At 36.1% G+C, this 144,179-nt stretch overlaps 1 protein-coding gene and 1 long non-coding RNA gene across 3 annotated transcripts in view; one reads left to right on the forward strand and one right to left on the reverse strand.

The window, feature by feature from the left end:
- Nucleotides 1-655: 655 nt before the first annotated feature.
- On the forward strand, nt 656-117,230 carry LOC101103874 (sodium channel protein type 3 subunit alpha). 2 transcript variants are annotated; one of them, XM_042243788.2, is made up of 28 exons: nt 656-894; nt 20,658-20,852; nt 31,691-32,004; nt 37,319-37,437; nt 38,900-38,989; nt 43,736-43,864; nt 44,535-44,626; nt 45,442-45,714; nt 45,915-45,978; nt 51,335-51,476; nt 52,529-52,735; nt 60,308-60,598; nt 65,562-65,906; nt 66,938-67,070; nt 68,393-68,631; nt 75,185-75,358; nt 76,372-76,728; nt 78,581-79,051; nt 90,243-90,363; nt 91,496-91,650; nt 92,613-92,786; nt 105,911-106,033; nt 108,308-108,580; nt 109,427-109,480; nt 110,503-110,640; nt 111,850-111,954; nt 113,192-113,462; nt 113,979-117,230. In XM_042243788.2, the coding sequence occupies exons 3-28, from the start codon at nt 31,741-31,743 to the stop codon at nt 115,172-115,174; spliced, it is 6,000 nt and encodes a 1,999-aa protein (XP_042099722.1). In that variant the 5' UTR covers nt 656-894; nt 20,658-20,852; nt 31,691-31,740; the 3' UTR covers nt 115,175-117,230. The 2 variants fall into 2 exon arrangements, with proteins under 2 accessions (XP_042099722.1, XP_060267106.1); XM_060411123.1 differs by lacking the exons at nt 656-894; nt 20,658-20,852; nt 31,691-32,004; nt 44,535-44,626; nt 65,562-65,906 and adding an exon at nt 44,357-44,448 and having other exon boundaries at nt 37,319-38,989.
- Nucleotides 117,231-141,670: 24,440 nt separating this feature from the next.
- The window catches only part of LOC132659312 (uncharacterized), a 21,901-nt gene continuing 19,392 nt past the window's right edge, over nt 141,671-144,179 (reverse strand). Inside the window, exon 3 of the long non-coding RNA XR_009599600.1 lies at nt 141,671-144,179. This exon is cut by the window's right edge and continues 1,547 nt beyond it. This is a non-coding gene — a long non-coding RNA (uncharacterized LOC132659312).

Consider the following 144,179-nt stretch of genomic DNA (forward strand, 5'->3'; position numbering starts at 1 on the left):
GACCTAGATATAATAATATATAACCTTTGATTATATTATCATATGTAAGATGAATTTCACCTGTTCCTCCCGTCATATACGTAGAGCACATAACCCATAGATCTAAATTGCATAAGCCTTACTGGAGTTAAAAATACTTCCCAGATATTACTACTTATAAATGTTTTACCAAAAAGCAACATAAAATGACTGCCGGCGAATGACTATTACCTTGTTCTTTAAGGAGGCATATTAGTCACTCAGAAAGAATTCATCCAGTGGGAAGATAAAGTTTTCAGAAGACTAGAGCAGGCTACAAGAGAGATTTTGCAAAACTCTACATGTAGTCCATAAACCTGATTTTCAAACAGAAATTTGGAGGGTTTTTAATTGTATTCATTTATGGTTGAATCAACATTGTAAACTTATACAATTTAGAAAAATATATAATATCAGAAAACTGTGCATACTCCAACAATTTAGTATGCAAAAGAATATTTTTTACATATTCATGTGTAGGGCATAGGTATGATAAAGAATAATGGGTATGTTCATCCTTTTGTTCAATTTTGTGTGTCTGCCAGTAGATGGCGGTACTATGTCGAGTGCTGTCAGCTTTTTTTTTTTTTTTTCTTTTTTTTTCCCCCTCAAAGCTGTTTTCTGATATATGTTGGGTACCATAGAGTGAATCTCAGAACAGGAAGCGGAGGCATAAGCAGAGAGGATTCTGGAAAGGTTTCTTTGTTTTCTTGTTCAGAGAGAAAGCAAAGGGGGGTGGGGAGGAAAACATTGTAGTTAATATGTAAACCTCTGTGGCCAAAAATCTGAACAACTGCAGGGGAAGGCTCTTTATACTCTAACCATCTTGGATGCGGGCTTTGTTATGCTGTGATCCATAAGGCTCTGTTTCATCAGGTAAGCTGGCAAAACATTCAATTATCTGAAACATAGAATATAACAACCAGATCATTTCTCTTATTTTAAATCATCTTCATGCTGCTATTTTTAACCTAATGTTGTTTTAATGTCAATTACAAGGACCAAACGCATCCTTTGATGTGTAAACTGCTTACTATTCCTTTATCTCAAAGGAAGAGCCTCTGTCTAGAAATGGTGACTTATGGTACAGACTAGGCATTACTGAGCTTGTATTTTTGAAACATGTTGATGCTTATGATTCACTGTAGTCAAGAGAAAATATTTTTTATTACACAAAGCTAACCTAGTTGATTTAGTTGCTATACTTTCTCTATTTAAATTTCCAGTGTGCCTAGTATTTTTTGAACATAAATGTATAGTGACATTGGGACTGTCATTCTCGTGCTTTAGTCTTTTTGTAACAGCTTTGGGAGGCCATGCGTATAGGGAATGATAACAATATAGAGGTGGATAGCTGTTGAAAAACATTATCATTTGTCTGTAAAATAATCTATTCTCACCAATACTAACCCATTAAAATGAGATTTAACCTTCTAGTAATAAAACTATCCCTAAATACTCCATTATGTGTTATTTCTTTATTTTAACATATTCATTTTACATTATTTACCACTTTATTTATTGATTTGAAAGGGTATTGTACCCTCTTGAGTTATAAGCTTCATATATTTCTGTATTTTTTTTCTGTGTATATTTTAATGACTGGTTATTATTATCATTATTACTACTAATTATCAAGGAGGGCTACTTGGACAAAAAGCAATTATTTATTTTATAATATATATTTTCTGCAGTTTCTTTAAAATATTTTATAGAATAATCATAAAGATTGCATTCAATTACCAATCACATAGAACAGAAAATTATTGGCAGAAAATCTATAAGTATTAATTTAATGAAGAGTTTTAAAAATCATAGAGGTTTTTAAAAAATACAACAGGTGGTATAATGTAACATAGGGAGACGAATAAAAGTGTATATGCTTAGAAGATTATGCATGAAAACATTTCATCACAATCAGTCCAAGCAGTGAGTGCCCTGTGTGGAATAAAGACCTCTGATTTCAACATGGGTTTCTAGTCAGTACTGGTCAAACCAGCCTAAAAATAGAACTTGTGGCCTCTGCTTTAAAAACAACTATAATCTCTAATGATATGGAAAAATACTGATTTCTCATCCAAGATTTTACTTTGGCTAGCAATAATACTTCCTCTAAAAAATTACAAAATAGTGGTTGCCTCAGAGAAAATTCCTGGGTCTTGTATATTTTTGAGCTCCTACCATTGGCTATAAAGAAAACTGTTTCTTTGAAAAGGGTTCCCAGAAAAGGATGCTAATTGGCTTGAGCATATTGTATACTCCAAGCTTCACTACAGGTGACTGAATGTAACTTTGTTCTCTGTAAACACCAGAGCTGGTCTTTCTGAACTGTTTTACATTTATGAATGGATGCTTATATTTTGTTCCTATTAGTAATATTTTTATCAGTATAGTTGCAAGAATCTCTTAATTCTTTTTATATATGTAGTAACCATGTGAAGAGCAAATGCATACAGAGTTATTCACCAAATGTGCTCTTTGAAAATTGTTAGAAATCAAACATGTTTCAATTAAATGATATATCAAATACATTTGGTATCTTATTCTTAAAAAGAACTGGTAGTGACTTCATTTGTGGGTCAAAAATAATACTGTAATGTACTGGTGTGGTAGAGAAAAATAGGTTGGGCACTGAGCTGGAAGTCTTGATTTCTGATTCAAATTCTGCTACTAATGAGTTTTGTTGCCTCAGAAGGGACACTTGTAAAAGATGGAAATGGGAATCAAGGATATATAAGGACACTTTTCACTCAATGTTCCTAATTTATCTGGATTTTCACCAATTGATTTCTCAGCTTGATTGTAATCTGATATATCTCTGATTTTCACTGAGTTTTATATTACCATTAATCTTGTGCTAAACATGAGGATAGAGAAATAGAGATGTTTAAAGGTCCTTAGCCAGTTCCTTCTGTGTGGGAACAACCAGAAAGCAACATGGAGAAGCGGTTAAGAGCGATGGCTAGTGGGATGAATCTTATATGTGTGTGTGCACGCGCTTGATTCATATACGTGATTGTGTGTGCTTAGTTGCTTCAGTTGTGTCCAACTCTCTGCAATCCCATGGACTGCAGCCCACCAGGCTCCTCTGTCCATGGAATTTTTCAGGCAAGAATACTGGAATGGGTTGCCATTTCCTACTTCAGGGATCTTCCTGACCCAGGGATCAAATTTGTGTCTCTTGTATTGGCAGGTGGATTCTCTACCACTGAGACACCTGGGAATTCCCAAATGAATCCTAGGTCCACTATTAACTAATGAAGATTTAAACCTTCTGAGCCTCTATTATATCACCTGTATAAACAGGAATGATGATGCCGACATTGCAGGATTGTGTAAATAAATACTGACTGTCCAGTGTTTATTGTATATCCTGGGGCACAATTAGGTGCCAACCCATCCCTCCTCCCCTGTTCACCAATGCTTGCCAAAAGGAACAGGTATTATTTTTTAATGCTGGGGATGGTAGTGCATCTTCTACCACAACAGGAAGAATACAGTGAAACTGCCAAGAGATTCCGTAGTTGAAAAGGGAATAGTTCTTATCCTGGAAGCATGCCCTTGCTGAAACAACAACAAAATGTGTTCTCTATAATAACATCAATCAGTGTTAACATCCTGGCCATTTCCTGAATTGCTCATAGAACTCTCATGCCTTCTAGAAGACCACTCTTTTGCCAATGATACATTATCATGGACTCCACTTCTAAGGCTTTTTTCTTTTTAACAAAATAGGGGCAAAAGGCTTTATTTCGCTTGTGCTTTAATCTATACAACTATTAGACAGTAGGCCTCTGTGAAGAGTCACAAAAAAAAACCTACGTTTCCCCAAGAATTAATTTCCACTATGACCATCAAGTTAAAGAACCTAAATCTCAGAAGTGACTGTATGTGTGGGCTATGTGATCAACTCAAACTGTCTACTGCTTAAATAGAATTGATGGTGCAATAAAAGGTAGAAAGTCAAACTGTGCCGGATGAAACTGTTGAAATACAGCAAAATCTCTGCTTCCCTACAAAGGATTTTTTCTACAAACAGCTTCATGGTCTTGACAGCTGTGTGCTACTGGGATCTTAGGGAGCTAGAGCTGGGAGGTCTTTTCAGCACCCCAGGCCTCCCAATCCTTCCCTTCAACCACCCTAGGCCTCTTTAAAGTGACTCAAATAACTGCGATGTCAGTTTCATCTTCATGGCAGCCAAGACGCCTTAATGGGCTCATGATTAGACAGATCTGAAATGGCCTTGAGTTTGAGAGTCTTCAAGACACGAGGGGAAAATTTCTCAGTTAGACAGTGCCCTGCTTTAGTCCATCTTCCTGACGCCAGCTCATTCCCAGCTCTTCTGATTCCTTATTTTTAGGGGTTAAATGAAAGCACCCATAAGTGTAAGCATACAAAAACTTACACTTTTTTTTCACTGAGGAATGAAATGTGACTAGATGGTGAAATGTTCTTGCCTGAGTGGCTGTGCAGATTGCTTTCTTTCTCATTATCATTCATGTATAGGAACACTGTGAACTCACTGAAGGTTGGCAATAATGTTTACCTTGTCATCTAAAATATATTATTCATTCTACCTTAATATTGATGATTGTTTTAGCAGTTCTCTAAAACTTTAGGATTAATTTATCCACCTACTCCTGCAATAAGGACTTCCCTATAGTTCAAATGGTAAAGAATCTGCCTGCAATGCAGGAGACCAGGGTTCAATCCCTGGGTGGGGAAGATCCTCTGGAGAAGGGAATGGCAATACACTCCAGTATTCTTGCCTGGAGAATCCCATGGACAGAGAAGCCTGGTGAGTTACAATCCGCAGGGTCACAGAGTCAGACATGACTGAGTGACTAACACGCACACATAACTCCTGAAATATAATTTAAGATATTAACAGTACACTTCTGTACTAGGGGTCTATTTTAAATTTTTATTAACTTTAATCCTAAATTATCTTTACTTTCACTTGAATTTTACACCATAAACACCTTTAATGGCAATCCAATGTAGAACCTGGTATCCAAACTACAAGTTCTTGAGGTAGGTTGTTCTTTGAGGTAGTTATGAAATCTGGGACGGATAAAAGCCAATTGTATTGCCTCTTGGGTTGCAAGTTCATATATTTATCTTTGATTAGAAAGCTACCACTTTAGTTCAGCTTTACTTGATAATATTTTTCACACTGGGGTGAAGTTAACACATTCTTTGCATACATTTTAGTGGGTTTATGTATAGAGTTAAGAGCAGAATAGTGATAATTTTCTGTTAATTTTACCTGAAACTAAGTAAATAAAGAAAATCTTGCTCTCTTGCTAAGCAAAGATGTGCTTGCTGACCTGTCTGATGGACACCAGCTCTGTAGATATCTGAAATCTGAATCTATGTTCAGACATCTAATCAGCCACAGTAGAATTCTTTAAATTTTATATGAATACCCACTCAACTGCATAACAGAAGTTTTAATATTCCTCCTATTTATTGAGTGATTCTTATAATACTCTACCTCATTTTTCCAGGTTTTGAAGTAAAAAAGGACTTTATAGAGAGAACTTTAAAGAAATTTCTGCTCAAGATAAATGAAGAGAGAGTAACTGCAAAGTAATTTATAAGCATGCTTACAAATTAAATTTACCTATTAAACACAAATACAGTGCATATAAGCATATGCTAGGTGGTAGCTGTATTAGGGAATTCTCAGGGGTTGTTTTAGTTCAGAGAAAACTTTTAAAAGTTTGGAGTTATTTCTGTAATAGTTGAATTAGCTTTTCATGCTTTTCTAGACTGCATATAGGGAGCCCTGCATGTGATTAAGTTCTGAGCTGGAGGAAAGAGAAAGAAATGATGGTCTTTAAATTTTTAAACAGTAGTTTAATATTTTTTTATTCAATGGGTGATTTCAAAGATGGGAAGTCACTCCTTAAATAACCTTGGCCATTTTCTGCCAAGAAGCTCACTTTTGGGAATTTTAATCTCCTAATATTCAGAAGATACTCTATTCTTACTTCGGTCGTACAGAACATTTTGTCCTTTTCTTTTTCCAAGAGCTTGAACTGGAATAATTCACTAAATCCCAGCTCCTGTTATTAAGTGACATTGCACTTCTGAACCAAACCCCAAAAATTCATGCAGAGCTTATTAATAGGACACATTTTATGGGCTCAAGCTTCTATTTGAGAACCAATCACCTGTTTGTTAGATTCCCTGTGTCTTTGCTGTCTTGTAACATTTATTTTTCTTTATGTAAATTGCTTTTGCAGAGTATTATGATAAGATTGAGTACATTCAGCATGGTAGGGCCATAGACAAAGTATTCCGAGCAATTTCTTTTCATGGGACTTACACCATGGATGGACATACACTTAAGAATGAATTCTCCAAAAAAAAAAAAAAAAAAAGAATGAATTCTCCAAGAAATAAGCCCAAATTCCTACATGCATGATGCAGGTGAGAGAAATGAGTAAAGCAAGTCAGGTTGGGACTAAAAAACTCCACAGCACATGTGCTTTCTAAAGAGGGGATGCTCCTAAGGGCCGGGAGACTATTGAATCTAATGGTTTTTCCAAAGAAGCTTAAAATCTAGATTTCTTTTTTGAGAAACTTCCCTCTTGTTAAATGTTGTCATCTATTTCAAATTATTTACAATATTGGATGGATTTCACAAAGCATACCTACAGGCAGGATATGGCCAAGGGACTTTTCAGTTCAGTTCAGTTCTGTTGCTCAGTCATGTCCGACTCTTTGCAACCCCATGAATTGCAGCACGCCGGGCCTCCTTGTCCATCACCAACTCCCGGAGTTTACTCAAACTCACGTCCATCGAGTCAGTGATGGGCCGTCTCATCCTCTGTCATCCTCTTTTCCTCCTGCCCCCAATCCCTCCCAGCATCAGAGTCTTTTCCAATGAGTCAGCTCTTCACATGAGGTGGCCAAAGTATTGGAGTTTCAGCTTTAGCATCAATCCTTCCAATGAACACCCAGGGCCGAACTCCTTTAGAATGGACTGGTTGGATCTCCTTGCAGTCCAAGGGACTCTCAAGAGTCTTCTCCAACACCACAGTTCAAAAGTATCAATTCTTTGGTGCTCAGCTTTCTTCACAGTCCAACTCTCGCATCCATACATGACCACAAGAAAAACCATAGCCTTGAATAGACGGACCTTTGTTGGCAAAGTAATGTCTCTGCTTTTCAATATGCTATCTAGGTTGGTCAAAACTTTCCTTCCAAGGAGTAAGCGTCTTTGAATTTTATGGCTGCAGTCAGAATCTGCAGTGATTTTGGAGCCCCCAAAAATAAAGTCTAACACTGTTTCCACTGTTTCTCCATCTATTTCCCATGAAGTGATGGGACTAGATGCCATGATCTTTGTTTTCTGAATGTTGAGCTTTAAGCCAACTTTTTCACTCTCCTCTTTCACTTTCATCAAGAGGCTTTTTAGTTCCTCTTCACTTTCTGCCATAAGGGTGGTATCATCTGCATATCTGAGATTATTGATTTTTCTTCCGGCAATCTTGATTCCAGCTTGTGCTTCTTGCAGTCCAGCGTTTCTCATGATGTACTCTGCATATAAGTCAAATAAGCAGGGTGACAGTATACAGCCTTGACGTACTCCTTTTCCTATTTGGAACCCGTCTGTTGTTCCATGTCCAGTTCTAACTGTTGCTTCCTGACCTGTATACAGGTTTCTCAAGAGGCAGATCAGGTGGTCTGGTATTCCCATCTCTTTCAGAATTTTCCACAGTTTATTGTGATCCACACAGTCAAAGGCTTTGGCATAGTCAATAAAGCAGAAATAGATGTTTTCTTTGGCCAGGTATTTTTCCCTTTTGCCAATCCAACCAGTATTTTTACCAATAATGGTAAATAAACTTCATGGAGAAGAAATGGCTTGACTATATTTGGAGGAAGTGCCACACGGGCACTCATATTTCCTATCTGCTCCTCCAGGCTTAACTAACTGCCCATCATTTTTCTCTTTCATTTCAAATCCTTGGATCTTCTACATATTCCCTCTCATAATTCTATTTTTACTGCTGCTAATTACATCACTGAATTTTATCTACTTAGATCTTTTTACTCCCCTTTTTTTGTTGCTATTAATACTTCTTTTGCTATGGATATCTTGTTACAGCTATGCTAGTTGATGAAGTATGTAATATTCTCACTTCTACACTGTTCTGAAATTATTGAAATTTGTAGGAAAAACATGTCCTTTAGCTGAGAAAAGATAAAAGATATCATTAATAGAATATTTACATGTCATTGAGTTAACATGGTCTCAAAGTTCTAAACTATCTTAATTAAAGTCTCTTTAATCATAGCCATTAATGATTACAACTCAAGTAAATCCATTCTTCATATTAGTTTTCAACACTTTTATGGGGTTCTACTATCAATCTTAATATATCAATTCCAAAAATTAAAGTATATTATTATATTAACATTGAAAGAACAGACAAAAGTATATAATACACAAATATATTGCATATATAATGAAATATATTCTTTTTCATTGATGTAAAACTTGGTGGTATTAGATAAGAATAAAAATCAAATATATATGTCTGGAATGAGAACTTCTTCACCAGTACATGGAAAATTAGAAAGAAAAAGCAAAATGAAAACTGCAAAAAAAAAAGTCAGATTTTTAAACCTCACTAATAATAATAAAAGGAGGGAAAAGAACAGTTTAAAGGAAATAGATATGAAAATATCTGAGAGAAAATGGAAATAGATAAAACATGATGGGCTTATTCAGAAAGAGTGGGGCACAGCTCTGGCTACACACTGGAATCATCTGGGAAGCTTCAAAAAGAGCAAAGCTTAAAAAAAAAAAAAAAAACAGTAAAGCTTGCTCCACCTTAGGCCAATTCAATTAAATGCGCTGGCTGAGCCTGGGCATCAGTGTTTAAAAGCTCTGCAAGCATAGTTCAAATATGCAGTCAGGTTTGAAAAGCAATTGACTAAAGGAAGATGGAGAAAAACAAGAAAAGCTAATGAAAGTTTGGCTAGAGAAGCGAAAGACAACTGAGAAATGGCTTTTAGAATAATTTCAAAATTCTAACAAGTGGGCATGTGTTAAGTAAAAAGACTATGCAAATACTTAAAGTAACAAAAAGTACATTTGTGTCCATTTCCCCTTCAGTTGAAAAGTCTGGTATTTATTCTGTATGTTTAAGCAGTTTTATATTTCAAACTGGTAATTTCCTACCCTTACCTCTATTAGAAAGTTGACCCAGCTGCTGGTTGTGATATATTTTTCAAACTAACAATACAAACAATTGTGCACTCTTAGACATAAGCATCCATGAAGTTCAATTTGTACAACCAGAGATTTGCCCTCTTTTTATTCTGTACCTTGTAAATTGTTCCTTTGAAAATTAAGTCTTAAAATCAAATAAGAGTGGTCATTGAAAGATAATTCTTTGAATAGCCAGTTCATTCAGTTGGAAACAAAACATTGATTTCGAATTATTGAAACTTCAATTGTGGCAGATTTAGAGATAAAGCAGATCCATAAACCAACAAATTATTTAAAGCCAAAAGTCACTTAAAAATGTATTGTCAGAAAGTGGCATTTCTGAGGAAGAAGTGAATTAACCTAAAAAAAGTTAAGTGGAATTAATAATGAATTGATTTTCCTAAAACGAATTCCATTATGAAGGTAAGTCAGCCTTTTCAACATTTTCTGGGTTAACATCATGGTTGCTTTTCCATGTTGATTTTCCACAATTCTTTCCACAACTAGGGAGAGTCTGTGGTAGCCTCTATAAAAGCAATCCTCTCCATCCTTCAGAGCAGATTATATCCTAAAGTCTTTCCTCTGGAGAAACATCCTTTACTATTTCTACTTAACTATGCTTTCTTCATGACTTCTACCATTTTTTCAACCAAGTCACAAAAATTATCATCCTATAGGAAAGATCTGTTAAATCTCAGGATGAGAATACGTGTATTTGAAACAGGAGGCTAGTGGTTCCATGGTGAACAGAAGCAACACTATATTATATCTGGGCTCAGTTTATGGTAGACGTTGATGAAATGGTGCTTGGGTTCTCAAACTGGGATTAGATCAGTGATTTTTAAAAAAAATGACATCCTACCTTTATATTCAAAGTACTTAGGCAGTCTACAATAAAAATATAAATAACAAACCAGTAAAATATTAATAAGAAAGCCTGAACCAAAAAGAAATGTTTTTTTAATGAAAGGTAAGGACACCTTAGTCAGTGTAGAGAGCAAAATATTTACAGTTGATATGACCATTTCCTCCACCAACATAGTGACAACTGTGAGAAATAACTTGATTCTTTGGGGGAAAGAATTCCAATTTGTTATTCAAAAGCATTAAGTATGTTTTGAAAAGGGGAAGGGTAATGCTTAGGAGTAAATGAAAAGTGGCAGGGCACATCCAAATCCTGATGCAGATCTCTATGCAAATTAGCACGAGTTAAAATACGCCCTGGAAACTGCAGTAGTAAGCTCTCTCATACATGTGTTAAACTTGTTGTTTACTCTGTGTCTCAAAATTATCCTGAGTCATCGTTAAGACACATTTCTTTTGAATAACCATTAAATGTACTATATAACTGTATTACGCTTCAAACAACATTCTGTGAGACAGATGTAACCATAAAATAATACTCACTTTCTCCAATAATCCAGATCCCTCTGGAAAGCTAAATTTGGGAAATTTTATGCATAACAAAATACTTTCTATTTATTCTCAATTTCTTCCTGAATAAAAAATTTGAGAACTGAATATTTAAGACATAAAAAGGCACACTTGATTTGGAAACTCTTTGAACTTTTTTTTTCAACATTTGATAGATATTTTATGTTTTATTGGATTTTTTAAAAATTAAAGTGTAGTTGACATACAATGTTGTGTTAGTTTCTGGTGTATAGTAAAGTAATTCATATATATGTATATGCATTTTTTTCTTTTTCACTGTAGATTATTATAAGATACTGAATATAGTTCCCTATGCTATACAGTAGACCTTTGTTGTTTATTTTATATATAGTAGTTTGTATCTGCAAACTCCTAAATTTATCCCTCCCTTCCCCTTTCCCTTTCGGTAAACATAAGTGTGTTTTCTGTGTCTGTGAACTTTCTATTCAAGTTCTTGGTAACCTAGAACTGCCCTAGAAAAATAAAGTCTTATTATTTTTTTAAAAGGAGAAAGACGTTTGAAGAATAAATGAATTCAATGCCCAACTTTGCACAGGCAGTTTTATCAGAATCCTAAATTATCCATGTCCTTGAGTAGTTAGTTCAAGTTCCATACATGGAACACTGTAGAAACGCCACAAATTCCAGCTCTGTCCTTCCTAGCATCTCCTCTGTTCAACGCTTTTGTTTCTCCTTATGATTGCTGCCCTCACTAGCCAGTCTTGCTAGATCCTGCATCCTGAGAAGGGCCAGGCACGCTATGCCTGTCTTGACTCTAATTAGCATATTGGTTGTTGCAATCTCTAAAGAAAATTTTGCGTCAAATGTAATTTTCTCTTGCCTGTGGCATTCTGGCTTCCTTTAGCTCCCAAAGAGTTGAGCTCTGAACAGTATTCCTCCTGTGTTTACATGCAGAGACCCTCCACTGTGTGATCCTGCTGCAATTAAGTGGTAAAGTGGGTGTATGTTCAGTCACTTCGGTCATGTCCGACTCTTTGCAACTCTATGGACTGAAGCCTGCCAGGCTTCTTAGTCCCTGGGATTCTCCAGGCAAGAGTACTGGAGTAGGTTGCCATGCCCTCCTCCAGGGGATCTTGCCAATGCAGGTATTGAATGTCTCCTGCTTTACAGGGGGATTTACTGCTGACCAACAGGGAAACCCAAATAAGTGGTAACATCTACACCTAACTCAGGCAGCGCACAGTCTTTGCTCTACTTTGGTACCAATGATGTGCTAAGTGGCTGAAGGAAAAACATAGAGACTCTGTGTTTTCACATTTTCTTCCATGACTGATCGTATTTCACTGAAACCTAGACTTGAAGTTTTGTTAGTTTTTTTTAAATTGTTATTTGTATAGAAGATTTTTGATATCACCAATTTAGGAAGAAATTATGTGTACAGAATTGAGTATCTAAATAGAAAGGATGTGAGGGACAATTCTCTTTAGCAACCAACCCTCCAGCTATACTCTTCTCAAGGTATTTATCATATTGATTCATAAAAAAAAAAGCTCAAATTTGAATAAGCACATAGCCCATAAAATATTCTGAATATGAAGACAGACTCTAAAAGGTATAACACAGCCAACCCCAGTTACATCATTAGTCCAATATTCAATGACCCTTTGAGTTCAGAGTATAAGGTAACTACTGTACCCTCAGATCACTGTGTTTCAGAAGGGATGAATGTTGGAATACACCAAGCACAGAGTTCCAGTGCTTTAGAGATAAAAGAGGCATTACATATCAACTAGTCACTTCCCTGCTTCCTTCTCCATAACAGATGTAGACACTCAATACCAAAAACACTGAGCATTCAACATGTCACAGCAAGTGACATCAAGGACAAACCTAGACCTTACAGATTACTTGAATCACAGGTTACATTCCCCTCATTCTGTTTTCTTCTGACTCTCTTAGGGGTAGGGCATGTTTTCTATTGTATTACACTCTCCTCTGCATCTCCTCTCCATCTTCAAGGTGATCAGACTCCACAACATTATAACCATCTAGCTGGGATGGGGTGGGGTTGGGGTGGGGATGCTTAAAAGAGAAGCTGCTCAGGTGGCTGGTTTCTGGTTGGCGAAGAACCACAGCAGAACTGCAGCCACACCTAAATAAGTGTGCTCCGATGGAGTTTACCACTAGCGCTAATCTGAAGGCAGATTTTACAGCCTTCCTGCTGCATGCTAGATAACTCTCAATTCCTCTGTAGTTTAAGCCTCAAAGGATGCAGGTTACATATGAAGTAAGCACCACCATCTTGAAGTGATGCAAGTTGTACCTCAAGCTCCCTTAGGTTGCCAAGTGAAAAAGGCAATCGACTCTTAACGCTGGGTTGTGAAAACAGCGTGCTGTCATTTTGATTACAGTCAGTAAACAGTCTGTGGTTGCCTGGAAAGAAACTGCCTAAAGCACAAGGCACCAGCAAGCAGTAGGAGAGACGTGGCTGGGGGCAGCTTGTAGGGCTGTCTACTATGGCTGAAGCAAAACTGACATCACGATAGGACTGGACCAAGGGCCGTTTACTGGGCTGAGCACTTTGTTTGCTTTCTCTTTTCCTTGATGCCAATTTACTTCAAAATGGAAAGCTTCCTATAATTCTGGTTATATTCTGATTTAGACGTTTAAATGTTACTTTTCATGTTTCTCTCTCTCTTACACACGCACACGCACATGCACAAACACACAATGTTCGCTTTTGTTTCTTGGTACAAAATCCTAGGAATTACAGACAAAAACAACAATCTAACCAAGTGAAACAGAAAAATGATACAGAGAGAGTGTGCCTCTCCCTTTTAGAGCATCTCAGAACAGGGGATTGCCTGCTTTCTTAATTCATTTGTGAGTAGGTTTGATCACTTGGTGGATGGAAAAGGAATAGGAGAAAGGTATATACTGACCAGCACTCACCACTACAGATATGCGATGAACATATGTACTTTGAAAATTTCTAGATGCTAACATTAAAAAAAGACAAAATAAACAAGTGAAATTAATGTTACTAATGCTGATATTTTTTCTGTAATTTAAGCCAATATCCCAAAATATTATCATTTCAGATTTGGCACTAGCTATAATTTAAGTATTCAATTCCTACATGTGACCAGAGCTAACACACTGGATAGGGCATTGGCAGAATTTGTTTTAGGTACTTATATTTAGAAGATATCTAATAATATCCTGCTGACTGTGGCAGATAAGCAGTAAAATCTTTATCTTCAAGAAATTTAAAGTGTAGAAGCAATAAGGCACATCCTTAATAAAAGCAGAAGCCAGAGTATTATAATTATTATATGCATTTTAAAGACAATATGTGCAAGCTGTTGGAGTTCAGAGGAAGGCAAAACAACTTCTGACTCAGAATTTAGGTATGATGAGCCTTGGAGGATAGGTAGGATTTTAACAGGCAGCAATTGGTTGTAAGTGAGAGTTCAGGCAGAGGGAAGGTTTCTGAAAGTCAGAGGCCAGAGAAGGGACTTTCCGGGAATGGCAAACAGATACATTTGACTAGGGAGGAGCACGCATGTAGGAGAGCATGTAAGATGAAGCTGGAGAAACAAATCAGTAAATTATTTTTTAGGGAGAGTCTCTGATTTTTACTTTTTCTAAGAAAGAAAAGACACTGGATTTGGTGGCATGATTACTAGCCATGTGACTTTGGACTTCTCATCCTAATTACTTATCCTCTCTGAATCCTATTGTTTCCTTATCTGCAAAATGATGACAATAATCACCTTTATCTCACAGAGTTACTGTCAAGATACAGATGAGCTAATCAGTGCCTGGGACAGAGCGAGTCAGTGTCCTCTATTATCATTACTGCTCCTTCTCTAAGAAGTTGTGAAGTGTGGAATTCTTTGAGTAAAATATTCCTCACTTTGCTTTGTATTAAAGAGGGTCTGATAAACTCAACATGTTGTTGTTTAGTCGCTGAGTCGTGTCCAACTCTTTGAGACCCCATAGACTGTAGCCCAGGCTCCTCTGTCCATGGGATTTCCCAGGCAAGAATACTGGAGTGTTGCCATTTCCTTCTCCAGGGAATCTTCCTGACCCAGGGATGGATTGAACCCAGGTCTCCTGCATTGACAGCAGATTCTTTACCCCTGAGCCACCAGGGAAGCCCAAACTCAGCATACTTAGTCAATAATCTTTGAGGTAAACAGGTTTTGAACGTATGTATGTGATCTAGAAGAAATACAGCTACATTATTAGCAAAGATTGTGCCTATAGAGAATTTGGCTTTTGTTGCTTTCCTATGTTTTACTATCTTCATGGCTATATGACACAAAACTAAGTTACTTTATTTACCTAACCAATCCCTTATGAGTGGATATTTCAGTTTTTTCCTAGACTTTGCTATTATAAAATATGCTGCATTAAATAGAATGTAAGACTTTCTAAAGAGTAGTTGTAGGCTGAATTTGAAATAGCAAATCTAAGTAAAAAGTTTAAATCTTTATAGGAAACTAACATTAAATAATTCATTTATTCAAAAAATGTCTGTTGAGCACCCACTATGTACCCTGCACTGTTCTAAGCACTTGGGATTCACTGGTGAACAAAAGGGACCAAGAAAGGAATATTCCAGCCCCTATAAGTCTTATGTTCTACCCAGGAAAAATAGAAAGTGAATAATAGACATTATAAATCAGTTAATTATATAGTACATGATAAGGTGATAAGTGCTTTGGAAACAATAAAGTGGGGTAAGGAGATGGAGGGGAAGCACAGAAGGGCTCTTTGAAAAGGTAAAGTTTTGGCCAAGACTTGCAGATGAGAAAGTTAGGTTATCTAGAGGAAAGAACACTCCTAGGAGAGTGAGCAGTATATCTGCGTTTGGCAGGTGCAGAGGACAGCCAGTAGCCAGTGTGACTAGAGAGGAGTGAGAGAAAAGGAGAGCAATGAGTTCAGGATGAGTTCAGCAAGGTAACTGGAAAGCCATTCATAAGGCCTTAGAGGCAATTATAAAGAGTTTGGCCTTTTCTCTGGGTAGCTCCTGTAAGCTCCTGCACAGAGAAATAACACGATTTGTTTTCTCTTTTCCCCAAATCACTCTGACTGCTGGGTGAAAATAGGCTCCATGGGAGTCAGGCCGGAATCAGGGAGATGCTTACAAAGCTATTGCAGGCTTCTGTGAAATACTGCCATAAATCATTTTAAGCTTCCAGGTTCAGAAGAATTACACCACAGGACATTAAACAAATAAACAATGAGAGTGAAGAAGCTATGACTATTATCTTCGAGAAATCATAAAAATGAGAGCAGTTTGACTGGTACATATGCTTCTAAGTTCAACAACAACAAAAATCAGAACAAACAAACAAACAAACAACATTTCTGGAGCCTATACTCCAGTCATTGTCAAAATGTGATTCCTGGGCTAACGTCATCAGCATCGTCCGTGTGCTTATTAGAAACACAAAATTTGGGGCTTCACCTGTATCTACAAGCAACTCTAGGGTGGAACCTGGCAAGCTGTGTTTTCCTAAAAGTCCTACAGGTGATTCTGATGCTAAATTTTGAGGACCACTGACAAAAACTCTAATGGTGAAACTAGTCGGCAGAAGGAGCCTTTTCAGTTTTAGAATACTGAGCTTCCGAGTTCCAATGCATCTTTTAAATCATGTATTTAGAGAAATTTAACTTTTATTTATGGAGGAGGAAATGGCAACCCATTCCAGTATTCTTGCCTGGGAATCCCATGGACAGAGGAGCCTGGTGGGCTACAGTCCATATGGTCACAAGAGTCAGACGCAACTTGGCAACTGAATAACAACAACTTTTTGTTTTTATTATATTTTATCTCTTTATAAAAAAATAAAGTAAAATGGTACATTATTTTTTCAAAATCCATGAGCAACAGGCAGTTGAAGATGATGAAAATGGAGAAAGTTTAGATGATTAAACCTGTTCAGGATTGCGCGTTAATGAAGTCGCTGTTTTAGAATGTACACTTAGCTCCTGAGTCTCAGCCTCAACATTTTTAAAGTAAGGCAGAAATGAATTTAATACAACTCAAAGAAAGGAAATCCCAGATTTTAAATTAACTGAGACCTTCATTTAGTCTTCTAATGGTCAAATTTGCTCCAGGAGAATCTGACGTACCAGGAGAAGTAGATGTGTAGTTTTCCTTCCTAGACAAAATTCCCAGTATATTACTTCATAATATCTTGGTGATTTGACCATTTGAAGTTATCTACCTGATAACAGTTTCAAGTCCTAAAACCAAAGGAACAGCTGGTAGGATAGGGCTATTACAGACGCTGAAAGCCAACCAGCAATCCCATCCAGATGGAAGGAGGTCCCCTCCCCATGGGGAAATGCTCCCAGGGACCTGATGACAGTAGCTGTGAACTCCGCAGTGAGTGGCTTTGGATTTGCTTCAGCCCCTGCACAAAGAGCTAACTGAGTCCCCAGAGTTTTACAGTCGAATGCCTGCCAGAAATGGATTTGATCTGGAAAATTCTGAAGCAGGTACATTGTCAACATAAAGGAGGATAAAATGGATTGAAAGGAAAGGAAGCTGCATAAATGGCTAAAAATAGCTAAGTGAAGTGAAAGTGGAAGTCAGTCATGTCCGACTCTTTGCCACCCCATGGACTGTAGCCACCAGGCTCCTCTGTCCAAGGAATTCTCCAGGCAAGAATACTGGAGTGGTTATTTCCTCCTCCAGGGGATCTTCTTGAGTGAAGGACTGACCTCAGGTCTCCTGCTTGCCAGGCAGATTCTTTACTGTTGCGTGAGTCAGCAGGGAAGCCGCCAAAATAGTTAAAGGATAAACTAAAGAGGCAAAATAAAGGTTAAAAACAATGGAGCTGGAATAAGACACAAATTAAACACTGGACTAGAAGAAATTAAAGGATAGATCAATTGTTAGGATAAACTAACACAGAAGGAAATATAAAACTCACCTCTAGAAAATTCAACTGTTGGTATTAATTTACAATTAATAGTATTAACAGTAAAAATAAAAATGAGCTAAGAAAAATAAAATTAAAGCAAATTTGTCCAAAGTTCCCCAGCTGGTGACACCTGCCCTTTTTAGAGTAAAGTTTCTGTCATACTCTTTGAAAAACAACGTCCTCATTCATGGTATAAAGAATTCCCCTTAATTTCCGAACTGCTAAAATTCTTTTAAGAAAATTTCAAAGGCAGGCTATCCATTTTGGGGGGATCTGTAAGTCCAATACTTATATTAAATAATCTGAAAGTATAGTTTCTAAATCATCTTATCTCATCACCATCTTAATGGAATTCACTGAGTTCAACTACTTTAACCATTAGTATAAGTCTTATTAGATTAAACCTTGTATGGGTCTTCTGTGAAATTAAATTTAAGATATCTGCTAAGCATGTTATGTAGTGTCCCTTGATAGCAAAACTTCTTCCCTCAGTTTGGTTCTTGGAGAAAGATTGTTTTTTCATACATAGTGTTTAAGAATCTTTTTTGGTTTTGTTTCCTAAAATAAAATCAGATACATATGATTCTGTGTGCTTCCACTTTTTCTTACCTATTGGGAACATTAGAGCTAAATTCCAGCCTTGATTGTATAAAGTGACCATCTCATATTCACAGTAATCTACTCTTTTCTTTCAGGATAACCTTCTTAAAGGTTATCCATTAAAGGTTATCCTTCCTAAAGGATAACCATTTCCATCAAATTAATCTAAGGAACTGGTTTAAAATGCAGATCCCTGGGTCTTGCCCAAGACCAACTTTTTCAGAATCTCCAGAGATTGAACCCAGAAGTCTACAGATTTAATCAGTAGTCCAAGTGATTCTTATGCTCACTGAAGTTCAGAACTGATTTAAAGAATCCTCATTCTCTTCTTAACTCAAGTAGTCCTATTTTATCTTACAATTAATCTATAAACCATGGTCTACTTCGAATGATGAGTGAGATAGAGATCTTATTAAAACATAATACAACTCAAAGTATTGGACCTAAATTGGAGTGTGAAACCACATGCAGAAATCACTATTTCCCATGTGTACTCGAGACTGAAAAAAATCTCTCCCATTTGGAGCCCAGGCCATGAGATATATTTTGTCTGATCTGTGAATCAGTGATTTTCACAAGGGGAGCGTGAAGAAGAACTCAAGCAGATCAGGACTCTCTGGCATGCTTTTTCAGACCCTACTCTTCTGTTCCTCCTTAAGTTCTTAGTTCCTCTTTGATACTTAGTCCTTCTAACTTCACCCCCACACCAGAGAAAAGGCTGAAAATGTCCCCAGAGAAAAGACTGCAAATAATTTAGAATATCTAAATTTGATATTTTAGTTATTTAATACCATGCTCATTATAAGTCAGGATGGAGATCAAGGTACCAAAAACTCATTTATGTGCTGTGAAGAAGTAGTGTTTATTAGCCTGTGACTATAAAGTAGAAGCAACTAACATTTATTTGAAGACTATAAATTTAACAATTTAATGCTTGAATGCAATTTAATGCTTCAAGATCTGATGATGGGTATTATTAAAGTAATAATAACTATAATACTGTTATTCCTATTATTGCTACTTCTATTACTACTAAAACCTCCAGCTTTTATGGAAAACCTACTTTATACCAGCTATTGTACAAGTGACTCTACATGCATGTGTTTGTGTGTGAAGATCATTTAATTCTAACAACAACCCTCTCTCCATGGGTATTAGAGTTTCCATTAACAGAGAGGAAACTAAAAATTGGACTGGTCAGGTAACGTGTTCAATGTTAAACAGCTAACAAATGGCAGAGCCAGGTCTGTGTTGCTACCAAGTGAAAGAGAGCAGAGACAAGGGCCAGATCATAAAGGCACTGGCATACTTTCCTAAGTGACTATAACTCACTGAGAAGCACTGACAAAGTTTAATAAGGATAAGATACATATTTTTAAAAGATCACTCTGATGAAAGATTAAAAAAGAGATTGGTTGCTTAGGAGTGAGTTCTCCTCTGGAGATGAAGATTAAAAAAAAAACAACTATGTATTAAATTAAAAGGTGACATTTAATGGGACTTTTTTTTTCACAGTAAATTGTAAAAAGAGATTTATTCATGAGGATCCAGACTGGTTTGCCATGTAAAATTTGCATACGTGAAATGAAATATTTTAAAAAATACTAATTGCTGATTTAAATCAGCGATACTAATTGGGTATCCCTGGTGGCTCAGATGGTAAATAATCTGCTTGCAATGTGGGAGACCTGGGTTCGATCCCAGTGTTGGGAAGATCCCTTGGAAGAGGAAATGGCAACCCACTCCAGTATTCTTGCCTGGAAAATCCCATGGACACAAGAGCCTGGTTGGCTACAGTCCATGGGGTCACAAAGAGTCGGACACAACTAACACTTTCACTTTCATATATCATCCTTTTAAATAATCATGAACTATGACATCAGATTGATGTCATTACGCCTTGGTTTAACATGCTGGTTTTTTCACCTCTGCTTATCTAAAATTTATTCTTAGAAGCCATTGAATAAAGTTTATTGGTCTTATCCTAGCAAATAAAATGGGATTTTAGGTGGAAAGGAAAAGGAACTAGGATAATAACCCATAACCTCCATGTGTACCATACACTCCAAGGGTCTATCTCTTTGATCTTTCTGGTATTTGAAGAAAAGAAGCAAAGGAGTAGTAAAGAGAGGAGAGGAGGGAAAGAAGTAGGAGGTGAATAGGCAGATGCCCTGGAGCTCCAGTCTGTCTTCAGAAGGACTGGAATCAAGGTTGCCACTGAAGGAGGTGAGTCCCATGCCCACTGCAGGATCCTGACGATGGTTCCCAGTCCCCTCATTCCTTGAGCACACAAGGGTACGCTGCTCATAAGGCTCAAACAACATGTTCTGTGTCAATCCTGATTTCCTGATCTAGGACTATAAGTAAACAAAGTGCATGCAAAATCCAGATCCAGAAACAGAGTACCCATGTCAATCCAAATGCCGAAGGTGCTGGATTCACGACACCTGTGTTCTCTTTCTTCACAGATCATGGAGCAAGGAAGGTAATGTCAAGCCACATCAGAGTTCATCAGGGAAGAGATACCTGTCAAGGATTTGTGGCAGAGTGGCATACTGGAATGAAAACACAGAATCTCTTATAAGGGTCATATAAGAACGAATGAGATAATTCCCAGAATTGGCCTGGAGTTTTTCCGCAAAAAGGTGCTGTGACTATCTAAGGTACCTAAACTTCTAGTGGGTCTAAACAGTGTTTGTGCAAAGTAAACTAAAATCTAGTAAACTGACAATGGCAACAGTTTCAGGACAAAAAGGAGGCAGAAGAGGGATTTCCTGCCTCCTTGCTAGTTTGTTCCTCCCACAGAGAAAAACACTCAAGCGACATGGCAGTGATGACCTCAGGGAGTGGACAGATGACAAAGGCTATTGATGTAAGTAAAGAGAAACTAAACCAGCGTTTTATTTCTTCTTCTCTCAAGAGACACATTCATCTTGTGTATTCAGCAAATTACCCAGGATTGTATTTAGTTGAACTGTATTTGGTAATTGGTTCTGTAGGTCATCTATGTGTATAGGATAAAGGACATCCAAATATGTAGTCAGAATTGGACTGTAAGCTGGCTCCTGGACTGGCCATGTTTTTCAACCTACCAAGGAGTGTTTATTTGTTTGGTGTATGAGCTGCAACTAATGAAAAAATCTGTCTAAAATTATCTAAGTCAAAAAGGATGTTTATTGAACTAACAAGCAGTGCAGAGGCTGTTTGGGTCCAGGAGGTGAGTGATCCATCCAGAGCCCAAGGGTAGATCTGTCTCTGTGACCTGCGACCCTCAGCGTGTCAGCTTTGCCCACACAATGGCATGCCTTCTGGTTTCAAGGGATGGCAATAGGACCATCATACCCTGATGTGACAATGTCCACGGGACAGAGAATTCTGTGCCCCCCTCAGTCTTTTTTGAGTGAAGTAATCTCTTACAGATGCCAGGTTGGCAGACTTGCCCTCACCTTGTATTGGCCAGAACTGGACCAAATGCCTAATCCCTAACCAATGACAGGCAAGGGGTTTGAAGGAGGTATTGAAGTGGAATGGCTGTTGGGAAGACACACAGTAGACAAACTGAGGAGCTGATAAAACCAATGATGCTGATTTGTTTATTACAGTGTTGGCTTAATTGTCATTATTAGTTAGCAGTTGTCTCTCTGAGTGTATATCTATCTGATAATGATAAAGTCACAGGCCACATCATCTCCTAAAAGATAATAATTATTTCCAAGACAAAAACTGTGCTGAAGCCAGAGAAGAACTTCTGCTTTCACATTCAGCTATCTTTTTCAGATGCCTGACATTAAGTCCAGGTAGAAAAAGTCCAAAATAGTTCTTTTATTAAACAGTTAATAAATCAATAATAATATTTATGTATGGACAATCATGTGTTTATTTGACAGGAAAGGAACAATAGTAGAGAAAGTCTAGATTTAACTTGCATTTGGCCATAGTATGGTGATAGCCACACTACAGAGTCACTTTCTCAATAGGTTTTTCCAGACCGTTAATCAATACTGAATTGCTTGACATTACACTAAGAACAAGAGATATGTTACCAAGATGAAGTAGCAAGCTCAGACTTTAAATTTACCTTTAAATAGAACCAAAATGTTTAACATACATGTGAACAGGTATCTATTAGATGTGCATTTTATGTTTATTCATTCATTCCTGTTTGTTTTGTATTTTAAGGCAAAGGTGAGGACTCTATTGCTGTGCTTCTTAGATGGTAGCACCCCATTCCTAACATAATACATACATAACAAACTCTATACATAATAACCTCCTAATAACGTAGCTGACTCATCGTAATTCCATTTCTGAAGACAGGAACTAAAATTCTTCTCATTTTGCAGGCTTGGGACTCAGGCTTTACCCTAAACTATCTGTATTCAAATCCTGACTCCTTATTACCTTTGTAACTTGGACAAATTCTCCAACCTACCTATACCTAGCTTTTCCAAACTGTAAGATGGGGAAAACAGTAATACCCTCATAGGGTTAAAATGACAATTAAATAAGTTAGTATACGTAAATTACATGACAGTATCTGAGACATAGTGATCATTCAGTTGAGGTTTATCTATTATTATTATTTAATCCCCAGTCACTTGGTTAGGTAGGCACACCAACAAAACAATAATTTCAAAACTTTTAAAACACAGACAATAATATTTTATTCAGCCTTGGCGAGTGCCCAATGGTTTTTATTATAATGTGTTGAATGCTATGTGTATGCCTTTGATAAAATATGCTTTTGGTCACACATGCCACTTATAAGCCCTAAATGAAAATTCCTTTGGAAAAAATAATAACTTTCTTTAGTAGGAAAATAGTTAATTGGTCCATTCTATCTTTCAAATTATACCCTTCTTATTTCTTTTGTTGATACCAAGAAAACACAGACAGCATCCTATTCTCAGTAATGAAACCAGTCTTTCCCTGACAGCTCTCTCTCTTGTCTTCAAGTACATGAAAATATATTCGGATGTTGTTTTTTCCTTCCCTAATCTCTCAAGTTGTATGACACAAAGCAACTCTCCTTCCTTGAAGATGGCAAATTTATAGCCTCTGACATAATTCAGTTTCCATGGGAATAGACCAGAACTAATTGATTTTGTCTGTAACATAATTATAAAAATCCCTACAGAGAGAGACAGAGAGAGACTATTGATACTAACAGGCTATAGACCAATACAATTCACCAAACTGTCTTCTGTTCTGGAAAATTAGGCAAGATGAGACTTCACGGGCTCAATGACTAATGGAAAAAATACTTCTGTTTCTGCTGCGGTAGTGCTACGGCATATCCCAAATATTTACTGTGCCATTTTTCTCATTCATTAATCAGAATCATGATTCTGATTCATTAACAATTATTAATTTTGTATTCATTGTATTTGTTGGTTTTACATGTTTTCAGCAGCTTATGTTAGTATCACAGCACACAGATATGTGAACCTGGAAAACTGAACTGGGTTACAACAATCTATTTTTCTGTACGTATACACAGCTTAGATCTTTAATATCAAATCACACAATAGTAAGATTCAAGATAAAAAATGTCAACAATAATAGGAAAAATCAGTCAAGAACAGAATGTATGGAAAATGTGTCGCCTTAGGGCAACAGTCTGTGTTTGTCAATAGACAGACACTTCAATGAAGATTACTTCTCTGTTCCTGTTCCTCATTTATTTTAAAGTCAGGGAGCTGGACTTTTTGTCAAATCCACTGCACGCCTTTTAATTAGCTTCTTAGAAATTCCTCTTTGGGCATCTGTATAACTGTTCTAATTTCACTGTCTAATATCCTCTGTGTTCCCTCTCCTTAAAAAATGGTAATCACAAGAGTCCTGCCTCTTCATATTTCCAATTTTTTCCTGAATAATGTACTGTGTATTCTTCAGCTTTAACTGGTAACTCCTTAACCAACACTTACCCAGCCCAGGCAGCTTTCTTGAGTCTCAGATACGTATACACCCAGTTGTCTCACAGGCATCTCAAACTAAATAAAACTCAAGCAGAATTTATTCCTACAAACCTCTACTTCTTGGTTGGGTTAAACTTGAGGCTTAAACCAGAAATCTGGAGATGAACTTAACCTCGTAACTCTTCTTCACCCTTCATATCAAATCATCACAAAATCTCATTGGTTTTTTCTTTCTAATTGTGCCTTCAATACAAACCTCCAGCCATGGTTTGTTTTCTGTCTAACTTATTGAAGACCTTCTATCTTCCAGGCACCTGTTCAGCTTTCAGTGCATTTTCTCATTTAATGGTTAACATTAACTCTATGAACTATGCACTGTCATTGCTATCATTATCTTCATAGGGAACCTGGAGAGTATGAAGAATAAAAAAAAATTTTTTTATCACATTGCTGGAACATAGTGGAGCCAGGGCTTGAATGCAGTCCTGACCGCCAAGTCCACACCCTTAAGTAGTAAGTTCAGTTCAGTTCAGTTCAGTAGTTCAGTCACGTCTGACTCCTTGCGACCCTATGAATCACAGTACACCAGGCCTCCCTGTCCATCACCGACTCCCGGAGTTCAGCCAAACTCATGTGCATCAAGTCGGTGATGCCATCCAGCCATCTCATCCTCTGTCGTCCTCTTCTCCTCCTGTTTCCAAACCCTCCCAGCATCAGGGTCTTTTCCAATGAGTCAACTCTTTGCATGAGGTGGCCAAAGTACTGGAGTTTCAGCCTCAGCATCAGTCCTTCTCATGAACACCCAGGACTGGTCTCCTTTAGGATGGACAGGTTGGATCTCCTTGCAGCCCAAAGGACTCTCAAGAGTCTTCTCCAACACCACAGTTCAAAAGCATCAATTCTTGGGCGCTCAGCTTTCTTCACAGTCCAACTCTCACATCCATACATGACCACTGGAAAAACCATAGCCTTGATTAGACAGACCTTTGTTGGCAAAGTAATGTCTCTGCTTTTGAATATGCTATCTAGGTTGGTCATAACTTTCCTTCTAAGGAGTAAGTGTCTTTTAATTTCATGGGTGCAGTCACAATCTGCAGTGATTTTGGAGCCCCCAAAAATGAAGTCTGACACTGTTTCCACTGTTTCCCCATCTATTTCCCATGAAGCGATGGGACCAGATGCCATGATCTTCGTTTTCTGAATGTTGAGCTTTAAGCCAACTTTTTCACTCTCCATTTTCACTTTCATCAAGAGGTTTTTTAGTTCCTCTTCACTTTCTGCCATAAGGGTGGTGTCATCTGCATATCTGAGGTTATTGATATTTCTCCTGGCAATCTTGATTCCAGCTTGTGCTTCTTCCAGCCCAGCATTTTTCATGATGTGCTCTGCATATAAGTTAAATAAGCAGGGTGACAGTATACAGCCTTGACGTACTCGTTTTCCTATTTGGAACCAGTCTGTTGTTCCATGTCCAGTTCTAACTGTTGCTTCCTGACCTGCATACAGGTTTCTCAAGAGGCAGGTCAGGTGGTCTGGTATTCCCATCTCTTTCAGTAGTAGTAAAGTGACAATAAACTTCTCTTGCCCTTTGCTTTAAACCACTGGTGTCCATCTGCTTCCTTTTAGGGAGGCTGTTCTCAAAGGGTGGTTTTCAGTCACGTGGGTGTTCCTGAGTCTGCTTCAGAGTGTCTGTGAGGTCTAAACTATTTTCTTAAAAAATACCAAATTGTCATTTGCCTTTGTTCACTGCTCTGACATTTGCATCTATGGTGCTAGAGTTGTGGAAGCAAAACTGCTAACGCTTGAGCAGGAATCAAGGCAGTGGCACCAGACTGTAGGAGGAGTTCTTGTTTTCTTCACCACCATTTTTGGTAAGAAATAAAAAATGCCAGTTCACATAAGAACATCTTTGATGAAGCAGTAAAAATTATTAGTTTTATTAAATCTTGACCCTAAGGAACACATATTTTTAATATTCTGTATGATGATAGGGAAAGAATACAGAAAACATTTCTGCTGTGGGCTAAGCACTACAGCTGTCTCAAGGAAAAGAGCTGTGTGACTGTGTCAGTCAGGAGCCAAATGCACATTACTTTTTCATGGAACACCATTTCCACTTGAAAAAAGAGCTGACAAACTATGGTTATTCAGACTTGGGTATTTGGCAGATATATTCTCAAAAATGAATAAAGGGAAAACCTGTCATTTCAGGGAAAGCAAATGATAGCATTTGTTGTCGATGTTAAAATTGGAGCTTTCAAGGAGAAATTGGAATTCTGGAAAACTTTTACCTGAAGCTGGGAGAACTGACTTATTTGAAAAGACCCTGATGCTGGGAATGAGAAGGGGATGACAGAGGATGAGATGGGTGGATGGCATGACCGACTCAATGGACATGAGTTTGAGTAAACTCTGGGAGTTGGTGATGGGCAGGGAGGCCTGGCGTGCTGCAGTTCATGGGGTTGCAAAGAGTCAAACACGACTGAGAGACTGAACTGAACTGAACTGGGAGCTTGACAGTCTCCCAATACATATGATCTTCTCTAGAGATCAATGGTGATATTAACAAATGCTATTTTTGAATGTTACATAATAAAATTTGTCAAAATTAGGAAAATCTGCCTAGCAATGTACTGATATTTTCCAAATGATCTATGCATGATGGTACAAAATCCATCCAAAGGGCAAGATCAATCAAAAGTTCACTGATAGTTTCAGATTCCACACTGAAACTAATTTAAGAAACTACCATTTGTAGAGTTTTAATGTTTATCAAAGAAAAATATTCACAATTGCTTCATAAAGAAATTGAAATACTCCCTATTTTCCAACTACATATTTGTGAGGGGGTTTTCTTCTGTTACTTTAATCAAAACAACATCTCTCAACAGATTGAATTATTAAGCAGATATGAGAATCTAGCTATATTTCATTAAGTCAGACAGTAAAGAGATTTGCCCAAATGTAAAACAAGTTCATCCTTCTCACTTAATTCTTTTCATTTTGAAACATGATTGGTATATTAAGTTGTTTTCATTAAAAATCTGTTTTATATGTAAACGAGTTAATCAAGACATGTTTTTAAATTTTCTATTCTAATTTTTAGTGAATATGGATAGATAAGTCTCCTCTTAAACAAAAGCTCTTTGAAGTCATCTATAATTTTAAGAGCATTAAGGGATCCTGAAACCAAAATGTTTAAAAACCATGGCTCTAGGATCGTTCCCTACCTGTCCATCCTTCATACTGCCACCATCTTTCCAATCTTAAAGTGATCATGCATGTCCCACCTACAGCTTTCCTTAGCATGCTGACTGAGGCCTTTGGTGATCTACATCCTGCCTAAATTCCATTCCTTCATTTCTCCACTCCCTTTTAGGCAGGTTGACTTCCACCCATAATGAACTTCTTATAGTTCTTCCCAAACAATCCATGCTCTGTTATTTCTGGGTCCATATACATGCTTCCCCCCTGCCTACCTAATAGGTGTCTACTGATATGGCTTCTTCCCAACCTTCCCCCATCTACCAGCACCACTACAACTAATTGGTCAAATTCCAACCAGTCTACAAAACTTACCCTAATATCACTTCCTTAGGAAATCTTATCTTAACCATGCCCTTCCCTGGGTAGAGTAAATTCCTCCCTTTAATGCAGCTCAGACAATAACCAGTTATATAAGATTATATTATAATTATTAGTATAAAAATCTGTCTCTCCTAATAGACAGTCAGTTCCTTAAGGGCAGAGACTATAGGTACCTAGTTCAAGCACAGTGTTGATACAGAGTGGTCCCTCAATAAATATTTCCTAAATAAATGACCCTAAGTTTCCTTCCAGGTTTAAAATTCTGTCACCCATCCCTGTAATAAATATTTTGAACCACGGTCTTTCTTGATTAACAGAAGGATGCATTTGTTTTATTGATACACATTAACAAACATAGACACTTGAATTTTCAAACAAAGAGATCATCTCCTCAGATCTTTTCTCCTTTTTTTGTCCTTGCAAGGACAGTTCTGGAGAAATTTGGTATGTTAAATTTGATGTGTTTTAATAAATTATAATGCACATATATTCATTAATAATAGATATTCCACACCAAGGCATCAGCAGGAATTAATTTTTTAAAGTCTTTCCTAACAGGAATATAAAATTATGTAAGAGCTCAGTATAATAAGCTCGCAAAGAACAAGAAAGAATAGAAAAAAATTAAAATAGAACTACTAAAGAACTATGAGAGGTTTCTTAACAGCAACACTATAGATGAAGCCCCAAGAAACTCTGTTCACTATAATCTTTAATGTCTCAGCCTACCCAAATACTGAGCAAACCTTAGGTCTCCTTGAAGACAAAAAGCTGAGTCTAGAACTGGACTGTCTTCTCAGGATTTAGAGACACCAGCATGGTAATTTCAAAGAGATATCTTTACTTCCTTTTGATCAAGACTCGAGATCTTTATTCTGGCCCCTGATAAGTGAACAAAGCTAAAGAATTATTTATTTTTAAATAAATGTTCATGATTTTGTGTCATCTGAGAAATCAAAGTCATTTATGAAGATTACTGGAAGATTTTCTACATTAGATATGTTTAAAATAATTTCATTTTAAAACTTAGGAGCCAGGAGACTCTAATTAAATGAGTAAAAGCAGTTATTTCTTAATGGAAAAGTGTTGCCACATATATGATAAGCTATTTCTATGTCAATGAGGTTGCTTGCTTGTGTGTGCTCAGTTGTGACCAGCTCTTTACAACCCCATGGACTGGGGGCCCCACCAGGCTCCTCTGTCCATGAAATTCTCCAGGCAAGAATACTGGAGTGGGTTACCATTTTCCTACTCCAGGGGATCTTCCTGACACAGGGATCAAACCCATGTCCCTTATGTCTCCTGCATTGGCAGGCAGGTGCTTTAAAGAGGTTGAGGAAGATTAAGTGACAAACTCAATGCCACAAACTCAGTACTCACAGACTTTGAAACCAACTGCTGCAAGGTTTTCATTCCACTGTCAATAAAGAAACCAAAATCAGTTCAAGTAAATGCTTAACTACAAAAGCAACCTTTCTTGTCCCTTAAGAGAGCAGCCAAGTTCCACAGAAAATTTTAAAGATATTTTTCTCATGCTTTGTCATTTTCATTTAGCACTTGGGAAGAACCCTTATCCATTCAATTCATGACAGGTGATAAGAGACAGGTGGATTACACATCCCTGGTTATTGAAGGCATTCAGTTAAAGGCAAACTCCTTCCCCACTGAAAAGTACCAACGCTGTGATTATTCCACAGCTGCCTAGAGTTGAAATGACTATGTCGCCATTGAATTTAACATAAGATGGGTGAAACCATTAATTCTACTTTGTGCATCTACCATGAATTTAGAAGGCACAAAATAGAGAGCTGATTGACTTTTAAGTAAAACAGAATAACTGTTCCAAACCTTCTGATCCATATACCACTTGATGGAGCATAAGAAAGAGCCTTGTCCCATCACAAATCAGAAGTTCTTTTTTCAGAACTAGTACGGGATATGGCACAATTTTTTGACAAGTCTGATAATTTATACCTTATCTGGAATATACCTTCATAATAGCAGGAAATATAATGATGGTATCATATTATGAATATGAATTCAATGGAAAGACATAGGTATTAAAATATTTTTTGTCACTGAGACAGACCTGGGAACCAGTAATTCAGATATACACTCAAAAAACATACAGTATGCTGCATCATTTTTCTTATGTCACTATAAGATGTAGAATTTCTCCTTCTCTGGAAACTCACTATCTCCATGCAATGAACTGCCAAGAATTAGAATGCCATTTAGGGATAAACTACTATGGTGACTAGAGTAAGTGTGGGGGCAGAGGACGGTAGGTGTCTGGGGATAGAGAAATGTCACAGATGACTTCCATGATTATTCTGATGCCATGGTTGTAGATCATTGTACAAGATGACTGATGTACTCATTGCCTTTCATTGTTATTGTTTCTATTTTCTATATGGATTTAAAAAATGAGATTCTTGGCACAATGCAAAATAAAATAACTGCTAACTCATGTTTCAAAATTTATGTAGCTGATTTCCTGTATTTCTGACAGTTCTGTCACATTTCCAGCAGATAGAATTTCTTCCCTCCCCTGGGAAATTGAGCAGGTCCACCTCACATCTGTCTTGTCTCCTGCATTCCTCTTCCAGCCATGGGGTAGGCGTGTGTGAATGTGCCCCTGTACTCTGCACTCCCCAGTCCATTCCTGAAGCTCCACAGTCAGCTGTAGTTCCAGCAAGTTAGGACCTTATTGACGGAACAGTGGCTTGAATTGCAAAGATGCTTGAAACCGCAACAGAGGAAATGGTTGAAGGAAGGAACTAAAGATAATTAGATTATGATCACTGACACTAACACAGTTCTTCCTATTCTGGAAACTAGTCCAAATATTTAATGCAAATTAATTTATTAATTCCTTACTAACCTGGGGGGTTCAGTTCTCATATTATCCCCATTTTATAAATGAAGACTGAAGCCCTGAGGGGTTACATTTTTAAAGTCATGCCGCTCAACAGTGGCAGCTAGGGTTTAGAACAGAAGGAATTTGGCTCCATAGTCCATTCCTTTACTACCCTACACCTAATGAAAGATTCAGGAAGATGAAAACTGTCATGGAACACTTAAAGAGCAGCAGACAGGAAAGGAACTACATTCTGCATTGCTTCAGAAGATACCTCAGGAGGAACCTAAGTAAAAAGCTAAAAGGAAACAGCTCTGACTTCTCTGTCGATGCTGACAGTCATGCCTTGCCTTAGAACCAGTGTTCAATGACACTGGTAATTAGAACAGTGGTTGGGTTACACAAAATTCTTTTCCTACCCTGAGATTTTATGAGTTGGCGGTATACCACTGTATTGTCCCCAGGATATTTTTCTTTGGAGTGTTAGTAAGATATGATAAAAGGAGGAGGGAGAGAAATAATGGGTCCCTGCAAGGAGATCCAACCAGCCCATTCTGGAGGAGATCAACCCTGGGATTTCTTTGGAAGGAATGATGCTAAAGCTGAAACTCCAGTACTTTGGCCACTTCATGCGAAGGGTTGACTCATTGGAAAAGACTCTGATGCTGGGAGGGATTGTGGGCAAGAGGAGAAGGGGACGACCGAGGATGAGATGTCTGGATGGCATCACGGACTCGATGGACGTGAGTCTGAGTGAGCTCTGGGAGATGGTGATGGACGGGGAGGCCTGGCGTGCTGCGATTCATGGGGTCGCAAAGAGTCGGACACGACTGAGCGACTGAACTGAAGTAATTTTATCGACAAGCATTCTTGGCGCTAATCTTTACCAAATGTTTACTATGCTTTGGTGTAAAGGTATCAGAACAGACATTTGATAGACATATAAAGTTGTCTTATTGAAAATTAGATTGGATATTTCTAAGTTAAAATTTGTAGTGCAGCATGAAAAGCACTACTTAGACTTTATATTAAAATAATTAATATAAGAAATATTAAATAATATCTTGGTTGATTTTCTTAATCTCTCTCATTCTCTTGCTTTCCTAACCCTCGTGTATTTTTTTTTTAATTGCAGGCTATTCTTATGCAAGAAGCTAAACGTAATTAAATGTGCAGGATGAAAAGATGGCACAGGCACTGTTGGTACCCCCAGGACCTGAAAGCTTCCGCCTTTTTACTAGAGAATCTCTTGCTGCTATCGAAAAACGTGCTGCAGAAGAGAAAGCCAAGAAACCCAAGAGAGAACAAGACAATGATGATGAGAACGAACCAAAGCCAAACAGTGACTTGGAGGCTGGAAAGAATCTTCCATTCATTTACGGAGACATCCCTCCAGGGATGGTGTCAGAGCCGCTGGAGGACTTGGACCCCTACTATATCAATAAGAAAGTGAGTGTTGATTTTATCCTTCCCATAAGTCTTTAACTTGGAACTTTAATATACTTTTCTGGGGCTCATGGATACACTGCACCATAAGTTTTCTATTGTTTAAGATTTTATAATACTTATTTTCACTTATTTTTGAGTGCAATATAATCTATAATCAGCAGAAACATAAGAAAGGAAGTCAAGATCTGGCCAAAGTGAAGTGATATAGAGATGAACCATTTCTACAGTTTCACAGTCACTGATATTGAAAAAATTAAAATTGACACCAACAAAACAAAACATCTGTTATTGGTGACATATTTAAACACATAGTAACAAACAGAATAGTAGCTATATGAAAGAAGAGTCACAGGGTACATATCCTTATTTTTTAGTTCTTTGACTTGAGGTTTCTTCATGATAGATTTGTATTCTAGAGGGTAATAAATAATCTTTTATTTAGCATCCTCCTATAGGAAGATAGAAAAAAATGTTCACCCAAAGATACACTTTTTTGGGTCCAATAACCTGACTGGGAGTTTCTCTTAAACGTAATCTGTGACAGGCTAGATTCCAGAACACCTACATGTTGTTAAAACATCACTCTGAGAAAAAAACCGTGTCAAAACAGAAGACAAAAAACAGAAACAGAAACTCAAGTTTTCCCATCTATATATGATTTAAATCAATGATTATGACTGTGTCTTTCTAATACTATAATAAGCGCATAATTCTGTCAGAATTAGCTAGTTTTTGATGTTAAACCAACTGTACAGTATTTTATAGGAAGTGCAAAAAATTCATGATAGATTGTGTGCTCTCTAATTAGGTATTTTGGCAGCTTACAACCATGATTTATATTTCACATTCACAGACATAAAAACTGGCCCATGTAGAAACTAAAGAAACATTAATATCACCAAGAGTTATTGGCTTACAGATTAAAGGAAAAATTGAGCACTTTTATTAGTCAAAGCCAGCCCTTTTAAAAGGAATGGCTAAAGAAACTGTATTATTTAAGCAGCATACAACATATAAGATCAATGATGGTTAAAGAAACTGACAAACATTCAGACCTGGAACTAGCCGTATTGCTCTGAAGGAGTGCTTCTGAAACTATGTACATACAGAGGATAATGTTAAAATACAAATTCTTTCTGTTTCCTTTTAAACTAGCTGCATGAAAGGTGGCATATAATATATATTCATACAGTTCTAAAAGTAATTTATTCCAGTACTTTACTATAGAATTGGTAAAGAAAAATTTGAAATTTAGTTACTATATTATTACACATGTTGATGAAAGTGAGATATTCCCCAAGAAACTGGAAGAAAATTCTCCTCTGGAAATTATTGATTCAAACTATATATTTGCAAAGAGACCTTCAAGAGATGGCAGTATGACTTATACTTTGACATGATTAAAAGTATTTGCTACTTAAAGAAAGGAAGTGTCCTTAAGATAGGGAATTGGTAAAATTAAGGAGGAGTAAAAGAGAATAATGAAGAAAAATATTAACATTTTCTCAGGGAGACAGATTTTCAGTTAGTAGTAGTCTTGAAAGTACTTTCCTCTCAGAAAGTCGTTTCACTGGGGAGAGCCTACACTGTGCCACCGAGTCGAGACATCATCAAACACCCATATTAACTAATTAAGTCAGCTTATTTGGACTTCACGCTCAACAAAGATTATCTTATTATAATTCGTCTTCCCATAGATCTGCTAAAGGAAAGAATGTGCTTTCTATGCTAAAACAATTATTCCAGCCCGTGTGACAGTGATCTATCTGGTTGTATATAAATAGATTGACATTTAATTTTATATCAGGCTTTCAAGCTTGGTTAATGTGAGTCTGCCGCTAGGAAACAGAATTGCTCTCTATGTGCTAACAAAGTCAGTTTTTATTGCCTCCCTGTCTCACAACAAGAGTAGAACCCATATTTATTCATAATAGGCCATGTGTCATCTTGAGAGACATCTAGAGTGTATACTGTTGTTTGCCCTGCTTTCCTTTATGATAAGTCTATAAGGATGAAGACTGAGGGGCTGTTGAAGAAAATAGCTCTTGGGACAGAAGGAGCTATGTAGGAAGCTAATGGAGAAGTTCTGGAATTTAAAATATGGTATAGAGCTTGTTAATTATATGGAATAATTGCAGGTGAAAGGCGTTTTAAAATTATAAAGCATTATGAAACTTTGATTCCATTAATTAATGTTACAATTTTACATACCTAATTGAATCATATAAGCAAAATCACAGTGCATTTTAGTGGCATTCAAATTGATCAGATGAAGCTTGAAACTAGTGACAGTGATTATAATAATAGCGAAAATTTGCTATGTTCATACTTTGTCAGGTATTGTTTGAGTGCTCTAACTCGTATAACTTATGTCATATTCAACGAAAAACAAGGCATGTACTATATTTACCTCATTGTATAGATGGGAAAGCGAAGCACAGAGAGGTTATGTAGCCTGTCCAAAGTTACACTCCTTAAGTGATGAATTAGGATGTGAACCTAGGCAGTCAGGCTCCAGAGCTCTTAATCACTAAGCAAAACTATATACTATGTTTATCATATAATGAAAGAAAATGTTTTTAAAAATTATATAATTTTCAATTCTCTGATGGATATGGTTCTACTCAGAGAATGTATTCTTGCGTTAAGTAGTAAAAACTTTTGTGAACCTGTAAAATGTGCATTTACCTGGAAAAAAGAAGCAAGCACCATTCCAGAGTAGATAATAACCAGTTTAACATACTTCCAGATAGAACATTCATCATCTTAGTAGCAATATATAGTACTATTTTCTTAAGTCACATCATTACTTATCACTTCTTGGAGAACAGATTTTGGAATTGACACTATTGATCTCTCCTCTATTTATCAGTCATTCTCTCAAATAATTTTCAGTTTCGATGTATCTCTCAACAAAAGAGCCCTAAATTTCAAATGACTTTCTTGTCATTTGTTCACCATACAGGACTTCTCAGAACTCAAGGTTTTCTTTCTGTGAGGGGTTGTTCTCTAGAAATGAACTGGGATTGTGTTCTTAAGGTCTGCTTTATTCCAGAGTCAGTAAATTCACTGAAGATGCCCTTGGCATGTCATTTTTAATCCCCTTGGTACTGCAAAAGCTAATCTTGTGGGAAGAGGTGAGGCTTCCATTTTTAAAGAAACAGTTCATTTCTGTTCACTCTGACCTTGGAGATTTTTCAAAATAAAATCCTCTCAATGTTACAGTTGGCTTTTTTCAGGAATATTGTTTAAAAAAAAAATGAGTAAATGCACCTTAAACTGTGGTAAACTTTTCATGTTACTGCTGTCATTGAATGTCTAAACAGACCCAGATTGCTTGAATATAATATTAAATGATTTAATCCTATGAATTCAAAAAATATTTTAATGCATCTGTATTTGAAGAGCAGGCATCCCAGTGCCCATTCTCCCTTGTGAATAATCTCAGTGCTAGTAAAGAATAGCTTATTTTCCCTTATCAAAGCATTTTTCAAATCTATAGATTACAGTTCATAGAAAATAGTTGGTTAGGTCTATGGTCATGAATACAAAAAGGCAACGTGCAGAGAAGTCGCTTTCTCTGAGCTTTACACTTATATATAAATATTTTCTATTCATTAAATGTAAATATTATACTCACAATATTCTATTCAAACAGAGCATGTTGTCAGTGAAAATGAATGTCTAGGATACAGCCCTTGGTTAATCATATAAGCAACATCACAATGCATTTTAATGGCATTCAAATTGATCGTGTAAAACTTGAGAATAGTGAAAACATATTCATAACTAAATGGTTATATAGAATAGATATCTTTAAAGTAAATAGCATCTTAAAGGTAAACTCACAGTGAATTGAAACAAGAGTTTATTTGCAATCCAGGCTATTAAATGCTGTGTAAAAACAAAATGGAAAAAAAAAAGTAGCTAATGGGATCTTTATGCTCAATGATTTATAAAACTTCTAAGCTAGTCCTCAGTGGAATGAACTGTACAAATAATTGCTGCTTGACTATAATTACAAGCAGCGTGCCAATGCGTGTATATTAATATACTAAGACTTACTGGAAAAGGGAAACAATTGGGGAGTGATCAAAAGGCAGTGTGATTTATCTGGAAAGACATAATGGTGGAGATGATTTTGACAGCTGAGGACATTCCTGGAGAGAAGGGATTTTCAACCCGTGGCTGCATATAGAATCACTAGGGGAAAATGTTTAACATACCATTGTCTATGCCCATCCTCCAGAAATTAATTCTGTTGTTCTCGGGTGGATCCTGTAAAACAGCAATTTTAAGATCACCCCAGGAGATTCTAACGTGTGGACAGAACTAAGAACATTTGATATAAGAGTGGGTCGCTGTAGATGGAACCTTGCATTACGTGACCTCTCAGGTGCCTCCTTCCTCTAGGATTCTATGACGCTCATCCTGAGAATCAGAGTGAGAAGCTGATAGTAAGTGGGATTGACAAGTGAACGGAATTGGCTGGAACAAAGGTGCTTTGGTGGGAAAAGAAATAAAAGATGATTCCAGAGAGACCTAGTAGGTAATCACCATCTGAGCCACCAGGGAAGTCCCAAGAATACTGAAGTGGGTAGCCATTCCCTTCTCCAGGGGGTCTTCCCAATCCAGGGATTGGACCCGCATTACAGGCAGATTCTTTACCATCTGAGCCACCAGGAAAGCCCCGCTTAAATGCTAAATTGATGATTATAGATTTCAGGTCATAGGAATTTAGTGACAGAATGCCCTTTGAGATGATGTATTTCAGCCTTATTCTTAATGCGGCTGGTCCTTCTCAGTATTACAGCAGATCTGTAGAACCAGCAAAACCAGTTTCTTCAACCTGTTTGAACATTTTAAAGTAGGACAACTACCACAGGGAAAATAGCTTCATAAACTTTGGAGTTAAAAGATTTGATATAATTAAAATATTTATAAAAGATTATTTTAATACCAGTATGTACAGAATAATCTGAAAAGTTACCAAAACTGGGGACAGATGGTAAGCCTTAAATAGAATTAGAGTCCACAAAGTTAATTTACAACTTGATACAAATTTTGTGTAGGATCATCAGTTTGTATTGGGAAGTTGATACCTGAGAGACAGATTAGATAATAGTACATGGTATCTTTATTTGTAGTTATATGTTAATTTAGGGGAGAAAAAGTGTTATCTAATATGTTTATACTTACACAAACTGGCTTAAACAAGTTCAAACAAATCAGGTAAAAAGTTTTTATGTGTGTAAGTTCTTCATGTAAGCCACATGTCTAATCTAGTAATTTTTTCTCATGTGTTCTTTTTCAGACTTTTATAGTATTGAATAAAGGGAAGGCAATTTTCCGATTCAGTGCCACCTCTGCCTTGTATATTTTAACTCCACTAAACCCTATTAGGAAAATTGCTATTAAGATTTTGGTACATTCATATCCTTTTTATGTGAATTGTCTAAATGTTGTTTCTAGTAGCTGATTTTATAAAGAATGTCATTCTTTTTATAATATATATATAATTCTTTCAGACTAATTGGTAACCTTGTTATTTAATCTATTGTACTCACTGATTTTCTGCTCTTTATAACAAGATTATTGTAGAATGACAATTATGATTCTAGTAGTAAAAAGAAAACTATGATAGTAAATGAAACACACCGTGTAGCCGGAACAACAGCAAATCTCCTTCAAACTTTTATTAACCTCAATTAGACCATATATAACCACCATTAAAGAAGCATAGCCTACTGTGCTTAGTATTATTATCTATATTCCAAATGTTCAAATTTTTGTGCCTTAATTGGTTCTGTATCTTCATCACCTGGACTTTCCTTCCTTCCTTCTTTTCTTCCTTCAGTAAATATTAAACTACTATGCATCTGAATGATAATATCTATTTAAAAATTATTGAACTTAAAACTACTTACAATGATAGTCAAAAACTATATGTAAAATGACATAATAGGTATGGATTTCAAGAAAACTCTCAAGAAGTGATAATTAACTAGAAAGGTGATCTTCAGAGGCAGTGATCCAAAATAAGCATCTTATACAAACAGATTCAAAACAAGTTAATATACAAACTAAAAGAGAGACCAAAGGGACAGGGTTAACCTAGAGACAGGGAAAGAGGACTGATAGTCTTTTGAAGTGCTTTTGAATTCTCCCAGTCTATGGTTTGATATTGGAAAGTATTTACATTTTAAAACATAAAGATTTACTTCAAAAAATGTAATCAAAAGTTTTCTTAGAGTGAAGGCTGGGTTGAAATTCTAAGAGAAATCATTGCAGCTAATTCTTAGAAAGGTTTAAAAACAGTGTGTGTTTAGGTATGGTATGGACAAGATACAGAAAGATAATTAAATATCCTGATAAGGTCCTGTACTCACAATTGAAAATTAAAAGTTAGAAAATAAAACTAGCTCATTAGCAAAATTCGTCTCTCCCTTTATTCTTACGTGGTAAATGCTAAAGGAACAAGTTCCATCACTGTCGGGCTACTAGAGTTCCTAATTGCAGTAGAATCAATCAATGTAATCCCTGAATACACAGAGCTATACATTCTCAGGCTTATTATATTCCATTCATTAACCTTTTGTCCATCAGTGGAAATTTTAAAGGGTATCTGAAGTATAACTTTTAGACTTACACTAGAAAATTCCCATTGGCTTCAAACAGAGATCTCTTTCTATTGAGTTCAGTTTTGTGAGGGAATGATGCAAAATAAAAAAAACAACGAACCAAGAATACAAAGAATATACGACAGACCTCAGAGTTTCATTGTTTTAAAACAAATAAGTAAAATTAATTTTACAGGTAACTTGGTTTTTTTGTATTGGATTATTTGTAAATTGCACAATATTGTACTAGCATTTATTCCTTAACTATAATCTACTTTATTCAGCATGCTTATCATGTGCACTATCTTGACCAACTGTGTATTTATGACCTTGAGTAATCCTCCAGACTGGACAAAGAATGTAGAGTAAGTAAAAATGATTTCTTGGAATGAGAAATGCACACTCAAATTCTCTAGCAATCTCCTTTTAATTATGGTCTGACTTATGGTTTCCACTTTTTGAAGTCAAACTAAACACTTCTAAGAAACTATTATTTGCATAATATGGAAAAAAACAAGGGAATTTTTTTTTTTTTGGACGGGGGCATATTTCTCCTTTGAGATAGACATTTCTTCCAACAAATGATAGCATTTGATTAAGAAAGGTTATTAATTATATATACTAGCTGGTAAGCTAAATAATCATTTATCATAAAAGTTAAGATTGAATCACAATTATGCATTTTAGATAAAATACAATGACCATTTAAGCATAAATAAAATTATTTTATTTCAGTATATTACTACTATTGTTATATTCTGATAAAATTGATTTAGGTATTGATTTAGGTATTTAGCTCTATATCACTAAGCAATTCAGTTATACACTATATCAGTTCAGTTCAGTTCAGTCAGTCAGTCATGTCCGACTCTTTGTGACCCCATGGATTGCAGCACGCCAGGCTTCCCTGTCCATCACCAACTCCTGGAGTTCACTCAAACTCATGTCCATCGAGTCGGTGATGCCATCCAGCCATCCTATCCTCTGTTGTCCCCTTCTCCTCCTGCCCACAATCCCTCCCAGCATCAGAGTCTTTTCCAATGAGTCAATTCTTCACATGAGGTGGCCAAAGGACTGGAGTTTCAGCTTTAGCATCATTCCTTCCAAAGAAATCCCAGGACTGATCTCCTTTAGAATGGACTGGTTGGATCTCCTTGCAGTCCAAGGGACTCTCAAGAGTCTTCTCCAACACCACAGTTCAAAAGCATCAATTCTTCAGCACTCAGCTTTCTTCACAGTCCAACTCTCACATCCATACATGATCACTGGAAAAACCATAGCCTTGACTAGATGGACCTTTGTTGGCAAAGTAATGTCAACTTTGAATATGCTTTTGAATATGCTATCTAGGTTGGTCAAAACTTTCCTTCCAAGGAGTAAGCGTCTTTTAATTTCATGGCTGCAATCACCATCTGCAGTGATTAGGTACATTTTAAAAAAACACACTTAAGTGTTTAAGTTATTTTGATATTTAGTTATATTTAGATACATAGATTATTTAGACACACATGTGTGCTAGAAACATCACAAATCTGTAAAGGAAGCAAAATGTCTTTGCAAAACCATATTCAAATAATAACAAGGCTTAAGGGGAAAATGTGATTATGGACAGATCTCTCAAAACTTTTAAAACTTTGTAATTCTAATACTAATAAAAAAACATAACAATCCCAATAAAAAGACACTGACCCAGTTAAATCTCTGTGGACATTTGTACCTAAAGTCTTAGCCAGCAACCTCTCTGCAGTCTTAAACCTGGGCCTTGTCCTTCTTCCCTTGAAATGGAGACCCTGGCAATGATATCATCAAAGGAAAACATTTGATTCAATATTTTAATAGAGAGGGAAAGGTCTAAGCACAGTATTTTGGGCATGTTAAACTACACCCTAAAGAAGGATCGTCTGTTGATTTTTCTGCAGTAGTATTAAGGTCTTTTATTGCTTAGGATATTGTATATAAGTGTGAAGGAAAAGGTGCCCCTGATTATTTCAAAACATTAATGCACTGAGGAAAACTGTGCTTTAACTAAAAATCTTTGCATTATAACAGCATTATTCCCCAATTTGTCAATCACATATAAGATTATTCATGAAAGAAACATGCTTTTTTTTTTTTTTAGTGAAACAGAAGGTGTTTAGCTTAGGCAGTCTATTTATGTAATGGGCTAATACAATGATCCGGTGTTTGTTTTAGTGAAAAAGAAATTGTATGTTTTTACCATTATATTTTTAAAGTAATGTCCAATAGGAGATAAGCTATTATAACAAATACTGACACTTTCATTGCTGTTTTTTATAGATTTCTATGAGAATTTACAGAATCATTCTAAGCCATCATTCATCAGTGATTTAACAACTTAAAGACTTTTTTGACAGTAGATTGAAAAAGCTCCCTAGAAATTATTTTAGTAGAGAATCCAGTTCTTATGTTGAGGCAAGCCATGTAACAGAATTCTCAGTTAACATTTACAATTTGGGGCTTAACAAGTGGATATACCTGTATAAAACTATTCTGTATGTATTTTTCCCTGCAGAAATTATTGACATACTTAAACATGTATGAATTTATTTATATAATGTTATTAAAAGGCAGTAAAGGGGACACAAATATCATTATTTGAATATGCAGTTTTCTTTTAAGTTATTTTTAGAGATGCCTATATCCATTATGAAAAGTCAGCTTTGCAAAAGCTTTTGACTTTACACTGTTGGGAAACTTTGCACAGGTTTCCTAATCAATTATCTCCAGTCACCTGACAGCAAGGCAGCAGGAAAACAAGCAAAATGTGATTCCAGTAAAAGAAACAAACAACAAAAAACTTAAAAAAACAGAGTCCAATGAAAAGAGAAGTCAGTTTTGACAGGAAAATACAAGTCACTCATAGCAGAAATCTTCCCTATACAGAGAGCTGGCATACCAAGGACCATATTATATAGTGAGAGTCATATTATGTAAGGCAAATCATTTCTATAGATATCAAAATTACACGGGGAAAACACCTTGTAACATGGACAGAATCAACAACATGATTAAGAACCTAGTGGGGTCAGAGCCAGGAAAAATCAAGGTCCCCCTTGATTCTCACTGACCCATTCAATCTAGCTTTCTAACAGGTATATCTGAACACCTGTCCTGTGCAAAGCTGTCTTAATGTTAAGCTCTAAGACCCTCTTCCTTGGATAGCTATCAACACTCACCATGTATTCCTTCCCCAAATTTTCTTCCTTTCCCAAAAACAGAAATAGGAGTAGGGACTTGAATCTTGCTTCTAACAACTCTGTAAATAACTTAGTATTGCCTAAGCATAAACCATGGGGCACTATCTACCAATATGATAAACAAACATACATGGGAGCTGTCTCTTATGGTCTTCTGTTATGCTTGGAATCTCTCCAGACAGAAATATCATGGCGATTATATGTAAATATACAAAGATTCAAACCAAAACTCAAGTAACCATAAGCTTGGCATTGGAAATTATATCTCTTCCTAATAAAATCAGCTACTTCATAATAAGTAAAGAGAGCAATTATTCTTACTCTTCATGAAATCAATTGCATTGTTTTAAAAGGAGAAAGAACATTCCTAGGAAAACTAGACATAAAAATTCTGACATACATTTTCCTGTGATTTCTTTGCTCCTTCATAAGAGAGAAATTTCTACAGAAAAAGAAAACTACAAAAAATAATTTCCCTTTTTTTTTCATGTATAAAATACTAGTAGACTGGAAAATATAGTGAATTTTAATAAAAGTAAATTCAGTCTTTGTGGGTTGAGTGAAGTGATCTGAAGAACAAACTTAGATCGTACTTTTTAAAAAGAATACAATGTTGAAAAACAAATACTGTCTCCCAACTATTTTTGGAAGAAACAGAAATAACTTATATTGTCAACATTCAAAGGAGAGGGCTGGTAATGCTCGACCAAACAGCAAATAGAAAAGTATTTCACCAGTTGAGGGACTGAAATTTGAATTTGAGCATGTTTCAATGAGAGTTCCTTGGACTGCAAGGAGATCCAACCAGTCCATCCTAAAGGAAATCAGTTCTGAATATTCACTGGAAGGACTGATGCTGAAGCTGAAGCTCCAATACTTTGGCCACCTGATGCGAAGAACTGACTCATTGGAAAAGACCTTGGTGTTGGCAAAGATTGAAAGCAGGAGGAGAAGGGGCTGACAGAGGATGAGATGACTGGATGGCATCACCGACTCAATGGACATGACTTTGGGAGTTGGTGATGGACAGGGAGGCCTGGCCTGCTGCAGTCTGTGGGGTCGCAAAGAGTTAGACAAGACTGAGCAACTGAACTGAACTGAAATGATTTGGCCCAAGTGCATGGAGATAGTAACTGATGTGAGGTTAAATTCAGGAATTTTGTTATCCTTGAATTTTAGTAATTGTGTAGACACATACACATAGAACACTAATGAACTGAAAATTTTTGGTGAGCATATGAGAGAAGCAGATTTACAGCGTTATGCCTGAATCTTAAGGATATAAAGGGGAAGTTCATTTTTGATATTAGATACATAAAATATCTCCTAAATTATCCTAATCATTAAGAAGTCTGAATGAAATGTTTTATTATAATAAACAAATCCAAGAAATGTTATCTCTAGAGCTATACTGTCTAGTGAGGGAGAAGGGAGACACAGGCAGCTTGAAATTTGAAACTTGAAATGTGGCTACTTTTAATTGTTGAAGAGATAACATTTTAGACACATTGGTTTAAATAAAATAATAACATGCAAATTAAGTTTACTCATTTATTCTTTTTATTTGATTACTAGAATTTTGAAAACTAGATATGTAGTTTGTGTTAAATATCAGTTGGACAGTGTTACTCTAGAGGATCAAGCCTGATGATTATCCATAAAACACAAAACTATTACTATCAAACCTAAATATTTAAACAAGATCAAATTCTTAGTAGAAGGTATTCTCTCTTCAGTTTAACCCTTTACTCATAAGACTAAACTAGTAGATTTTTTGGAGGTGGGAATAAAGAATTCCATCTTAGTGAACTGAAAAGCCACAAAAGAATCAGATTTGCTATATTTTAACAGTTCAAATGAAATTGCTAATTTTTGTTTGGGTGCTTTTCCTAGGTACACATTCACTGGAATCTATACCTTTGAGTCACTTATAAAAATCTTGGCAAGAGGATTTTGCTTAGAAGATTTTACATTCCTTCGTGACCCATGGAACTGGCTGGATTTCAGTGTCATAGTCATGGCGTGAGTATTTTTAAAAACATGTTAAGCTCAATGGCATGAAACAGTTGTAGCATGAAACAGGTTGTCGAGACATATTTTAAATGTAGAGTTTGCTTGTTAGCCAAATTAACTATATGCCTCATATATTTTGAGAATACATATTAGAATATATATTGCAAGGTAAATGTATCTGATAAATGAGCAATAAATGGAATTACTTTCATGTCATAGTCTTCTACTTCATCAAAATGAAGTTATTCATTGACTATAAATTTAATACCACCAACTGTACTTTAATTAGTTTTGCAAACAAACGTTCATATTAGTGAAAACTGTATTGAAATAAAGCAACAAAATTTTATTCCTTAAAGGCAGCTTTTAGCACATGGCACCCTAAAGTCTAGCATTTCCATAAAATTCAAGGGGCTCTATAGGCCAAACCAACCCACTTTTCATTCTTTATTTAGTATAAAGTTTGCTAAAACTATCAGTAACTCTGATTTAATTCTACAGGTATGTAACAGAATTTGTAAACCTAGGCAATGTTTCAGCTCTTCGAACTTTCAGAGTCTTGAGAGCTCTGAAAACTATTTCTGTAATTCCAGGTAAGAAGAAACTGGTGTAACATGGTAGACCCCTTATATCTCCAACTTTTCTGTTATTGTGTTTGTGTGTGAACTCCCTATTACAGATATGTGACAGAGTTTGTGGACCTGGGCAATGTCTCAGCGTTGAGAACCTTCAGAGTTCTCCGAGCATTGAAAACAATTTCAGTCATTCCAGGTGAGAGCTAGGTTAAACACCGAGACTGACTTTAAATACACCGTAATAATACTGAGGTTGAAATTACACGTGACATTAGCCTTGTTGCTTATTATGTTTGTTTTTTTATCTTCAAGAATGCCAAATGAAATTAAATGTTTATTTATAAAGTCAGCCTTTGAGTTTAACAGAGAATTGCATGAGGCGTCTATACAAAATACTAGTTTTGCTCTCTTTCTCACCCACTTTTTTGTGCATTTATGATGTAATGTTTTCTTTTTTACATCCTATAAAAGCTTTGCTATCATGGCTTTACTAACTGATTTAGATTTTATCATTTACTGCAGATATATTTTGAAAGTGGATCTCCTCTTATAAAGGAGAAAAGATTATTACTGAATGGCATGTAATACATGGCATGGGATTTTTATTATCTTAAAATTCTTTTCTCCTCTAAACCACTGCAACTTGGAAAGCTAGTATTAAAAAATGGTTGGAGAGAAACAGCCTCCTGAAACACAAAATGTGAAGTGAAAAATAACTGCAAGTTCTTCTTTACATGGTCACGGCAGCACATAAAACTACACATTAAAAAAAAAAAAACAAAACACTTCCTGCCTAAATATTTAGCCTTTCATTTTAAACCTCCCAAAAGCACACTGCTCATAAATAAAATCTGCTCTTCATCCATTTCCCAAACCATCTGGCTGTCCATAAAGCTTTGGGGTCTAAATAGACAGGCAACTGTTTGTGGGGAGAGAGAATGTATATGACTATTAAGAAGACTCGGTGGCTTGGGACATTCTTCCTCAGCTGACCTCATTCTCTCTCCACAGGTTTAAAGACCATCGTGGGGGCCCTGATCCAGTCTGTGAAGAAGCTTTCTGACGTCATGATCTTGACTGTGTTCTGTCTGAGCGTGTTTGCTCTAATTGGTCTGCAGCTGTTCATGGGCAACCTGCGGAATAAATGCTTACAATGGCCCCCAAGCGATTCTGCTTTTGAAACCAACACCACCTCTTTCTTTAATGGCACAATGAATTCAAATGGGACATTTGTTAATGTAACAATGAGCACATTTAACTGGAAGGATTACATTGAAGATGACAGTAAGAAATATTGCTCCATTGTTAATCTTAGTGTTGCTGAATGAGTTTTCAACTATAAATAGTTGAGGCTGTGGGCTTGAAGCTATCTTTGTAAATTACTTTTTTGGTGTCCACTTTGGAAATAGCTGAGATAAACAAATTCTGTTTATCCCTAATGTCAACAGGATTGATATGAAATAGTTTATTCTTTATATTAACAGGTCACTTTTATGTTCTGGATGGACAAAATGACCCTTTACTGTGTGGAAATGGATCAGATGCAGGGTAAGGCAAATTTTTTTTAAGATGTAGAACACTTTGGGAAAAAGCAAAAGTAAATAGGAAGAAAATATACAAGGGTAGTCTTGCATGTGTTTAATAAAGAGTGGTGCTACCTACCTAGGAAGTACTTTCTCCATCTTTTGGGATCGGTATTTATTCTAAACTCATAGTCATTAAAATCATCCCTTTGGGTGAAGACATTTTATCCAGAATTTCACAGATAAGATGTACATGAATTTTTCTTTCAAGAATGAAGGTCCAGTGTCTGTCTTATCTGAAAATCCATCAGAGTCATTTAAGAATTCCAGGGAAGGAAAAACAAGATGGGCACATTTTGGCTGATGTTAGGATGTGTTCCCTCATAGCTCAGTTGGTAAAGAATCTGCCTGCAATGTAGGAGACCTGGGTTCGATTCCTGGGTTGAGAAGATCCCCTGGAGAAGGAAATGGCAACCCACTCAGTATTCTTCCCTGGAGAATCCCATGGACAGAGGAGCCTGGCAGGCTATAGTCCATGGGGTCACAAAGAGTCGGACATGACAACTATTAAACCGTAAACCACTACCAGGATGTGTTGATGGGACAAGTTTTGCCCTGATTGGAAAAGATCCAGGCTGTAACATGGTCATCAGGGTGCAAACCCAGTTGGAAAACTGCTTTGAGAAGCTCAGATACTCTTGAAATTGGATGAAACCCCGTATACAAGGAATCCAAGTGGCAGATGTATGTCAAAGGCGTGTTCTGGTCTGCATCTGCATATTTTACAGTTCTTTTCTGTCACATTACACAATAAGAGATGCTGTAATGTCTTAGTCATCCTGCTAGTCTCCCATACTTAACATATTTTGCCAAAAGTACTGCAAATTAATTATAAGTCAGGGTGCTGTGCTGTGCTTAGTCGCTTGGTCAGGTCCGACTCTTTGTGACCCCATGGACTCTAGCCCACCAGGCTCCTCTGTCCATGGGGAATTCTCCAGGCATGAATACTGCAGTGAGTGGCCATGCCCTCCTCCAGGGCATCTTCCCAATCCAAGGATCAACCCGGGGTTTCCTGCGTTGCAGGTGGATTCTTTACTGAAGCCCATAACTCAGGATCAAGAGTGAAATTTTTTAAAGCCAAGGGATAGCAATAGTGACTCTTAGATAACAGAACTTACAGAGAACATATTTTGAGTCATCCCAGAAGATTGGAGAAGGAACTGGCAACCCACTCCAGTGTTCTTGCCTGGAGAATCCCAGGGACGGAGCAGCCTGGTGGGCTGCCATCTATGGGGTCGCACAGAGTCGGACACAACTGAAGTGACTTAGCAGTAGCAGCAGCAGAAGATGGGAAACTGGTGTGGTCATAAAGATCTAAGAGGATTATTAAAACCATATACCAGTAACAGAGATAGAATTTTGGGGAATTTTTTTTTCCTGATAGTTTTTCCAAACTTTGATAGGAGAGGGTGGAAAACAGGAGCATAAGTTCTACAGTTCATATACGTGTGTGCTAAGTCACTTCAGTCGTGTCCAACTCTTTGTGACCAATGGACTGTAACTTGCCAGGCTCCTCTGTTCATGGGATTTTCCAGGCAAGAATACTGGAGTGGCTAGGCATTCCCTGCTCCAACTGTTCGTATATACCTGGGTTAAAATACTAACTCCACCATTTACAAACTCTTGACCTTGGAGAAGAGTGAAGCTCTCTGCATTTAAGTCTATTTGTTTCTAAACTGAAGAGTAGTATCATCTCTCCCTTCAGGCTGTTATGGTGATCAGTTACTGAAGCACTTGGACTGGCACCTGGTCTGTCATAGACATTTATTGCACGTCGGCTATTGTTTTTATTATTATAGTTAATGTAAAAGCCTAGATAAAATTTTGGAAAGGGTTAGTTAATGTATACTTTATCTCTATTAAACCACAGTAATCACTTCCCTTTATTGGGTATCTGTTATGGGTCAGGTAATTTACATGGTAAAATTGATAGTCACTCTATTGTTAAACATCAAATAAAAATTCGAAAGAAATCTACTCCATTTTAAGACTCCCTATAAGGCTATAGTAATCAAGACAATATGGTATTGGGAAATACTAGATATAGATCAATGAAAGGGAACAGAGATTCAAAAAAACAGATTACAAAAACATAGTCAACTAATTTTTGACAAAGCAAATTCAATTCAATAGAGATAGGAAAGTGCTTTCAAGAAAGAATGCTGAAAGAATTAGAGATTCATGTGCAATGAAATGAACTTAGATACAGCTTTATACTATACACAGAAAGTAACTTAAAACCAATCATAAACCTAAATGCAAAACACACAAAACTATAAAAATTCTTTAAGAAAACAGAATAAAAGCTATATGACTTCAGATTTTTTGATGAGCTTTAAAATATAACCCCCATAGCATAAAGAAATAATTTATAAGTTGGATTTAAAAGCTTCTGCTCTGCAAAGACACTGTAAAGGGAGTGAAAAGATAAGCCATAGAGTGGGAAAAATATTTGCAAAATACATATCTGATAAATGATTTGTACCCCCAATACACAAAGCACCCTCAAAATTAAAAAAGTAAAATAACCCAATTTTAAAATGGGCAAACTGAACAGATACCTACAAAAGAATATACACAAATGGCTAATATGGATATATATAGATGCTCAACATCATTTGTCATTAGGGTGTTGAAAGGTAAAACAATAATGAGTTACTATTATATATCTATTAGAATGACTAAAATTAACAACAACAAAAAAACCCTGACAATACCAACTGCTGGTGAAGATGCAAAACAACAGGAATTCTTATGCATTCATTGCTGGCCAGAATGCAAAATAGTACAGTTACTTAAAAGACAAGTTGGCAGTTTTTTACAAAATAAACACAGTCTTACCATATAACTCAGTAATTACTCCACTAACTATTTAGCTAACTAATTTGAAAATTTATATCCACACAGAAGCCTGATGTAAATATCTATTTATACCATCTATATTCACAATCACAAGAAACCAGAAGCAATCAAGTTGTCCCTAAAGAGCTGAAAAGATAAATAAACCATGGTATATTCATACAATGAAATATTATTGAGTAATAAAAATAAATAAGCTATCAAGCCATAAAAATATTGATGAACCTTAAATGCATCTTAATAAGTTAAAAAAAAAGGCAATCTGAAAAAGCTATATTCTATATAATTCCAATTGCATGATATTCTGGAAAAGATACATAATAGAGATGATAAAAAGATCAATGTTTTCCAGGGGTTCAGGGTAGGGGCTTGACTGGGGGTTGTATAGGGGATTTTTTAGGGTGGAGAAATTATTCTGTATGACTCCAAAATGGTAAATATTATTTGTCAAATTTACAAAACTTTACAGCACAAAGACTTAATACTATATGCAAATTTTTTCTAATCGTGTGAGGACGAGAGAGCTCAGGTTGAAACACAGAATGTGACAGGTATCTAAATACATTTAAATAATAAACCGAAGGAAGGGAATAGGTATTAATCTAAGTAACTTTGGAAATGAATGGAGCCTATAAGACTAAAGGCAAAAGGAACTATACTCTTCTTGATAAAGTTGTTTCCCATCACAGTATGGATTAACAATCCAGAAACAATTATGCATGTACACTGGCACTGAAGAATTAAGTATATAGATAGTAGATGACAGAACTCAGGTTCCTCACTTTTGGAGTGAGGGGTTACAGATAAGAAAAGGGAGGAGTCTGGAATGATCCAGCAATAATGAAATAAAGTTGGAGAAATGACTATGACCTCGTGTTTAGTTTAACCTAGGCGCAGGTAGCTATATGTATAGTGTTAGAAACCAAGATCTGGGTGCCATGTTTATCGTCAAGGCAGTGTCATTGCTTCTGGGCCCTCAGTTGGCAGGGCGAGGAGACAAATGTGTCTACACAAACACAGACACGCATTTATCATGATTTCTAATGCCACTGTTCAATAAAAGAGCAAAGGCTCCTTGGAGAAATGGTTGATTCTAGGACTGGGGCAGGAAATATGAAAGATGAGCCTGGACCATATCATAGCGCCAGAATCTAAGAAAGTGTGGAAAACAAAAACAAAATACATACCACCATGCATTATGGCAAAGAGATATAGGAGTCACCTGAAAATCTCCCAATGGCCAAAAGTGGAACAACATAAGCAAAACTACAGTGATATTATACATATAGTGGCATTATAATTCAAAGTGTAAGATGAATATCCATGAGTATATACTCATAAAACAGATTGAATAATAGATAAATAAATAAGATAATAGATAAATCTCATGTAGAATTCCAAATAAATTTCTGCACATACTCGACTCTTAAGAAGGTAGATCATAATTCCCTGCTCCTTGTGTGTAGGCGACACATAATGACTATTCTAAAGAGAGCGGGATGGAAAAACAAGGAAAAAGTAAATTTACAATGGAGAAACCAGACAAACACTATCTCAAGTCAGGTGATGAAAGTTTTTATCAACAGTGATAAGTCATATTGATAGCATGTACCCTTGATATGATGTAAGATAATGATACTTTACATCTGTGGTCTTGCTCCCAAAAAATCCATCACCTCAATATCTAATCATGAGAAAAACATCAGACAAATCCCAATTGAAGGAAATTCTTCAAAATACTTAACCAGTATTCCTCAAAAATGTCAAGCTAATCAAAAACAAGGGCAAATCTGATAACTGTCACAGCAAAGATGAGCCTTAGAGAGACATGCTGACTAAACGTAATGTGGCCTCCTGGGTGGGATCTTGGAATGTAAAAAGGATATTAAGGAAAAACTGAGAAAACAAGAATGAATGATGGACTTTGGTTAATAAAATGTATCAATATCGATTAAAACCTACCAGCGTAAGATGTTAGTAATACAAAAAACCAGGCATAGGACATATGGGAAGTTTCTATACTCTGTAATTTTTCTGCACATCTAAAATTATTCTATAATAAAAATTTTATTTTAGAAATTTTTACAGAAGTCGCTAACTAAGTAACTCATTAAGCAGTTCCCTATCTTTTGGCTGTTTTCTGGGTTTTCATTTTTAATCATTGATTGCTGCCACTTTGAAAAGAGAGGTGTCTGTGCAAAAAGTGTGATTTCTGCCACTCTGCCATGCTAAACGTCTATAAATAGGACTCCTGTGCACCTAAGTTTTCTATTGGTTTTCCTGATAAATTTCATCTGATAACAGTTTCACTGTTGAGCAGTTACCTAAAGTGTTCCGGATATGAAAGCAAGGAAATTCATCACAGACAGCAAGTCCGGGTTTTAACAATTCCTATAAATCACTATGGATTCAAATAGCTATAACTGCTCTGCTGAGCCCAGCTCCATTCCTCTCTCTTGCAGCCAATGTCCAGAAGGATACATCTGTGTGAAGGCTGGTCGAAACCCCAACTATGGCTACACAAGCTTCGACACTTTTAGCTGGGCTTTCTTGTCTCTATTTCGACTCATGACTCAAGACTACTGGGAGAACCTTTATCAGCTGGTAAATGTCTTTGTCCCTTTGGGTTGCAGTAACAAAATGCCATAACGGAAATACATTTCTCACAGTTATAGAGACTGGAGAGTCCAAGATCAATACACCAGCATTCTGGCAAGAGCCTTCTTCCTGGCTCATAAGCTGATAGCTTTTTGCTGTGTCATCACCTGGAGGAAGGGACTAGGGATCTCTCTGGAGGCTGTTTCTCTTAGGCACTAATCCCATTCATAAGCGTCCCACTCTCCTGACCTAAGCACCTCTCAGAGGCCATACCTTCTAATACCATCACATTGTGCATTAGGATTTTAACACATGATTTGGTAGGACACTCGCATTCAGAGCACAGCAGTAAGGTTCAAAATAACATGCATAGAATTTAAATTTATGAGCATATATGAAATCACAAGTATAGGCATTTGTCTATAATACTCTAAAATACTGAGAAGGGTCCATCATAAAGCGAGTATGCCTAGGATCCCAACTGTTCATTCAGTCAGTACACGTATTTTGACATTCTTTGTTGAGAAGCATTCTGCTAGGGGCTATGGAGGATGCAGAGAATGTTCATGACTTGAGCTTATAATATAGTTGTGGATGTAACAAGAACATGTGAAAAGATTTTAAAATTCAATTATATAAAATTTTCAAATTCAACTTAAGGTTAATCAGCACTAGGAGGGAAGAAAGATGTTATCTCTAGATGATGCGGAAAGACAGTGTGGACTGAGTAGTAACTCCACTGAAAGGAATTAAAATAGTGTTCTTACTTGTAATATTTCCCTGCATTATAGACTCTAAGAAAAAGCATTTTAGTAGTCCTCAAGTGTATATGCAATATGTACAAATTTAAAATGTGTACGCTTACATCGAATGACACTACAGTCATGTCTCAAATAATTTTACTTGTGTGTGTGTGCATTTTAAAATAAATAATCTTGGTGAAATGCATTGTATGCTAATAAGCATTTGTCTTCCAACTATCTAATGTTAGTAAGCAGATCTTTCTTTGGGGACATTTTATAAAATACTGTTGAGATTGATCTTTTTCTTCCCCCTAGACATTACGTGCTGCTGGGAAAACATACATGATATTTTTTGTGCTGGTGATTTTCTTGGGCTCGTTTTATCTGGTGAATTTGATCCTGGCTGTGGTGGCCATGGCCTATGAGGAACAGAATCAGGCAACTCTGGAAGAGGCGGAGCAGAAAGAGGCTGAATTTCAGCAGATGCTCGAACAGATTAAAAAGCAACAGGAAGAAGCTCAGGTACTAAGTGACAATAAGCAAAGCTGCTTTATTATTATCATCATCATTGTTATTGTTATTTAAAGTAGGCATATTGTACCACAGAGGTAAAATTAGTACTGGCTTTTCATATGGCACACTGGCATTGTCATTAGAAAAGAGAAAGCTATTGAAACTTGAAATTGTTTCCTAAGCTAGAGTCAAAGTAACTTTTTAGATATTATATATGAGGGAACTGAGGGCTTCCCTTATAGCTCAGTTGGTAAAGAATCTGCCTGCAATGCAGGAGACTCAAGTTCTATCCCTGGATCGGGAAGATCTGCTAGAGAAGGGATAGATACCCACTCCAGTATTCTTGGGCTGCCCTTGTGTTCAGCTGGTAAAGAATCCACCTGCAATGTGGGAGACCTGGGTTCGATTCCTGTGTCAGGAAGATCCCTTGAAGAAGGGAAAGGCTACTCACTCCAGTATTCTGGCCTGGAGAATTCCATGGACTGTAGATGGGGTCGCAACGAGTTGGTCAGGACTGAGACTTTCACTTTCATGAGGAAATTAGCTCAGGGTAGAAAACATATTCAGGATGAGGTTAACTATGCAATTATCTTATGAAATCTCAGGGAAGAACTTTATTTTCAGTTTAATACAAAAAAAGATACATAACTGGTATTTCCAAATATTCCTATTTCACCCCTAATTACACTTGAAGTTTTATTCTGTATTGATTGATCTCAAATGTGATCTCAAATTTTGAACTCAAAACTTCATGCCTACCTACGCTTAATCATTCTTCAGGATTTCTATAGCACAATAGGGTATCAGGATATTTGGAAGGCATCTGCTATGAGAGCCAACTTTAAATTTTCATTAGTATTAAAGGCTGTTTGGGCTAGGGGCATAGAGAATGGGGCATTCACGTCTTGAGGGAAAAAGAGAGAAGAACAATATTTGATTACAAGAAAAAACATAAATTGAAAGATGAAAGTCATGGAAAGACAAATCAAAATCCAATTCATGTCAGTGAGAATTATATCCTTTACCTCTTCACCGGCTTTGGTATGGTCAGTCTTATTGACCATTCTCTGTGTGTGTTAGTTGCTCAGTCATGTCAGACTCTTTGCGGCCCACAGACTGCTAGGCCCCTCTGTCCATGGAATTCTCCAGACAAGAATACTGGAGGGGGCTGCCATTCCCTTCTTCAAGGGATCTTTCTGACCCAGGGATCAAATCAGGTCTCCTGCACTGCAGACAGATTCTTTACTATCTGAGCTACTTGGGAAGCCTGTTGACCAATCTACTAAGCAGTATTTCATTTCTGTCTCATTTTGCATTTTCTTAACAATTAGTGAAGCTGAGCATCTTTTCTTGTTCTTATTTTCTATCTGTATGGATTCTATTGTAAAGTGGATGTTCAACTATCTTCCCCATATTTTTAGCTAGGTTGTTTTCTTATTATTGAGACTGAGTAATTTTTATGTATTAAAAAAATAAGCCCTTCATGATAACTACTCCTTGCATATATTTTCTGTCAATCTGTAATTTGTCTTTCATCCTCCTAACTGTACATTTTTAGGCAAAAGTTTTAAATTTTGATGAAGTACAGTTTATGAAGATTTTTTTCTGTTTCTTTGATCTTGCTTTTGGTGTCGCATCTAAAATATTTTTGCCAAGTCTCCATCACAAATATTTTCACCTAATTTTTCTTCTGCAAGTTTTATGTTTTATATTTAGGTCAAAGACCCCATTTTAAGCTAATTTTTCTGTAAGGTGGTGTGATTTAAGAGTTGAGCCTTTTTAAAAATTGATTGTGTTATTCGCTCACTCATATCCGACTCTTTGTGACCCCCATGAACTGTAGCCCACCATGCTCCTCTGTCAATGTAATTCTTCAGGCAACAGTATTGGAGTGGGTAGTTAGTCCAAACTCAAGGGGTTCTTCCCAAACCAGGGATTGAACCCAGGTCTCCTGCACTGCAGGCAGATTCTTTACCACTTGAGCCACCAGGAAGCCCTTTTTTTTTTTTGCATATGGATACCTAACTATTCCAGCATCATTTGTTGAACAAAATATTTTTTCTCCACTAAACAGCCTTTGAAACTTTGTCAAAATCAATTGTCCATATGTGAGTAAGTCTATTTCTCGATTCTATTTTATTCAATTGATTTATTTCTCTTTACACCAAATCCACACTCTCTTAATCACTGTAGCTATTGAGTGAGTTTTGAAATCAGATACTGGTAACTCCCCAACTTTATTTTTATCTCTCAAGACTGTATTGACTATTCTTGGTCAAATATATTTTTAAATGTGTAGCTGCATATGAGTTTTAGAATTAGCTTGTTAATTTCAGTTCGCATAGCTTCTACCGTTACATCTTCAAGTTTATCATCTTTTCTTTTGCATCATCAGATTTGTCTTTGTCCCACCCAGGGTATTTTCACTTCAGACATTATAGCTTTCATCTTGAAAAGCTTGACCGGAATTTCTCTTACTTCTCCCACATAGGTAACATACTGAACATACACAATACAGTTATAATAAATGTTTATGAGTCCTGAAGTCCTTGTCTGCTAATTCTAACATCTGTGCCAGATCTTGATCAATTTTAATCATTTCTGTTCATTATTGATTATATATTCCTGATTTTTTTTTACATTTATGGCAAACTTTGATTAAATTCCGGACATTTGAAACTTGATCTTTTGGGGTGCTGGATATTTTTGTATTCCTTTAAAAATTCTTGATCTTAGTTTGAGAACATAGTTAAATTACTTGTAAACAGTTTGATCCTTTTCCATCTTCAAATCTTTGAAGATTTGTTAGATATAACTTAGAACTTAGTCTAAGGTTAATTATTCCCTACTGCTACATGAAAACCCTTCTGAAAACTCAATGCCCCCATTCATAATTTCTTCAAAACCATTGTTACATGTATCTAGGCTGCTCAGCGGTTGTTTTAGGAGGAAGAGTGAATCAGATCTGTTACTATATCTCAACCAGGAGCAGAAATCCAAATAATTTTTGTGCGTAGTGATTTTTTTAAATGGATGTTCCCAAACATTAGAGGCATTATTTGAATGTCAGTATATCCTTGGAACTATGTGTTGAAAATTTAAATTTTTAATAATTCTGAGTTACTCTGAAGATGCACAACATACAGCAATAGGTACTTTTTACTGAGGCTTTTTTTTTTTTTTTTTTTTTTGGTGAGACAGATTTGACAATGAATTGCTCATCTGGTTACTCAGACCAACCATATACTTAATAGTTGCTGAACATGATGACTCTATTTTCCTGTTAACACTGGGTACAGAGTAGTATCATCATTACAGTTTATTGATCTATAAAAAAAGTCATAAACTAATTTGGTGATAACTTGAGTGTAACTTATAAAGTATACCTCATGCTTGCCATGAATTTCTCCTATATTTCAAGTATTCAAGAGTTTATTCCAGATTGTTACAAATAAAACACATTTGTAAGATGATGAAATGGTAGCTATTTATAGGGCAAAGAATTTTTTCATTTCAAAGCTAAAAATAAAAGTTATAGGAAGTAATATATATGTGTATACACGTATACACAGATAGTGCATACTAGTTGTATTTTAAAGCATTGGGTTATTCTATCATCATTTACAAAAACAGACAAAGCAATGTGCATGACAATACTAAACCGACCTACAGGACAGGAGTAAGAATGTATTCTGAAATGCAGTCATTTTAGGGTAAACTATTACATCAGTTAAAAGAGTATAATCTTTAAAATTTAGCAATAAATACACTATGTCTAGTAGAAGTTTAAAGAATCTAATTATCTGTATCCTAATTAGGTCAGCCAAAATGTCAGTTCTTTTCACTTGAAAGTTAGTTATTGGAGTCCAGAGATCAAATCATGATTTGATTCAGCTTTAAGTTCATATACACAAAAGTTTAAACTGACTTCAGGGTAACTTATCCCAGTGTTTTAATTTTGATGGGGATGGCACGGATGCTAAGCTAATTTTACTTCCTTCTTGACAATGCAGGTAACAGTGACCAGTAAATAGCCCATGCTGATGGAGAGGTAGGGACAGAAAGAGAGGGAGACTTGGTACACCCGTGAGATCACTGGGGCTGCAGTGTAATGTGAGTCTGGTTAATCACCTGTGACTCTTCAAAAGCTGCTATCTAGCTAATGATTTCATGAAGTCTAGCATCATTTCCATTTTTATATAATATATATTCAAAGACCTCTAAGTTCTAGTCACTGTTTAGACATGAAAAAAAAAGTCATATTCAGCTCACAAACCAAGTACAGCTTTAAAAGACAAAGACAAACTGATAAAGAAATGTTTTGTCCTATGTCATCATAGTTGTGTTTGGCATTTAATTTGTGATCTTTAAATGTCTAAGTGCTCAGCGTAGCGTATTCTGCAGCAGTATATACTGGTATGATAGGAAAAATTTAGCAGTAAACTTTGGGACAAAATTAGAAATAGTGACATTTAAGAGGCCCAATATAATTTGGGGTAGAATTATAATAAGTATAGTTAATGTCTTGAGGTTTTAAAATGAGATTTTAAAACTGGATCTTATGTTTACACTGAAGTGTAGTCATAGATATATTTTTATTTTATTTTTTAAACACACACAGATACAGTAAGTTATAGAGCCTCTTTTGTTTCACACAGAGATAAGAAAAACAAAATTGTTATTCCCTGTGGAAATATTAAGCACATATTTGTTATCTGTTACAATAAGAATTCAGCAAACCCACTGTGAAAGTAACACTATTAGCCTAAGTAAGCAGGACGCTGGCCATGTCACAGAGCTGCGTATAAACAGGTACACAGACATGGGAGGTGACAGGAAACATCTGCCTCTGAGGGAATTGGCAAATCCCTGGAAGTGGAATAAGTGACAGATTCGAGTTGACGAGTGACACAGAAAATGTGTTGTGTCGGGAGGTTACCGTTGTTGCCTTACAAAAAATCTGTTTTGGTTTTGAGTTATTCCAACTGTTTACCCAGTCTAGGAAGGGAAATCATGTCTTATGCAAAACAAATTCTGGAAGTGATTTAAATGGACCTGAGTTTCAGAATTATGTCAAGAGACTATTACCACCACTTCCACTTCCTTTTTTCCTGACAACAAACAAGTGAATGAATGATTTGGCACTATGCATTGTACGTGTTTCTCTATACAAAGTGGAAAGGAAAATTAAGGACTTTATTTGGATAAAAAGAAATATGTATACTTTCATTCTCTCAAGGAGTGCTGTAAATTATGTATCATGCACTATGCAACTATATTTAACTTGCTCAAATTAGTCCTTCATTTATCCACTTTATTTTATACTTTTATATTAAATTTATTCATATTTATAAAGGGCCCTTAATATTTATCATCTTTCATTACTGACATTAAAAGTGATATCCATGATCAAGAATTTAATTGGGACTTCCATGGAGGTTGAATGTTTAAGACACAAAGATTCCACTGCAGAGGGCACGAGTTTGACTGATCCCTGGTCAGGGAACTAAAAACTAAGATGCTGCATACCACATGGCTCAGCCAAAAAAAGAGAAAAATTCAATTAAAAAAAATCTGGATATCTGATTATATGCATTTTACAAATATATAAATTCTGAATTAATGTTTCGTTTAAATGTTAGGATTGTCTTTTATCAAGTTTTAGATCTGGGTTTCTATAATGAATATAGCAATCAATATAAACATTTTACATGTTTCTTGGCCCAACGCATATATTTAGTACTATGGTTCCCATCTGTGGGGTGATGTTGATCCCATGGAATGTGTATCATAGTACCTTTAGTTTTATATCTTTTTAAAAATTTTTAGTTGAGATGAGGTTCAGAAATAGAACTCCTTAGAAGGGTGTGCTTCTCAAGAAGGAGAAAACAAAGGAGAAAATGTTGTCAAAGCATTCAATATGAGTTTTATGTTCTTTTCTAAAATATATTTCTGTTATGCAGACTATTCTAAAACCTAGCTTTTATGAGATCTTGAAAAGTCAAGTCTGTCTTATTCTTCCCATACCCCTATTCAGTATCTGAGACAACTGACAGTATAATTCCTTTTTTTTACCCTTATTCACCAAACATTTACTGAATCTTTTTTATGTCAAGTGACATAATATGCAATGTGCACACAGACAGACAGACAGACACAAACACACATACACACATACACAAATGACAGAATTCCTATCTATAGGAATAGACAAGAATATGTCTAGAGGCGAAGAGGAGAAGATAGAACAAAGAGCAGCTGTATTAGAGTTGTTTGTATTCAGTAATGACATATGTAAAGAGTTGAACCAGTAATCTAATATTTTAATTATTTCCATTTTGATGATTATGTTTATAAACAGGAACATACTTAATGAGAACTCAGCTTTGAATTTCATATCCTCTCCAGTTAGTGTTTAGATCATTTCCCATTCAAAAATACCATTCATGTAAATAAAAACACAAAAGATTTGGCATGCCATGTTTCACCTCAAAGCTGCTGTGTTTCTTTAGTAGGTACAGAAATTTAAAATGCTTAAGAAGTGCTTGCTTCAGCAGTACATATACTAAAATGCTTAAGTATACTCAATGTCAAAATACGGAAAGAAAATATTTGAAGTAGTCATAATCCTTTGAATGATTATTACAGATATTTATTGACTGATATGTTAATCTTTCATTATTATTTGTAATAATAATAAATAAACATTTAAAATTTTAAGCTAAAAGTGCTATGCAATAAATTAATCGTGTTAGACTCTGGGATTAATATGACCTCAGGAATGGGAGGGCTTGCCAGGTAACTCAGTGGAAAAGAATCTGCCTGCCAATGAAGCAGACGCGGGTTCAACCTTTTGGTCAGGAAGATCCCCTGGAGGAGGAAATGGCAACCCACTCCAGTATTCTTGCCTGAAAAATCCCATGCACAGAGAAGCCTGGCAAGCTACAGTCCATGGGGTCGCAAAGAGCTGGACACGACTGAGCAGATGAGTACGCAGGAACCCAGAAATGCGAATAATAGTACTGAATGTGATTCAAATGAAAGAAGAGGATAAATTAGCCAATACATTCCTACTACTTCCCCCTAGAGGTAAAAAGTAGATACTTTAAATGCTTTGAGTTCACCAAAAAAGAAAAAAGTCTTTTGTCCTAGATTTAGAAGAAAAAAATACCACTCAGTTGTTCACAATCACAAGTGGGAGGAACAAACCTATGGATGGAATTGGAATAGTAATCAGACCAGACACCACCACTAAGAGAACATTTGCTTTTAAAGTGTAGAAGATATTTTTAAGAGAACAGTTGTTCCCTGAAATGAAGCTAATCTCAACAGAGTTTTTTCAAAAAGACTTCAGAAGATGTGCCAAACCAGACTTTTCTAATTCATATGCTAACATATCACTTTATACTATGCAAAAATGTATCATTATTAAGTAAACTCTCTTGTAGTAAAACATAAAAATGACCAGAAAAACATATATTTTCAAACATAGTTCATTGTATTAAATGGCAACATATGTACCACAGTCAACTGTTTTCCAAAGTTGCATGTTCTAAATAGTGCCTGGTTTTATTTACACAGGCAGTTGCAGCAGCATCAGCTGCTTCAAGAGATTTCAGTGGAATAGGTGGGTTAGGAGAGCTCTTGGAAAGTTCGTCAGAAGCATCAAAATTAAGCTCCAAAAGTGCCAAGGAGTGGAGGAACCGAAGAAAAAAAAGAAGACAGAGGGAGAATCTTGAAGGAAACAACAAAGGAGAGGGAAACAGGTTTCCCAAGTCTGAATCTGAGGACAGTGTCAAAAGAAGAAGTTTCCTTTTCTCCATGGATGGAAATCGACTAACTAGCGACAAGAAATTCTACTCCCCTCATCAGGTACAGCTTTCTACTAAGGATTCCAGTTTGTTTTGTCATTTCTGTATCTTCGTATATTTTTGTAGTATCTGGTGTAAATGAGGGACAGGGAACTAACATTTAATATGATTATTTAAATGTATATCATAAATTGTCTTTAAAAGAGACTTTTATTAAATCATTAATAACTTTTACTTTACAGTAATCAGTTTTAAGCACTATAGTATTTTGAGGCCATTTTCTCAATCTGCTTTGTTGGGAGGTAGGAGGAGCGAAACCTACCTATCAAACTTTTTCCTTCAGTGAGGCAGTTTTGTAATCTCTTGTCTACATTTTCCATTTTGAGACCTCAAATGAACCGACCTCTTTTGCACATGATTTTCTGCCTCAAATATCTGAGTATTAGATATTACTAATATCTAATGTATTAGATACATTACTGCAAGATATGTATGAATTTTGCAAAGAATTGTCTCTGGGTTTTGTTTCTGTCTTTTGATGTGGGAACTGTACTGTTGTGATCTTCTATTATGCTGATACGGTGTCATTCCATGATACATTAGGATGAAATTATGACCGAAATTCTCTCGAAGAGAATTAAATAAAAGACAGTCTATTTTTGCTCTGATTTAATGCCAAGTACCCAATTCTTCAGCATATTTTCAAGTCAAATAGGGTAAATAGAATCAACTCTGTCTATAAGTATTACCAATTGCATAATGAAGAGTAAATAGTTATGAAATCTGTGATAAGTACAGTTATGGCTTTGAACCCTATTTGGTTCCATTAGAATTTCATGTGTTATGAATTATTAACTCTTCTAATTATTTTAACCTGGGTCAGCCAACCAACAAATATTTATTGCTCACCTACTATGGTTCATAAGAGGAAAGAAATAGCTCTAGAAAAAAAAATCAACTCAATGAACAAAACAATGTAATTCACTGACCTCATGGATTTTTATACAGAAGGAGGAGACAGACAGTAAACAAGATAAGTAAGTCATAGACTATGTCAGAAAGTGATAAGTACAATTGGAGGGGAAAGGCAAGAAAAGAAAATTAAGAGCACTAGCTGGTGGTTAAAAAAAATTAAATAGGATGGTTTGGGAAGCCTTGACTGTAAAGGAGACCTTGCAGCAAAGATTTTGAGGAGGCAAGAGAACAGGCTGTCTATCGAAGTGCATTTTCGGCTCACTGAAGAGCAAGTGGAAGGCCCTGATGTGGTAATATGCCCAGAAGGTTCAAGAAGCAGCTGAGAAGCCCCTGTTGAGTGAAACAAGAGGAGCAACAGCGATAGGAAGTTAGCTGAAAGGCAAGAGTTAAAATACTAGAAACAGAACTGGTATATACATACGTTATATGTAGTTCATTTCGTATTTGGAGATAGTGAGACAGATAGGGAGATGGGAAGAGAGAGAGATGGGAGGATGATAGGCAGGTAGACTGATAGATAAATAGATAAAATAGACAACAGATATTGCAAAGTAAAAGAAATAGCCTATTAGCATTGATAGTTACATACCCCAGCAAAAACATGCAGAAAACATTAACGCAATCACAAACAAAAATATACCAGAAGCATTTTACAGTTTCTGGTTGTGTAAACAAGCTCTCTAAAAGGAAAGAGAGTTTGTTTACACAAACAAACTCAGGTGGACAGGGCATAATGTGCAAAACAAATATATCTTTAAAATCATTAAGGCCAACTAGCCATAAATTATGAGTACCCTGTCCTCTACTAACATAAATTTTAGGTGTTAGTTTACATTTATTATATTATTTTATTCTTAAATACAGAGTACATGTTCATAGTACAACATGAAAAAGTACTTAAAGGTAAACAATGGAAAGTGAATCCTCCCGCCAAGATTTTATCTATGTTGTCTGAACACAGGAAAGCAATTTATTTTAAAACAGAAGCTTCATAGCTAGAACCAAGTGTAGTTGTTGACTTACTGAAAACATGGATAAGCCACACACATTTAACTTGAAATGCCATGCTTCTATTAGAACATCTTCAAATTCTCTGTGTCTTCCATTCTGACTTCCCAATTCACTTCAAGTTCAGTCCTTGCATGCAAGATTGTGTCCTTACACCTAAATGCTTCAATTTTACCTTTTGCTACTGAAAATTAAGAAAAAGAATTCAGATTTACCTTCTAAGAACAAGACAAAAAAAAAAAAAAAAGATAGCCAGAATTTATATTTTGGCATGCCTGAGGCAAAGAAAGTTGGGCTTTTGGTCCTTAATGCATGAAAGCTTGTTTTCCCTAGAGAAAGGGCTGCCACAGCTGTGGGTATTCCCTGCACTCTGCTGTATCTTCCAGTGTGTTATTTTTGGCTTATTTTCTCTGAATACTATTTTTGCTATCTCCTTTTTTCAGTCTCTGTTGTCTTGAAAGCTGTGCTCACACCCATTATTATACTTTCCAAAGAGTGAACAGAAATTTCAAATAAACCCAAGGATTTGAAACGCCTCTGAAAACATGTCAACATAAAAATGTGCAAATTAAAGGCATTGTATCACATACATTTTAGATGTACACACATACCACACACTCCCGACCAGTATGTGTAGACAGACTTTAAGTTTCCAAAGACAACATCCTAATACAGGTATATGAACATGATTGAATTGAACCATCTTAGGAATTAGTGTAAGACAAAGCTGGTATTAGGGTTTCCATGGGGGCTCAATGGTAAAGAATCTGCCTGCAATGCGGAAGACCCAGGTTCAATACCTGGACTGGGAAGATCCCCTGGAGAAGGAAATGGCAACCCACTCCAGTATTCTTGCCTGGAGAATCCCATGGCCAGAGAAGCCTGGTGGGCTATAGTCCACGGGGTCACAAAGAGTCGGAAACAACTGAGTGACTAGCACTTTCACTTTCTTTTCAAAGCTGGCATTCCTCTGAGTCAGGGTGAGGTCCACCTAGAATCACCTAGAATGTATGTTTGAATTCTCAGATCCCAGTGTCCTGGGGCTTCCCTCATAGCTCAGTTGGTAAAGAATCTGTCTGCAATATAAGACATCCAGGTTCGAATCCTGGGTTGGGAAGATCCCCTGGAGAAGGAAATGGCAACCCATTCCAGCATTCTTGCCTGGAGAATCCCATGGACAGAGGAGGCTGGCGGGCTACGGTCCATGGGATCACAAGAATCAGACATCACCGCCACCACCACAGTGTCCTACCCCTGCTTACTGAATCCCAGTTCCAAAAAGCTGGGACCTAAAAATACACACCAAGCTTTCAAAACATGAGTGTGGACATAAAAATATTATATTGATAATTTAAATTGAGTATGAGGCGATTAAAAACATCATCATTCCTTATTACTGAGGGCTGAATGAATGTCTTCACAATGTCTAATTTCTTGATCACTTTGATGACTGGAAAATCAGTCTAGCTACTGCCTGACATTGGGTAGACAAACCTGCTACATGAATGAATGTCAGGTAGACACAGTCTCAGCTTGGATAAGCTGAGCAGTCATTAATTCCCGTGACTATTTCTAACCAAATCCAAAGGAAGAGCACATTTCTCAATGAATAGTATCTTTCCAGAATATCACTGAGACAGAGGGCAAAAACAAGATTATTCTAGTGCTTTGCAGTCAGGGAAAAGCCATAAAATAAAGCTAAAAATGGGACATAATAAAATCAGCATGACCTAATTAGGCAGAGGGACCAAAACAAAATATGAGGGAGTTTGCCTTCCTTATGGTTTTTTCTGCTAAAATTACTATTTTTGGTTTTATATTGAAACTTCATGGGAGAAAGGAAAGGTCTAGGTATATTTCCAGCTGCATGTGGATATGTATGCATATGTATGTGTATGTATCTACATATGTTACTCAGCTATACAGAGACTTAGAACAGATCATGAGAGGTCGCTGGGGCAGGGGCGCGGATAGAATATGAGAAATGCCATTGTCAATGAGGAAGGGAGTAAGCAAAGATTCTGCAGGAGACTAGAGATGTTTTTGAAAACTATCATCAAGGCTAAAACAAACAAAGAATTATTTGGTGCTACTGATTTAAAAGCCATTCAAAAAATGAAAGAAGGGACTTCATGCTAAATTCCCATTATCTAATATCAGAAACTGTCTACTTGATTTATTCATAAATATATGTAAGTTTTTAAAGTTTTTAATCATCCAGTTCCTTTTAATAAAATTAAATTGATATTAGAAGGATAAGCTGTCCTCTACATCAGCCTTATCGGTGAAGATATGTATAAGTATTTTTAAAACCAGTGTTAAATTTTTAAGCAAGAATAGTAATTTATACAGCAATCTAGGAATTCTCTGTTGTGTTTGCTATGGCATATATTCTCTCAAACAAGGTGAATCATTAGTAGCCATTTGGAAAACTTAGCAAATTTAGAAGACAGCATCATAGATAAGTTTTGTGGCTTTTATGCCCATGTGCAAAATACAAGAAGGTCCAGAAAATAACAGTAACTTCCTTTTAAAACTCAAAAAAAGAGAATGGAGAGATAATGCCTTTGTTTTAAAATCATCCAGAAGAAACATACTTGGTCCAAATATTTTAAATTCAAGCCAACAGTCTCACTTGAACTGTAACTTATTTTCCAAGTTGTGTGCCCTTTCAGATTATAGCATTTAGGAGTGAAAGCCACCTACCAAAAAGAATCATTTGTCCTCTCCAGCATCAGGTTCCCCACCTAGAACATTACGATAACAAAATCCACCTCATAGGACTACAGTGAAGATTAAATGAAGTGGTCATGCACTTAGTAACCTGCATATTAGAACTCCTAGTCAGAAAAATTACTTAAATTTGTATTGTGGTCTTTAATAACAATATCAAAACATATGTGTTCTCTATAAATTTGATAAACCGTGTTTAAGAGCAAGACTATTCTTACCCAAAAGCAAATCGATTCTGCAATATTAAGACTTTCATTAAATAGTTGTGTCCCCTGTCCCCATTCTTTCCTTCCTTGCTCTCTCCTCAGTCTCTGTTAAGTATCCGTGGTTCCCTGTTTTCCCCACGACGCAATAGCAAAACAAGTATTTTCAGCTTCAGAGGTCGGGCAAAGGATATCGGTTCTGAAAATGACTTTGCTGATGATGAACACAGTACATTTGAAGACAGCGAGAGCAGGAGAGACTCACTGTTTGTGCCGCACAGACACGGAGAGCGACGCAACAGTAACGTTAGTCAGGCCAGTATGTCATCCAGGATGGTGCCAGGGCTTCCAGCCAATGGGAAGATGCACAGCACTGTGGATTGCAATGGTGTGGTTTCCTTGGTGGGTGGACCATCAGCTCTAACCTCACCTACTGGACATCGGCCAGAGGTGATAATAGATAATAAATTAGCTACTACTGACATTATACACCAATTTGAAACAATCAAGGCCTGGGCGGTTTAGCCTGTTATACTATCCTACTTCCCCAAAATGAAAGTCCTTAAAAATAACATATGATTTTACTGAATGAAAAAAAAAACAATAGAATCTTGAGAACCAATTGAAGTGTATGGAACCATTAACTTTCAAATGCTTTAGGTTAAAAGAGCCTGGTTTTTACAGTTTGGGGTGAAAACTCCTATCTGCAAATTCAACACAAAATAATGGGCACTATGACAACCTATTACAGATGTCTGTTCACCCAGAATTGCATAATAATCCATTCATATTCTGGAAATTTCATATACTTAAAATTAAATAATTTAATGACCAACATACTGATAACAGGCAGTTTCGGTACAACTGCCAATATTTTACAGTGACTCTAAAATGTTCTGATGTCTATTAAATGACTCTAAAATGTTTTGATTTCTTATAGGATGGCACATGGAAATAATTTTAAAAATCTCAGGAAAGCACACACATTTCATTGTACACCTGTGTTTGTGCATAGAAAAAAATCGGCCCATATATGTCAATATTTTCAATATAGCCTCAAAGAAAATAATTCAGCCTTAATATTAATATTACATAATACTATTATTTGTTTTGGGGGAAGATTAATCTGATTTTCAATTATTGAAAAAGCTAAAATACTTTTCATTTGAATTAAACAAAATAATATATGGTTTATGAAAAATTTCTCTGGAAATTCCAACAGGTAAATTAAAATATTTCTGCAACATAATTGCCTTATACAATTGCATCCAACTGGTAAATTCTTGTTTTAACCCTGTAGGGTATCACTTGTGATTTTTTTAAGTATTTATAACTTAATAATAAATTAGTATTTTATTATTACTTGAAAATTGTTACTTGGGAAAACTGCACGCGTAGCATGACTTTCCAAAGAAATGCTAATGTTATGTTGTATTACTCACTGAAAAGGGTGGTTTGAGCCATCAGTATTTGGTTTGCAGGGTACCACCACTGAAACGGAAGTCAGAAAGAGAAGGCTAAGTTCTTACCAGATTTCAATGGAGATGCTAGAAGATTCCTCCGGAAGGCAAAGAGCCATGAGCATAGCCAGCATCTTGACTAACACGATGGAGGGTAAGAAGGCAGCCATGGGATAGTCAGCTTTCTATGATTATATACAGAACTATTAATATTGGAGAACTATTACTTATTCCCATGGAATTATGAAAGTCAGTTACCCAGGATCAGAACTGTATAAGAGACCTAAGTAGATATTATTTGGAATACACTATTATCACATTGATTACATTGATTACACATTGCCTCTATTTCTTTTTGATTCCGATTCTCACCTGCCAAGTGATTATTTCACCACTTGATAGCTCATCAGCAAGGATTTATCCTTATGTTATATTATCCTTTAGCAATTAGAGAAAAAACTTCTCTTTAAGTTTTGGTATGCAGAAGCACAAAGAAATATCTCTAAAACTTCAATCTGTTCTCCAGGCATAGAAGTGGTGATGGGTTGAGGAGGGATATGGGTTGAGTTGGAGAAATCAAAACCTGTGTTCCATTTCCATAGGAACCCTAAGAAAAGATCTTTCCTCCATCTTCCACATACACAGAAACCATTACATTCCTTTAATGAAGAGCTGACACAAATATTTGTTGATTTTGACACACAGGAATGGACAACTATTACTTCTTTGTTCATTCATTAAATAAGTCCCCATTTCTTCAAGTTTGGAGGAATATTACATCACTGTCATTTTATAAATCCCAATCAGAATTCATATCTAACATAAATTCTTTAGAAAACTTCAATTATATTTTGTATCTTAGTCTATTCGTATATTGGATATGCAAATGGACATGTATTTCATATCTATTTCACCCATTAAATTACTGGTACCTTTTTAATAGGCTAGAATTCTGAAACAAAAATGAGTAAATATGAATAACAGAAGTAGATTTGGGGCTGAATCTATATTAAAAAGAAAACATACTGTATCTCAATGTGTACAAGATCGATGCTAATGTGGAGACAGAGAGAAGAAAGGGTCACACATATTAATAAGAATCACAGTTTTAGAAAGTATTCTGAAAAAGCTCTCAAAAGAAACAGTAATTGATACATTTAATAGTTCTCTAAAACTTACTTTACAATTCTGTCTTGTTAAAGAAAATATAGCAATTTAATAACCCATTATCTAATTAATAAGTAATTAAGTTATTTAACTTGAGGCAAAATATTAAATTTGAAGTATTTTTTCAGCTTAAAGACATTTTTGATAAATATTTTGTGAAAATATTTAATGGAATTGTCTTCTCAATAAACTAAAATGAACTTCCGTCCCTAAGTAAAAGTATCAATTTTATCAAATAATGTATAATCTACTACAACAGTAATTTGTTTATATCATTGTTTATTATCTCATTCTTTATTGTTCCCCCAGAACTTGAAGAATCTAGGCAGAAATGTCCACCATGCTGGTATAGATTTGCCAATATGTTCTTGATCTGGGACTGCTGTGATGCATGGTTAAAAGTGAAGCATCTTGTGAATTTAATAGTTATGGATCCATTTGTTGATCTTGCCATCACTATTTGCATTGTCTTAAACACCCTCTTCATGGCCATGGAGCACTACCCCATGACTGGTCAATTCAGTAGTGTGTTGACTGTAGGAAACCTGGTGAGTTCATTTGAAATTTACTTATTTACTTTGTCAGAAATAGGGCAGATAGATCATAGAAGAAATCCATTTGTGCTATGCAGAACCCCCGAACTATACCCTCTTTTCTCATAGGAAGAAATATCTAAAGGAATATTGAAGGAGTTCTCAGGGATAAGGTCTAGAATTCAACTGGTATGAATACTGACTGTTGAGACCAACATCTGTGCTGATTGATCACGGTGTTTTACCCTTTGTAAACTTATTAAAATATTTACTGTCAGTCTTGCTGAGAAAAAAGCAGAAATTGTGAGGTCTAATTCTGGCTCCATAAGCATGTAGTTTTAACACACACAGCTTATGAAGAAATAGTTCTTTGAAGGGAATACATAAAGACTGATTTCCGTGCAAACGAGGGCATAGTTGTTTCAAATTGAACTGCTTAATAAAATGCTTCAGTAGAATTCACATAAGAGAAGAAACAGTTGATAAAAATGCATTTGTAATTCAGCCACACTCTGGTTCATGTTACTTGGGTAGACATATGTATATGTGTATGCCGACGTATACATTTCCTCCTTCCACATGAAGAAACTGAAATGGATGAACAAGTAAAAAAAGAATTAACATAGTTTATTAATCAAGACCTTTCTTTTTGGCACAAGATAGAAACAGAATTCAATAGCTTAAGAGGAAAATAAAAAGACTGTCTCATGAATTGGAAAGAAAAAGATGAATTACCAAACCATTTGAGGATAATTTTGCAACTGGGCTTCAGGAAATGCTTTAACCAAGGGGTTGGATGTAGCCCAACCATTCATTGAATCTTTTGTCTGTAGGTCAGGAAATATGATCACCCATACCTTGTTGGTTCTAAATCTTGTAGCCTCTGCAATGGAAAAACACTGAATCTCTTTTTCAGTTCCAGTTTAAAGACTCTTGTGATAGGACTCTGATTAGCATAGCTTGGATCAGATGCTCATCTCTGGTTTAACCAACATTGGCAAAGGTAGATTCATGTGAAAATCGCAGTTCTGAGGAATTGCACAGGTGGAGGATTAATTCCCAACAGAAAGAAGAAAGGGAACAGTAGGCAAACAACTGTCTAAGTATCTACTTCAATAAGTGACCTCAACTTCACTGCATTATTTGACTCAGTTTAACACCCACCAGATTCTTGAGACTTTCTTCATCTTTGACACCTGAGATATTGATTTTTTTTTTTTTTTGGTCTGATTGGCTCCTTCATCTTTCCAATCACTCTATATCACTGCTTCCTTTTCTGGACTTCTCTTCTTTTGCCTACTGGGGCTATGTTTTTCACTCAATATTTGTATGTATTCAACAGCTCTAGGTATTATCTACTCTTATAAGTTGTGTTCTATTTCTGTATTTCCAGCAGTTACAGATTATTGCCCCAGGATAACTTTAAACATCTGAAAGATGATCTTTCTCACAGTTTATTGAAAGCCCTAAAAATTTCAAGTTAGTTTTGTATTACCTCTAGTAGTAGTCTTTCAGTTTCAAAGAGGCTGCCAGCTTCAAAATAGAAACCTTTATTTCTTATATACAATTTTATATCAAGACCCATTGTTTCCTTTTTTCTAGGTATCAATTTTTTTTACCTCTATAGCTACCATTAAAATTGTATTTCTAGTACTCTACACTCAGTCTGCTTTAATCTTGCCAAAGTATCTATTGTCTATATTTGTGGTTCAACAATCTTGCCTGGTTTTCAACACTCCCCCTCTAATCCCATCCTTCCTATGCCATCTTATTTTCCATTGTTTCCTAACCAGTCATCATCAGTCTTCTCAGAACGGCCTTAACAGTATAACCCAAATGTTTATATGTTTATATATGGGAAAGTAGTTCACTGTTCTCTATATTCATATTTAAAGTGTCCTGACTCAAATCACTTCATCTCAGTTCTTCATATTCTTTAAGGTCCAACCACAGCTTCATCTCTCCTCTAATATGACTCTCAGTCTATATTGAGCACACTTTTCTTAACTCCTAATGCATTTCTGTGAATAAAACATGGTTGAACATTAAACATTTTCTTGTTGCATCATAATTCTTGTTTTTCAATTCCACTACATATTACTCCATGGCAGAGATCACATCCTACTTTTCTTCTGTATCTCTCAGAGTGTTTACATGGTTGTAGCTTGATAAATAACCAACTGTTTGTTTCCTACCCATAAAAGAACATGGGCTTTGGAATCGGGTAGAACTGAGTTTGACCTTACTAATAATGTAGCATCTGGACAAGTATGATAAAAAGTTTTGAGTCTGTTTTCTATTATTGAAGCGGATATAATAATACTCATCTCCCAGAGCTGTTGTGAAGGTATCATGAGATAATGTGAAAACACAACACTTTGCCTGGCGTCTAGCACGTGCTCAATAAACAGCTTCCTTCCTCTTATGTACGCTATTAATCTTTCTTTGAAATACCGATGGAAAACAGTTCTGGTCTAGCTCTGTATTTTTCCCAGGACAGTTAAGGAAGTTGAAATGTTAGGAACAATTTGGGAAATTTGTCAGAGTGACGCAGGAAATTGAGGTCTTAAAGAATTTTGATGTTGAAGCAATGGTATAACAGAAGCACAGGATAAGAGATATTGGATTATAGGATGATCAAACGGAACAGAACCAGACTAAAACACCAAATTCGGGTCCAAGTCCAGTTGTCTGTACTAAAAATCTGATCTTGAAAAAGTCAGAAATATTGTTTTCTCATGAGTACAATGGTTTGGGACTAGACGATTTATCATGTCTCTCCTCATGCTAAAATCTACAACTTTGAGTATCAGTGGAGATAATGAGGTAGAGAAGTGAGGTGAAACACTCATCAGTGGTTGACTGTAGCAGAACCATGGGTAAGCTGAGTTTAGTGTTAGGGGAACAAGACTCAAAGATAGAGAATACAGGTGACAGGAAACACTTAACTGTTTGTAACCATGAGTACAGGGAATGGTAAACTGACTGTTACTACTGGCTAAAAGCTCATTAATATTCTCTCTCTCTGTGTGAGAGAGAAATATTGCTTATATTATGGGTACTTAGCTGACTTTGGATCTACGTTATATACCATAGATGGGTGTTGCATTGTGCATTTTGTGAAGACTTTATAGTTTTCTTATTAAAATCAATTTAAAATTTCTCTGGACTAGTTTATTACTATTCAAATGATTCCATACTGCCTTATAAATAAAGAAATTGAGTTTCTGGTTGAATTGTGCCATAAAAGAGTTGTGGCACTTTCAGCCTTTATTTAGATAAATGTGCCTTTTTGTATCCTCTTTCTGCTGAAACATATAAAAATTATATCATTTCCCTGTTGATTGCACTAATCAAACTTAAGTATCAAGAGACCTCAAATCTTGATTGAGTTTCTCTAAGATTCTGTTTAGTTTTTGTGTGTTTTTTTTTGTTTCTTTTAACTACTATTAAACACATGCACTCATTTTACTGATTCTATAAGCAAAAAAATCTTCCATCAGACATAGTAGGTTACATAATCCCTTCATCATATAAACATTTCCAACTAACCTGTAGCTTTTTCTTCAGGGAATATCGATAGAGATCTGTAGCTCCTACACTATTTGTTTTTCTTACTGCAACTCTCCCAACTAGAGATTAAAGATTCAGGATAGCCCTCTATTCTGCTAGACCCAGATGGGAACTTAGAAAATTATACCTGTTCTAAGGATTTTATAGGCTATTTTCAAATAAAAGCCTAAAGAAACATGATCAGCAAATTATTTTAATTAAATGGTGTGGTTTAGGATGTGAATACAAAATCTTAGAAAAGGGACATAACTGAAGGGAAAAAATGGCTTTTTTTATTGAAAGACAAAATCATTAGAAACCAAATCAAGAACTCACCTATGAAGCCTCTTGCATCAATGAAGAAGTGCTATTTGGCTACCTAATTCCTTTCCTAGTATAAGAGAAAATTGATTATTGTCCCTTACTAAGCACTACTAGTAAAATTGTTATGTAACAATAATTATTGGTACACCTCAATTTCTAATAAAATTTGCTAAGCAATATAATACTGATAGAAATCCAAGAATATTAAACACAGTCATGATGAATCATCTCAATATCCCCATTTGACAGATGGGAGAAAAGAAAATCATAAATGTTGACTGATTTCCCATCATTTTTCTTTAAATATGTTTTGATTTCATCATCCAAAAAAGAATGAACAACAAATATTTAAAGGTACAAACCCAAAAGGCCTGGGTGTGATAAAACTAAAAGTATTAAAACAAGAAGCTAATAGTAATGGAATGAAAGGAGGCTACAGGTATGTCAAATTCACTACAAAAGAATGGAATGTTAGTCTGGACAAGTAGAGATCCTATGGAGCAAACTGACCAATATTCAAACTTCAGCCTTTAGAATGAACATTGCTATCATTTTAATGTATGTATCAACAGAACTTTCCTCTCTAAGTAAATACTCGGTAAGGAAATTTTCCTATCCCTGAATTGAGACCTTAACCCCTAACATTTGATCATTCAAGCTCAGTGTCCTTCAAAACAACCCAAAATGCTTGCAATTTGTTTATTCTTGGTCCAGACTCTCAGGCTGATTCTCATCCCTATCTTTAGTGCTTATACTTTTACTAATTGTCATATGTCATCATGTACAATATTAAAGATTTTTCACTAAACATCTCCTGCTTCGGAAGCCTATAAATGTATTGTCCATAGGAAATTTATCAGCCTAGATGAATTGGGTTTGCAGTTTCAACTTGTATGTCCTAATTAGCACTGTATTTATTTTCAAAGCCTAAAACAATGTCTAGTAAGTAAGCAGCAATTTTTTTTGAATGAATGAATGTCTACAGAAGCATGGAATCCACACTTTCGAAAAACAAAAAGCTTCCACAGAAGACAAGATATAATTAGCCTAAGTCCAAACAATAAACATTTGATGATTTTGCTAACTGTCTTAGTCTTCTCTTAACTGCTGACAATGCTGAACTAGATTGAAATGTAACAAAAACAATTATCAATGATTTTTAGGGCCTAAATTGAAACCATTTAAAGAGAGAAAAGGCTATGACATTAAACTGCAAATTATAATTAAAATGTTTTTAAAGAGAAGTTTCATGCTATAAACTTCATGATTATAAACTTATAGGAATATAAATTTAAGACATTCCTTTTATAAATGTAAAAGGAATTTAAATTTAAGGGTTTTTAAAATGTAGAACTTCCTCATGTCATTTCAGAAGAACTAAAAAGTTCACCTGTATGATTTTCCACAGGAAGAGATATTTACCCAGATTGTTTCTAACTGAATTTAACTAATATGTTTTTATAATTAGGCTGTTTATTTAAATAGTAGCTGCTCCTAAAACTTTAGAACTTATTTTACATTAACCAGGGAAAAAGTACTCCAGAGTGAGTTCTTATATAAAAGAAAAAAACAGTCTTTAATGTGCTTTATACCATATATCTGGACTTTCATGCACTAAGCTTACTTGAATTATGTTTTACTTCTATTAGAATGAATGAATGCTAACTGAAGTGAAGCTATTTTTTCCTGGGATGGGTGTTTCTCTTAGGTTTTTCTGTGATTGGGGAAGTGAGATGTTAGCTGCATTTACACATTTTTAAGAGTGGATCAAGATTTCCTTAAATTAATATTTTAGGAAACCAAATAATCATGATACTGTTATTTTGATAAAGTTCATTCAAGGTAAAGGCTGATTTACCTTGCTAAGTGGTATGCTCTAGTTATAATATGCAGTTTTTATCTATAGTTAATTAAGATAATTGCTTTAAAAGAATTTTTGCAAGAGTAATTTCATAGCTCTTCATGTCCTTGGGTGTCTTAGCCTGTGGTTTTAAGTTAAAAAACAAAACCATTTTCAAATAGACATTCATCCAGCCTCTCAAATAATTTATTAGTCCTAATTGTTGGTGTATGCATACTGAGAATGTTCTCCTACTGCTTTCAATTAAATCTGCAGTTCCTTGCTCTATTTATCCATTAATCTTAATTCTGAGGCACGAATCCAGTGATAATAATTATAGAAACATTTGTGGAAAACTCATTCTTATTTCAGGAATGTGTATAAAATTATAGAAATAAGAATGGTGTCCATTGAATAAAACAACATAAAAATCAAGAACAAACTATGTTTTTTCCCCATTTGAAGTAATTTTTGAGTGACTTCCAATAACACATAGATTTGTTCTTAATGCCATATTTTTAAAAAATTGGTTGTGATTATGGTAGAAGTATAGGGTACACAATAGCTATAAGTAGCTATTAATAATAAACTACCAGTACTGAATTTCAAATATGGACAACGAAATGTTATAAACTCAGCATCATCTTGGAAATCTAGCAGATTCATTAGATAACACAAACCTGTTTAAAATATTCCCCAGGAAAAAAATGCTAAACTTGTATATCCATTTGTCGCATTTTTTCACTTTAAATTTTAGATATTTTTACTCATAACAGTTTAATATTCTTTACAAATTCTCAGCGTTAAAAGTTTGTCAATGCTTGTGAAGTACTGCTCTCTGTGTTACTTTAGGTCTTCACTGGGATCTTCACAGCAGAAATGGTCCTCAAGATCATTGCCATGGATCCATATTATTATTTCCAAGAGGGCTGGAACATCTTTGATGGAATTATTGTCAGCCTTAGTTTGATGGAGCTTGGCCTGGCAAATGTGGAGGGACTGTCTGTACTGAGATCATTCAGACTGGTATCTGCTTAGACTATGCTTATATTCTATCTTTCATTGGCAAACATTTATTTAAAAAATGAATCAGTGTGATTGTTTTTCAAGAATGATGGAAAATGTTTGAAACACTTCATAATTATTAGCTGTGTAAGACACATTTTAAAATACACATATGCTTCTAAAATTGTTTTAAATGCATGAAAAATTTTTTGCTTTAAAGAGAAATGCAAATAAAAAGCTTACACCCAATTAATTTTTTTATCAACTTATATTAGTAAAGGAACAGGGAAGAAAATGTGTTCCCATTAGCACTTTAGAAAATGGTATAACAAATTTTTGAATTTGGCAAAAATAATATTTAAATATATGCAAACTTTTATAGGAAATTAAGTAAAATGTGTATTTTTAAAACTGAAACAAGCTTTTTTATGTTTGGTTAGTTTTCTGATTGTGCCTTTCATTCTGTCTGCTCTCTGATGGAGAAGGATAGGAGGCTTATGGAAGCTTCCTGATGGGAGAGACTGACTGAGGGGGAAACTGGGTCTTGTTCTGCAGCCCATGGGGTCACAAAGAGTCAGACATGACTGAGCAACTGAACTGAACTAAACTTTCTATGTTTACCAAAATTAGTTCATTTACTTTTATATTTTAAATGTCCATGAAAAATATATAACTCATACTCTTAATACTTCTTTTTACTCTCTAAAGTATAGTCAGAGGTGACATTAGTTTGCTAAATTCACAAATGTCTATAATTAAAATATTAATTTGTTTTTATGGACATATCTGCTGAAAAATCAGAAATGTTTTATCATTTTTGAAATATTTTCTCTTATTTTTTCATTTAAATGATATTATGCTTTGATTTATAATTCCAGTATTATTAACACTTTTTTATGAATTTGAATTAGTATGCTTTGAAATTTTATATTCCTCAAAGGTGGGTCTACAGTGAAACATACTGATAAAATGATGTCTAACTTTTAAAATTATATTGTGATTACTACTAAGAGTACATTTTCACTTGACTACAGCTTCGAGTTTTCAAGTTGGCAAAATCCTGGCCCACCCTGAATATGCTAATTAAGATCATCGGTAATTCAGTGGGAGCTCTGGGTAACCTCACGCTGGTGTTGGCCATCATTGTCTTCATTTTTGCGGTGGTCGGCATGCAGCTCTTTGGGAAGAGCTACAAAGAATGTGTGTGCAAGATTTCTAGTGATTGTCAACTCCCTCGCTGGCACATGAACGACTTCTTCCACTCCTTCTTGATTGTGTTCCGGGTGCTGTGTGGAGAGTGGATAGAGACCATGTGGGACTGCATGGAGGTCGCCGGTCAAACCATGTGCCTTATTGTCTTCATGCTGGTCATGGTCATTGGAAACCTGGTGGTACGTATGTATTACAAGCACTCATTCTTAAGGGCAAGATCAGATAGTAGGTGGGAAGGAAGCCTGATGGAACAGACATATCTGGTTTTACCATCAACAACACAGACTCAAATCCCAGTACTAGGACTCTGAGCAGGGGCAAGTTACTTAACTTCCCTCAGGCTCAAATTCCAAACTATGAAACTGGAATAACAAAACTGAAATCTTGTGGTTTATGTGAGGATTACATGGGGTATATATATCTGTGAAAGTCTTGGGACAAAAATATGAGTTTTCCTTCTTCAAAGAAATGTTTTCAGCATCAAAACTGATTTGTCCTAATTTTATTTTTATGGCTTGAATTATTTTTTATTCTATTATTATTTTGACAAGATAATGATCTCCAGTAATTCTACACTGAAAAGAAGACTATTCTGTGTTGAAATTGTTCTTTACACATACATAGTTCATATTGTTTGTTTACTCAGAGGCATATGTTGCATATCATCAAATTTTAAAGACTAATTTCAATGAAATCTTAGCTCTGTATTGTAATTATCCAAAAAAATTGGAAGGAGACTAAATATATTTTTCCTAGAATTTGTTTTATTAAAGGAAAATAAATTATTGTAGTTTCAGTTATACACATGTATAAACATTGACCCAATATAAAAGGTTTACTTTTCGTTCTGACTTAAAAGCACTAATATAGAACCACAATTTGTATGTTTGTGTGTTTTAATGCTTACATTTTTAAATTATGCACTGTCAGAGTATTTCTTTATTTCATCATTCTGAAACTTTCCTTTGAGAAGTACATATCAAATGAGATTTCTTAAAAAATGGTTTGTGGGATATCTGTGGACATGCAACTTTTTTCAGAATTGTAAATAAGGAAGTTCTAGATTCTGAACAAATCTGATACAAAAATAAGGAAATAAACTGGGGTTCTGGCTAAGTGTGTGTCTTCCAACCATGTAACATTTTTTGAAATTCAATAACTACATTTCAAGCTAAAAATATTCCTATAAATTTTATTTTTCATCAGTTATAATGAACGATTCCTGTATTAATCATATTTTGCCGATTAATTGAATAATATTTTCCCTCATGTATCCCAATGATATGCTGAGATTTCACCATATTTTCTCAAAAAAAAAAAAAAAGAGGAAAAAGAAAAGTAATTTACATTATATGGGTCTAGCTGAAACCCTGGAATAATTTTAGACTTTTCTCCATCTGTTGAACTATTTGGACAGATATACTTCAAAGTATATTGATGGGAAATGTGTTAAACCTTATGTAATCTGCCTTTGCTGCTGCTGCTGCTAAGTCGCTTCAGTCGTGTCCAACTCTGTGCGACCCCATAGAAGGCAGCCCACCAGGCTGCTCTAAAAGTTTTTGGCCATTGGAATTTACATTTCAAGTATATTGTTTTAATACAATTCATCAGACTATTAAATAAATTCATTATTTACACAAACAAAGCTAAACATTCCCTAGACAAACTGATGAAATGACTAAAATGAAAATAGTTCATTTTTCCTCTTTGGCCAAAACCACAGAAATGGGATTTTGTCTTTTCACTAGCAACCCTGAGTAGACACAATTTAAACCTCAGAAGCTCCAATTTCCTGGTTGTCCTCCGTTTGAAAGGAAAATCATTTGTTTTACCATTTTGCCCTTAGAGCAGGTAGAAGATACCAGATTCTTTAAATAGCATGTGACCAAGACAAGGTGTCTGAAATATAGCAAACAGTCAAGAAGAGCTTGTTGAATTAGTTTAACAAAGAGCTGTGAGTCCTCTGTTTAAGCTATTATGTTTACACATATTTCAATATTAATACAGCAAAATTTTCTTTTTTTCTTTTAGGTTCTGAACCTCTTTCTGGCCTTATTGTTGAGTTCATTTAGCTCAGACAATCTTGCTGCTACTGATGATGATAATGAAATGAACAATCTCCAGATTGCAGTAGGAAGGATGCAAAAGGGAATTGATTATGTGAAAAATAAGATACGGGAGTGTTTCCAAAACACTTTTTTCAGAAAGCCAAAAGTTATAGAAATCCATGAAGGCAACAAAATAGACAGCTGTGTGTCTAATAATACTGGAATTGAAATAAGCAAAGAGCTTAATTATCTTAAAGATGGGAATGGAACCACCAGTGGTGTAGGTACTGGAAGCAGTGCTGAAAAATATGTAATTGATGAAAACGATTATATGTCATTCATAAACAATCCCAGCCTCACTGTAACAGTGCCAATTGCTGTCGGAGAGTCTGACTTTGAAAATTTAAATACTGAGGAGTTCAGCAGTGAGTCAGAACTAGAAGAAAGCAAAGAGGTAAGAATGATTTTAAAGTTTTTCTTGCATTTCCTATACAAACCATGTACCACAGCCACTTATAATTTTTATTGTGTTTATAGGCATTATTAAAAAGTATATTAAAAGCCATATATACAGTAATATTGGAAAATTATCAGATACTCTTCTTTGGGAGTTCCTTCCATTGAAATTCCAACTTTTCACAGGACATCATCATTCTGAATAGTTAGTATATTCATCTTGATATTTAAAAGTCTGATTAAAAAATATGGCCTTCCAAAAAGGAGATTTTATTTAACACATTCTTTTATACACTACATTATGCTTTTTAGAAAAATAAACCATATTTTACTGATCATTGTGAAAGTGTCATATCTTTACTTTCTATAATATGTTAAGTTTTGCTATGATATTTTAATGTGAATGTTTGTATAGTTTTGCTCACCTCTGAACCTTTTATTGACTACTGATAACAGTGTTATTCATTAATGAAAATTTTATTCATATTAGGGAAATAAGAGTAGTAATGATTACATTTTGGCCCAGTCAAGGAAGAACATATTTATAAGGTCTTCCAGATTAACCTGGAAATACTAAGAACTACTTGGAAAAACTCTACTTAAGGATTATAGCTGAACTATAGACTGAAAAGCTATTCTTACTGTCATATTACTACTTATTTAAAAGAAAAGGAAAAAGGAAAGGCAATGTTCTTCTTGCAGGATTAGAATTCACAGGGAGTCTATGAAAGTAGTTCAAGGCTATTAATTCTCCAATTCTGTGTTGTGAAGAGCAGGATTAAAATTTTTACTATTTCTTATTTATAGAGTTCTTATATGCTAGTAGGAAGTTAAGTCTAACACAGAGTTATAAAGGCAGGTTTTAACTTAAAAGTATAAATAGTGACACCATAGGAATCAGACAAATAATGTCTGATTCTGTGAGCATATTTGCATAGTTTGGAACCTTGAAATCTGTGGCAACAGAATTTGTATAAGTAGCTGACAGTGTCACAATTCACATGCCTTTTTTTTCAGGCATTTCAGAGCTTCTGAGATATAACAGTACATTTGGAAATATTTTGAAAAAGGTAAAAATATATACAAAATGAGGTATAATATCCTTTCTCTGAAATTTCACTCAAAGTCTGCTTAATGAGTTCAATTCTAATTTATGTGTTGCTCTTTCTGGTAAGATAAGAATTCAGTTCTAATTTTATTTCCCATCACTTGACAAAGACTTACTTAAGAAAATCATCAATTAGTTAACAAGCATTTATTGAGCACTTCTATGAACTCAGCACTCTGCTGGGCAGTAAAGGTAAAGAAGAGATAAAGGAGAGATTCATAATATAACCCTTTTCAGGGAATTCTCAAAATCTTCAAGGAAGCTAATACTAACTCAGAAAATCATTAAAGGCCTATTAAAAAGTTTAATCCTAAAGGACTGACTATAAGACTTATAAAGACTATAGGTATTGAGAACAGCAAGAACATAGCAAATTGCTAAATGAGGAGATAAAATCGAAGTAGGCCTTGAAATGTGGGTCAAATACATGAACAGAAAGCCAAAAGCAGAAAATACTAAACAAAAACCAGAGTTAGAGTGAGCTTGGTAGTTAGGTGCAGCAGTGAAATAATCAGTATGAATAATGTATTGGTTGAGAAAGTGGAAAAATATGTTTGAGTGAGTAAGGTAGTTTCAGATAATACAGTCTTGAAAATCAGCCAAAGAGTTTGGAATTGGCTATATGATCAATAAGGAGCTATCTGTTCTGAAGCAGGTGAAAAGCAATAGGAAAGTGATGCTTTAGGAAAATTTATTCCATAGTAATGAGTAAAGCAGTTTAGAGTGAGGAATAAGGGTTATCTTGAGGAATAATGAGGTAACAATCATTTGATAATAACAAGGTGATAGAAATATGGGCTATGGTAATAAGTATGGCAGATGAGACTAACAGGCAATTTGACAAACCTAGTAAAGAGTTTGAGAAGTTGGAAAAATGGTAATGCAACTGTCTGAAATGATCTTTTAGGTTACCAGGTTTATGGGAAAAGAAGGAATTCAACTGGGATATACTGAATTAGAAGTGGGATACAATGGTAACCACAGCCTGGATGAGCAGTCAGGGTTTAAAAATAGATATGATAACACAGATTTCATCATTATCTGATTCCTTAAAAACAAAGGAGTTCACCACAGAAGTAATTGCAAAGAGAAAACAAGGGAAGACTAGGGACAAGACTAGCCTGGGGTCAAGAAGAGATAGGAAAGCCAAAGAGATTGAGAAACTTTTGCTACATTAATATTATAGGTTTCATCTCACTGCACTCATGGAAATGATATATGTTCATTTCTTTTTACCAAAAAGTTGATTTCCAGAATACTTCAAAAACTCTGTGATGTCCACAGATATTTCAAATGATTGCTTTAGAATACTACTACCTTATTAGCCTATCTTTTTAATAGCTAAAAAATCATAAATTTGGAACAAGGAAATATATCTTTATTTTCAAGCCACTGAAAACATTTTATTATCAGAATGAGATTTCTTTTTTGGGTGAATTTTTAAAATAATCATCTGTCCTCTTCCTAGCTAGTTTTGGGTAGATAGAATTCAGTTACTGAATTAAATTGTTTAAAATATACAGATATAATAGAGGGAAAATACTTGCAAGTTAATATAAAATCAAATACTTCTAAAAAGTTAGGATAAAACTTCAAATTATTTTGCACAGTAAAATTAAATTCAAGCATAAGTTTTCTGTGGATGAATTTTTAAATAGTACCAGAAAAACCTTTTAAAATAATAGGGCAATTCTCACGTATGCTCACACAAAGTTTAAAAGTACAGTTGACCACTGAACAACATGAGAATTAGGTGTGTCAACCCTACAACCAATTTAAAATCCCGGTACAATTTACAGTTGACCCTCCATATACAAGGGCTTCCCTGATAGTTCACTTGGTAAAGAATCCAGCTACAGTGCAGGAGACCCTGGTTTGATTCCTGTGTTGAGAAGATCCACTGGAGAAGGGATAGGCTACCCATGCCAGTATTCTTGGGCTTCCCTTGTGGCTCAGCTGGTAACGAATTCGCCTGCAACACAAGAGACCTGGATTCGATCCCTCGGTTGGGAAGATTCCCTGGAGAAGGGAAAGGCTACCTGCTCCAGTACTCTGGCCTGGACAATTCCATGGGCTGTAGGGGTCTCAAAGAGTAGGACACAACTGAGCGACTTTAACTCCATATACATGGTTTTGTAACTGCAGTTCCACATCAGCAAATTCAGCCAACTGAAGACCCTACAGTACTGTAGCAGTTACTACTGAACAAAGTCTGTGTGTAAGTACACCTGAGTAGGTCAAATCTGTATTGTTCCAGGGTCAACTGTACACTGTTTTTAAAAAACAAAAGCAAAAATAAGCATTATAGAACAGATTTAGATAAATTTCAGCAAATTTCAGTTTTAATCTGAAATCTCTGAAAACTGTCATTGAACACAGGTCACAAGTCAGATTTATATTTATGTTGGCTGGGTTGTTCTTTTTTAATAGCTATAGCACATACACATTCATACATACACACACAAATTCAAAATAATGTATCCATAAAATAGCATTTTGGTTTATGCTTATTAGTTTTTTGAACACAAGTAGAAAAAGCACATTGGGCTGGGCTTTGGGGGACACAAAATATCTTTTTGCTGACAAAGTGAAAAATCATACAAGTTAAACCTAACAGAATGATATATTTCAAAAGAAAGGAAAAATAAGAGAAAAAAATTTTTGCAACATTATTTGTGCTTTAAAAAGAGGCAATGAATTAATCATTAATTTAGATAGTACTTTAAAACTCCACTCTATTACTTCCACTCATTTTTATAATAAAGTATATGTAGCTATATCACAGTGGAGGAGAAATTATCTCTAGAAATTTTAAAAAATAAAAATATGAATTGCTATTATATTATGTAATATAAATTTTATATATGTGTATCTTTCTTTGGTCCACTAGCATAAAAAGACTTGGTATAGAAACAAACATAAAGCGTTGCATGAAAAAATTTAAGGAAATTGAAGTCATGGATTTCAAAATAGTGATCTTTTTATTTTTGCAAACTTGATATTATACCTGTCTTGTGACAAGATTTAATATAGAATTTTGCTTTTATATTTTTACAGTTCACATAAACATAATTTCTTGACATTTTTATGTAACTATGGATTTTTACAATTTAGTTCTTAAAAGGTTTCATTGTCTTCCTAGGTGAAAGATATAGAATAAATGCTCTTAAGAATCATATTTGAAGTTGAATTCCATAGCACAATCTAGGAATATCATCCTGTGACCTTCACTGCTTACCATTCTTACTTCTCACAGGGGTAAAATCAAGCTGGAGCCATCAAGAATGAAACTCTGGTGTTTTTAAACCAGCCAGAGGCTCGTGTCACCACTTTTACCCAGGTTACCCAAGCAAGTTGTACATGTACAATCACTTTCTAAATAAATTTTGACTGGCCTGCATGCTACTCAGCTGTGTTCCTTCCCCTGCCATGGCAAGGAAGTGCTAGACGTGCCCAGCTGCTGTCTGCTGAATCGTGTGACACTCACAGCATGGTCAGGCAAGACGGGCAGTCCCAACACCACATTTGACTCTGCTAATGACTTTCCAGTTCAGTCTTTTTAGGCTTTTAAAAGCAATAATTGCATGCTCTATAGGATTTATATCTATTTTTAAATGATAGAAATGTTTAAAGTTCACTTTGAGAGCATGCACTTTTTTTCTGCTTTTGTTTCATTAAAATAAGATCACAACTTTTTGTTGTTGTTGATTCAGCCCTTATAAGTAAATTGTATTACCAAAATGAGCCTCGCAGGGTTTTTTTTTTTTTTTCAATAGTATTGCCATTTTCAGATCATTATATTCAGATCTGTGAATATAATTTTCAACCCATCCAATTCATGTGCTCCAGATGGAAATGTTTGCTTTCATGTTTTGTGGGAAGCCTCTGTTAAAAAAAAAAAAAAAAGAATAAGGTGATCATGAATGTTTGGATATGAAGGGCCATAGTCTGTATACATTTGGGCACCACATATCTTGGATTTTCATGTAGTTTGGAAAAGTTGTTAAGTCATGTGTCTGCAGAACTCTAAGCGATCATTATAAAGTAATTAAAAGATGAAAAGCAACATGATACAGGGTAGGAGAAATTCACTGCATCGTGATCATTAAGTAATGGGTTCAGTGTACCCGTTAGGTCTTTTTCCCCTGATCTACATTAATTTCTCCCTAGATGTTCAACCCCAAACTGAGCAGGCAAAAAGGAGACTACTTTTGATTATTATTAATTATTAACTATAGTTTTATGATGAGTAAAGGATATTTCCAAAAATTAATGTAGGTTTGTGAATGAAATAAATCTTTCGGTAATTTCTCTTGACACAACTTTTCCTGTTACTGGAATAGCAGCCATAGTGAGTGTTCTTTAAAAAAAAAATTGAAAAGCAAAAGTAAAAAGTTCATGAGGATTAGTTCATGAAAAGTTTTCAAGGCTTTTGGTGGGGGAAAAAAAAATCTGACTAGATCTTGTGGTTTGTCTCCAGGTTTAATTAATACATACTCTCTTCCTCTTTAAGAATAACTGAGAATTAATTGTAAAATGCAACAAATTCAGTCATTAAATTTTAATAAAAACTAGAAAAAAATATGGTCCCTGGCGATTTATGTAATTTTACTTAGCAACGACTTTTTAGTTTTAGGGGTAAAACAATATGTTATTAGTCATTGAAGAAAATCTGATTATTTTTTCTTCACAAGCAGGGCAGAATTAAATAGTATTGGAAAATTACCTTTTACACAATGTTTGTAACGATTCCCTCTTTTTCAAAGCCATTATGGAAACCTTGAAAATGATGCTTGACTGAAGGTCCCAAGCACGTATGTACCCCTCTGGAAAAGGCCCTGTGCTCTGTTTTCAGAATCTGGAGAGCGATGGGAGAAAACCTCTAGCTTCCCATTTCTATTAGGTTCTCACCGCCTTCCAAATGTTCTTTGTGAAATTGAATGTGAGACATTTCAAACTTATCTTGATCTCCAGGGAACGATTTTGGTGCTTCAGTTTATTTCTGCTAAAATAAAAAGTAGGGCAAGTTTAGATAGAAATTTTTGTATATCTTCCTAAGATAAACCATCTTTTCCTTGGCCTGCTGGATGCCCCTCTGCCTTACCCTTCAACCACCATATAATTAATTTCAATTTCCTATATTGTGTTCTTAGTAAGGCTCTTTCAAAATAAAAGGAGCATCAGGGTTGTTGCACAAAATATGCTGAGGTCAAACCAAATAGAGGTGGCTTATATTTTTCACCATTCAGTGAGTAGTCCAGAAAAAAGAGTTGTTGGCTTTAGTCATGCTCTTCGTGCCTTGGAATAGGAGCCTCATGGCCTCACTGTGTGGCTACCTGTTCTTCAAGTGAGATATCCCAAGTCAAGATATGGATAGGCATATCCAAAAGATCAGACTAAGGCCCTGAGAGATTGTATAACCAAAAGATTGTCTGCTTCTACTTGCAAGACGAAACCCAGAAGTTTTGAAAGAAATGGCTAGATTTTAAAGGCAATCTGTAATGGCTGAATCTTTTAATTTTGCCTTTTGAATCGTACAGCAATTTGTGAGAGTCAAACATTCGATAGCTGATTGAAAATAAATGAAATGTGAGCGCATTTCAGTGGAAGTAGACCAGTTGCTAACATTCTCTTCTATTTCTGAAAGTTAAATTTCACTATTTAATTGGATAAAAATTAAGAGCCATATTTGCCATAAAGGGGAATTTCTAAATAAGATATTATTATCAGAGGGGAAATGGTCATTTGGGGGGCTGATTCTGTCATTTCTTATGAGTTGTATTTGCAGCTAACCCTGAAAACTTGACATTCAGGTACCATGTCTTTGACAACATGGTTCTTGGATCAGCGTGCAGCTTCCACAGCATTGCGCCAGGCTTCTGCTGCAGCCAGGCATGTTTTCTGTGGCTGAATTAGGCCTGGAGAATGTTGCATCTTCAAACCTGCTTTCCAGTGTGCATTTGTAGAGCATAAGCCATCATCCCTCTGTAGACTCGGTAGTTTCTACAAGGGATGGAAGAGTCTACCTTAAGTGTCATAAAATATTGGACGGGTAGGGAGAAAATAGTACAAGGAAACAAGTGATGAGCTTGTACTATGTGGCTTTATATGGAAGCTTTCTACTGTTATGTCTATATACCTCATTACATTTTTCTGACTAATTTAGAACAAATACGAATTTCAGTTATTTAGTATAGTCACCAAGTTCCTTAATGTGGAAAACTTCATTTCAGGTTTCTTTGGTTTTTTGTTTTTTATCATTGTAGTATCACAGCTATGGCAATTTAAAGAAAGTAAGTTATACTTTGTATTTATCGTTAGTCACCTGCTTTTAAATTAGTTACATGCTTTTAAATAAATTTGGAAGCCATTTTGGTATGGTTATGATAAAATGTATCACAAATTACTCTCTATCAGAGTATGAATGCCAAAGTGATGAATTTAATTAGAAGTGTTTAGATTGTGAAGATAGTTATCATATCCATGTACAGAATTTTAAATGCTTAAGTAGTTTTCTAGGATATAAATTTTAAAATTTAAAAATACAGGAGTAAAATTCTGTATGTTTCCAGTGACTAAAACTCAGGCTGTATATCTTAATTGGTAAGTTGCTGCAACTTAATAAGAACACAGTCTAAGTTTTAATTTATAAATGTAGACAAATTCACAACTTTAAATTGTTTACATAGTTGATACAGCATTTTTATAAATTCACAGGATAAAGTGTATGTACTTTCGTATGATAAAAAATGGGGCCTAGGGAGACTACACCATGAATAAGACTGACTCTCCAACTATCAAGATTAGCTTTATGTCTATTTCCAGAGGTAAAGGAGCCTTCCACAAAGCACTTTTTAGTGACAAGAACACTAGCCTGCCAACTATTTTTTAAGCTTTGGTACATCAAGTCTCTGAACATTCCTTAAGGAGTTTTCCAGAGCATAAGATTGACGAGTTAATACTTATACTCAGAACAACTCCTGGATAACAGTGAAGCAATTCTTCATGTAAAATGGGTTTTGCTCATTTGAGAACGGAATTTGTTGTTATTGTTTAGTCCTTTTCTGTTTCCAAAAGACATGCTACGCTTCATAATGCCAGGCAGATGGAGGTAAACTAGCTCACACACTGACCCTCTCTGCTTTACAATGTACATAACCTCCATAGACATTTAGAAAATTGAAATTATTTATATTCAAACATATATTAACCACATTCACAAAAGTTCACAATCTAAAGACAACACCAACAACAAAGATACAGCCAGAGGTCAATATTTGGTAAACAGAAGAACTGTCGTTCAGATTAATGGCTACCATTACTTGTGCTGTGAAGGATTTGCTTTAAATAAGTATTTGTATTTAAATATAAGACTCTTGAATAATATATGACAGAGAATTATAATGCAAAAAATTGAACACTTCACAACTGTATTAACAGTGGTAAAATAAGAAGTGAAGGGTGAGTATATTTTCTAAAGTTTTCAAATGGAAAAGTATATGTGTATTTTTGCGTATATACATATATGCTTACTACTTTCTTCCTTCAGATTTCTTTATTGAATGTCTGCCAATATTTTAGAAAAACATTTTGGAAACATGCTTTTATCACTAAAATATCATTAATTAATTTTTATTCATTAAGAAAATGCATTTTCTAATAAAATTAAACCTTCTGTAAAGGCCACAACTGAGTTGTGTATCCAAATGAAGAGATCAAATTATCTAAACACTATAATTCTCTCTATAAGAGTAATAACAAAATGCATTCACTCATTCATTTATTCATTTTTCATAAATTCAGCCTATTTAGTGTCTATTCTATGCTTGGATCTTTTGGTGTATAAATATGTGTATGTGTGTACATTCTAATATATATGTGTATATATGTACATAATTATACAATTTTATGTATATATATAATATACATATATATTTCTGAGAATATTTGGTCAAAGCAAATAAGTATTATCAACAAAATGTTATATAAAATTTAACATGGAGAAATCATAATAAAGAAAAGCTTCATGGAAAGGGGATCATGACCGGGCTCAGAATAAATTCTTCAGCTTGGATTGGCCAAGAGGAAGAAGAAACATTAAGCTTTTTATAACTAACCTCAAAATAATTTGGTTTCTTATTGGTTTTATATATACAGTGGATATTATTGCTGCCACTCATGAAATGTCATAGTGTCCAACCTATAAACCAGTGAAACTGAAAGGGAAGAGTTATTTAGTATGTTTTTGGATTTACCAGAAGCTACTGCAGTTCTATTCAGCAGTAGCTTTCCTCGGAGAAGGCAATGGCACCCCACTCCAGTACTCTTGCCTGGAAAATCCCATGGGTGGAGGAGCCTGGTGGGCTGCAGTCCATGGGGTTGCTAAGAGTCAGGCATGACTGAGCGACTTCACTTTCACTTTTCACTTTCATGCATTGGAGAAGGAAATGGCAACCCACTCTAGTGTTCTTGCCTGGAGAATCCCAGGGATGGGGGAGCCTGGTGAGCTGCTGTCTATGGGGTTGCACAGAGTTGGACACGACTGAAGCGACTTAGCAGCAGCAGCAGCAGCAGTAGCTTTCCTGGGATTTTCTTACAAAAGTAAAGACATTCTGGCTATAAGAAGTGGAAAAATTTTGAGAGAAGAAAATATGTCTTGAACTTTCACCTCTACAAAAAGTAGAGGATTTTAATGGTAAAACTTTTTTACTATAATGATCCTATGAACCATCAGCCATAATTGATGGCTTATTCTCTCCTTAGCATATTTGGGACATGGAGATATTTTGTTATAGAATTATATCTTGACTTAGGGTAACTTTCATAATATATTTAACTGGACATAGTTAACCTCATTCTCCGAGTAATACCACCGAAAGTATCACCTGGATATTACTCTTCAGTGTTCACATTATAAAATATTAAACTAACATTTGCATGGTGATTTCAAAAAGCTACAAATTTTGAGTCAGATATCTTCCAATATGACCTATGTTTAGGTAGTCATTCAGGTATTTTTCAGTAACATGTTAACTCTTTCAGAGGGCTAGGGCAGAGTGACCCTACCTCTCAGTTACTAAAGTTAATGGGGCCTTTGAAACCATTAATATGTCAATGTTCTTTCATTCTAAAAGCTTTACATTGCCTGGTTGTGCTATATGTGACATCTTTGCATCACTTTTCATAAAAAATTCCACATCCATATTGTCTTCCCAAGTGGTATTAGAGTTCTTATAAGATATTTATTCTTGCAACACTAAAGTGGCTCTTCCTAGCCATGTGGCATGTCACAGTGATTTATTTAAAGGAAAAATTCACAGCCTGATCACATGTTGAATTCAGAATACGCTCCTAGTGAAAGTCTATATAGATTCTGAGCAGTGTCATTCATGAAGAAATTTCCATTTCATTTAGCATTCTTTGGCAAGTACTGAATTCATTTCAGCAGTTCAAAAAAGAGAGAGAGAGAGATCCATCATTTTTCAGCTTGTAAAGTAAGAAGAAAATTATGTAAGCCAGAGAAAAATATAGCACAAAGTTGAAATATAATGACTGTGACTAATGTTAATCTGCTGCTCTTCCTTTCTAAAATTACAGAAACATGAACTGTAGTTATAGACAACTGGTAATGTTCTTTGCCCTCTGAAAATTTCCATTGGAAGACTGGAAATAACAATTTGATTTGAAGCATTTTAATTAATATAATCAGTTGTGAATGTCAGTATACCAAACTTATCAAACTATTCTCAATTTGGCCTGAGTGTTAATGTATGAAATTATTTTCACATGGCATCCATAGACAAACAGAGATCATGAAGTTAATCAGTATAATCACTCCTTTCCAAATCACCCACACTGAATGCTCTCTAACCATTTTCTGTCTGAATCAAGTTAGTAGTTATGTTGTTTTGAATAATAGGACTTTATGTTAAATTATGAGTACAAAATTATCAGGACAGTTAAGAGAGCCAATACTATCACTACCACCACCATTTTTTTTCACACCATATCTGAGCATTTTCAAACTGATGGATTAAAAGGGAAGAAAAATCACATCTTTGCAATGGGGTTTTATTTCCAGAAATTAAATGCAACCAGCTCATCTGAAGGAAGTACAGTTGATGTTGCTCCACCTCGAGAAGGTGAACAAGCTGAAATTGAACCTGAGGAGGACCTTAAACCAGAAGCTTGTTTTACTGAAGGTAAACAAGCTCTAATATGGTTAAATCCAAACTCCCTTCTTTCCTTATAGAGACTAAATATACCTCACTTGAACGAAATATTTCAAAGAAACAGTGAAGGTATATTTATCTTTGTTTTGCTCTTTTCTTCCAAAAAGTTCATTTATCTGTATTTCCTGATTATATTAGCAGTTTCTGTGCCTGGACAATAAGATAATTTGACATGTCCTTTTTTTCATCCCAGAATGTGGAGAAGTGAACCGTAGGAGATAAATGGTATTCTGGAACATCTTCTCATTACTGATAAAGCAATCCCTTCAGACTTCACTGGCAATGTTGTGATTTGGTTTATAGATGCTGCAATAACTATACCCCATCTCTTAAACAGTTTCAAATGTGGTTAATTTGTGCTGTGACCAGAGCTGTTGGGGGATATAGATGCATTGCAGAGCCTTGGCAGGGAGACCAAGTTATTTTCACAGCCACCAGTACAGTGTCCAGCACACAAATCAATAAAGATTTGCTGATTCAATGTGATTGGACTGAATCCCATAAGTAGTAACTCAGACAGTGAGAGCCCAAGAGTGGATGGAAGTTAGAAATAATATGAAAGCGAAGAGGGGGAGGACAAAGGAAGAGAGATACTGACTGACAAGATGAGTCATAGGTGTGACTAAGAAAAGCTCTGAGGTTGAAAATAAACAGCTTGGGAAAACTGACAGAGGATGATACCCAGGAAGACAGAGGGATTTTCCATGTGAAAAGAAGTGAGTAAAAATCCAGGATCACATCAAAAAAATGAATAAACAATTTGAACATGTAGTTTTTCCCCAAACCTCAGAGGTGTCCTTATCTATGATTGGCCTTGAGGCAAAGGGAGATCCTATGCAGTGTTCAAGAATGGAACTGTTTATACTCAGGTAACTCTAAGTAAAGTAATTCCTTGAATTCTAGGTAACTGGCTGATATGTAAGTCTGAGAATGATTTACTATACAGGATGGATGCTGAAAATAGCTACAGAATGAAGTAGCCAGTTACTTTATAGAATGATGATCTGAGACTAGGATGGGGAGGGAGCAGCAAAGTTAATTTCTTCCTACATAAGATGAAAATATATTTTTCTAATTTATTACAATGTATGCTGTCTTTTAGGATGTATTAAAAAATTTCCATTCTGTCAAGTAAGTATAGAAGAAGGCAAAGGAAAAATCTGGTGGAATCTTCGGAAAACCTGCTACAGCATTGTTGAACACAACTGGTTTGAGACTTTCATTGTCTTCATGATTCTTCTCAGCAGTGGTGCTTTGGTGAGCATGACACATATTGGCAAGAATCAGGTTCTAGTGGTGGGCTGCAGTCCATGGGGTGGCTAGGAGTCGGGCACGACTGAGCAACTTCACTTTCATGCATTGGGGAAGGAAATGGCAACCCACTCCAGTGTTCTTGCCTGGAGAATCCCAGGGATGGGGGAGCCTGGTGGGCTGCCATCTCTGGGGTCTCACAGAGTCGGACACAACTGAAGCGACTTAGCAGCAGCAGCAGCAGCAGTGAAATAGTTTTACTCAAAAAATACCAGAAGCATCCCCTTAGTTTAAGGAGCAAAACAAGAGAGCTTGCAGAGCTTGGTACCCAGGGTTTAACTATACAAAATTCAGTAAGGAATAAATCAGAAGCATGAACAGCCAGATGGAATTTCTCATCTGGTGTTTTTCTAATAGATGTTTTCCTCACTGAGACAACCATTTATAGGGGTATTCTGTAACTACATTACCTACTATGTCAAATCCCATCCAGTTCTCCCTAACAGTCATAGTAATATTTATGGACTGCTGGTGGATGTTTTTTATGTCTAATTAATTTATTCTTTCAAAATGAGCCAGATTATTCAGAGCATCAATGAAAGTAAGGTTAGAATAGGCCAAGTCTATCCCTCATTAATAGAACTTCTGGTTATTTTCTGAGTGTACATTGCTTCTCTAAAAGCATGTCTTTGTAGCAGTAATTGAGATAGAGATTACGGGGTGAGAGGCAGGGAAGAAAGCATACACTAAATCAGTAAACTATTGACATTTCCTTGCCAATATTTTCCATTAGCTTCAGTCTTTAGATTTTGTCTGGTTCCATGTCAATCTAATATTAGCCAATATTTCTCAAATTAGTGCTTTGTGCCAAGTATACTACTTGCAATTTTATCAAGTATTTGGTGCAGGCAAGCCATTCATGTAAAATAAAAGCATTCATGTAAAATAAAAGCATTCTTGTTTTACAGGCTTTTGAAGACATATACATTGAACAGCGAAAGACTATTAAAACCATGCTAGAATATGCCGACAAGGTCTTCACTTACATATTCATCCTGGAAATGCTTCTCAAATGGGTAGCTTATGGATTTCAGACATATTTCACTAATGCCTGGTGCTGGCTAGATTTCTTGATCGTCGATGTAAGTATCCCAAGTGATTTTTATAAAATTATTTTTTAAAAGGCAAGTGTGATATTTCATTTATTTCTATAATTAAAACCTTGACTTTAATTAGAACCTAGTTGCACTAATTCTGCCACAATTATGCAACTACCTTTTAAAAACTACAACAAACACAAAAATGAGGAAAATCTCATGGAAGGCAGTAGAAGAGGTCCTAACAATGTGGACAGTAGTCAGAGAAAACAGAGTTTCTTCTTTTTGTGAAAGTTAAGGGTCTGAAGGTAAGGAATATCTAACAATCTGTTCATTGACAGGTGTAGCTCATTAAAAGCACACTCGAAAAAAAATGTTTCTCTAGGAGGTAAAATCAAGACAGCTTTGGGGCCAGGAAACTGTCAGGATTGCACTTTAATCCCTTACTAGAATGCATGTTGCTGAATAATGTTAAAATAACCTATTTACTGTATTCATTCAGCCACAAGTCCACAGAGACAATAAAATGTATTTCCATTCTTACATGGGTAGTTAGATATCCCAGTAGCTAATGGGATATTTACCAGGCAAAGAGTTAGGTGTAGAAGTCCTATTCTGAATCGGATTACCATGAAGTGAGTAGTCATGGGAACTGTATCAATAATGAGACCTGTCTGACTTGCAGCCTACTTTTTTACTGTAGCAACGGAGAGGCATTGGGGCAAAATTACAGTAAGCTGGTCTTTTGTAGTCTGTGATATTCCACTGCACAAGGCTTCTAAGTCCCCCTCCTGACCCTCAAAAAGGTGCTTTAAGCACTATCTCTAGCTGTTTCCCAATGATCATAAAGCACCTTGTTTTTAGTTCTAACACTTGTCACTGTGAATCAATGATTGCTGTATCTGTTTATTCATTCTTTTTATCATCTTTGACAAGTCTGGGCCTATCGAAATGCTACTCCCTTTTATCCCCACATATACACTCACAGTTCTATAACCAAAATGCATGTTCAACCCTTTGAGTTGAGAAGAAATCTGCAGTCAAGTCACTATTAATAAATCAGAAATGACTTCTAATTTTTCATGTCTGGTCTTTAATGAATAATAGAGAAGAATCTCAGTGTTGTCCTGAAGTTTCCAAACAGAGAAGTCTAATATTTTTGTATTCTGCAGCTGGAATGGACCTTAAAGAGTATCTAGACTTTATTTACACAGTCTTCTAAACAGTTTCAGTTCAGTTCAGTCAGTTCAGTCGCTCAGCCATGTCCAACTCTTTGCCACCCCATGAATCGCAGCACACCAGGCCTCCCTGTCCATCACCAACTCCCAGAGTTCACTCAAACTCACGTCCATCGAGTCGGTGATGCCATCCAGCCATCTCATCCTCCATTGGCCCCTTCTCCTCCTGCCCCCAATCCCTCCCAGCATCAGAGTCTTTTCCAATGAGTCAACTCTTCACATGAGGTGGCCAAAGTACTGGAGTTTCAGCTTTAGCATTAGTCCTTCTAAAGAAATCCCAGGGCTGTTCTCCTTCAGAATGGACTGGTTGGATCTCCTTGCAGTGCAAGGGACTCTCAAGAGTCTTCTCCAACACCACAGTTCAAAAGCATCAATTCTTCGGCGCTCAGCCTTCTTCACAGTCCAACTCTAAACAGTTTATTGTAAATTAAAGCCTCAGTTTAAAGAATTCTCCTAAAATAGCACAACTACTTAGTAACACAATTGAGATTAGTGTCCTAATTTCCTAATTCTCAATTCAGTGCTCCTTTGCCCTGTAGATTTCTCATCTAACTGGTACAAATGTTATAGTTATATCTTCATACTGGCTTTGGAACTCAGCATTTATAATTTCCAGCTTTTCCCTGAAATGATGGAACATAAAATATATAAGAATCTTCTCCAGTTCAAAAAAAAAAATTGTCATGTATGAAGATCACTTACAAATGTGACAGAACTTCTCCAGAAAATTCTCAAATTTCCTGAAATATTTTAATTTACTGAAAAATTTATATTCACTGAAATACTCATTACACTGTACTTTATTTCCATGCGTTTCCCTCATATAGAAAGAATAAATATAATGCAAAAATCTTATCAAAGTCTTGTATCATATTTGAATCCTTAGAAACCTAATATAGACACTTAATTATCTAGTGAATAATGTCAAAGAATGGTGCCCCCCAAGTTACTTTCCTTTAGTACATTTAGATTATTAATAGTAGAATGGAACTGGGTACCTCTGGGCAAGTTATGTTATAGTAAATGAATCTATTTTCTTCTTTTTCCTGAAGAAGGGACTAAAATGCATTAATTAATGTAACCTTAACTAACAACTTAATCTCAGACCACTGGATCCAATAAGCTAAAGTAAATGTACAGTTAAAATAGTTTTTGAAAGTACAAGTAAAACATGCTTAAAACAGTTCACAGTCCATCAGGTATAATGTTCTAACAAAGAGTCACAGAAGGCTCAATAGGAAACAAAGCAAAACTCCCAAAACTGAAGTATATATGAACTTCAAACTAGAAGAAACAGGCTTTTAAACTTTGAGAAACGTATCTATGTACAAATGTAATCTTTTCAATTCCCTACCTCCAAGTAAAGGTACTATGCATTCATTAACATTCCATTAACATTCATTCATTTATCTAATAAAAATTCCGAACACTGGGCCACAAGCTATTTTAAATAAAGGAGATATGAATAAGACAAATCAAGATCTGTTAGATCTACAGGATTTAACACTCTAGGAGAAAATAAAATTGACAGTAAAGATGTAAACAAATCAAATCCAAAAATAAGATAAAAGCAGATGATGATCACTGCTATGAAAGAAAACAGGGTAATGAGATAGAGAAGGACTACAGAATGGGAGCTGGAGGAGAGTATTAGCCAGAGTGTCCATGGAAGGTGTCTTTGGGGAAGATAAACAAGAAAGTGTCTTAGTCCATTTGGTCTGCTGTAACAGAGTATCATGGCTTCCCTGGTGGTGCAGTAGTAAGAATCTCGCTGCAATCCAGGAGACATAGTTTTGATCCCTGGGTTGGGAAGATCCCCTGAAGTAGGAAATGGCAACCCACTCCAGGATTCTTGCTTGGAAAATTCCATGGACAAAGAAGCCTGACAGGCTACAGGTCATCGGGTCATAAGAGTTGGACACGACTGATCACACATACACACTCAACAGAATATCATCGATGTAGTGACTTATAAACAGCTGATTATTTCTCACTGTTCTGGAGGCTGCAGAGCCCCAGGAAAAAGCACCAGCAGATTCAGTGTCTGGTGAGAGCCCACTTTGTGATTCATAGGCAGCAGTCTTCTCACCGTGTCTTGGACGAAGGGGCAAACAAGCTCTCTGGGGTGTCTTTTATAAGTAAAGGCACTAATCCCACCCATGAGGGCTCTGCCTTCATGACCTAATCCCCCCAAAGACTCTCCAAATACCTTCACACTAGGGACTAGGTTTCAGCATATGAATTTGAGGGGCACATAGACATTGACTATAACAATGGGCCAGTTATTTGAATACCTGAGAGAATAGAAAAAAGCAATCTCAAGATCCTGAAGTATGAGCCAAGGACACTCAAGAGACAGAAAGAAAACTGTTGTGCTTGTGAGTGATGAAACAGGAAATAGTAATAGATGCTGACTTCAGAAAGGCACCCAAGGGCCTTGGTAAGAAGTTCATGTTTTCTGTTATTTAATGTGTGCTCGGTCGCTCAGTTGTGCCCAACTCTTTGCAACCCCATGGATTGTAGCCTGCCTGGCTCTTCTGTTCATGGACTTTTCAGGCAAGAATACTGAAGCAGGTTACCTTTTCCTGCTCCAGCGGATCTTCCCAATCCAGGGATCGAACCTGTGTCTTTTGTGTCTCCTGCACTGGCAGGTGGATTCTTTACCACTGTGCCACCTGTGAAGCTCCAATACTACATCATAGCCCAAAAGCCGAGAATGTAATTTAATGTATACTGATGACAGATACAATGGGAAACTCAAGGGAGGGGTGGTGAGCATGGATCTGTTCTACTGTTCTTAAATTATCACATCTGGCTATGGAGAAGGAACAGCAAAAATGTCAAACCAGGGAGACCAGTGAGGGAACTGTGTTAATGGTCTAGGAAAGAGAAGATTATGTCTTAGACTAATGTGGTTAAGACTTACTGGTGAACTGGATATAAAGAATGAAGAAAAAGGAGATTCAAAAAAGATTTTTTTCAATCTTAACAAATGGGTAGAAGATGAAACCATTAACTGGAATCAGGAAGATCAGAAAACAGGCTTGACAGGACAAGCAGATGGTAGATGGAAGAGGGATGTACTAAGTTTGAGATGCCAATTAGACATTGAAGAGTATTCGGTGAGGTTTACACAAGTCTTGGGATCGAGGGGAAGTTAACACCTGATTATGAATTGAGAAGTCATCAGGAAATAGATGGTTTTTGAAGTCATGAATCAACTGGATTAGCTCACCTAGGCAGAGAATGCAACATGATAAACACAAGAGCCCAGACCAGATTCTAGGGACACTTCAACTTTTAGAAGTTACACAAAAAAAAAACAAGGTTTTTTTTACCAAAAAAAAAAACCCACAAAAAATCCAGTAAACTAGATTGAGAAGTAGCAATTAGAAGAAAAAGGAAAACAGAATATACATGGTATCATAGAAGTCCAGAGGATCAATTTAGTCAAAGGCTGCAAGGAAGGCAAGTGACATGGGTACTGAGAAATGACGTTAGTTTTGGCAGAATGGATATCATTGGTGTCATGGTTAAGAGCTGTCTCATGAAAGTACTAGAATAGAGTACTAGAAACACTGGGAAAATTGAGGAAAGAATGGAGGTGAGGAGACAGAGACAGCAAGTATGATAATTCTGGTTGGAATCAAGTCGGACAACTTAAACCATGTCTTTCTTTGACAGAATGGCATACTCGATGGACCACTTTTTCTGATTCTGTATAACTTTTTTGTCCTATCCAAAGACCAAAAGATACTATCTTCATATGAAAACCAAACTATCCTGTATTATAACTATACAAGCTATATTTTAGATGCTATGATTATCCACAGAATGAACTGAACATGTATTAAATTGATCATAGTTTATGGGGAAAAAATCACATTTCTTATACTCCTTGCAGATTTTTGCATAAATTTCATCCTAAGAAAATACACTGGGCATCTATCCTGACAACTTCAAATTTGGTTCTAAATTATTCTAAGCTGCTAAGTGTCCAAAACACGCTCCAGGTAAAGATTCGACTATCATAAAATATTTATTGCCCACAAGTAATTTCCACTTTACAGACAGCACAGGTTGCTGATGTGGCTGAAATGGATGCTTGATATCTGCTACTCAGACATCCTGCTTGCTCAAGTGCTCCTTAGAATTCTCATCAGCTGCTCTGATGAAGTGAACAAAAGCAGTACAGGGACATTTTCTGATTCTAATGTGTATTTTCAATTGTTATCAACATCTAGAATCTGTAACCCCCACATTAGTTCTTAACATTTATTCTTGACATTTCAGCATCCTCAATAATGAAGCCAGAATTGTTATTGCTATTAGTAGCCACAATAAATGCCTAGCCCTTCCTGTGAGAATAGCACTGATTAAGAGCCTTACCTAATAATGGAGAAAATTGGTAACTCTGATTTAATGCTGATTTAATGTACAACTGTGGCTAAAATCACTTTATATATGTTAATTCACCTAATTCTTCAAAACTCTGTAAGTTAGAAACCAAAATTAGGTGAATTTTGCAGATGAGGAAACTGAGGCAAAGAAAGATTGTTGTTGTAAATACAGTAAATAAGAAAGAGGCTTGGTGGTTCAGATGGTAAAAAATCTGCCTGAGATATAAGAGACCCAGGTTTGATTCCTGGGTCAGGAAGATCCCCTGGAGAAGAGAATGGCTGCCCACTCCAGTATTCTTGTCTGAAGTGGACAGAAAAGCCTGGTGGGCTACAATCCACGGGCTATATCCACGTGGCTACAGCTACAAGAGTTGGACACAACTGAATGACTAACGCTACTAAGACAGAGGCTAAGCTGGTTTTGTAACCAAGGAATCTGGCTCTAATGACCTTGCTTCCTAACCCCCTACATTACAAATCTCATTGTCAGTATCTCTTTTTAATAATATATTATTAATCCTCAACAACCCTGTGATGTAATTCTTAATATTACCTCTACTTTGCTATTAATAAAATGAAGTTTATAAAATGAAATTTAGAGATGTCACACAGCTATAGGTAACAGAGATACCTCTGTCTAGCACTGTACTCCTTTGTTCTGTGTTTTGCAACAGAGCCCAGATAAATTTAAAGGTCAAAAAGTTCACACCACTCAAGCAGTTCTCACATTACACTCTGAAGATGGCAGACTTTGGCAATGGTGAATGAAAACAATAAGATGTCTTACCAATACATACCCGCCATGAATTTTACCTGCAGCTCTTGTGGAAAGATTTGATTAAATTAAGAGAACTTCGAGATGAAAGAACTGGATAGCTATAAATTACTGTCATTTCATATCAATTTCTGGTCTCTCAGACATGGTTCTATGTAAACAGTCTAGTATGTGCTTTGGCTTTTTCTGCAAATGCCTCCTAGTAGGATGACTCACTTTGCTCCTTTTTGGGGAATATCTAATTCTTTCACCATTATCAGTGTATTAATAAGAAAAAGTTTTTGCTGGCTAGGTTTAAAGAAATAATCCTATTAACAGCATAAATTCTGTGTTCCATGTTTTAAAAGACTATGAGTTTTAGCACAATTCTGGTCTTTCCTTAAACCCCATTCACATTTCTAATTGCCTCCCAGATAATACCTCCTGATACTCCTTCTGACTGAGTACAATCTTTACTTTTACCCTACAATCATGCATTTCTTCCTGAATGTCCTGTTTACTCTGGTAGTAGTATTTTTATGAAGCTAAGCTAACTGTCCTATCTTCAGCCTCTCCCTCTCCTTTATACCTCACAGTCAATCAGCAAATTCTACTCCAGATTACCAACTGAAAAATGAATCGGAGGTCTGAACCCTTCTCTTCAACACCATACCAACACCACAATGACTAGCTGGACCAAGCAATGGCTTTCTAGAAAGATCCACATGGCTCTTTCTTTTTCTAAAAGCATTCCTGTGAGAGATTATACCAGCTCACCACCGCTAAGATTCTGAGCATGAAAGTGAAGGCAGATAACGGTTCTCATGTATAATATTAATAATGACTAATCTTTGCCTTAAATCATTTAATCATCACAATCACCACTGAGCCATCCACTGTTATGATCTCGATTTTGTAAATTAAGAAATTAGGCACAGAATAATTCCTTACCTATTACCTTATTATATATTGGGTTGGCCAAAAAGTTCAATCAGAAAGTTCATTCACTTTTTCTGTATAGAAAAATCCGAATGAACTTTTTGGCCAACCCGATAACATGTTCATTATATTAAATGTCAAAAACAATTCTTATTTTCCTAGAAATAATGATAATTAAACCTAAGGATAGATTCCCAATTATTAATACATACCCCATAAGTAATCATGCTATCAATCAGACCAGCACTCAAGTATTTTCCCAGTAGAGTGAGTACTTGATTAAAGATGATATATCCATTAGTAAAGTTACCGTGATTTATCTTTCCAACGTGAATAACATATTGTTTTATATTGCTTTAATTGTCTTGAAATTACTGAATCATAGAATTCCAGGCAAGAAAGCAAACTTAGAAATCACCTGATTCAAAATCCTCATTTTATTAAAATAAATGGTGTCTGGAATATTTAAATGAAATTCCTATGGAACCCATAGTATCTATATTCCACAGTGCAGTTCAGTGATGTACCACCAGAATTTACTCATCCGTTCTCCAGGAATGAGCACTAAGGTTATCTCCAGTTTCCCTCTGCCATAAACAAAACCATCATTACTGAGATGCCTTTACATGTCTGGTGAGCACTATGAATTTCCTGTGCTTAGTCAGTCATGTTTGACTCTTTGCAATCCCATGGACTGTGGCCCACCAGGCTCCTCTGTGCATGGAGATTCTCCAGACAAGAATACTGGAGTGGGTTGCCGTGCCCTCCTCTGAATTTCCGAGTCATGTAAAAAGCTATAGACAAATAAACTGCAAAAACCTATGATAAAAGTAGAAAAATGTCCAAAGTAAAAAGCAGCCTTGAGTTACAAACACCCCTTATATAAAAGTGTAAGGGCTCTCACTCCTGACTGATGATGCACATGAACTGCTCTTCATTGGTTAAACACTGGTTGGTCTTCACTCCACTTCTACATTACCCATCACAGCTGAAGAATCCTGCCATCTCCACTATCCCCAGTCTCCCATCTTTGCCAAGAGCCCTCTGCCATCACTTCCATGGACGCTTTGCACCTGTCCCTCACCACCAACTGAGCCCTTTTTAGAAGCTGTGTATCTGACAATAAACAGAACTGTTCTGAGCTGAAAGGGAGGAGATATGCACCCAGGAATCTGAAATGTTAGGTGCCTGCTCTCGGAAATACTCAGACCACAGACTGTTTAAACCCTATGATAGTATTAATGGAAAACCCTCCATTGTATGATGTATTAAAGAGGCTTTTGTGGTCTAACAGGGAAATCCAACCACAATGCAGATTATTGCTGCTATGTTCTGACCTCTGTAGCAAATACAGATTTTACTTTGTAAGCCGCGAAGCAGTATTACCCCACTATGCTCTCTAGCAAAGCTGGGGAGAAGTGGATGAAGGCAGTCAAGAATGCCTAGCTTCCCTATGTAGAGACTTGATTCAATTCTGTTCTCAGTGCCATGCATTACCCCCTGTTTTAGGAGAACATGGTGCCTCCAGGTCCAGAACCTTTTCAGAGCCCACTAGAAAAATTTGACTTACTTCTGCAAGCACTTGGGTTTCTGCTGCTGCTTTTGCTCTGTGGAGAAAGTGATCATTCCAGTGCACTTTTTTTTTTTAACTCGAGAATTTTTTAAAACCTTTTTCCTTCTTGTCCCTTTGTGCATTCTCTGTGTATTCTTTAGATTTCCTTTTATTTGAATTTCAATATGGAGTATAAATAAATGTGCTGTTCAAACAAATATATTAAAATGAAAGTTTAGAGGGAATTTGTATGTTATGGTTAATGACCTTTTTGTTACTGATTAGTAGGACTTTTTACATTAAGGAAGTTTACTATTTTGTCACATGTGATATGACTGATTTGCCGACTTGGCCTTTTGTCTTTTGAGCTTTTTTTGCCATGTAAAAAGGTTTTCATATCGATTTAGTCAAATAATCAAATATACCAGCCTTTTCTTATGCTTATAAAGACCATTTGCTTTAAGATTATTAAAACATTTTCTCATGCTTTTTTTCTCAAAATTTTTTGAGTTTTGTTTCATTATTCATTTTTATGTTTTAATTTTTGATCAATCTAGAACTTATTTTGGTGTAAGGTGTGAGGTAAGGCTCCAATTCTATTGTCCTCAAAATGATTTTGACATTTTAAAACATTTTAAAATGTCCCCCTTGTTTCTTTCACCTCTCATTTAAAATACTACCATTTTCTATATGCTAAAACTTGATATGCCATTATGCCTTGGGTCCAAATTAGATTTGTTTCATTTACTTCTTTGTTTATTTATATGACAGCTTTAATTATTGAAGATCCTATAGTTAGCTTTAATATTGGGTGGAATTTGTCCTTTCTGATTGTTCTTCTTAAAACAATAATATTTTAGATTATTCTTATACTGTTTTTTCTTTATAATATTTTAAGGTTTGTACAGTTTCAAAAGATACATATAAACTTTAAAAAATTAATATGGAAAATATATTAGAACCTAAAATAATTATATTATTGTTTATAGTAATTTTCATTTTATTCTGATTTTTTTAGGTCAACATTAACAAATATGTAAATAATGACTTTTACTTTTCTAACTGTTTTAGCTCTTATTTCTTTTTATAGAAAGTGTTAATAATGTTAGGGGAAAAATAATGTTAGTAGCTGGCATTTTTTTTTTCATTTCTGGTTTTAATAGAAACACATCTAAATTGCTCCATTAAAAATCAAGCAAGCTTTTGAACTGAAATGTATCATTTCAATGTATGGAGGTGATCCTATGGTTTTAATCTTTTAACTGCTTATACTGAAGTTAAAAAATTATCTTCAGCCATTTTTAAGGGAAATAATGTCATATCATTTGGTTCACTAAACAATCACAGGACTTCCAAGGTCTTCTTCAGAACCATCAACTCCTTCCTGTATTATTACTTTCGTTCCCAGTCTCAACTGCCACTGGAATGTGGAAGGTGTGACTGACAACTAAACCACCCCCAGGCGTCTAGCACAGACAGTTTCATATATTTTGTGGATAGTAAGGTACCTAGAGTCATGTAAATTTGTGTTTAAAATTCAGTTTTTGGTAAAGAGGTTCTGTTACACTTCAGATACCTTAGTAAGGATGTCTTTTGTGTTGAGCATAAGCGACTAAAACACTGTATTGAAAGGTCGAGTATGAAGTTGCTGAGGTGGGAATCACACTGGACCTGAAAACAGAAATTCCAGTTATGTTCTTGCCCCTTGCTACCTTTTCTTGGACTAATCATTTGACTACTCTGAGACACAGCTCATGAGTGGAAAAGATCACTGTAAGTTTTACAGCACCTTTCCAATATAACTGAGGAGCCCAGTGGGCTACAGTCCATGGAGCTGCAGAGAGCTGGACGTGACTGAGCATGCCCGCGTGCACCGATATTAGGTGCATTAGGCATCACTATCAGGCATCATCACTATTAGGCATCATCTTCCAATTTTAACACTGTTTCAAATCTTTAAAATTAACTTCAAAATTGAGTTTAAACCATATTTGCTGCTGCTGCTAAGTCACTTCAGTCGTGTCTGACTCTGTGCAACCCCAGAGATGGCAGCCCACCAGGCTCCCCCGTCCCTGGGATTCTCCAGGCAAGAACACTGGAGTGGGTTGCCATTTCCTTCTCCAGTGCATGAAAGTGAAAAGTGAAAGTGAAGTCACTCAGCCATGTCCAATTTAGTTTTTCACAATAATTAATGCAATAAAATGAGTTTTTATTCTACACAAAATGACAGGTGCATAAAAAGGGGGGTTCACTAGTGTCCAGCTTCTCTAGCAATGCACAGAACCACCCCAGTGTGATGGGGTTGTTATATGCAAGTAGTGCCTCTCAGCTCTGAAGCCACAACTTGCTGTCCTTCCAGAATCTCCTGGTTCTAGCCATTATCTTTCCTTTCCTTTTAAAGCATGAGCTTCCTCACGTCACAGTCATGAGAAATTTCCTGCCACTTCCCTTTAAATGGGGCCTCCCTGGTGGCTAAGATGGTAAAGAATCTGCCTCCAATGCAAAAGACCTGGGTTCAATCCCTGGGTCAGGAAGATCCCCTAGAGAAGGAAATGGTAGTATTCTTGCCTGGAGAATTCCATGGACAGAGGAACCTAGCAGGCTATAGTCCATGGGGTCGTAAAGAGTCAGACAAGACTGAGCGACTAACACTTTCATGTTCCCTTTAAATGCCCAGGTCTCAGGACCTGGTTGGGAAGATAAGTCTTCAGAAGCAGCTGCAGAAACTCAAAGAAGTTGTGAATGCTTCCTGAGACAGATGAGTCCAGAATGTAGAAGGCCTGTGTGTTCTCTAATAATAACCTTCCCCATCTTCCCGGTCTTCCGTAGCAGTGAACACTAGACAGAAATTAATAGCTCAGTAAATTATACTGCCACTAGTCAAGTCTAACATTCAAGTCATTTATTTTTCTGTTCAATATTAACAATAAGGGGATAGTGGCTCCATCTGCCTTAAAGTCTCAGTTCTGGTTTTGGTGTCACCTTTACACCATGGTCCTGAGGCCATTCAGCGGATGTATAAATTATCCTCTCTCCTCTGTATCAAGAAAAGGACTAGCTATATAAAATCGTTACAAGAAATGAAGATAATCATTCAAGTCATTTCTTGAGTTTTGTGGTTCAGATTAAGAATGAATTTCTGGTAATGGAGGGAAAAGGTTAAGATACAGTTTTATTAAAGTCCAGTCACTTGGGTTCTAATTTCATCTCTTTCTACCTGTATATCTTTTTTTTTTTTTTTTAAAGAGGAGAGTTGTGGGAGAAACTCACCTTCTTTATCAGTGAAAAGCAAAAGTAATACTACGTACTTCTTGAGATTTATAGGTGTAAGACAATCAGAACAGAACCTAGCATATAGTAAATGCTCAACACTTAATAAATGCTGGCTTCCCTGGAGGATGGCATGGCAACCCACTCTAGTATCCTTGCCTGGAGAATCTCCATGGACAGAGGAGTCTAGCAGGCTATAGTCCATGGGGTCGCAAAGAGTCAGACATGACTAAGCAACTAAGCCAGCCTATTAAAAGAAAATCAAAGCAAATAGTGCTTCTTCCTCCTAAAAAAGACATGTCTTCTTTAACCTTTCATATATTTAAGTAAAACAACATTTATGTAAATATCAGAAAGATATATCATCACTCTGAATGAGAGGTATTGTATTCTAAATCATAAATCCAATAGTTTAGGTTAAAAAAAAACCTTCATTGTTATGAAACTATGTGGTCTGATAAAATGTTTTTGCAGGCAATATTTTCTTTTTTGTTTATTTATCCAACATGTACTGACTAAAGATATTCATCCAGGTATTATTAGAAACATTGAAAGAAGAATGTTCCATTTCAGTCCATAAAAAGTTAATGTGACCTGGAAGTATGGTCAGTGCCTGCAATACACATAACCAGGATACTGCAAAACTTGGAAATGAAGTATGATTATTAATCAATGATGTTAAACACAGATCTATGAAGGATATGACTTTTGAATTAAATATAGAATCATCAGTGGTCCATGTTCAGGATGAAAAGGGCTCCATTGGTAAAATATCTAACTGGAGGGCCTTATGGATGTTTACATAAATGGGCAAGGACTCCAGTTTCCCTGGTAAGAAAAGCAATTAATATGAGACTGGAAAGGTAAAATGAGCACACTACTGTGTAGAAAATGAAGGCTGCCAAGGGCTGTCTAAAGCTTTGTTTGATTGGCACTAAAGGAGAGATATTACATCTCATGCCTCTAGTCAATAGTTTATTTCCTGGTGGACTGACTGATATTTGTTTTTTCTTCAGGTTTCTTTGGTTAGCTTGGTAGCCAATGCTCTTGGCTACTCAGAACTTGGTGCCATCAAATCCCTACGGACATTAAGAGCTTTAAGACCACTGAGAGCTTTATCCCGGTTTGAAGGCATGAGGGTAAGAAGAATAAAAGCTCTCATGATTCATATTAAAATTAAATGTAGGTAATGATTTAGAGACAGAGGGGTGCCACACTCTTCTGACATTTATTTCATAGAATTATACAATTTCAAAGCAGAAATCCTAAAGATCACTACGCCTACCCTCCTGAAATTAAAACAGACTCTCAAAAAATTTTTTTGTGGCAGTACTAAAACTAGAATCCAGGTCTCCTGGTAACAGATCAAGGATGTTTCCACACAACTACAAACTCTGTGTTGCCATTTATTTCTTTTCACTGCTTATACATTTTATAATGACTGTTTACTACTGACATTCATCTTAGGAGGAGATATTCTTCCTTTCAATAGGTAGTTGGATTTCTTAAAAATAACTAGTAATGAAGTTTTTGTGTGCTCTACTTCTTTCATTAATATTGGTAATAAAAAGTTGTTGTGCAGGAAAACAACACTAAATTGTAGCCTCTGACAAAATCTGCATATCCTAAGCAACCTAAGTAGGGGTTAGGATAATTAACTAAGCATTGCAGGCAACCCCTGGGGTTTGTTTTACAGACCTCCCTTTTAAGTGAGCATTCTGAATGAGGTTCACTTTTTCCATTAGCACTTGTATTTGCCCCTCCATCTCTCTTCCTTAGTGTACATTTTATGCATCTAAACATAAAGTACACAATATTCACATCTACTTGCCACACCCCTCAAAATACTAGTTAGCACGAAGGCCAGCTTTGTTTAATCCAGCTTGCAAATGCACATGGATATTGAATTTCTTCTAGGCCATAGGGCTTTTATGTTAGGAGGTGGTTTGTTGAAGCACTAAAAACACTTCAGCCTTGACTTTGAGATTCACTCACCAGGAAGAATGAAACCACTCTCCAGATGTGCTGAAAGCAAGGAAATGCTTAGTGTTACATTATAATTTTACTTCATTGTTACTTGATAAATAAACACACAAGATAAAATTTTTAAAAATTATTATGTAATTTCAAGTTTTTTCCATACCAATCTTTTAGTATTACTGACATTATTTAAGCTTTCATCTAATTGCATGGTTCCATATCAATAATTCATTTTTGAGGGCAGACAGCAACTGAACAAAATTAAAAATTTCCAAATTTGCTCTAATCTGAAAATTATTCTACATTAACATTTTTAATTCTCATAATATGATAGAATTAATATTCTAGCTATAAAATATGGTAAAAGGTATCATGCACTTACTTGATGATAAGAAAATTTATGGGAGGTCATATTACACAAATTTTAGAGAAAAATACCTGGTTTTGGTATAATATACATGACAATTTCTATAAGAAATAAGATTCAACTAGTATATGAAGTTTTTACAATTTTGGATTTCAAGTTTTGATATTAATTTAAAATTCTTTGGTGTTGATTTCTAAAATAATGTTTCAGTATTTAAAAATAATAGTTTCACTTATAAGTGCTTAACAAAATAGTCACAATATTAATTAACTAGATAAAACAGATTAATTAGATAAGAAAACATACAAACTGCTAGAGATCTGAAAGTACATATTAATCTCTTCTGAATTCAATTAGAGGAAAGGTGATGGAACTTCTCCTTCAACAAATAGGTTGGCTTGGGTTGGTAAAGTAATGAGTGCCCTGAAGTAAACCATTAAGAGATTTGGAACAATAATAATGGGAATACGTTCAGTACTTCAGAGATAAATTCCATCTTATTTCCCATCTTAATTCACTTTTTAAAAAATTAGAAATTATCAGTAGGGGAAAAAATGACCTTGTAAATTCCTAATACTATTCTTCATCATCATCAAAAGTTAGCTTGATCTGGGGACACAGATTTAAGGCATTATCATTACTTTGTTTCTTTGTAGTGGGTTTGTTTAACCATGTTTTCAAACCACCAATTATTCATTAATACCTTTGAAAATTAAAATGAATTGCTGAATGATGACTACTTCTTCTGTTGGTATTTAATACATTTTTTTCTGTTTTTCCCTAGCATACAAACATTTTCTGACTCCATCTTACTCTATCAGGTTTTTGTTTATTTCTTTTCATACTTTGGAATACTTTGCTTTCCTTAAATCCTTTAGCTTTTTAGTTGTGTCACTGTCTGTTTTCCCTTACTGAATATGTTCTAGAAAATATTGGAAGAAACAACTTGTCCACCCAGATTTTTATTTAACTCATTAAGCACCCATTTTATGTTAACTATATAATGGAAGAAATGGTTTCCATTTTAACGATCTGTAAGCTGCCTTATCCTTATCTCCTCTTCTAGGTCGTCGTGAATGCCCTCGTTGGAGCGATTCCCTCTATCATGAATGTGCTGTTGGTTTGTCTCATCTTCTGGCTGATCTTTAGCATTATGGGTGTGAATTTGTTTGCTGGCAAGTTCTACCACTGTGTAAACACTACAACGGGTAACATGTTTGATGTTAGTGAAGTTAACAATTTGAGTGACTGTCAGGCTCTTGGCAAGAAAGCTCGGTGGAAAAATGTGAAAGTAAATTTTGATAATGTTGGCGCTGGCTATCTTGCACTGCTTCAAGTGGTAAGTACCTACTGTATGAGTTTTGAAAAAGATTTCAAGTAAATCATTTCTCTGATGTTCTTTGAGTGATTAATATCTGACAGCACAAAAGTAGTTAATGATAACAGCTGTACTCTAACAGCTGTACTATTAGCTTGGCTTGACTGTAAAGAAGATATTTTGTGGTGATTTTAATGTATTTTCCCCAGTGTTCAGTTGTTAGTATGTTTTAATATGATTTTATATTTCTGCTTCCTGTTTTTTCTTATTCTATTATTGTTAATGCATTAGTACCATTTTTAGTTTTCTGTACCAATAATTGCCAAATAAGCAATTTTGTGTATTAAAATAATAATATATATAGTAGTAATCAATTAAATGTATAGACTATTAGCCAGATAATTAATTGTATCAACATCTTCAGGGTATAGAGCTATTAGGTGTGGAAATGCAAATCTTTTGGTGTGGATTTTAAAATGTGTAATATTTAATTATTTGGACATAATTGACAATATATTAACTAATCAAGAAATTAACCAAAACAGTTGATTGCTTAAACACACCAGAGGTTTGAATGATAGAGCTTAGCTTCCGAAAGTGATTTGAGACTGAGATTCATCTAGTTAAATGTTAGCACAGAAAAAAACAGAATACCTTCCAAGACAAAACAAGTTCCAGTTTGAAATAAAATCCTATTCGATTTCAGTTTCATTGAAATTTCAACTGTAGAGAATTCAAGCCTCTTTGTAGAGTATTTCAAAATATTATACAAAAATTATTTGTAATAGCTATCATATTTTCATATGGTCAAATGCATACTGTTGGATTAGGTTTTTATGCAGAATTCAAATATATGTTGTTTAACAGGCCACATTTAAAGGCTGGATGGACATTATGTATGCAGCTGTTGATTCACGAGATGTAAGTATCACTCAAATAACTATTTATAGTTACTAGACTTTTCCATAGTGAACATTTGTGATAATTTAACTGAAAGGCCCAGAATATTATATTAGAAGCCATCAGAACATTGACAACTGCATGTAGAGATTCTCTTTTTAAGCCAATTCACTTCCATGTAAATGATACTTTGGTTCATATATGTCTATTATACATTTAATAACAGGTCAGTCAGGTCAGTCCAGTAAACGAGACTCTTAAGGTTGGGAAAACTGCTCAGACAGGAAGGAACTAGTCTCCTCCATCCCTGGAGAGTATGATAAATCAGAGTCTGTGAAGCAGCTTCCAAAAATATCATGATAAAAGTAAGCAAGTTTCAGGGAAACTCAATTTAGAAAATAGGAATAAAAATAGTTCCTGAGCACACATCTGTTTATGCTGAATTTTCCTCTTAGAAGTCGATATTCTGTTATTAAAGCCTTCACTCCAAGATAAGGAGTTATCTTGGGTTTCAACTCCAAACCCAAGTTGAAAAAACTGCAAAAAAAAAAAAAATTATAGTAAGACAAACAGTAGGTTCAAAATGTTTGCCTTGTTTATACCACTGTTATTTACTCTAAAGAATATGTACAGGTAAGCCCCAATGGGAAAACAGATTTAAGAACAATCATAAAAATTACAAACTTTCAATATACTAGTAGTGTTTGTCACTCAGACATGTCTGACTCTTTGCAACCCCCTGGACTAGAGCCCACCAGACTCCTCATTCCTTGGAATTCTCTGAGCAAGAATAATGGAATGGGTAGCCATTCCCTTCTCCAGGAAATCTTCCTGACACAGAGATGGAACCCAGGTCTCCTGCATTGCAGGCAGATTATACTAGGTCATACTAATTTAAAAAAAGAACTGCTTTTGCAGAACAATATCTCATGTCAAGGCAAAAAATAGCTCTACAGAAGGTAACAACACTCACCAAATTTTTAATTTAGCCCAAGTACTTATTGTGTTTTTAAATGTTATTTAATATTTTCAATATTATTTAGGTTAAACTTCAGCCTGTATATGAAGAAAATCTGTATATGTACTTATACTTTGTCATCTTTATCATCTTTGGGTCATTCTTCACTCTGAATCTATTCATTGGTGTCATCATAGATAACTTCAACCAACAGAAAAAGAAGATAAGTATTCCTCAGCTCTCACCTTTCCCCATTTTGAGATTCCGTTTTTTTTTACATCCCAATAACCAGGACACTCATAGTCATGACCGACTTAGGTCATTTTTATACTCTTTTCCATTCACTATATGGTCAGTTCAGCCGCAGAGGATTCCAGCCTCTAACTGGTGGCTCCTCTCCAGGTTCATCCTCTGCAGATCTGCTATAGTGTCATTCTGACTTAGAAATATGACCATATTGCCTCAAAACATCCAGTGGACCTGCATGCTTTACCCTTGCTTACAGAGCCTTTCAGGAATTCTCTCCACCCAGTCTTCCAGCTTCATCTTCTCCCACACGCTTTCTATATTCACTTCCCTCCTCCTCAGTAACCACCCACCCACCATTAACACTATCACTTGCTACACACACAGCTACATGGATTTTCTGCCCTTTTCTGAACAAGGTATGCTCTTTTCCATCACTTTACACAGGATATTTTTTTTCCCTCCTAAAATGCTTTGTCTAGCAAACCCTTAATCATCCTCTAAGGTCTAGCTTAAGGGTGTTAGTCACTCAGCCGTGTTCTATTCTTTGCAATGCTATGGACTGTAGTCCGCCAGGCTCCTCTGTCCACGGGATCTCCCAGCCAAGAATGCTGGGGTGGGCAGCCATTCTCTTCTCCAGGGGAATCTTCCCAACCCAGGGATTGAACCTGGGTCTCCTGCATTGCAGGCAGATTCTTTAACATCTGAACCGCTCCCCTATATAAAGCCTCTTTCTGAATCCTGGAGTTTACTGCTATCTCAGCAGTGATGGGTTGTTTTATTTGTTTACATATAGATGCATATAGATACAGATCTACATAATTCTGATACTGAATACATTGTCTTACAGCAAGTGCTCAAAAAGTGTTGAATAAAAAAATAAAGCTGTCAACACTGAAATGGACTACGATTTTTTTCTTTATTGAAAATATATTTGAGACCCCTGAGCCTCCTTCTAAACGTAATATATCAGATTAGAATCCTGTACTAATCGCAGTTCTATGAGATTATGGGTTTTACATAATGTTAAGGTACTGAGAATTTCACAGGATAAATCTATATGAAGTAGGGTAAGATCCATTTAAAAATTGAAAAGAAGGATTAAAGGAAAGACTCAGAAATATTTTTGTAAAAGTATTGCTGTAAAACAGGCTGGATTGTAACCAGTTTCCTACTATGTCTTTACTTTGGAGGTCAAGACATCTTTATGACAGAGGAACAGAAAAAATACTACAATGCCATGAAGAAACTTGGGTCTAAGAAACCTCAGAAACCCATACCTCGGCCTGCAGTAAGAATTACTCACCTCCTTGAACATTCCAAAGCCCTATTTCCATATGATGAAACTGGGCAGTGCTGGTTCAGAACATATTAGGTGATATCACCAATATATATACTATGATCTAATTGTAAAGTACATATTGTATAACACAAGTTGCAATTACTACACTCTGAGAATTACTAAGTTCTTAAAAATGAGGCAGTGTTCTTTACTTGTCAGTTGGAAAGTTCCAAGTCAGAGTTCCCAGTAACTGCTCCCAAAGCGAGCTCGTGCTCCGCTGCCAACAGTGCACCCAGTGTCGCCTGCTCTGATCTGTTACATGGCCCCCCTCTTGTCCCATTCAACATCCGTGGCCTCCCTCTGTGCCATTTGTTCTCTCCATTGTTGTCACAGAGAACAGTTTTTCACCTACTTAGAAAGGAAAGGGTGTCATCAAAATAGTTGGTTTCAGCACACACACACACACACACACACACACACACATGATTTATCCAGAACGCATACCCTGTAGAGCTTCATTATAGTGAAAAGACAAAAAAGACCCAAGGAAGGTATATATTGTACCCAAAGTCACATAGCCTATAATTGCTGAACTAGGATTTGACAAAGTCTCATGAATCTTATAAATGACTTCACTTTGCATAATTTTTAAGAGGGTGCAGTCTGGGCTGGGGTGGCGGGGCGGGGGTAGGAGGGAAGGGAGGGGAGGGAGAAAGTAGGACAGCATACACAAAAGGAAATAAACCTACTTTACTGAATGCCACTTAAGTATTATTGTTAGAAGAAGCAGAATTAAATAAAAAATGACTGATATTTTGAGTCATGGACAGACAGAAACACGACAAAATTCAAAATTCCTAAAGTGCTGATAAATCAACTGGCATATTCATCCATCTAAAAGTCTGTCTACATTAACCTACTTTGTAAATCTTCATTGTTGTTATATTTTTTGTAAAAATTACCAGTTATTAAGATCAAGCAAAGCCTATGCACATTATCAGCCAGTTGCCACCAATTTATGTCACTCAGCTTTGTCTTCCCATAGAATCTGAATAAAACAATTATGCTTTGCTTCAGTCATATGACATTTTTCATTTCCTTCTCTTTTTTTAACAGATTTGTTTCAGGCGGTGTGAGAAGGGTACACATCCCACGGGCCATATACAGAAGGACTTCATCTGCAATTTTGTGGATCATTATTTATGAAATATGCCTATTAACCTTCTTGTTTTCTCTCTCTTTGTAGAACAAATTCCAAGGAATGGTCTTTGATTTTGTCACCAGACAAGTTTTTGATATCAGTATCATGATCCTTATCTGTCTCAATATGGTCACTATGATGGTAGAAACTGATGACCAGAGCAAATATATGACTCTAGTTTTGTCCCGAATCAACCTTGTGTTCATTATCCTGTTCACTGGAGAATTTGTGCTGAAATTGATCTCCCTCAGATACTACTACTTCACCATAGGTTGGAACATCTTTGATTTTGTGGTAGTGATTCTTTCCATCGTAGGTAAGAATGGTTTATTTACAGAGAAGTAGAGTTGTTGAAAAAATCCCCCACAGCCTACCACCTGTGTAACATGGAAATTAGATCTGAGAATCATCATGTGTACAGATCTAAAGTTCAACACTCTTGGTCATTCTCCACTAATTGAAAAATGACAGTATTCAAAAAGAAAGCAATATATTTGAAGATTTCAGAAATAGTCTTTGCTGTTGAAACATTTCATATATAACTATTCATAGTAATTGGGAGTATGTAATCTTAAAATGCCATACGAGTATGTGAGATTATTTAATTTATAGGATTTTGCAAGAGTCCATATTGGTTTATGACATTATAGAATTATAAAATAAAACCCTATAATCTTTCATTGGTAATATTAGGAAGTGGATCCAAATAGTAAAGATTTATACTCATAACAAATTTATGAGTTTTGTTTATTTCATTAAACAAATTTATTGTTTTCAATTCATATAAGCCTAAAATACTCACTGTTTAGCGGTTTTCTGTATTTTTCCATAGGTATGTTTCTGGCTGAGCTGATAGAGAAATATTTCGTGTCCCCTACCTTGTTCCGAGTGATCCGTCTTGCCAGGATTGGCCGAATCCTGCGTCTGATCAAAGGGGCCAAGGGGATCCGCACGCTGCTCTTTGCTTTGATGATGTCCCTTCCTGCGCTGTTTAACATCGGCCTCCTGCTCTTCCTGGTCATGTTCATCTATGCCATCTTTGGAATGTCCAACTTTGCCTATGTTAAAAAGGAAGCTGGAATTGATGACATGTTCAACTTTGAGACCTTCGGCAACAGCATGATCTGCCTGTTCCAGATTACCACCTCTGCTGGCTGGGATGGATTGCTAGCGCCTATCCTCAACAGTGCACCACCGGACTGTGACCCTGACGCAATTCACCCTGGCAGCTCAGTTAAGGGAGACTGTGGAAACCCATCTGTTGGGATTTTCTTTTTCGTCAGTTACATCATCATATCATTTCTGGTCGTGGTGAACATGTACATTGCTGTCATCCTGGAGAACTTCAGTGTTGCTACTGAAGAAAGCGCAGAGCCCCTGAGTGAGGACGACTTTGAGATGTTCTATGAGGTTTGGGAGAAGTTTGATCCCGACGCCACCCAGTTCATAGAGTTCTCCAAGCTCTCTGATTTTGCAGCTGCCCTGGATCCTCCTCTTCTCATAGCAAAACCGAACAAAGTCCAGCTCATTGCCATGGACCTGCCCATGGTCAGTGGGGACAGGATCCACTGCCTTGACATCTTATTTGCCTTTACAAAGCGTGTTTTGGGTGAGAGTGGAGAGATGGATGCCCTTCGAATTCAGATGGAAGATCGGTTCATGGCGTCAAACCCCTCCAAAGTCTCCTATGAGCCCATTACAACCACTCTGAAACGCAAACAAGAGGAGGTGTCTGCTGCTATCATTCAGCGTAATTTCAGGTGTTATCTTTTAAAGCAAAGGTTAAAGAAGGTAGTAAATGAGTATAACAAAGAGGCAATCAAAGGGAGGATTGACTTACCTATAAAAGATGACATGATTATTGACAAATTAAATGGGAACTCCATGCCAGAAAAAACAGATGGAAGTTCCTCTACCACCTCTCCTCCTTCCTATGATAGTGTAACAAAGCCAGACAAAGAAAAATTTGAGAAGGACAAACCAGAAAAAGAAAGCAAAGGGAAAGAGGTCAGGGAAAATCAAAAGTAAAAAAAGAAACAAAGAATTATCTTTGTGATCAATTGTTTACAGCCTAAGAAGGTAAAGTTTAATGTGTCAACTGAACTCCCAGAGGAGGTCTATGCCAAACTGACTGTTTTAACAAATACTCATGGTCAGTGCCTATAATAAGACAGTGACCTCTCTGTCACTACAACTCTGTGAGTCAGGGTACCAACACTGACAAGAGGTTACTGTTTTCTTTACCAGCTGACACTGCTGAGGAGAAATTCAATGGCTACCTAGACCATAGGGATAGTTGTGCAAAGTGATCCATTGTAACCACACCAAACATTTTTAGTACAGTACTTGCATCTACTCTATTTTTAACTTCCATATCTGCCATATTTTTACAAAATTTGTTCTAGTGGATTTCCCTGGTCGCTAATTCATAGTTTATTCATAATACTACGTCACTATTTTTGTAAATGAGCTTTAGGTTGAGAAAAAAGAATATAAGAGTCCTGTGTTCCTACTCCACAAGTTTCTTGAAAATCAGACAAGAGCTTTGCCCAAGAGATGAAATTCTTGCTCAAAACCAGAAAAAAATGCTAACAATAATATCAGGTACTTCCATTTTCTAGCCGGCTTTAATTTTGAAAGTGTTTTAGTCTACATTTGTTTATATCTATACAGTTATGTGCCTGTAAAGTCTCCTCTAATTTTTAAAGGATTATTTTTATGCAAAGTATTCTGTTTCAGCAAGTGCAAATTTTATTCTAAGTTCCAGAGCACTATATTTAATTTTGGTTAAATGTTTTCCCAAAAAAAGTAATCTAATAAATCTGTTCTAGAAAAGTATATCTAAAGCATCATTTAGAATAGTTGTTCCACTTTCTGCTGCAGTATTGCTTTGCCATCTTCTGCTCTCAGCAAAGCTGACATTTTATGTCAATTAAACACACCCTCTGTTATGTAAATAGTTATTTTATCCTGTGGGGGCATATTTGCATATATATATATATATATATACACATACATATATATATATATATATCCTGATAAGCAACTTCTATTAAATCAAATATGTACCACCGTATATGTGTCTTTTGCAAGCTTCCAACAGGGATGTATCCTGCACCATTCATTAAACATAAATAGTTTGAAGACTATCACTAATGCATGTTAATTGCCTATGCTGCTCTATTTTACACAATCCATTCTTCACAAGTCTTGGTTAGAAGTCACATGGTGGTAGTACAGTGATTTCAACCTGCTCTATGTCTAGTATGTCAAGCAGAATAGCTTGCAGTTATTTAAAAGCACTTTTCCTTTTCCATTTTTAATTCAATTTGAGTGTCATATGGTGTCTCTCTAGATTCAAGGAAACACACTGCATACTGCCTACTGTCAAAACATATACTTCGTATTTTGCTAATATGTCCAAAACTTGTTTAAATATAAATAATGTAAAAATATGATCAATTTTATTTGCTGCATTTTATACATAAGATAATTATTTTCAAGTTGATGACATGGCAATTTATTTTACTTTATGCTTTTGCTTTTCATTTTTAATCACAACTCCAAACTTTTGAATCCATTAGACTTTTCAATGGATAATTTCCTAAAATAAAAGTTAGACAAGGGTTTTGTGGATTTCTTTGTTATAATATTTTTTCTATCATTCCAGTAGGGTATACATTGGTCAAAAATTCAAACCTAGGTCATTTTCTACCAACTATGGTTGCCTCAATATAACCCTTTATTCATGGAAGGTTTTTTTTTAACTCAACTTTTGTAGTATTTGCTTATGCAGACTAGTCTTATTTTTTTAATTCCTGCTGCACTAAAGCTATCAGAGATATAACTTGGGCTCTGTCCCTTTTAGCCATGAACATAGTGGCAAAGTTGTGCAATTACTTAACATGATATAAATTTTTGTTTTTGCACAAACCAAAAGAGTAATGTTAATTCCTTTTACACAACTATTTACTTGTAGTGTATTGATGAACTGCATGCAGGGAATTGCTATTATTAAAAAGAATGGTGAGCTATGTCATTATTGAGCCAAATGAATAAATATTTCATTTTTTATTGTATTTAATTTCTTGGCTTCTGTTTTTATTGTTGGAAGTTTAAAATATATATAATTAATGAAACCTGCACTTGATCTGACATTTGTATACATAAAAGTTCACATGAATTTTGTAACAACCTACTGCACGATTTACCAAGAAATACTATAAAGTCAATTAAAAGCAGTTTTTATGAACTTTTCTGTGTGCAAAATGTCAAGCCCAAGTATTTCAGCTTGCAAGTTTAACAACAATAATAGTAGCCATCTACAACTGTTATCGATTTCAGTTAATTCTCTTGGTTGTAAACATTTTAATCTCAACTCTCAACTCCTCACTACATAATGTCCAAATTTCTTGGTAGTAAATAAATGTTATAGTACATAGTCTGCTACTTAAATTCATTTTATGAATTTCTATTTATACATAAAATATTAATGATGTAGTGACTGAGAAATTATATTAATCTTTTTTTTCCAGGGTCCCTTGGATTTATGTCAGGATAAAACGAAATATTTATTCTCAATGGAAAACTCCATTTATAATGCTTATAGTTTTGATGAGTTGGATCTAAACATGCATTTTACAATTTCACCAATATAGATGGCATAAGGTGACTTAGTTGGAATTCACTGGCTTCTTTCTGTTCAAGCCAATTTTCTTTGCCAACACCACAGAGAAGTCAAATATTACTATGCAAAGTCCTTAACCTTTTTATGTACCCATTATATAATTATTGGCCAAATATATCTATTGATATGTATTATATCTAAATGATCTTATGGTCAGAAGCATCTTCAGCTGTAAAAAATATATATTTTTAAAAATATACCTAGCTAAAGGATCTTCTGAAAACATTCAGAATTTAGTGTTGCTAATATAATCTGATAGATTTCTGAAATAACTACTTTCACAAGAAAAATCCTCTTATTATTAAACCTCATGATATAATTTTGTTAAAAATAGAATTAATCAAGTTGGACACAGAAATAACAATAACCAAGAAATTAAAGAAACTTAAATTCACCAATAAGTGATATTAAATCACAAATACATGATACTAAATCACCAGTAAGTAATCCTTTAGTAAAGAAAAACCATTTGTGTGGAGAGAAAAATGAGTATTCTGCATTCTGCATTTCAAATACTGTAGTTAAAAGATAATGGCTATATAAACTTATGCATTTTACTAATTTTCAAATAACTGGAATACAATAAAATATCAAAAATCATTCTTGTAAATTTCAAACTACTAGTAGTAATCATAAAGAATGTCCTTGCTGACCATTTTTTGAGGACATGGAAAATGTAAAACAAAAGAAATGGATCAAAAGTTCTGACACTTGACTTTTAATATAAGTTCTGATATAAAACTAGCAGTGTAATCTAGGAAAATCAATTCTGGCCCCTCAGATTCCTCCTCTATTTCAATGGGGATGCTGGATTAGGGATGTTGTCTCTAGTAATACTTTAATTCTAGTAATATTTTAATTCTACAGTTTTATGTTCAAAATCAAATTGCCTACTCAAAATGAGTAATTATATGAGTAATATTTAAAGAAAAATGCATATTGTCAATATACCATGTAAATGATTACTCAGACAACTTTAAATAGAAACACAAGGGACTTCCCTAGTGGTCCAGTGGTTAAGACTTCATCTTCCAAAGCAGAGGCAAGGGTGTGGTCCCTGGTCAAGATCCAGTGTTGTGGGGTGTGGCCAAAAATGTTTTAAAAATAAAAACACATTTCACCTTGACTGTAGTCCCATTAATGAAGAAGCCTCCTTGGCCTCAAAGATTTTATATGACAAAGGTGAAGAATGTTTTAAATAATTGAAAGGATGGTTATTATTTCTTTCCTGTAGTGTTACATATTTCTAAAAGAGAACATCTGATATATAACAGAAGAGATTAAAACAACGGTATCATTAGTTCTAAATAAAATTGTCTTGAACTACAAGTAATGACAACTACTTCTTTGCCATTAATATTTGCCACAAAACTTCAAGAAGTTGGGCTTATGTCTTATATTCCCTAGAGCACTAATTTTTACAGAAAAGAATAAAAGATGCACGTCATTCTCTTATAACAACACCCAAAATGATTTATTCTTTCACAGAGAAGCCATTTATGATTTGATGCATCCAAACTTATTGTGACTGACCTCTTATCATGCATCTTTCCATCTGCAATATTTCTTCTCTCTGCTTCTCTGCAGTCTTTCTGCCAGCTGACACACTGAAATCCATATCTGAAATCTTCTAAAACTAACAGCACCCCATTAGTCAGAGAATCCATTTCCATATCTTATTACAGAGTTTAAAAAAAAATCTCTGCATAAAGTGCCCCTCACATATCCCATACTATTATCTATCATTGGCCAACACTTCCCAACCCATGCCTCCTCCCCACAGAATCCATAATCTCCAATTACACAACTTTTTGATATCTCTCCTGTCTTGGCACATCCTACAGTCTTTGCCTGAAATGTCTTTCTCTCTCTTCCCCCTGAAAAATTGTTACTTCAGTTTAGCTCAGTTCAGTCACTCAGTCATGTCCGACTCTTTGTGATCCCATAGACTGCAGCACGCCGTTTCCTTGTCCGTCACCAACTCTCGGAGCTTGCTCACACTCAGGTCCATTGAATCAGTGATGCCATCCAACCACTCATTCTCTGTTGTCCCTTCTCCTCCTGTATTCAATCTTTCCCAACATCAGGGTCTTTTCCTATGGGTCAGTTCTTCACGTCAACTGGTCAAAGTATTGGAACTTCAGCTTCAGCATCAGTCCTTCCAAAGAATATTCAGGGTTGATTTCCTTTAGGATGGACAGGTTGGATCTCCTTGCAGTCCAAGAGACTCTCAAGGGTCTTCTCCAACACCACGGTTCAAAAGCATCAATTCTTCAGCACTCAGCTTTCTTTATGGTCCAACTCTCACATCCATTCATGACTACTGTAAAAACTGTGACTTTGACTAGATGGACCTTAGTCTGTACAGTAACGTTTCTGCTTTTTAATATGCTGTCTAGGTTGGTCATGACTTTTCTTCCAAGGAGCATGAGTCTTTTAATTTCATAGCTGCAGTCACCATCTGCAGTGATTCTGGAGCTCAAGAAAATAAAGTCTGTCACTGTTTCCATTGTTTCCCCATCTATTTGCAATGAAGGGATGGGCCTGGATGCCATGATCATCATTTTTTGAATGTTGAGTTTTAAGCCAGCTTTTTCACTCTCCTCTTTCACTTTCATCAAGAGGCTCTTCAGTTCCTCTTTGCTTTCTGCCATAAGGGTGGTGTCATCTGCATCTTCTAAAAACTGGCTCAAATATCATCATCTTTTATGAAGCTTCCTCAGACTGCCCTAAAACCTTTCTCCTCAGACTTCCTTAAGTACATCTAGGACGGCATGAACCATACTGTGCCATATTACCTCCTTTGCACTTATCTTTTCTAATAGACTGCAGTACATCCAAGGTATGGGACACATTTCATTAATTTTCTCACCCTTTTACCCTTTATCAGCAATAACTGAAAGGTATGTGACTATCAGTTTTCACATATATTACTAGAATTGATTCTTACAGGAACATACAAAAAAACTTAAGTGCCAAACAATAACACTAGTAAATTTTCTTTCAACCTTATTGAGAATGATTCTCAAATTTATCATCATCTAAATTCAGATAAACCACTGTCACAATTAATTACAAGATATACAAATATCTCAGAAATACCTTTTAACTATAGTTTACAAGTAATGCCAATTGCCTAACAAAAACTATTGAAACAAACAAACAAACAAAAATCTTCATTTCCATTAATTCTGTCAGTGAAAGAATAGATTTCTTTAGTGGTTCTCAATTAGAAATATGTTGCATGAATAAAATTGTAGTCAGGTTTTATTTCACTACCTTAATCATGTACATATTCTTCACCTGCATAACCCATAAGTACTCTGATAATACACTGATAACTAGGATTTTGCTTATACTTCCAGCATACAATGGGACAATTACACTAAAACCCTTCTGTCACAAAATATCTAGAAATGGGTAATAAAATTTTTACCAGAAAACAAGGGAAATTCTTTACAGGTGATAGTAAAGGTAAGCTGGCACTTAAGTCAGCGGCTCTTCTGTGGGCTTCTATTGATCCCAGTGACCTATAGCTTGGTTTTAATTGCCTGTGTACAGGGAACAGAAAACAAAGATTTAGATCCAATGTGGATTAGAGATCCTGAATAAATTCAAGACCCACAAAAAGTTACACACTTAATGAAAGCATTTTTAAAGATCAAGCTTGCAAACACAGATCAAAAGAAAACCTTAGCCGGGAAATGTTTCTGTCCGGTCTTAACTCTGGTTTACAGAAAAAAAGTCTCTCTAATGATGCACAGTTATAGACCCAGAATTCACTTGTATTTATGGTCCAAACTAATACCAGTGCCTGGGTACAAAAGGCAAGGCAAATATTCAATTTAAAGCAGACATAAGTTGCTGGTGGTCCCAAGATCCTGGTAGAAACTAACTGAAATCTTTTCTAAAAGGCCACACCCCAGGTCAGGCCTCAGTGATTTCCCACAAAGTCCCAGGAACATGAACTCACACTAGAGAAATAACAAAACAATGAGAAAACACAGCTACATAGTGAAAGAGGGAGCTGAATTTCAGATAGAAATTTACAGTCTTAAAAGCTGAGAGCACAGAGTTTGAAACAACCAGAGCAGCTGGAAAACGACAGAACCGTATAAATCTGGCTGATCCCTTAAGTTTGCCCATGTGTGACAGACTTAAGCAGCCATGTTGTCTTAAACATCCAGGGTTTTCAGTTGTTGCCCACTGCAGGGAAGATAAGAGTCTGCAGTTGAACTCATCATATACTCTTCAGAGGAACAGAGTAGAAGCCAGAGAATCTGCAAGATATCTTTCACAACACTCAAAATAAAAGGCATACCACGGAAGCCCAGGTGTTGGACTTAACAGGTAAAAGTTCTGAAGCAGTCATATAGTTGTATTAGGGTCTGTAAAAGAACATATGCTTATCTCCAGTTAAAATAAATTAATTGATTAAAAAAAGAATATACACTTATAATGAATGGACAGATAGAAAATATTGAAAGAAAATTAGAACCAATAAAATTAACCAAAAGAAAACTTGATAATTGAAAATACAACTATCTAACATAAAACTCTAATCCAGCACATTAGAAATTATAGAGGAAAATGTCAAGAACCTTGGAGATCAATAAAAATCATCAAATCTAAAAATATACTTATTTATAGCTTAAGAATTTAAAAAAAAAATTATAAATAGCTTGATAATATAAAAATACCACACTGAAGAAACTGTGAGATGAAGCTAAAGTAGTAGTTAAAGGCAGATAAATTTAAATTTACAGCCAGAAATCTTTTTACTAGAAAATAAAATGGCTAAAACTTAGTGAGTTCAGGAGTAATTTAAAAACAAGAGAATAATTCCAAGGAAGCCAAAAATAAGAAGACAAGTAAATAGTAGGAACATAGAGAAGAAAACTTAATGAAATATTTTTAAAGTGATAGAATAAAGAAAGACAAATTTGTGTCTTAAACTTAATGTCTCTTGCAAGACTGATCAAGAAAGTAAACAACATAAGCAAAAATTACAGGTACTGCCAAGATTGAAATAATAATAGAGGATACAACAAACTGCTTTTTTTTTAAATTTATGAAAAATAGAATGAATACATTCTGAAAAAAAAAGCACACCAACACTGACAATAAAGTAATTTTCACATTGTTAAAATATTTGAATTATAAAAATTTTTGAAAAATTATAACCTTTAAGAAATTTCAGTTCAGTTCAGTCACTCAGTCGTGTCCAACTCTTTGCGACCCCATAAATTGCAGCACGCCAGGCCTCCCTGTCCATCACCAAATCCCAGAGTTCACTCAGACTCATGTCCATCAAGTCAGTGATGCCATCCAGCCATCTCATCCTCGGTCATCCCCTTCTCCTCCTGCCCCTAATCCCTCCCAGCATCAGAGTCTTTTCCAATGAGTCAGCTCTTCACATGAGGTGGCCAAAGTTGGAGTTTCAGCTTTAGCATCATTCCTTCCAAAGAAATCCCAGGGCTGATCTCCTTCAGAACGGATTGGTTGGATCTCCTTGCAGTCCAAGGGGCTCTCAAGAGTCTTCTCCAACATCACAGTTCAAAAGCATTAATTCTTCGGCACTCAGCTTTCTTCACAAGTCCAACTCTCACATCCATAATGACCACTGGGAAAACCATAGCCTTGACTAGATGGACCTTAGTCGGCAAAGTAATGTCTCTGCTTTTGAATATGCTATCTAGGTTGATCATAACTTTTCTTCCAAGGAGTAAGCGTCTTTTAATTTCATGGCTGCAATCACCATCTGCAATGATTTTGGAGACCAGAAAAATAAAGTCTGACACTGTTTCCATAAAAAAAGAAATTTAATCAGTAGCTTTTTAAAAAAGAAATGCAATCAATGGTTAAAATTACACATCCGAATACAAAGAGACTAAACACACTTGGTTTCAAATTTCAAGCAAATTTCAAGGAAAAGACAGGCATATACAAACTTTTCCACAGATCAGAAAAAGAAGAAACATTCCCAAACCATCCTATAAGCTAAACTAAACCTTGATACCAAACCGAAACAAGGACAGTAACACAAGGAAAAATTACTGACCAATTTTACTCTTCACATAAGTGAAATATATATATAAAATAGGTGAATCTTCTAGAATAAGTGAGTAAGAAACTCACCAGCTAAGTAACTGTTTAAGTGATCAAAATTATTAAACCAATTGTTTAAGGTCTCTGGAAACTGTCCTAATAGCACACAGAAAATAGAGAAACATTCCTTCAAGAAAATCTACTAAATATCAGAGAAATACGCGGGGATGTGGCATTTGAACCACAACTCACTCTCTTCCCCTCCCCAGTTCCATGTTCCAGGAACACTTGAAGAAACAGGACTCCCTCTGTCCCTAGTGTTCAGTCCCAAGAGAAACGGGCTGCCTTCATTTCTCATCCTCAACCCAGTCCCTACCCTCAGCCAAATACTACAGAATTCTATTCCAGAGAGGCTTCCCTGAGAGGACCAGGTGTCTCTTCTCTCACCCAGTCCCCATCTGCATTGCACAAATGCTGTCCCAGGTATGACAGACTTGAGGAATACCTGGAGTTCCAACTACAGCCACTACAGCTAGTACCTGGGGCCCCAACTACACTCACTATAGCTCATGCAGACGTCAGAGTTTCCACTCCTGGAGCGGCATGTCTGGACCAGGGGCTACCACTCACCATCGAGTGCCCACTCCTAAAGAAGGAAGTCATCTAGAGAGAAGCAGAGCCCAACCTTCAATTCAGTGGCAGTGGTATGGGGGTCCTATCCAGACAGATAGGCCAACAGGAGAAAAAGCTCTATGACAGTTCCTGAGAAGATTAACATTGCTTGGAACTGAACTCCATGTCTAAGGGTGTTATGGAAAAACAAGAGCTATCTAGGAGGAACATTTAGTTAAGAGGAAGCTAGTAGCTCCATGAAGGAGAAGGCAATGGCAACCCACTCCAGTATTCTTGCCTGGAGAATCCTGTGGACAGAGGAGCCTGGTGGGCTGCTGTCTATAGGGTCGCACAGAGTTGGACATGACTGAAGCAACTTAGCAGCAGCAGCAGTACCTCCATGATACAAGCAGAACAGTGAGCAGCCATTAGTTTTATAGAGTGAACCAAGTAATGAGAAGGCCAAAGAGCCCTATTGAGACCACAGCCAGGTCTATGGGTCAAGAAGGCTGTATCTGTGCAGCAGGCCTTACCCAGTCAGGAGAAATCAGAACAGGACATGGGGCAGACATGTAAGTACTCTCTGAACTGCAGGCAAACCCATCAAAACAGGATGGAAGGCTCACTTGCATGAAGGGTTTAAGGGCGACCTTCAACCAAATACTGACTGAAAAATAAACTCCTAGAAGTTTATTTTCATCCAGAAGTGACTCCTAGGAGGTGAGGATTAAAAAAATTCAGACTCATCCCTGGCCGTCTGAAAGACTGTGTGCGTGTTCAAGGTTGTACTTCCTCAGCAGAAATCAGTTAGAAAAACTCCTAACTACCAGTTCCTGTCGAAACGTGGGGCCAAAGTCCCTGGCCTGGGAAAACAAGCCTCCAAGCCAAACACACAGCCAGTGGTGAAGTAGAAAAAATTAACTGGCCAAGGAGGCTCAAGCAGAACCTTTGATCAATTAAGTAGCTAGTGCTGATGCTGACCCCAGGGTAATATCAAGTTATCCAGGCTGAGAGAAAAATAAGGGAAAACAACCTAAGCAGAGAAATTAGAGGCTACACTAAGGAAACAGACTTTACAAAATTAAGTCAGCCAAATCATTAAGCAAATAAACATTTAAAGTTAAAAAAAAACTAACAAACAAGCAAATCATACCACAGCAAACTACAGAATTAAAAACAATAACTACAGTGAAAATTTCATTACAGGGGTTCAACAGTGAATTGGATCTGGCAGAACAAAAAAGTCAACAAAGCTCAGGATAGATGGATAGAGATTATACCACTTGAAAAACAGAGGGAGGAAAAAATGAAGAAAAATAAACAGCCTCAGAGAAATGTGAGACACCATTAAGCATACCAACATATGTGCAACGGTCATATTGAAAGGAGAGGAGAGAGAAAGAGAGAAAACATTTAAAGAAATAATGGCTGAAAACGTTCCAAATTTAAAGAAAGCATTAATCTACACAAGAAAATAATAAACATTGGCAAGCACTTGGAAAATCTGGAACTCTTTCACAATGCTGGTGGGAATGCAAAATGGTGCGGCTACAAAGGGAAAGCAGAATGAGGAGTCCTCAAAAAATGAAAAAATAAAACTGCCATACGATCCATCAATTCCACTTCTATTTGTCCAAAAGAATTGAAATCACAATCTCAAAGAAATATCAACACTCCCATTTTCACTGCAGCTCTATGCAAAGTAGTCACGGTATGGAAATAATCTATTAATACATGTGCATTGACAGATGAGTGGATAAAGAAAGTATGGTATGCATATACAATGGAATAGTATTTAGGAAAGTTCTCCAATATGGGACAACATGGATGAACCCTGAGAACATGATAGGAAGTGAAATAAAACATTCACAGAAAAACAAACACTGTATAATTCCACTTATACGCGGTAGCGGAAGAAGGCAAATTCATAGATGCAGAGACTGGAATGGTGATTGGGCCAGGGGCTGGAGGAGGGGGAAATGAGAAGTTAAAACAGGCATGAAGTTTCAATTAAGCAAGATGAATATGCACTAGAGATCTTCTGTACAACATAGTAGCTGCAGTTAACAATAATGTTTTGTACACTTTAAAAATGTGTTGAGGGTAGATCTTAAGTGTGTGTATAATAAAATTTTTAAAGATAAAATCTTGCTGATTTACTTAAGAGTTGGCATATAGTCTTTTTCAGTAAATATTCCACTCGTCTTTGAAAACAATGTCTATTCTCCTATCGTGAGGTACAGAGATTTATAGTGTTTACGCATCTCTATATTGACCTCTTGTCTGCTTATTCTATTAGTTACGGAGAAAAGAAGGCTAAGATCGCCCATATAATTGTGGATTTGTCACGCTTAAATCTGGTCATATTTCACTGTGCACGTACCAGGTCCAAGATTCAAAGAAGCCAAAAGAGAACACCCAAAGGATGAGTGGCCTGCCAGAGAGGCTGGCTCCTGCCACGCAAAGCCGAACACCAGCCTGGTCCAGGACCCAGAGAAGATGAAGAAGGAGGCCAGGCGGGAGCTAGAGGAGTCGCAGGTCTAAGTGCTATCCGGGGCCTACAACGCAAGCAACCCCAGGCACAACCTGGACCCATTGCTTGAGGCCACGCTCCATCTCACGGTGCAAACAGGGTGGGCTGCTCAGGTTCTGCGCGTGGACCTCGCTAAGCTGAAGCCGGCCGCAAAGGGAATTCTGGGAAACGTAGTTCCCCTTATCTGAATTCGTTCCATTTGAAGTTTCCACACCAGGCTAAGTCTGCAGGACCCAAGACACTCTTAACACAAGAGTATTGATAATTTATCTGATTCAGGATCTGGTTTAAGCCGCAAAACTGGAAGAGACTGCCTTGAAAGAAAATGTAGAAAAGTGAGAGGTTATTGTAGCAGCCCAGTACCATTACCAGATAGAGCCACAGAGCAAAAATTTAAACTTATCTTCTTGGAACAGAGCTTATTTAAAGGAATAAGTATATATGCTAAATATTGCTGAGAATTTGTGGCAAATTAAGTCAAATCCCCTAATGAATTAATCTGGTAAATTTAGGTTTGAATAATATATAGCACACATCTTTGTTGTCTAACCATGAAGTGATTTTTTTCCTGTGAGTGACATTTTAAAATTATATAGTAAGTCTATCTAAACAAAAAGCAAAGAAAGAAACATTTTTTCCTTTCAAATATTCATAATGTATAGCAACAATATTCCCAGGCTAAGACAGTTGTTTGACTTTCCAATGATCATTAATATTTAAATCATCTCAGGGAATTGGAGAACTAGAGACAAAGTTAAAGTTAACGCAAAACAGGGGAGGAGGAGGTGAAACTATGTGCCAGTGCCAGAAAGACCCTTGTGATATGGCTCTTTGTTTATGAAATCAGGTTTGGAGTGCGTGGCTTTGGGGTACAGCATTATGTGGAGACATAAAAAAAGAAAGACACAATTAGAAAATTGCGCTGGAAAGAGGGGAAATGAGGTGAGATTTTCGTTAGAAACGACCCCTCCCCCCAGCTCTCAGAAGGTCTTTCACTACCAGCAGCTTCCCCAAGGACACATGGTTGTCATGGAGACAGGAGAGGCCTCCTCCTCTGTCCTCTGAGAAGAAAGAGCAGACCTAGTTGGTACAAGCTTGGGAAAACAGTGGTGAACACTTTTGCTGCTTGCAGTGGACATCAAGCAATGACCAAGTACTTTGAAAGAGAAGGAGGGGGGGAAACCAATACAATGATATTAGGGACAATAAAAATACTCTTTGATCACCTATCTACTTCAATAACATTTAAAAAGATCAAAGAACTATTTTTAGGAAAGCCATTTATTTCTTCTAAGTCACAACAGCCTGCCAGCTACTCTGTCCCTGGGGATTCTCCAGACAAGAATACTGGAATGGGTTGCTATGCCCTCCTCCAGGGGATCTTCCCAGACCAGGAATCAAACCCAGGCCTCCAGCACTGTTGGCTTATTCTCTACCCTCTGAGCCAACAGGGAAGCCGTTACAAAGAAGTTCATTGGCTTCTGCATGGGACCTTCCCAATCCAGGGATTGAACCCAGGTCTCCCGCATTGCAGACTCTTTACCAGCTGAGGCGTCAGGGAAGCCCAAGAATACTGGAGTGAGCAGCCTATCCCTGCTCCAGAGGATCTTCCTGACCCAGGAATCCAACCAGGGTCTTCTACACTGCAGGTGGATTCTTTACCAGCTGAGCTACCAGGGAAGCCCTAATAAACATAAACAAATAATATTATAACCAGAGTGTACAGTTTCTCCAAGAAAGTTATATACCAACTAAGTTACTGGAATATTTCATTAAATACCACTAATGTGTATAGAAAGATAACAAATAAATATTTTTAAATTAAAAATGACTAAAACAAGAATAGACTTTGAAATCTATTTACTACTTATAAAGAACTTCTGCTATTTTATAAAATATCTTATTTATATTATAAAACAAATAATTCAACTAAAATTAAAACATAATTAAAAGTGAAAATGGGAGTCAGTGAAATTTAAGCATTCTTTATACTTCAGCTGTCTGCACAAACATAAATAACCTTTCTTCATTTATTCTGTAGTCTTATTAAATTCTTTTAATAAGACAGCTTCTTTGTCTAGAAAATCTATGGTCTCATCTTCAATTTATGTTGACATCCCGTATCCTTTGGCAGAGAATGCAAACCTGAAAAAGCAGTATGTAAATGAAAAAAGTAAATAATAAAATGAACAATAAATTTACATATAAACAATTTTACTATTTAATTATTGCAAGCTACTTTTCTTGAAAAAACCTCTAAAAGAAAATTGACTCAATCATATTCTTGGGTTTTAAGTCCTTATATAAAAATGTTGTGGATTTCTTTTGTCATATATGATTCACAAACAATATATAATACTAAAGTTACCAATTTTTTTAAAATTTCAGTTGGTGGATAATATAGGTAGATTTTTGATCTTTAAATAAGGAAATAGGTATTTATGTAGTTAAGACTTTATCCTTGTAGATTCTGAGAGCATAATCAAGTATATAAACATAGGAATTTATAATATAATGCCACCACAATCCTTCCAGAAAAAATTGTGGGAAACAAACCATAAATGTTATAAGAAAATGGATCTTAAATAATAAAGCAAAATGCAAATTATTAGGGAATACTCACACTTGTTTTACATTCTGAAAAATGATGTCATGATCATAATTAAGCTCTTCTTGACTCTGGTGATATTACATATTATGACAACAATGTTAATTGTTAACAATAAAAGATCAAAGATAAGTAGAAATAATGATGGCAATTTATCTTAAATTAGCTGATGTTCCTGAACTTTTATGAGTAATCTGGCTTTTTACCTTGAAACTTGAAACTATTGAAAAATTTCCTTCTATTTTTTCCTTTTCCTCTCTGCCCTGACCCTTCTCTCTCTCTCATAAAGGGAGTATGTATGTATATTTATGTATACATACATATTTATATAAACACTAAAGATACATATAGAGAAAGAGTAAATTTTAAATGTGTAAGTAGTATCAATATAACACACACACACATATGCATATATACATACACACACAAACACATTATCCTATGTTTTCATAGGGGAAATCTCCAACCCATTCTCCCAGAGGGAAAAGTGAGAAAAGAATATTTCCAGGCTCTGTTCACCTCCTTACTCCTCCCAGGGAAGGAGTAAAGTCTCTTATTAAGGGTTTTAGTAGAAAGAACATGAAAACTTGGCTTCCACCTTCCGGGCTCTATTTATGGATCTTCTTGCCTGCAGGGAGACATTCAGATTTGCTGTGAGTGGCAGCAACCCTTGTGGGCTGGCTCTGCTCCAGTATAGACCTCAGATTGTGCAGCTGTGTCTGTGATTGAGGAGAATAAATTTGGCCTCCCCAAAATCTTAAATATATACATATATGTGTGTGTCCCTGTGTGTGTAATTTTCCCTTTTCAAGTTTTATTTCAAGATGTTAACTCAAATATATAATGATTTCTCAGTTTGTGTTATGCAGAAGACAAAACAGCAGAACTTAATCAACTCTCCCAGAATTATTTTAAGTAATTCTGAAACAGGGGATGCCATAGAAATATGAATGCTAGAATTAAGCTACATTTTTTGCATGTACTATGTATAAAATTATTTTTAGTTATAATTCCCTCATTTGCATACTGATGTAATGATAGAGTTCAAGAACCAGATTTTAAGACAACTCAATCCCAATTCCAGTCTGTATTCCAAATAACATGATGTCTTCAATACTGCTTAAAAAAATAAAAACGCATAATTAAAATATTTCTTTTCAACTTTAATACTGTGCTTGGAAAAGCATATCATATCATCAGTTCAGTTCGGTTCAATTCAGTCCCTCAGTCGTGTCCGACTCTTTGCGACTCCATGAATCACAGCACGCCAGGCCTCCCTGTCCATCACCAACTCCCGGAGTTCACTCAGACTCACATCCATTAAGTCAGTGATGCCATCCAGCCATCTCATCTTCTGTCGGCCCCTTCTTCTCCTGCCCTCAATCCCTCCCAGCATCAGGGTCTTTTCCAATGATTCAACTCTTCGCATGAGGTGGCCAAAGTACTGGAGTTTCAGCTTTAGCGTCATTCCTTCCAAAGAAATCCCAGGACTGATCTCCTTCAGAATGGACTGGTTGGATCTCCTTGCAGTCCAAGGGACTCTTAAGAGTCTACTCCAACGCCACAGTTCAAAAGCATCAATTCTTTGGCGCTCAGCCTTCTTCACAGTCCAACTCTCACCTCCATACATGACCACTGGAAAAACCATAGCCTTGACTAGATGGACCTTAGTCGGCCAAGTAATGTCTCTGCTTTTCAATATGCTCTCTAGGTTGGTCATAACTTTTCTTCCAAGGAGTAAGCGTTTTTTAATTTCATGGCTGCAGTCACCATCTGCAGTGATTTTGGAGCCCCCCAAAATAAAAAGTCTGACACTGTTTCCACTGTTTCCCATCTATTTCCCATGAAGTGATGGACCAGATGCCATGATCTTCATTTTCTGAATGTTGACCTTTAAGCCAGCTTTTTCACTCTCCTCTTTCACTTTCATCAAGAGGCTTTTTAGTTCCTCTTCACTTTCTTCCATAAGGGTGGTGTCATCTGCATATCTGAGGTTCTTGATATTTCTCCTGGCAATCTTGATTCCAGCTTGTGCTTCTTCCAGCCCAGCGTTTCTCATGATGTACTCTGCATAGAAGTTAAATAAGCAGGGTGACAATATACAGCCTTGACGTACTCCTTTTCCTCTTTGGAACCAGTCTGTTGTTCCATGTCCAGTTCTAACTGTTGCTTCCTGACCTGCATATAGGTTTCTCAGGGGCAGGTCAGGTGGTCTGGTATTCCCATCTCTTGAAGAATTTTCCACAGTTTATTGTGATCCACAGAGTCAAAGGCTTTGGCATAGTCAATAAAGCAGAAATAGATGTTTTTCTGGAACTCTCTTGCTTTCTCGATGGTCCAGCAGATAAGTATAGTGTACTATCATATCATAGCAGCAATCATTTACCTTAAAATAAAAATGATATATCCTGCATTCCACTTTAAAGTGGCCAACTCTCCTTAACTTAGATAAGTACTTTCTACAACTCATTTTGGAACTGGAAATTTTTAGTGACCACCGGATTAAAAGGACGGTATATGCAGAATCATGTCCTCTTGACACTCTGGTGCAGTATCCAGATTTCTCCATCTCTGGAAGCGGCAACATAAAATTTATTTGTTTACTGCATGCACTCTTATACGCAGAATTATAAAGATGCAAAGGCTTTACATTCATTTAAAAATATGTCTTTGGGGGCCTTCCTGGTGACTCAGTGGTAAAGAATCTGCCTGCCAATGCAGGAGACACAGGTTTGATCCCTGATCAGAATAGATCCCACATGCTGCAGAGCAATTAAGCCCCTGCACCACAACTATCGAGCTTTAGAACCTGGGAGCTGCAGCTACTGAGCCCGCCAGCCCTAGAGCAAGTGCTCTGCAACAAGAGAAGCCACCGCAATGAGAAGTCCTTGCTCCACAACTGGAGTGTAGCCCCTGTCCTCTGCAACTAGAGAAAAACCTGGGTGGCAATGAAGATCTGCTGCTGCTGCTGCTGCTGCTGCTAAGTCGCTTCAGGCGTGTCCGACTCTGTGCAACCCCATATATGGCAGCCCACTAGGCTCCCCCGTCCCAGGGATTCTCCAGGCAAAAACACTGGAGTGGGTTGCCATTTCCTTCTCCAATGCATGAAAGTGAAAAGTGAAAGTGAAGTCGCTCAGTCATGTCCGACCCTCAGTGACCCCATGGACTGCAGCATTCCAGGCTCCTCCATCCACGGGGATTTTCCAGGCAAGAGTACTGGAGTGGGGTGCCATTGCCTTCTCCGAATGAAGATCTAGCACAGCCAAAAATAAATAAATAAATAAATTTGCAATAAATAAATAAAAATGGTCTCTTTGTAAAGGAAAATAGCCAATAAAAATGCAGACGTAATATATAAATGTATATATTTATAATGTATATATAATAATATATCAAGAATCTTCTATTTCATATTAATAAAGTCTATAAAGGATCAAAGAAAAAACTTCTATAGAGCACTGTACTATCTTCCTGGCATTTATAAAAATTTTAATTTATTTATCCTTCATAAGACTCCAGTGAGATAAGTTTTACTAATATTTTTTAAATAGAAAAACTGAGGCTCAAGACTGTAAAGTCAGTGGCAGAACCAATGCTCAAAACCAGATCTGGCTGGTGCCAAACCTGCCAAATTCAAGTCCTATTTAGGATTTGCCTCTTTAAAACTATCAGACATGTTAGCTATTCTACTTCAATATTTAGTCAGTATTTTCTCTGAAATCACTTTTACATTACTTAATATTTATTGAATATTCTTTGATGTACAGAACCAGAAGGTGTGAGAAAATAGAAAACTCTGGTTCCTGCCCTTAAGCTTAAAATAATTTAGTTTTAGGACAAGTTGTTCTGAGTCTAAAGCCTTGATCACATGAACTGTTCTGTTCTGGACATGGAAAAAGATTGATTAAATAGACAATGTCTTACCCAATTAGGGTCAGGCGGCTCTGACGCACACACAGGGAAGAAATAATTAAACACAAGAACTAAAAACTGAAACAAAGCATATAAATAGGGACAATGGAGAAGTCAAAACAAAATTCAGGCAAAATGAACATCGATTCAGCTAATATATTTGCTGATAACCCACTGTCCCTGGCACTGTGCTAACTGCTCAGCTAAGAGTATACAATCTACTCCATGAAGAAGGCAACGGCACCCCACTCCAGTACTCTTGCCTGGAAAATCCCATGGACGGAGGAGCCTGGTAGGCTGCAGTCCATGGGGGTCTCGAAGAGTCAGACACAACTGAGTGACTTCACTTTCACTTTTCACTTTCATGCATTGGAGAAGGAAATGGCAACCCACTCATTCCAGTGTTCTTGCCTGGAGAATCTCAGGGATGGAAGAGCCTGGTAGGCTGCCATCTATGGGGTCGCACAGAGTCGACCACGACTGGAGCAGCTTCCCAGCAGCCGCCATGAAGTTAATCTATTAGCGTGGGGCACAGAGAAGCATACAAACAGTGGCAATGCTGTGCAATGAGGCCAAGAAAAGGAGGATATGCAGGCTGCTAGAGGGACAGAAATGTGGCACTTAAACCAGTCTTCACTAGTTTCCTGTATGAAATGAATGAATCTAAGGGATGAAAAGGAATTAACCAAGTTCAGTTCAGTTCCAGTTCAGTCCCTCAGTCGTGTCCGACTCCTTATGACCCCATAAATTGCAGCACGCCAGGCTTCCCTGTCCATCACAAACTCCCAGGGCTTGCTCAAACTCATGTCCATCAAGTTGGTGATGCCAGGCGATGCCATCCAACCATCTCATCCTCTGTCATCCCCTTTTCCTCCTGCCTTCAATCTTTCATAGCATCAAGGTCTTTTCAAATGAGTCAGTTCTTCACATCAGGTGACCAAAGTATTGGAACTTCATCTTCAGCATCAGTCCTTCCAGTGAATATTCAGGACTGATTTCCTTTAGGATGGACTGGTCTGATCTCCTTGCAGTCCAAGGGACTCTCAAGAGTCTTCTCCAACACCACAGTTCAAAAGCATCAGTTCTTCGACACTCAGCTTTCTTTATGGTCCAATTCTCACGTCCATATGTGACTACTGTAAAATCCATAGCTTTGATTAGACAGACCTTTGTTGGCAAAGTAATGTCTCTGCTTTTTAATATGCTATCTAGGTTGGTCATAGCTTTTCTTCCAAGGAGTAAGCGTCTTTTAATTTCATGGCTGCAGTCACCACCTGCAGTGATTTTGCAGCCCAAGAAAATAAAGTCTGCCACTCTTTCCATTGTTTCCCCAATCTATTTGCCATGATGTGATGGGACTGGATGCTATGATCTTCATTTTTTGAAATTTGAGGTTATCTAGAGTCACAAAGCTACTGGCACCCACCTCCTAGCCAGAGCCAGTGGGAAACTACTGGCTAGTGGCAAGGCTATATGTCACTTGAAGGAACAAATTATGTGATATCACTGGGCCTGGCAGATTCCCAACAAAGAGCAGACAATAAACATTTTGTGACTTACCAAACTGACCAAATGAATGAATGAAGAGGAAGATAATCTTGAATTCAACCAAGGAAGGAAGATACATGCATGCTAAGATGCTTCAGTTGTGTCTGACACTGTGTAACGCTACAGACTGTAGCCTACCAGGCTCTCCTGTCCAGGCAAGAATACTGCAGTGGGTTGCCATGCCCTCTTCCAGGGGATATTTCCCACCCAGGGACTGAACTTACATCTCGTATGTCTCCTGCACTGGCAGGCAGGTTCCTTGCCAGTAGCACCACCTGGAAAGCCCAGGAAGGAAGGATAAACCAGTGTTAAGAGCTTATGTATAAGGAGAGGCTATAAAAAAAAAAAAAGACTATTTTTTAACTCTACTTTTGATATTTTAAATTCAAAATAATTAGCTACTTTTCTCCTATTACAAACAGTGACGCAATGATTTAATTTTGTGCATATGTAATGTTGTTCTTTTGCAGGATATCTGTAGGGTAAACTCTTGGCTGCAGATACTGTTAAATAAGAAAAGGCAGGGCATAAAATAACATTAATGTATGATCAGTGTCTAGAAAATAAGTGCACAAATAATTTAAGCCTTTGAATTATACAAACATATGCATAAGCATGAACACACTAGCATGTGAATTTATTTATGGGTAGACGTTTAAAAGAGATTGGTAATATTAGTACCAACAGGATAACAGGTTATTTCTTTACTTATTCATGTTTATTTCATGTTTCTGATTTTTTTAATGCCTGTAATAAGACTCCTCAAGAAACACACACAGAATATATATTCAAATATGCATCCTTAATTTGATAAATCATTGTGCACAATTTGCTAAGGAAGAAACATACTCAGAGCACTGAAGTTTAGGGCTATAGTTAAGTAATATAAATGTATCTTGTTCTCATGATAATTATTGTAATTGATTGTTATACAAGAAAGAAAAAAATCATTCCTTATAAATGTATAGAATTGGATGTCTTCCACCTTTAACTTCAAAATAATTGAGTGTTCTAATTTTTGTAAGATAAATACATAACATTTATAGGCCTTAAATTCATATACTTGTTACTTTGAAAGAATCTTGTCAGGTAATTTTCCCAACAACCCTGTGAAAGAGGCCACCATTTTTAGCCCCAGTTCACTGATGCGGAGACTGAGGCTTAGGTTTAGAAACCAAGGTCACACAGCCACTAGAAGGTAGGTATTTAAACCAAGGGGACTCCTGAGCCATGGTTTTTCGTTTCCTTTTTAAATTTTATTTATTTATTTTAATTGGAGGCTAATTTTACAATATTGCAAAAAAAACCTTTACAATATTGTGGTGGTTTTTTGCCATACTTCAACATGAATCAGTCACGGGTGTACATGTGACCATCCTGAGCCCCTCTGCCACCTTCCTCCCCACCCCTTCCCTATGGGTTGTCCCAGAGCACCAGCTTTGTGTGCCCTGCTTCATGCATCAAACCTGCGTTGATCTTCTGTTTTACATCCGGGAAAATACATGTTTCAATGCTATTCTCTCATATTATCCCACCCTTGCCTTCTCCCACATAGTCCAAAGGTCTATTCTTTACATCTGTGTCTCTTTTGCTGTCTTTCGTATAGGGTCATCGTTACCATCTTTCTAAATTCCATATATATGCACTAATGTACTGTATCAGTGTTTCTCTTTCTGGCTTACTTCACTCTATATAATGTGCACCAATTTCATCCACCTCATTAGAATTGACTCAAATTTTTTTTATAGCCGAGTAATATTCCATTGTGTATATGTACCACAACTTCCTTATCCATTCGTCTGCCAATGGACATCTAGGTTGCTTCCATGTTCTCGCTATTGTAAACAGTGCTGCAATGAACACTGGGGTACATGCGTCTTTCTACTTTAGTTTCCTCAGTGTGTATGGCCAGCAGTGGGCCTGCTGGATCGTATGTCAGCTCTATTTCCAATTTTTTAAGGAATCTCCACACTGTTGACCATAGTGCTGAGCCATGGTTTTAATCACCAGGCTAAACTTTATCTTTGACTTTCCCACAATGCTATAAAATTTATTTCACATATATAAAGTATAAAAAACTATGCTTGGAAGTACATAGTTTATGCCTTCTAAGATAACTTCTGCTTTTCCCTCTGCATCTTAATGACTGTACATCAAAATGATGCTAATTAGGGAATTCCCTAGTTATCCAGCAGTTACTCCCACTGCAGGGGTCACAGATTCAATCCTTGGATGGGGACCTAAGACCCCACATGCCGTGCTGCACAGCAAAACGGATGCTAATTAAATATGTGATTTTAAAGGGAAAATAAGATATAATTTAGTATTTTAAAACAGACTAAAATTCTGATTACATCAACTTGATTCAATCAAAGTTGCCCTGTCTGTTAGTATGTATATGAGGTTACTATGCCAACAAAACAAGACTTTTTTCCTTGGTTGTTTTCAAGTACCAAGTCTTAGAAATATGAAGTCATCTGAGGTCTATTACATATTAAATAGAGACCAAACCATATTCTTAGAAGATAGTTGAGAAGATAGTTTACTAAGAACTAGAACCAATCTTCTAAAAGAATGCTTTCACTTGAAGTTCATTACCCCCATTATCCTAATTAACAATTTGCCAAGTACGAGGGATCTCCTGGTAATACTTAAATGCCCCAGAGTGTGAGATGGCAACAGAAATGGGATACACGCCTACAGATGGTTTCTGGCTAATTGTGACTGTCAAAAGGTTGGCATCTAAATAGGAAAAGATTTATTAGCTACTTTTCAAATAGTAAGAGACAGACTTAAGAAGATAAGACTTTAAAAGGAATCTAAGATTATATAGTCTGGAAAAAAAATTTTTATTTTATTTTATTTATTTATTTATTTTTACTTTACAATATTGTATTGGTTTTGCCATACATCAATATGAATCCACCATGGGAAAAATATTTTTTAAAGGCACTTTAACTGATGGGAAGTGTTGTTTGGGTTTTTTTTTTTTAAACAATTTCCATTATCTTTCACTACTCAAATAGATGCACATCTAAAAATTAGAACTACTATTAATACTAATACATACAAATGACATTCTCATTAAAATTCTATTCTGGGAAAGAAAATTTTGCAGTAGAAGCTGAGTACTTCCTTGCCAGTTGACAAAAAGCTAGAATTTTAGCCTCAGAAGTAAGTATGAAAGTACTTACCTATTAAAATATTTAATACTTACCAGAAGCAAGTATTAAACAAGACCTAGAGAGGATAATGCTTGCTAAACCACACTCATCTCTACCATTTAGACCAAGGTTGATGATGATACACTGAAGCATATTTTTTTAAAGGTGGATATATACTTTTATTCAACATATGTTCTTAATTGCTATTTTGTAAATTTATAAGATCTTAATTGGATTTTATAAATTTCAGCCTTTATATCTCTCTTTTGTCTCTTAATGAAAGAAAAGTTACAAACTTACTATATTTAGAAATGAAGTACTCAAGTTTACCAGGTAGAGTAACAAGTGACTTATCTAGCAGAGAAGGTTTAAATGGGTTATTTCTTATGTTCTGTCAGTTTGGGAAATCCATTTTAGCACAGCTGACTTATTCACAGGTGGTATAAGATTTTTTTCTCATTTGATTTTGGAATTCTGTTAAAGTTAAAAAGCAGAAAGGGACTGCTGATTTGCGGCTTGTTAGCATCACATGGTGAAATGGCATGCTAATGAGTAAAGCAAAATTTAGGATGAAATGATAAGAGCATTCTTCAGAGGGTTATCCCAGGAGAGTAAGAGGCATCACTTACAAGCTCCAGCCATCTAGTCTACCAATATATTACAGAGTTTATGATTTGAGATCTGACCTGGAGATTACATCCAACTCTGAGCAGTTTTTGGATGGGGACCCACTTGCTATTAAATGTTAATGCAAGCTCATCAACAGTGAAACACAGCCTGGAGCGAAGCCTGTTCTCTGACACTGCAGCACTCTCTGTCTTCACTGGAATAACTCCTACAGAATGCTGATGATAAGCAAGCCAAGGAAGAAAAGGGTTATTTCCCAGAAGTTCAAACTGGTAAAATTCTAAAAGGATAAGCTGAACTGAAACCATAGGGAATACTGGTTAATTTTTGCCTAACTATGAAATAACAGTATAAAATAAAAGTCAAAATGAGTATACTAATAGTGAACTCCACTGTTTGAGAGGCACCATTTTACGGGCTGCACAATTAGGTCAACCAATTGTAAGATGATGTAACACAGGCTCTGTTGTGATTTCCTTTTTATAGATAAGAAAAAGGAGATTTGGAGAAGTCTAAGAATATGACTTCTCCAAGATCACACTGTTTGTGGCAGATTAAATATGGTGACAGGGGCTTCCCTGGTGGCCCAGTGGTAAAGAACCCACTTGACAATACAGGAGACGTGGGTTTGATCCTGATCCAGGAAGACCCCACTTGCTGCAGAGCAACAAAGCCCAAGTGCCACAACTATTGAGCCTGTGCTCTAGAGCTCAGGAGCCACATGAAGCTCCCATGCTCTAGAGCACGTGCTCCAAGGAAGAGAAGCCACCGCAGTGACAAGTCCACGCACAGCAACTAGAGAGTAGCCTCTGCTCGCCACAACTCAAGAAAAGCCTGTGCAGCAACAAAGACCCGGCACAGCCATAAATAAATTAAATTATTTTTATAAAGATAGTGACACCGAGGAAGCCAGAATTGAAAGAGACACGTGTACCCCAATGTTCATCGCAGCACTGTTTATAATAGCCAGGACATGGAAACAACCTAGATGTCCATCAGCAGATGAATGAATAAGAAAGCAGTGGTACATATACACAGTGGTGTATTACTCAGCCATCAAAAAGAATACATTTGAATCCGTTCTAATGAGGTGGATGAAAGTGGAGCCTATTATACAGAGTGAAGTAAGCCAGAAAGAAAAACACCAATACACTATACTAACACATATATACGGAATTTAGAAAGATGGTAATGATAATCCTCTATGCGAGACAGCAAAAGAGACACAGACGTATAGAATGGACTTTTGGACTCTGTGGGAGAGGGAGAGGGTGGGATGATTTGGGAGAATGGCATTGAAACATGTATACTATCAGGTAAGAAACGAATCGCCAGTCTATGTTCGATACAGGACACAGGATGCTTGGGGCTGGTGCACGGGGATGATCCAGAGAGATGATATGGGGTGGGAGGTGGGAGGGGGGTTCAGGATTGGGAACTCATGTACACCCGTGGCTGATTCATGTCAATGTATGGCAAAACCAATACAGTATTGTAAAGCAAAATAAAGTAAAAATAAAAATTAAAAAATAAATAAATAAAAGATAGTGACAAATTCCTTTCATTTTTCCCATAGAGAAGTTCCCCACCTTTAGATCTGGATGGGTTCTGTGACTGCTTTGACCACTAGATTTCAGCAGAAATGACACAATGCCAATTTCTGAACTGGCTGTCTTATTCTTATCTCTTAGAAAACTCTCTGGGAGAAACCAGCCAGCATGTGAGAAAACCAACTACCCCAAGACCATAATGCTGTGAAGCCCAAGCTGGCCAAGTGGAAAGGCCACATTGAGAGTGAGATGCTCAGTCATCCCTCAGTTATTCCAGCCCTATCTTCACAAACAAACATGTGAGGGAGTGTGATGGTTAATTTTATGTATCAGCTTGATTGGGTTGAGGAATGACCAAGTAGCGGGTAAACATTATTTCTCAATCTAGTTGTGAGAGTGTATCTGGAAGCGAATAACATTGGAATTAGTAGACCTAGTAGTGAAGATTCCCTCACCCATTCAGGTGGGCATCATCCAATCCATTCAGGGCTTGAATAGGGTGAAAAGGTGGAGGTAAGATGAATTTGCTCTGTCTGAGCTCAGACAAGCATCTTCTCCTGCCCTCAGGCTTTGGTGCTTCTAATTCTCAGCCTTTTTGCTAGGACTGGGACATAGACCATCATCCCCACCACCCTACACACATATCCCTTCCCTCTAATTTTCACAGATTTTGACTGAGTTACAACACTGATTTTCCTGGTTCTCCAGTTTGCAAATGATAAATTATGGGGGAATTTTCAGCCCCCATAACCATGGCAGCCACTAATTTTCTCCTTTATATATTTATATTTAACTGTACATATTATAATGATTTCTCTGATTAACCCTGATGAATACAGGGAGGAAGGCTTTGGATGATTCTTCCCTAGCCACTGACCTCAACTGCATTAGAAACCTTAAGTAAAAGTCACCCTTATGAAGTTAACTAATTCACAGAATTATGAGAGGAAATAAATTGTTGTTTCAAGCCAATAATTTTTTAGGTGGTTTGTTGCCTGGCAATAGGTAAGGAGAATGTGGTATTAAGTGGTAGAGCCAGGGTCTAGACAGTAGTATACAAAACCTCTTCGAGGGTTTACTGTTTTCATTCTAATACCAAGACACCCATAATGCAAGATGATATCTGCCTTCTTCCCTATGTTGACATTTGCATTGATGGTGCAAAGACAGGTAGATAAAACTGGAGATGTCTTAGTCTGAGTCAAGGCAGGGACACCAAATGGTATGAGTAGGCGTTATATTTAAAAAATCCAATTTTACTTAAAAATGTGCTAGATGAAGCAGTAAAAAATATTAATTTTATAAAACCATGACTGCTGTATACATATATTTTGAGTATTGTGTAACAAAATGGAACTACACAGAAAAAAAAATCTGTCTGCTTGATATCTGCCATTTTGAGGAAAGGAAATAGGTGATTGAGTTTGGAGATAACCAACTGCATTTTTCATGGAACAGCACTTTTACTTGAAAGAACAACTGATAGACAAGCTATGGTTATTCAGACTTCGGTATTTGACAGGCACTTTTTGAGAAGTGAACGAAATAATCTTGTCACTTCAAGGAAAACAACTGACACTATTTTGCCTGTGGTGAAATCTGAACTTTCAAGTGAAAATAAAAATTTGAAAAATTGTATCTGCTGCGGCAAACCTGACAGCATCCCAATACTTGGAAACTTTTCTGATGAGTTCAGTAATGGTATTAACAAATGTATTTTTTTGTGCTGTATAATGAAATGTGTTAATGGTGGGAAGATCAGCATAACTCAGTGAAGCCTTATTTTCCAACTGACCAATCTATGATGGTTAAAAAAAAAAAATCACATAGGAGTGAATATCCATTCCATGTGCAAGACAGAGTAATAGATTTTAAATGTCACAGAGTATCCAATGTTTACTGATTCAATTTTAGATGGCACATTGCAACTAATTTTTAAGAAATACCCACTTGTTAAGTTTTACTGTAGTTGTCAAAGAACAATTTCAAAAACATATCCAAACATATTTGAAAAGTTATTAAAATGCTTCTTTCTTTTCCAATTACATACCTAGGTGAGGCCACGTTATGTTCATACACTTCATCCAGAACAGTGTATTGTCATAGATTAAACATGGAAACAGGTGTAGGAATCTAGCTATCTTCTATTAAATCAGGCATTAAAGAGATTTGTATGAGTTTAAAACAGTGTCAATCTTCTCACTAAATGTCTTTTGCTTTGGAAAATAGAGTTGTTTTTCACATACATACACAAATATGTTATTTATGTTACCAGTAATAATTTTGTTATTTTAAAATAAATTAGTATATATTTTAATTGCTTAGTTTTAATTTCTAATATGGTAAATAGTAATACATATAACTCACATAATCAAACACTCATTGGAGTCCTCAATAATTTTTCATTTAAGGGAATCCCAAGATCAAAACTTTGAAAGTCACTCCTCTAAAATAAAACATTGCTACACATACCACACACAGAAGCGTTGATCTGATTATACATTTATCATGAAGTCAGAGATTATATGGTTCAGGCAGAGAAGAAGTAGGCCAGAATAAGAACATGTCTATCAAAAATCACCCACATATGCATCAAAAGTGAAATTAGAAGTGTAGTCGATGTCAAATGGTCTGATGTCACATATTAGAAACACATCTGTAGTAGCGCTTTTTATTTATTGCATTTAACAATGCTATTTAAGGGTGACAAGCTCTTTATGCTAATTATACACAAAGACTTCACAATTCATACACAGAAACATATAATATTACATCATAGAGTTGTTACCAGATGTTAACATAGATATTTTATCTCTTGTTGTTTTATTATCACTAAAGCAAGAAAGTATTTATAGCAATATCATTCTTGGATTAACATGTCTTCTAAAAAGAAAACCACAGTTAGCACTGTGGATGGAAGTTGTTTTACTATTCCCTGGGTTCAGACACTTAATGCTCTGGACCATCTTGAGGACATTTTTGCAATCTTATTATTATACGAGTGGCAGGAATAGTCTACCAGGAATAGGCTGTATGAAGAAAAAAAAACCAAAGTAATTAGAGAAAGATATTTAAAAATGTGCAATTCTGCATTATGCCTGGATTCTCTTTAGGAAAATTTCAAACAAAAATTTTTCATTTAAGGCTTTTCTGGAACAGGGCCCTTGGTGAGAATACTGTTGCTAACTCTGAAATTTATTTATAGTCTGAATTACAGATAACCCCTTTGTTCTGTTTACAGCCCACACACCCATGAAACATAAAACATTCCCTCTTCTCCTCACACAAGAATCAGTTGCTGCAGTGCTCGGGAAAGAGACTCATGTTGTCACTACCAGAGCATGACTCATTTCGATAAAGGGCCCAAAGCGTTTCATCAAGATAGCGTTGCCATGGCAAACAGATACAGTCTCTGGTTCTGTGTGAATCAGGGGGAATAGAATTAACACTTCAAGTGTATACTCAGTTATATGAGTATAAATGCATACATGCATACTAATTCAATGCTCCTGGAGTGATGTCTTCCTTCTCTGAGGGCCTTACAGGAAATGCTGTCAAATCTTTTATTTTTTTTCTTTCTGGCTGGCTGAAGAGTGTCAACTGGCTTCCAAAAAAAAGATAAAATAACAATATTTTAAATATATGTTTTCCCAACTCCTTCTGGCAACTATCTGAAAAACGGCACTTTCACAGATATGGGAGATGACATATCATTAAATAATTTATGTAAAAAACTGTCATGAC

This window comes from Ovis aries, chromosome 2 (genome assembly GCF_016772045.2).
Source record: "Ovis aries strain OAR_USU_Benz2616 breed Rambouillet chromosome 2, ARS-UI_Ramb_v3.0, whole genome shotgun sequence".
Taxonomy (NCBI): domain Eukaryota; kingdom Metazoa; phylum Chordata; class Mammalia; order Artiodactyla; family Bovidae; genus Ovis; species Ovis aries.

What these genes read in the sequence shown, in the direction of transcription:
- LOC101103874 (XM_042243788.2), top strand. Translation starts at nt 31,741, where the DNA reads ATGGCACAGGCACTGTTGGTACCCCCAGGACCTGAAAGCTTCCGCCTT. An exon ending in CCTACTATATCAATAAGAAA is followed by an intron (nt 32,005 to 37,318) that starts GTGAGTGTTGAT and finishes GTTCTTTTTCAG; the next exon opens with ACTTTTATAGTATTGAATAA. An exon ending in AGAAGCTTGTTTTACTGAAG is followed by an intron (nt 90,364 to 91,495) that starts GTAAACAAGCTC and finishes GCTGTCTTTTAG; the next exon opens with GATGTATTAAAAAATTTCCA.